This window comes from Paroedura picta, chromosome 13 (assembly GCF_049243985.1).
Source record: "Paroedura picta isolate Pp20150507F chromosome 13, Ppicta_v3.0, whole genome shotgun sequence".
Classification (NCBI taxonomy): domain Eukaryota; kingdom Metazoa; phylum Chordata; class Lepidosauria; order Squamata; family Gekkonidae; genus Paroedura; species Paroedura picta.
This window is the reverse complement of record NC_135381.1, coordinates 46,455,193-46,577,088: the sequence shown is the minus strand read 5'-3', so window position 1 is coordinate 46,577,088 and position 121,896 is coordinate 46,455,193. Positions and strand designations below refer to the sequence as shown.

Here is a 121,896-nt window from a genome sequence, read left to right as displayed (position 1 = left end):
GGAATGTGTCTGCTGTCAGCAGCAATGAAGAAAGGGGAGTCAAGGCCAGGGAGGACGGGGGGGGGGTTGTGTTGCAATCTGACAGGACGGCAGTGGAGGGCTTGGGGGGATGTCCCAACAAATGGCGGCCTTCCAGCAGACCCGCTTTTCGACACTGAGTGGAATGCAGAAGGCCGGATTTTCGTGATGTGGCAACATATGGGCAGAGAAGCCGAAGGAAATCTTTTCCTGCAGACTCCACGGTGACAGTACGGAGTGCAGGAGGAAAGGGAACCTGAAGAGGAAGGGGTGGGGAGGGGGGCAAGGGGAGGGGATCTCCGGGGGGGGGGCGATGCCCCACTGCGTCCACCCTCCAAAGCAGCCAGTTTTCTCAAGGGGACCGTCTCTGGCTCTGGGTCGACATCTCCCGCCGGCGACCCTGGGGGGGGAGGGGGGGCTGGAAAATCCCCAGGCGTCGCCCAGAGGCGCCCCCCTCCCCTCCCCGCGGGCTGCGGGCGTCCTTGGCGCTGGAGCCGCGCTCCTCTTCCCGTCGCCCCGCGCCCCGCCAGCCCTCCCGGCACCCTCGCGGGTTGCAGGCGAGGAGCCGCCTCTTGAGGAGGGATGCCACCCTCCAGGCGGGGACTGGGGATCCCCCGGAATCGCAGCTCATCTCCAGAGGTCTCTTCCCCTGGAGGGACTCTAAGGCACTGTGCCCCACCGAGGCCCTGCCCACCCAGGCTCCGTCCCCAAATCGCCAGGAGTTTCCCGCCTGGAGTTGGCAACCCTACCCCTACACACACGGGGTGCCAGTCTCCAGGTGGGACCTGTCAACCCGTTTTTGGAGTAAGGTATCTAAACGGGCAAGAGCCTCTTGTGGCGCAGAGTGGTAAGGCAGCCGTCTGACAGCTTTGCCCATGAGGCTGGGAGTTCGATCCCAGCAGCCGGCTCAAGGTTGACTCAGCCTTCCATCCTTCCGAGGTCGGTAAAATGAGTACCCAGCTTGCTGGGGGGTAAACGGTAATGACTGGGGAAGGGAATGGCAAACCACCCCGTATTGAGTCTGCCATGAAAACGCCAGAGGGCATCACCCCAAGGGTCAGACATGACTCCGTGCTTGCACAGGGGATACCTTTACCTTTTACCTTTACCTATCTAAACGGGCGGTGGGGGGGGGGCACAAGACAGCCTCTTGCTGTGGTCGGTCACCCCCGGGACGCCTTTTCTTCCCCCGTTTCCCGAACTGCACAGTCTGTTGCCTTTAAAATACAAACTGCCCGCGAACCAGGGCTCCTGCCCAGGCAGGACACAAGGCACAGGTCCCACTTAAAGAGAAACCCCTGCAGTTCCTGTGCTCAAGTAACAAAACAAAACGAAAATCCAATCTCAGCTCAAATCAAGGGCTTCATTTTCCTCGTGCCTGATAGGGAACATTTCAGTCCCAGTCCGAAAAATCCCCACAGAGCTTAAACTACATTCTCCGTAAATAACAAGCCAGCCGCTGCGGTTCTGTTTTCCAGAGTGTCCAAGTGACTACTTAAATGTCTGACTCAAAAGCCAAGTCCTGAAGAAAAGCCATTTTTTAAAAAGTTCACAATTTAAAAATAAGTAGCTAGTTCAACATTAGCTTGTGAGTGTGTGTTTTTTAAAATTATTCCTAGGCGTCAGCCTAGCCACTGTGTCTTTGCCACAGATTTGCAAACTACAAAATCCTCCGGACAACTCAGGGTTCTTGTGGGCGTCTCTGGCTGGCCCCTGACTCCAGGATGCTGCGCCCCCCACCGCCACCCCCACCCCCACCCCCACCCCCACCCTTCGGCCTCCCTGAGCCGGAGGCCATCAATTTCTCCCGGGGTCTCTGCAGCCAAGGACCCTGCCTGTCTTGGTCGCCAGGGATTCTGGCTCTGGCAGAGCAGCAGACACAGAGGCGATTCCACAAGGAGAGCCGCCTGCCCTCATTCTCCCCCCCCCCCCGCCGCCAGGGAGCCAGTGAAGCCTTGTGGGGAGAGCACATGGGAATGGCAAGGCCTGGGCTCTCATCCCCCATTCCTCTCCCCGTCTCTATATCCAACGGGGGGGGGGGGGTTGGGATGCCAGTGTCAGGCTTGTTCTGAGGCCTTGGGCCGGGCCTCACTCTGAGCTGGGACAGGTGGGCTTATCAGAACAATGAGTTTGAAAGTCAAACCTGCACCACTTGTGACCTGCCAGACCAAATGCAGTTCATCTGGGGTTTGATTCATCCCTTCATTTTGTTACCTGTCTGGGTGGGGGCCCACCAGGTCCCAAGGAAGCCACTGTGCCAAGCAGAGGGGGGCTGCAGTGGTCCAACAGGTCCCCGGCTGTGTGGAACTGAATGCGTTTCTAAATGGCTCTTCTGTTTTGTAGCCCAGTCCAGCTGGACTCAGAAAAGACACCTTACTGGAAAGGCAGCCTGGTTAAACTGTCTGCCCCTGGAAGTTCATGGATCCTACTGGATTCTGGAAGGCCTGGGGGCAGGGGGTAGGATTCCAAGTGCAGGCTCCCCTGAGGCTGTAGCGAGCGTGGGGACTGTGAAGCTCCCTGAAACCATCAAGGTTGACCACTCCCGCCCTTAGGACAGAAACCAGCCCCCTGGCCTGCCATGGAGCTGGGTGACCTGAAGACAACTGGAAGGACGCTGGTGGAGAAAGTGTCCTGGATCAGACTGTGCAGCAGAGTCCACTGGAAAGCCTTGGAAGATGTGATTTTTGTTTGTTTCTGCTTCAGCTGATTTTCAACCCTCCCAGTTGTTCAAGTCAGCTCAGCATGGCCTAATAATGTATCTAGTCTATTTATGGGCCACTTTGATCCAGTTTCTGTGAGGAATAGCAAGATCCTGAGATTTATGAAGGCTACTACTAGTGCCCTGGATCGTTGCCCATCTAGGCTGCAAGCATCAGGTAAGGCAGCCATCAACAAACCCTTGGTGCCTCTTGCCAATCCGTCAGCCACTCACCCTTAGCACTCTTTTTGCCCCCTCTGCCCACCTTGACTGCTACTGGTGGTTCAGCCTCATGTGGGCAGGAAAGAAGAGCAGGGGCTGAGCTCAGAGCCCCTCCCATCCCATATGTCATACCATGGACGAGAATGCTGGAAGGGAAGGGAGCATGTGAAGGGTGGGCGCTACTCAAACAGGAGCTATTGCATGCTCAATCAGTGACTATCCCTAAGAAGCCTATTTGGATGAACAGAGAACTTCAAGAGGAACTAAGAAAGAAAAGAAAATGTTCAGGAAATGGAGGGAAGGACAGAGCTCTAAAGAAGAGTCCCTACAGGTAACTAGGCGCTGTAGATCAATCATCAGAAAGGCCAAAGCTGAGAGTGAGCTAAGATTGGCCAGGGAAGCCCATCGTAACAAGAAAAGATTTTTCAGTTATGTGAGGAGCAAACGTAAAGTAAAGGAGGCAATAGGCCCACGGTTGGGTGCGGATGGACAAACTCTAACGGAAGATGCAGAGAAAGCAGAAAGGCTTAGTGCCTATTTTACATCTGTTTTTTCCCACAGGTCAAAGTGTTTAGGCACATCTAGAGATGGCCATAGCCAAAGGACAGTGTCTGGGTGGCAGGTTAACATGGATAGAGAGGTTGTCGAGAGGCATTTAGCTGCACTGGATGAGTTCAAATCCCCTGGTCCGGATGAAATGCACCCGAGAGTACTCAAAGAATTTTCCAGAGAACTTGCACAGCCCTTGTCCATCATCTTCGGAACCTCTTTAAGGACTGGAGATGTCCCGGAGGACTGGAAGAGAGCGAATGTTATTCCGATCTTCAAAAAAGGGAGGAAGGATGACCCGGGAAACTACAGACCAGTGAGTCTGACCTCTGTTGTGGGGAAGATAATGGAGCAGATATTAAAGGGAGCGATCTGCAAACATCTGGTGGACAATTTGGTGATCCAAGGAAGTCAGCATGGATTTGTCTCCAACAGGTCCTGCCAGACCAACCTGGTTTCCTTTTTTGACCAAGTACCAGGTTTGCTGGATCGGGGAAATTCGGTTGATGTCATTTACTTGGATTTTAGTAAAGCTTTTGACAAGGTTCCCCATGATGTTCTGATGGATAAATTGAAGGACTGCAATCTGGATTTTCAGATAGTCAGGTGGATAGGGAATTGGTTAGAGAACCGCACTCAAAGAGTTGTTGTCAATGGTGTTTCATCAGACTGGAGAGAGGTGAGTAGCGGGGTACCTCAGGGCTCGGTGCTTGGCCCGGTACTTTTTAACATATTTATTAATGATCTAGATGAGGGGGTGGAGGGACTACTCATCAAGTTTGCAGATGACACCAAATTGGGAGGACTGGCAAATACTCCGGAAGATAGAGACAGAGCTCAACGAGATCTGAACACAATGGAAAAATGGGCAAATGAGAACAAGATGCAATTTAATAAAGATAAGTGTAAAGTTCTGCATCTGGGTCAGAAAAATGAAATGCATGCCTACTGGATGGGGGATACGCTTCTAGGTAACACTGTGTGTGAACCCCTTGGGGTACTTGTGGATTGTAAACTAAACATGAGCAGGCAGTGTGATGCAGCGGTAAAAAAGGCAAATGCCATTTTGGGCTGTATCAACAGAGGCATCACATCAAAATCACAAGATGTCCTAGTCCAATTGTATACGGCACTGGTCAGACCACACTTGGAGTACTGTGTGCAGTTCTGGAGGCCTCACTTCAAGAAGGACGTAGATAAAATTGAAAGGGTACAGAGGAGAGCGACGAAGATGATCTGGGGCCAAGGGACCAAGCCCTATGAAGATAGGTTGAGGGACTTGGGAATGTTCAGCCTGGAGAAAAGGAGGTTGAGAGGGGACATGATAGCCCTCTTTAAGTATTTGAAAGGTTGTCACTTGGAGGAGGGCAGGATGCTGTTTCTGTTGGCTGCAGAGGAGAGGACACACAGTAATGGGTTTAAACTTCAAGTACAACGATTTAGGCTAGATATCAGGAAAAAGTTTTTCACAGTCAGAGTAGTTCAGCAGTGGAATAGGCTGCCTAAGGAGGTGGTGAGCTCCCCCTCACTGGAAGTCTTCAAGCAAAGGTTGGATACACACTTTTCTTGGATGCTTTAGGATGCTTAGGGCTGATCCTGCGTTGAGCAGGGGGTTGGACTAGATGGCCTGTATGGCCCCTTCCAACTCTATGATTCTATGATTCTATGATCTCCTCAGAGCTGGTTGGGGATCCCTGGCTTAATGGGTCACGTAAATGCTTATGCTTTGCTTCGGTTCTGTGTTTAGACTTCTGGTGGGTTCTACAACCTTAATCCAATTGTAGTGACTGGCTCTGAGGACTCCACCATGAGTCCCTATGAGAAAGCCGGACTGTAAATAATGCAAATTAATAACTATAAATGTCCAGGTTGCATTGCCAGAGGTGTAGCTCGGTTGGTCTCGTGACCCTAGAAAGACCACCAGAAGGTAGCTTCTGTTGATGAAAGGAGCAGGTGCCTCTTGTCACCTCAGAGTCCACCAATAAGGCCCCTCCGTTGTGCCGGAGCTGGCTGGAGTGAAGGAGAAAAATTCTGCATCTGCTCAGAGGCCCTTGCAAGCTCTCCACACAGCCATCCTGGCCAGCATGCGTGGCAGGAGGCCTGAGCACTAGCACAGAAGAGGTTCCAGCGGTCCATCTGCATTCTTCTCTAGAGCCAAGCCTAGGAAACCGGGTGAAGCAGTGCTTTGGGCCCTCTCAGGCTGGGAGGCAGCAGTTCCCCCCCTCCCCCCGCGCAGCCTTGCCCTTGACCTGTTCTGGTAGGCTGGGCTGGCATGAGGCCTCCCTCCCCTCCTCCCCCTCCTCCCCACCAGCTGCCTCTCACACAGTGGTATTTATACCTGACGGCAGCAGCAGACGAGGCAGGAGAAAGGAGCTTTGCCCAGCATGCTGGCTCAGTGCTTCTCTGGGATTGCCCGTCCACTGCTGAATGGACCTGCTGTGCCCAGAGCATGGGCTCTCGGCACCTTCCAGAAAGCAGCGTGCAGCCCTGCTCTGGTCAGCCCTGCTCTGGTCAGCCCTGCTCTGGTCAGCCCTGCTCTGGTCAGTGCACATCCTTGGAGAGGCTTCAGTTCCACCCACGGGCTTCAGGATGCCCCCAAGGACACAGGGTGAGCGCAGCACTTGACTTTCCTTTTCCTGTAGCAGAGGGGTGGCTGCTTGTTGCTCCAGAGGGATGCCTTTGGCGACGGGCCACTGCTAGGGGTGCCAGACTCCAGGTGGGGCCTGGGGATACCCTGGATTTACAACTCATCTCCTGACTGCAAAGTTCAGTTCCCCTGGAGGGATGACTGCTTTGAAGGGGGGTCTCTGTGACATTGACTCCACTGAGGCCCCTCTTCTCCCCAAGCTTCTCCCCAAATCTCCAGGAGTTTCCCGAACTAGATTTGGCAACCTGACACACACACACACACACACACACACACACAGTGAAATGCATCCAAAGAACCTGCCGCTGCATTTCCGTAGCCAAAAGAGGCAAGTAGAGGGTGTGGCATCGCGGACCCAGGGATAGGTCGGGTTGTAAATTCCAGGGGCCAGTTGGGCCCCCGCCCCACCCCAGCTGCCAGGCCCCCCCCGTTTTTCCCTGGGGGGGGACAACGGCCCTCTTGGGTGGACAGGTAGCCTCTATTCATACACAAAGGGAACTTTTTGTCAGGCTGCCTTCACAGGGAAGTTCACAATCTCTTTCCTCTTCTCTTGCAGAGACCTCTCTCTTGAACCAAGATTCGGACTATGATGAATGAAAATATATGTATTTAAAACCACATTATTAATTGCTGAAGGCACATGGTTTAAAATCATATTGAAATCCCTTAGTATTTATTACTAAGTGCAGGTCTGGCTTGGATTCAGCCTCCTTGCACCCACCCCCACCCCCAGGAGCTGATTCTAAATCCCCAGTGCAGCCTGTGACCCACGGAGCCAAATGCCTGGGCCCAGCCCCCATCTCCCCCCTGCCCCAGTTGGTCCTCATTCCTGAACCCGTAAGGTGAGCTAAGGCTGCGAGATGCAGCTGCTGACCTGCTCCTGCTTGGGGGGTCAGGAGCCCCTTCAGCCTTGCTACGCAAGCCCAGACCTTCTAAGAGGCAGAGGACTAAACCATGGCCCTTGTGCCGTATGCCAAAAGGGGTCAGGGGTAGGAAGATCTGGGGATGGAACCTGGGAGGCAGCGGGTTGGAGTGGACCTCAGCAAGATATAATGCTACAGATCCTCCCTGCAGTGCGATTGTTTCCTGCAGGGGAAATGGTCAGCTGTAATCATAGGCATCATTGAGGCCCCATCTGGAAGATGGGTGGCCATATTTGCAATAGAAGCAGAGCAGTTCTCCCTAAGTCTGTTCCTGATACTCCATAACTTCTGCCTCCCCCCCCCTTGGAACAGCAAGTCCCAAGGCTGCCCTTGGGGGAGGGAACACAACATCAGGACACACCAAGGTTGCAGGATCACAAACAAACCTTGCTGGGCCACTTTCTGAACGGCTCCTCCCCACCAGCCTCTGCCAGCCACAAGTGTCCGAGCTTCCCAGGAACCAAGGAGATGGGGCCGTCTTCGCTGCTCTTGGAACTGCCCATGAAGAGAATGTCAGGAGATCTGAGCGTTCAAAAATGGATTCCACAGGAAAAGCCAGGGGGAAATGTGCTAGGTTCCTAAGCAGCAGGACAGTCCAGAGATAGAAGTGGCAAAATGGATACCTCGGGGTTACTCACTCCACCTGGGGGAAATTTCCAGAGATTTGGTGGTGGCACCTGGGGCCCATGAAGGGAAGGGGCTTCAGTAGGGTATGATGATGAAGAGCCCCCCCTCCCAAGTAGCCTTCTTCTCCAAGGAAATGGATTTTGGTCATCTGGAGTCAGTTCTCGTTCTGTTCAGATGGCTAGGCACCACTTGGAGGTTGGCAAACTTATAGAGGGCATGGCATGGCATGGCATGGCTGGAGATTTCTGTCCCCTAGCTGGTCTGGGCCTTCCTCTTAGTGGGCTCTGAATGGGTCAGGAGCCAAGCCTGAAGAAGGCTGCATCCAGAACAGCAGGACTCACGTTGTGCTCTTGACCATTCTGGAGTGTTAATTGAATCCCTCGCACTGCATGTTTTGGCCACCATAGTTAACAATACGTTTAACTCTAGCATGTTCTTGGCAGAGGTCTTATAGAATTTTTTCATTGGAGCAAACAAGGTGCCTCAAATGTTCTTCTTTCGTCTTGTGATTTCCACTCCCTGCCCTCCCCCCCCCCCAGTTCTGCAGACAGAATAAGAATTAATTTTATAAATCGCGACGGAGAGAAATTCTCAGCCACAGCCAAAGAAGGGGAAAGCCTGCTGGAAGTGGTGGTGAATCAAAACCTCAGCTTCGATGGCTTCGGTGAGTGGCGGAGGCTCCCTTTGCCACTCCCTCCGCTGGCGTTACTGGTGGCCTCACCGGAAAGGGCTGCAGCAAGCAGGGGCTGTGGCTGGGACAGGGGCTGCTGGGTGGGCAGGGGCGGGAAGCACCCTTCTCCGCTCTTTGCCTCCTCTTCTCCCCTCTCGACCTTTCCTCGACTCTCCTCCTGCTTCTCACCTCTTCTCCCCTCCTCTCCTCTCCTCTCCTTCGCCTCTCCCCTGCTCCCGTCTGTCCCTCCCTTCTCTCTTCCGCGGCTCCTTCGTCACCGACTCGTCCTCCTCCCCGAAGGGGCCTGTGAAGGGGCGTTGGCTTGCTCCACTTGCCACCTCATCTTTGATGGCAGCACTTTCCCGCAACTGGACCCTGTCACAGCGGAGGAACTGGATATGCTGGACCTGGCCTATGGCCTGACAGACACGTAAGTCTCAGCGGACCCATCCCAGCCCCCTTCTATGGCACAGAAACTGTGCCAAGGTCAGCAACAGAGTGTTTTCACTTGGAAACACAAGATTCTAGTTCATATGGCTTCAAATGCAGCTTTGAAATTGAGGGAGCAATGCCTGGTGAAATACCAGAAACCTTAGAAGCAGTCGGACTCTCCAGGCCAGAGTAGAACTTGCAAAGGAACGGAGAATCCATTTCCTAACTCCCTTAACAGAAAACTGTTGCAGGTTGTTTTCTGATGGTTGCATTATGTTATTCTGGGTTTTTTTTTCCAAACCCTTTATAAGCTGCACTACATCACTGGCTATAGCTGATGAATGGTGAAAGATTGGTCATAATTCTCTCTCTCCTCCAGTCTCCCTCTCACTCCCTCCCTCCCTCCCTCCCTCCCTGCTGTGAGGAAAAGGAAGGCAACTGTAAGCTGCTCTGGGCCTCCTTCAGGTAGAGAAAAGCAGCACCTAAGAACCAACCCCTCCTCCTCCTCCTCCTCCTCCTCCTCCTCCTCCCCCTTCCTGCTTTTTAGTTTATTAGATCTAAGCAGATTTCTAAAATACAGGAAAAAACTAGACCCCATTTGAACAGCTGCATAAATCTATCACAGATATATAAATTATGCAGTTAAAAGGGTGACATGTCTGCTGTGATCTCATTTAAAAAGTTCTGTCTCCATGCAATCTATATTTTGGTGCAAAGGATTGAAAGAATTCTGGGCTCAGAAAAACAATTACATCCACGGGGCATGCGATGCAGGGTGTCTCTAACCGTATTTGCCGGCGTCTAAGACGACTGGGCGTATAAGACGACCCCCCAACATTTCCACTCAAATTATAGAGTTTGTTACATTACACTACAGTACTATGGGCCACTATGGGCAGCCATGTCTATCCCAACTGAAGTGCACCCGGCGTATAGGACGACCCCCCCCCCCACTTGAAGGCATGTTTTTTCGGGGGGGGGGAAGTAGTCTTAGACGCCAGCAAACACTGTACCTGCCCTGCAGTCCCACCCTCTGTCGGAGTGCCTCAAGATGGCTGGCGTGTTGGTGTGAAGTAGCAGGGCACAGCTGGAGCTCAGTGGCACCCTTAAGACCAGCAGAGGCGTGGGAGCTTTTGGGTACAGGCACATTTCCCCAGGCAATTATGCTATGAGAATGTGGTATCTTGAGATGCCTCCCTGGCACAACTCTATCATTCTCAGGGCAGTCAGCTCAAAGCTGGCACTGTGTTTGTGGTCAAGCGTGTGAAAAATTGTCTCTTGGTGACCGTCTAACTTTCTGGAATAGAATTTGGCCCTTCTTGACTGCTGCTGATATTGTCTTTCTGCAGCGTTGAGGCTCCATCTAGTGGTCCAATTGTGCATTACTGTGGTACCACCTTGCTTTGCTAAGCAGAAGCCCGGAAACAGTACAGTGGAAACTCAGACTTTGAGATCTGCTTTTCAGGTCTCGTCTTGGCTGCCAGGTGCACGTGAAGAAGTGGATGGATGGTCTAACAGTCCAGGTCCCCATGGAAGTATCGGACATCCGGAAAGAACTGGAAGTGGAGAAGCAGAGCAAGCAATAACTCCACTAAAGCTCCACTAAATGTCTTTCCTTGGGGATACCCACCACCATGTCTATATCTTTTTTATTCGTGACTTATTGAGATTCAGTTTATATTCCAAGTGCTTGCACATAGAGCTTTCCCCCTGCATGAATTGGGAATGTCCACATGGCACGGTGATCATTCTGAGTAAGGTGTGTGGTATACCCAGCTGGGGTTTTCTGCTTTAAGAAGTGCTTCGTTATTATTTCCACTTCTTAAAAATTCCTGCTCAAAGAGCAATCCTTGGGGTGAGTGCAGAGGGAGCTCCCTTCACCGCACTCTGGGCAAGGAGGACGGAAGCTTGCCACTGAACCTGCGTCAGAGACATTCCCAGATTCCTGCAGCTCCCTGCCTGCCACTTCCCTCTGGTCACCAGGAGGAGGAATGGGGCGAGCGCCGTGTGGTCATGTCGCTGCTCCCAGTGAAGCCCCAGAAGTGATGCTGTGACTCCTGTAGAGACACCTGGTATTTGTGCTGCTATATGGTTAAACTCTACTTTCAAGCGGTGTGGTAGGGAGCGTCCCCATTCTTCCCCCAACTCTTTTCAGCCCTGCAGTGTTTTGCCATATATGCATTGTTAATTATTCACTTGGGTAGGTGTGAGAGAGATGGGGTTTTGTACCCCACTTTTTGCTATCTATATGAGTCTCGAAGCGGCCTTTCTCTCTCCACAACAGACCCCCTGGGAGGCAGGTGGGCTTGAAAGAGCTCTGAGAGAACTGAGACCAGCCCAAGGTCGCCCAGCTGGCTGCATGGGGGAATCAAATCCGGAATCAAATCCGGCTCCCCAGGTTAGAAGCCCCCATCTTTAATCACGACACCAAGCTGGTGACAAGCTGGGAAGTTACTGGCCTAAGTGGCAAGTGAGAAAACAAGCCGGTGTGTTACTTACCTGATATCATTAAGATTATTAGAAACTGTTATACTGTTTTACATGTATAAATAAAGTCTATTAGTGTTTAATGGAAGCCACTGTGTAATGTAGAGTTAGGGTCCCCTTTTTCCACACGCTTACCATTCCCCCTTCCCACCATGTGTTCTTTGGGTCCAACTAAGACTTCTAAGGAGGCAGCAGAAACAAGGAAAGTCAGGAGGCCCAGGTTTCACCAGCTTGGGTTAGTGGTTAAGAACAGCAGCCTCTAAACTGGAGAAGCAGGTTTGATTCCCCTCTTCTACCCATGCAGCCAGTGGGGTGACCTGCGATCTGAAGAGAAACCAGAGTGACCTGGAGTGAGTCACAGTTCTCTTAGAGCCATTCTCACAGAGCAGTTCTCTTAGAGCTCCATCAGCCATTGTCTCAGAGTCTGGAAACTGGGTTTGGAAGTTTGACATCTCCCTTTCCTCCTTCAGAAACACCTGAGAGGAGACAGTTAAAAGTAAGCCTACTCCGCTTCCTTTCCCGCTGGAGACCCTTTCTCTTTCCTGTGCCTCCCAGTAAAAGGACACTCCCCTGCATGAACCTGGGATGATACTGGGGGCTGGCATGGGGAAAGGCTGCTCTGAGCAGGTGGCTTCCTGCAGAATTCTGAGAACAAACACAAGAGGGGGCTCTGTGGACAGGGAACAAAATCCCTGAACAGACGGAAGGAAGCATGGCTGGGCTCCCTCCCACCCCACCCACATTTACTGGTTTATTTCTTTACTGGCAGTTGGGCATTGCAGTCTCATTCTGTTGAGGGGCTGTGGCTGGAAAGTGCAGGGACATATTCCTTGCTGCTGCCTCTCTACATGCCCCCATTCCATCTGGGACGTGCTACTGGTAGGGCTCTTGTGGAAGTCCTGAGAAAAACCCTCCCCCTGGAAATGGCTGCTCTCTGCTTTGCACCATTGTGTTCCCACAGACTCTTGTACACCCGTCCCCTTTAGCCCCTCTCCTTTAGGAACTCCTCTGCCCCCCAAGACAGGAGGTGGAGGAGATGCCTTCTAACTGGAACGTTGTAAATATCCTTTATGGTTCAAACCAGGATTCCATCAGTACCTGAAAAAAACATAGTAGACATTTGACAAAGAAAAGTGCGATTTTAATGAATTATTTACAACCATGACAGAAACAGTTCTTTAATTTATGTGCAAGACAGAAATGACAGTGGTGAGTTTATGGTACAAGTATATTCTGTTTGCTGCCAACTCAGTTGGGACTCAAAGCAGAGAACAAAGCAGAGAACTCAAAACAGGTGGGCAGGGAAGAGTGAGATCTACAGAAATGAAATTCTGCCCCACAGAGAGAAGGCAGCCTGATTCCCATCCCTTCCCTGATTCTGCTCTGCCACTTGTTTTTGCGCAAGAACGCTGTGGGACCAGCCGGGGAAAGAGCAGGGCTGCCTAAACTAGTTAAATAAAGCGAATTACCTTTGCTCTGGCCTTCTCCAGCGTGGCCTGGATCTACTTGGAAAGCTCTTCCATAACTTAGATCTCATCCCACCCTACCTCACGTATCTTACCCCTTCCTTTCCAGCCCTCAGAGAGGACCTCCCCATTCAGCCAGCCCTCCAAAGCCTGCAAACTCCTGCACCCCCTTTTAATAAATGTGCACAGGATGAGGCCCTTGCGAACTGACACAGCTGAAGCAGAGCAGCCCCTGATGAAGTTCCCGCCAGGGCATCTCAGCAGCAGCTAGTGAACATCAGGCGGAGGGACCCCAGAGAAACACGCCAGGGCCCTTCCTGAGTGGAGCTTGCCTTTTATTCATGCTCCACCCCTGTGCTTCTCTTCCGGGGGGTGCCCATGCCTGGCTGTGTTATCCCACAACCATCAATACTTCTCATGCCGGGTGCTAAAAGGCACAGTGGACAAAAGGATCCCGGAGACGGTTCCATAGCCCGTTCTGGAAGAGGTAGATGTGTCAAGTCAGCAGCTTCCCTCTCTCCTCTACAAGAGATTACCCATGAAGCGGACTGAATCAGGCCCTCTGTCCATCAGAGTCAGTCCTGTCTACACTCCTGGGATTGAACCAGGGGCCTTGTGCGTGCCAAGCAGGGGCTCTTCCACTAAGTCACAGCCAGGTACCAATCAGCAGGCAGAATGTTCATCATGTCTGTGCAGGAGGAGATGAAACACCAGCTGGCCCCATATACTTGCAGAGAGACCTAGTTTTTCAGCACATTTTTTCACACTGAAAAAGCCCTCCACAGCTTATAGGCGGGCATATACGGTAATTGAAATAAAAACCTGCTCCAGCCAGCCAATTGTTGCTCTGGCAGCTTGTAGGACATCAATGGTTTGACTGAGGGACTCTGATCTTTTTTCCCTTTCGCCTTCACTTTACTTCTTCCAAACTATTCTTTTGGTTTCTGTGGGTGAAAAGCAGGGTACAACAACCAGCAGCTATTCATCCTCTGGACTTTTCTGTCTTTGTTGGGGGGGGGGGGGAGGCTGGATGGGAGAGCCTGGGATGATGGAGCATTTCCCACCCTCGGCTCATATGCGAGGCAATAAGTTTTATTCGGCGCCTCGGCTTATATGCAGGTTGGCTTATATGTGAGTATATGCTTTGATGTTGAAGGAGTAAAGAGTTATCGAAATGAAGACCGTGGCCAATAAGCTAGTCCTTGTTCAAGCGCCTTCCGATTGGCCCCTCACCAGGACAGACCGGAATTCCATCAAAAATTCCATCCAGTCAGCCCAGCCAGGGGCAATCTGGAGACATCGCTGCCAATCTGCCCCTGACCACCGCAGGGAGAGGAAGTCAGCAGGGCTGCCAAGGGGGGTGAGAACAGAGGCTGCACCAGCCCTTTTCGCCCCAAGGCTGTCCTCACTGTCAAGTCCAACTGCAAATGGCCTCAGGACCCTGACAGAGCTGGCCGGAGGCTGCAGAGTGCGCTCCCTCCCCCTCCCTTCAGGCCTGCTGCGAAGGAGCCTCTGACAGGCCCTGACTGAGGGGAGGGAGGCCTTTTCCTTCAAAGAGCAACGCAGGGGAGCCTGAGGGCATTCCTTTTGAGGGTGGGGAACTTTCCCCTTCTGCCAAACAGCTGGCTGACATGGAGGCCACAGAAAAGCCCCTTCTCACTTAAAATACTGCTCTGGCCGGGGGTTAGACACAGCCAAGCCATGTGTCTTTCTTCTTTGCAACTCTCTGCAGATTTGAGGCCACTGCACAGGGTTATTCTGCAGACAAAAGTGGTTCTTTTGTCTCTTGTTTCATTTGCACAACAACCATGTGCAGTAGGCCTCAAGTCTTTCAATTCAACAACAACCTGTGTGGGAGGCCTTAAATGTTTCTTCTCTACCACAACCCTGTCCAAAGTAGCCCTTTCTGCCTGGGGAACTGATCTTTATACTCTGCAGGTGAGCTGTAATTCCAGGAGCTCTCCAGGCCCCACCTGGAGGTTGGCTACCCCTGGGTTGGAAATATTCCTGGAGGTTTGGAGGTGGGACTTCAAAATCGTACAATGCCTCAGAGTCCAGCCTTCAAAGGAGCCATTTTTGCCTGCAGTTGGGAGGGAGTGGTGCAGGTGTGTCCCTCCTGGGCTATGGGCTATGGCCAGCCCTTATCAGCAACTGTTTGTATTCTGGGGCGCAGACAGGCAGACCAGCATCAGTCCTGTGAGTCTGGAAAGTGCAGGAAGATCTAAATAAATATTTACAGCCTGAAACTGTAATAGTGAACAAGTTAATGGCTGGAGACACATGGGAACTGCAATAACTTTTTTCAAACTTGGCAAATAAAAAAAACAGTATAAAAAACCTTACTAAGGTCAAGACTGCTGTGCACAGAGGGTCTTCCATGTGAGGCTCTCTACCCCACCACCTCTCTGCCAGCTTCCATGTGAGGCTCGCTACCCCATCTCCCTCATGGGGAGTCTGCTATGGGGAGAGAAGGGGAAGACGATTGGAAAATGCTTTGAGACACCTGAGGCCTGCTGGGTCACTGCGGCCCATTCCCAGTTCTCTCAGATCTCTCACAACCCCACATACCTCACAGGTTGACTATTGTGGAGAGACGAATGGAAAAGGTGTTTGTAAGCCGCTTTGAGACTCCTTTGGGTAGTAAGCAATAGGGTACAAAAATCCATTCTTCTTCTAAGGAGCAATCATGAAAGAAGCATGTGGGCACATAACATTTTATCAACAGTTAAAAAATGGAGAAGAAGGAACAGGGTGGACACCTGTGTACTGTGACTACCCCGTGTGTATTAGGGCAGAGGGGCATTTCGGTGTCTGTGGCCTAATTCACACAAGAAGGGAAATGACGCCGAACTGGGGGGAATTGGTTGCCATGTAATCTTCCCCTAAGAAGGGTCTCCAGTCTGATTTTCCCTTCACATATCTGAGGACATGGCTCTGGAAAGCTCATCTGTAACCACTATGCCACAATTCCCAAAGGTCAGTCCTCTCCCACACTCAATGAACATTCCACACCACAGGTTCTTGACACCCATCTCTCCACACCCATGCCCTCATTTGCCACCACAACCTCCCACACAACACACACATTCAAGCCCATGCCCTTACAGGCTGGACAACTCCTCCCCTTCCTCTTCCCACTGCCAAGCTCTAGTGCTTGTTGTATTCTTGGAGACAACAGGCTTTGTCCCTAGTTCTCATATAAATCAATGAGAAGTGGAGCATTGGCTAAGGCAAGCTGAACAATGGCATGTAAGCTGTGCAAAATGGCATGCAGCATTTCCGTGAAAGCAACAGCTAAAGAGAGCCTTGACAGGATCAGCTCTTCCCTGTGCACAAAACAGCCTCACCAGACATGCCCATATTAGCTGACCAATGCCGCTCTTGTTATATCACATCCTCAGTCCTTCGCCTTCCTGCTTGGACACTCTTTGGATATCAGGGGACAACCAAGCTTCCCGAGTTCTCCAAAAAGTGAACTGGAGAGTCACTTGAGCTCTTAGAAAGGGCTTCCGCTCGCTCTGTAAAAAGTAATCTCCTTCTCAAAAGCCACAACTGGAGTAAGTCTGTCCTATGGAGAAAGTAAAGAGCATTTGGGGGGCCAGCTATTAAGAGCATTTGGGGAACAGTCTGGTAAAAATAAATGAAAGCTGAGCACTCCAAATTGCAGCTGCAAACTGGAAAGGCCGCAATCCTAAATACATTAACCTGGAAGGAAGCAACATTGGGCTCGTGGGCACACAAACACCTCTAGGATTAGTTATAATATTTTTAGGGAGGGAAGATAGCATTGAATAGGTCTTAGAAGGAAAGCAGGTTTGGTACTTGGAGACCACCAAGGAAGACTCTGCAGAGAAAAGCAATGGAAACCCCCTGTCACTTCCCCCTTGCCCCTTCTCTGGGTCCTTGTCAGTCAGTCTGCAACTGTTATCCTGTCTTCTCACTATAATATGCTCCAAGTGGGTTACTGTCAAGAAACTACTGATTCAGGCTTTGGGGCCAGATCAAGTTACTGAAGGATGCTCCCTGGGAAATTAATGTCATAAGGATTTGGAGTTTCAGATGAGGGGTGGGATGAAATGAAGCCAGGCATGGTGGAATGATGGCATGGGCAGGGCGTGCGAGCTTCACGGACAGAGGTTCAGAGGGAGTTTCACACTCAAATTCCCTTTCATGAAAGGAATTTAATGAAGGAACCCTGGAGGGGTTGCAGAAGCTGCTTGACGGCAAGTCCCAGCCGTACTCGGTCAGGTGTCTTAGTAACACCCTGCGCCTTAATACCACGAGAAACCATTCAAAGGCCCACAACGGAAAGCAAAGTTATTTTTTTCACTGACCATTGTGCAGAGAATTTTTAAAGAGCACATAAACACCTTTTGGGTAACATTTTTCACGGAGCTGAAAACCTTTAGGGTTCCTTGGAAACTTGCGAGGCCGGTTGGCCTTGGGCCTGGTCCAGCACAAGAGCAGCCAGGCAAAACAGGAGCTGTGCAGCACTTTGGAAGGCTTAAAGATTTAAGGGTCCTTTGGGCGCAAGACAAGGAAACGGCTTTTCCTGTTTGTTGAGTAGAAAATATAGTTAAGAACCAGCCTGCGATATTATTGACATATTTACTTAGGTGCTGATCGAGGCAGTCCTTGAGGATTCCTCCCACTGAGCTACGGCTCGTACACGGCTCTCTCACTCCCCGTCCCCTCATTAAAACCCCCACAACACAGCAAAAACGTGACTCTGGACGTGATGCTTCTAGACAAACGTCTCTTCTGCCAGCATGAAGTTGTTCTGCTCCTTGGCTGTTGGCCCAGCACAGGGCTGCTTTCTCAGCCACTCTGCCCTGCTCCGGAGAAGCTCCCTCTCCACAGCGTCTGCATCCACGGAGCAGGAGCCGGGGCTGAAGTACTCCCGGACCGTGCTGCGAATGGAGGCTGGGAGGAGGATGCGGAAGGAGTGGCTGAAGGTGTCGTTGCCGCAATCCTTGCCTTGGCCTTTGGTGCCTGCTGCCTGCTGAGCGGGCTCTTCCCGAAGAGGGTCACTCTCAGGGATCATCCCTTGGCTCACTGACTCATGGTGGCACCTCCTGGTGAAGGACGGCAGGACCAAGGGGGTGTTTTGCCCATAGAACACGGTTTGGGGAATATGGACTCTGACTGTGGGTACATCCTTGGGAACATCTAGGTTGCTGCTGCCATCCGAGCTGGCAATTGCAGCCGGCTCCTCGCCTTCCTGTCCCAGCGGAGATGCCCGTGGGCTTCCTTCTCTTGGGGCCACGTACACGGTCATCTTGGTGCGTTTCAGCCTCTCTGGGCCGTGAGGGGCAGCCTCTGGGCCCCTGATCTCTAGATGCTCCACGGCCTTCTCTCTCCGCACTGGCTGACGCATCCGAGGGGCACTCTCCAGATTGCAGGTAGGAGGCCCGGGGCTCGAAGGGGTCACAAGAGCTTCTGGGAGAGCCTCTGCCTGCTTCGCCTCTTTCTCGCCTTCCTCCCAACTTCTTTCTCCAAGGAGGCCTTCCAAAAGCTTGATGGGCACAAAGCCCTTGGCCTGCCCTCGGCTGCCGCTGCTCACCAGTTCTCCGTCAGCTTCATCACACAATTCCAAGTTGCAAGGATTCTGGGGCAGAGGGGAGGTCAAAGGCTTGTGCCACTCTTTTGAGGACCTCTTTGCCACCTTTGGGGACAAGGCGTGGAGTCTGGCAGAAGTGCCAAACATAAATGGCAGGGGGGAGAGGTCCATGGGGCTGAAGGCAGATGATTCAGAGCAGTACGAGAAGGCGCTGTCCAGAGAGCTGAGGGAGGAAGCCGAGGGGGACGTGGCGGGGGAGGACAGGCTGGAGAAACTTGACCTGTTGGACAGACTTGACTTCTGCAGGCTGAGGGTTTTTGCCAAGCTGCCGCTTGCAGCAGGGAGTCTCTGCCAGAATCTCTGCCTCGCTCTGCTCAGCCCAGGGCTCCGGCCTCCGTTAAGGAGCCTCTGACTCTCCAGCTGCAGCTGCTGAAGCCTTCGGACGCAGTCCCCCTGGCCGCGCATGAGGGCGGCATCGCAGCTGGACTGCCGGGCCACTGGCTCGTGGGCCTGGGCGGGGAGCTGAGAGCTCAGGCAGACGCTGGGCTCCGAGGAGCACCGATTCCTTGCAGGGTCAAGCGAGCAGGTGGAGCCCGTGGAGCAGGAGGAGGCCTCTTCCTCCAGGAGGCCGTCGCTGTCAGCACTGGCGTTCTTTTGGGCTTTGCTTTGGTAGCAAGCGGTGATCTCACTGAACAAGTCCCAGTCCTCTTTCTCCTCCCTGAGCTGGGACCCGCCAGCTGGGCCGAACACCCCATCCTCTGGTTCCAGCACAGGACGCTGCTCTGAGGGTTCCCGGCAGGAAGCAGCAAATTCCATCTCGTCCGAGGAATCGTTGTGTTGAGCCGCTGCACAAAGAGACACGTTCATACTGATTTTGTCTTATCCCTTGATTGTTAGTCTACCACTACAATGCCAATAGATCTTGGGTGGGCTTAATGGACAACATCTGTGCTCACTGACAGCCCCTCCCCCAGCTGATGTGACCAGTGGGATTGGCTGATGGAAATAGGGCCACTTTGACAGTTTTAAGGAGCTTCAATGAATACCAGTTGCGAAATCCACTCCGTGGTGGCTTGGCCTCTCTTTGCGGGCATGCGTGCGTGCACAAAATCTTATGCTGCAAATGAGATCCTGCTCAGGGGCTGCTCCTGATCCCCTTGTCTTCACAAGTGAGGTGGGTGGTCACCAGAAGCAGCCTCCTTTTCACAGGGGCACTTCCCCTGGGGAAGCCCTCTGGAGTTCAACTGGTACCCAGTTTGCATCTGCAGGCAAAGACTTGGCCTTCTGAGTTGATTGCAGTGAGTGGGTTTTGTGTACTTCTGCCTTGCAGTTTTTAGGAAATGGTGACATTTTTAGGGAATTTCATACTACTAGCAAGTTGTATTATTTTGATGAGCACTGTTTTAACGGTAAGCTCCCTCAGAAATCAGTAAACCAAGGGCCAAAATACACAACATGCCGTCTACATTCTCTAGACAGGGCTCTCTCTCCTGGAAGCCTCACAGCAGCTGTGGGAAGCGTCCCTTTTAAAGCCCCATGGGCTCAATTCAGCATGGGACTATGGGCTGATGGGGCAGAGGGTCCTGCCTCCCTTTGTGCTGGCCCTGGTGAAGCACAGCTTCGAAATGGGTAAACAACTCCTTCCCAGTGTGGTTTCAGCTCAGGAAAATGACGGGGGGGGGGGGATGGAAGGAGGAAAACCTACTTTTGCCACAACATCGTTCTGAGCGGAATTGAACTTGTGCTGTAGGGAAAGCGTCTTGGGAGTATTGTGTCGCTTGGCCCTTAGAGCAGGCCTCCTCAACCAGGGTTTTGTGAAACCCTGAGATTTCTGGACGGCCTGAGAAGGGTTTCCCAAATGGGTGGGAGTTAATTAATTTTTAATATATTTTTAAAATGTATTAAACACTGATTGGGTGATTTGACCATATATGGTCCTGTCAACCTGCTCTCCCCTCCCCAAAGTGGCCAATGGCAGGCCTGGAGGGGGTGGGAAGGGGAGGGGCCCCAGGTGGGCGTGTCCACAGCTCTGCTCCCCAGCCACATTCTGCACAGTCATGCCACTTCTGGGGTTTCTCAAGGCCTGAAGAAGGTTTCAGGGATTTCTCAATCCAGGGTGTAAGTTCATAATAGAAGGCCCACAGGCCCACCCACTCACAGGTCTCTTTCCCACCTACTGTTCACTTTCCTTCATGGTGGGGTACTGGGTGGACGTTTACCATTGTTGTTTACAGTCAGCCTTTCTCATTGGGACTTCAGGTGGATTACAAGTGCGGGGAGGGTAGTGCATACAGACCACAGCCACTGCCTTACCCAGTAAGTCATCCACGCTTCCTGACTTCTCTTTCTCCCATCTCTGAAAGAGTGAAGAAGCATCTCCTCCAAAAATCTCAGCAGAATTTTCGATCAGAAACTGCACCAGCATGGCCACCTACCCAAAGAAATAGTTGCCATGTTGAGAACAAAGAAAGCTCGGATGGACAGGGGCCAACCATGTAGCTCTCACAAGCAGGCCCTCCTGGCCAGCCTTCCTCCATGAGACCGCGAGGAGTCAAAGTGCAAACCCAGAAGACCTGTCTTCAAAGCCACCCCCGCTACTTGGGTGTGGGCAGGTGTCTCTTTAAACATGCTTTGCCCCCTTAAACAGACATTGATGCTGCCAGAAGAGGCCCAGTCTGCCTAGAGATGCTTCCTCTCCTGAGCATGCCGGTCATCGGTTTCTGTAAGGTTAATGGTGAATTTATTTTTTTGTCATGCACAGGGTCAGCCCTGGCGAGCACTCAGAAGGATGACCTCCAAGGAACACCAGAGTCGTGACACTGGGGCAGAAAATGACAAAAAACCCTCCTGCCTGGCTGCCTTAGGATCTCCTGGCGACATCACACACCTGCCACGCAGTAAATAATTAGTATTATATTAATACTAATAAGTTCATCCCCAAGCGGGTCAAGCAGACGCCTCCCTGGGTAGCCTGGCCCTGGGCAGGATCTTACCAAGAGCTTTTCCCGGCATGGTCTGCTGTGGAGCTTTAGAAGAAGAAGAAGAAGAGTTGGTTCTTATATGCCGCTTTTCCCTACCCGAAGGGGGCTCAAAGCGGCTTACAGTCGCCTTCCCTTTCCTCTCCCCACAACAGACACCCTGTGGGGTGGGTGAGGCTGAGAGAGCCCTGATATCACTGCCTGGTCAGAACAGCTTTATCAGTGCCGTGGCGAGCCCAAGGTCACCCAGCTGGCTGCATGTGGGGGAGCACGGAATCGAACCCGACATGCCAGATTAGAAGTCCGCACTCCTAACCACTACACCAAACTTAGCTGAAAGCGACTGAGTTCCTCACTCCCAGGTAGAGAGTGATCGACCTTTGCTGAACGGAGGGGAAAGGGAGGGGGTTATGTATTGATTATCCGCCATCTTGATATTGTGTATTGTGTTTTAATGATGTTTTATTGTTTTTTTATGAGATTTATTGTACTTATGGATTGTGTAAACCGCTATGAGATATTTGAGAGTGGCGGTATATAAATATAAATAAATAAAATAAGCGGAGTGATACCTTCATTGTAGACTTGCTCTCTTCCTCGGGCCCAGTGGGGCTGGGGAGCCAGAGCATATTGGGGGCGATGCAGAGGGCCAGGTTGAAAGCGTTCATCTGATTCTCCACAGAATTCTGCTCAATGTGATGGAGGACTCCGAAAAGGTGCCGGAGCAGAATGAGGTTGGCTTCTGGCAGCCGATTCACTAAACTGGATCGAGAAAAGAAGAAAAGAAAGAAGAAGGGGAACCCCCGGCATGTGACGGAAGAGTTTCATAAAAACACTCGGCCCAAAAATGCCCCCCGCCCGACACATGACATTGTGTTCTCAGAGAAATTCCCCCCTGCATCTATTGAGCGGCCACATTTCTGGAGACAGGAGGGGAAGGGATCTGGAGAAGGGGACCAGGCACTGCAGCAATGGTCCTGCCAGCTGTTCCATGAAGCCCAAATGAGTGCTGGGGGTGCCTGGTTGCCCCAGACCTGTCCCTATCAGGGATGCCGCTGCCCTGACCCTCCCCCTGAAAGCAGCAGCTCTGGGGAATCCCCAATCCCGTCAACAACAGAAGACACCCAGGACAGGTGGACCTCAGGGGCAGGTTAGGGCATTCCCTCCAGCCCAGCGGCGTCCGAGGGCGGCCTGCACGTGACCCTCCCCTGCCAGACAGAGGGACGGGGATGCTCACAAACCTCCTGACTGCTTCCATCTTATGCACCCGGGTTTCTCTATCCATGGCTTCCATCCATAGACTGTGCATTTCTGAGGATAGAACACTATCAGGTATATTTCGCAGAAAATCCTAAATCAAATATATATATGCAAAACAGTTCAGTCAGTGCTGAAATTTGTTTGATGATGGAGCATCAATTCTCTAAAACACACAGTTTAAAACGAGAGATTAAAAAAAAAACATGAAAGGTACTCTTCTGTATTTCTATTCAGAATCTATTCTATTCAAATTCCATTCCACCAACAGGCCGCTGGGGCCGGCAGCCAGCCCGAGAGTTCCTGAGCAGCCGGATTCACTTCCACCTTGGGGACACTGTCACGTGAGGTCTCTGGTCTTGGGACACAATTTCTTCCGCCCCTCCTCTCTCTCCTCAGGTGTGCAGAACTTATTATGTGCCAACCTACCATGCAGGGCAGCTGGCTGACTGGGAGGGGATAAACCTGCCTGCCTGAGGCTGCAGTGCAGAGAGGTAGAAATATAAATTCAAGTTTTGTTTTAAAATGTTCTTATACTATATGTTATGTCTTAATATATTTTAGCAATAGTGTATAGCTCCTGCACTAATACATTTTTAGCCTGTATTTGTTTATACTATTTTATAGTATGCTGCATCTAAATAAAATCAATACATCAATCAATGCAGAGGTGGGAGTCAACAATCTATGGCTGAAGCAATGAATCCTAGAATCACAGAATCATAGAGTTGGAGGGGGCCATACAGGCCATCTAGTCCCACCCCCTGCTCCACGCAGGATCAGGCCAAAGCATCCAAGAAACGTGTGTCTCCAGCCTTTGCTTGAAGACTGCCCACAGTGATGCATTCAAGTTGATGAGCCAAAGCAGCCCCCCAGGCAAGCAGGATGGCCATGTACAGTCTTCTCATTTTAGACCCCCCAGGGCAGGCCTTGCCCCTTCTCCAGCATCCCCGAGATCCATGCTTCTTCGGAGGCTGCCAGTATCAGCTCCCTCCACAGGCTCTCTAGAAAGCGGAGGCAAGCACCTACTGCCTCTAAGGTACACGCACGCACGTGAACATTTTTTCTTTTCGCTATCAAGTTGCAGCTAACTCTTGTCAGCATGATTATTAACCAGCCCCTCCTGACTTTCCATTTTGCCAGCCTGCAGTGCTTTTTGGAAGAGCTGAAATATGTCTGGCTGGCTTTTGGCACACTGCTGCCAGTGGAATATTTTCCGATGTTTGCTCCACATGCTGAACTGAGCTGAGACTGAGGGCATCCCTGCCCACCCATGCAAAATTTTACCAGCCTTAGAGAAAGAAACTTCAATTCCCTTTCCACTTCTCAGATGACACCTCCCCCCCCCCCCCGTTCATCTTATAGTTTCAGTTCAAAATAAACTTTATCACAATTTAGGAGTGTGTGGAATTGCCCCCACCTCCCTGCCTAGGACATTTTGCTAGTATTTTTGGTATTCTTCTTCGTACACTGGCATTTGCCTTGAAATGTTGCATTAATCAAAATTTGGTGGCAATTCTACACAAATCATCTTGCCGACAGAGTTGGAAGTCTTCCTGGCCTGTCTCAAACCCACAGATCTTTTGGTCAAGGGAGTTCCGCACATCACCCCCCCCCCCTTGACAAGGGGAGAATCAGCACCTGCCCACCGTGTGGCTTCTCTGCCATATATGTATATGGCACATTACCATAGTGATCAGAGAGCGCTAGGGCAGTGGTTGAGAGCAGAGGAGTAAACTACCCCCCCCCACCGGGCCTCAGTAAAAGGGGTGAGTGGTCCCCGGTGATAAAAAGGTTGGGGACCACTGCCTTAGAAGGCCAGATCCTGAAGATGAAATACTTTGGCCCCCTCATGAGAAGGAAGGACTCCCTGGAGAAGAGCCTAATGCTGGGAGCGATGGAGGGCAAAAGAAGAAGGCGACGACAGAGAATGAGGTGGCTGGATGGAGTCACTGAAGCAGTCGGTGCAAACTTAAATGGACTCCGGGGAATGGTAGAGGACAGGAAGGCCTGGAGGATCATTGTCCATGGGGTCGCGATGGGTCGGACACGACTTCGCAACTAACAACAACAACTTTTTCAGTTACAGAGGATAGGACATTCAGCGAGCAAGGTAGCAGGGATTAGGGTTATAAGACCAGAACGAAGTCTAAAGACAGAACTGGAACAAAGCCTAGGTGTTAACGTGCCACAGGATACATAACAGGAGCCTAGTTTCTGCAAGCTAAATGCAGTAGTATAGTTTATCCTAGTCTTTGTGAATCATTAGTACAGTGTGACTCTGTTGGCTGCATAGAAAAGCCAACTTAAATAATTCAGTTCTGCATAGCCCATGGGAAGCCTCAGACAGGCCGTTGTATAAGGTGGGGACCATCATCTTCAGGATCTGGCCTTTTAAGGAGCAGGCAGGGCTGATCTCCTCTAGAGATCTGAACACAATGGAAAAATGGGCAAATGAGAACAAGATGCAATTTAATAAAGATAAGTGTAAAGTTCTGCATCTGGGTCAGAAAAATGAAAAGCATGCCTACTGGATGGGGGATACACTTCTAGGTAACACTGTGTGTGAACGAGACCTTGGGCTACTTGTGGATTGTAAACTAAACATGAGCAGGCAGTGTGATGCAGCGGTAAAAAAGGCAAATGCCATTTTGGGCTGTATCAACAGAGGCATCACATCAAAATCACAAGATGTCATAGTCCCATTGTATACGGCACTGGTCAGACCATACCTGGAGTACTGTGTGCAGTTCTGGAGGCCTCACTTCAAGAAGGACGTAGATAAAATTGAAAGGGTACAGAGGAGAGTGACGAAGATGATCTGGGGCCAAGGGACCGAGCCCTATGAAGATAGGTTGAGGGACTTGGGAATGTTCAGCCTGGAGAAAAGGAGGTTGAGAGGGGACATGATAGCCCTCTTTAAGTATTTGAAAGGTTGTCACTTAGAGGAGGGCAGGATGCTGTTTCTGCTGGCTGCAAAGGAGAGGACACGCAGTAATGGGTTTAAACTTCAAGTACAACGATATAGGCTAGATATCAGGAAAAAGTTTTTCACAGTCAGAGTAGTTCAGCAGTGGAATAGGCTGCCTAAGGAGGTGGTGAGCTCCCCCTCACTGGCAATCTTCAAGAAAAGGTTGGATACACACTTTTCTTGGATGCTTTAGGATGCTTAGGGCTGATCCTGCGTTGAGCAGGGGGTTGGACTAGATGGCCTGTATGGCCCCTTCCAACTCTATGATTCTATGATTCTATGATTCTATGCCCCCTTCAAGGATCGCTGCCTTGTTGTGGCAAGGGGGCTTGCGTAGTTCAGTGAAGCTATGAGCTATACCGTGCAGGGCCACCCCATGGCCCTGCAGGGCCATGACGGACAGGTCATAGCTGAGAGCTCTGACAAAAGGTGATCCACTGGAGAAGGAAATGGCAATCCACTCCATTATCTTTGCCATGAAAACTCTATGGACAGTTACAATAGGCATAACGATATGATGCCGGAAGATGAGCCCCTCAGGTCGGAAGGTGTCCAATATGCTACTGGGGATGAGCAGACGGCTAGTATGAGTAGCGCCAGAATGAATGAAGCGACTGGGCCAAAGCCAAAAGGACGCTCAGTTGTGGAAGTAACTGGTGGCGAAAAGACAGTCCGATGCTGTAAAGATTTTTATTCCATAGGAACCTGGAACGTCAGATCCATGAATCAAGGCAAGCTGGACGTGGTCAAACAAGAAATGACAAGACTGAACATTGACATTTTAGGAATCAGTGAACTAAAATGGACAGGAATGGGTGAATTTAATTCAGATGACCATCAGGTATACTACTGTGGACAAGAATCTCGCAGAAGAAATGGAGTAGCCTTCATAATCAATAAGAGAGTAGGAAAAGCAGTCTTGGGATACAATCCCCAAAATGACAGAATGATCTCAGTTCGAATCCAAGGCAAACCATTCAACATCACAGTGATCCAGGTCTATGCCCCAGCCACTGCTGCTGAAGAGGATGAAGTTGATCAGTTCTATGAAGCCCTACAACACCTTCTAGAAGCAACGCCAAAAAATGATGTGCTTATCATCATGGGGGATTGGAATGCTAAAGTAGGAAGCCAAAAGATAACCGGGATAACAGGCAAGTTTGGCCATGGAGTACAAAATGAAGCAGGGCACAGGCTGGTAGAATTTTGTCAAGAGAATACAATGGTCATAGCAAACACTCTTTTCCAACAACCCAAGAGACGACTCTACACATGGACATCACCAGACGGTCAACACAGAAATCAGATTGACTATGTGCTCTGCAGCCAAAGATGGAAAAGTTCTATCCAGTCAATAAAAACAAGACCAGGAGCTGATTGTGGTTCAGATCATGAGCTTCTTGTTGCAAAATTTAGGCTTAAATTGAAGAAAGTAGGGAAAAGCACTAGGCCACTCAGGTATGAACTAAATCATATCCCCGATGAATACACAGTAGAGGTGACAAATAGATTTAAGGAATTAGATCTGATAGACAGAGTGCCTGAAGAACTATGGACGGAGGTTCGCAACATTGTACAAGAGGTAGCAACTAAAACCATCCCAAAGAAAAAGAAATGCAAGAAATCAAAATGGCTGTCTGAGGAAGCTTTACAAATAGCTAAGGAGAGAAGGGAAGTGAAAGGCAAGGGAGAAAGAGAAAGATACACCCAATTGAATGCAGAATTCCAGAGAAAAGCTAGAAGAGATAAGAATGCCTTCTTAAATGAACAGTGCAAACAAATAGAAGAAAACAATAGAATGGGGAGGACCAGAGATCTTTTCAAAAAAATTGGAGATATGAAGAGAACGTTTCATGCAAAGTTGGGTATGATAAGGGACCAAAATGGTAGGGACCTCACAGAAGCAGAAGAGATTAAACAAAGGTGGCAAAATTATACAGAACAACTATACAAGAACGAGCTTAACATCCCTGATGACCACAGTGGGGTAGTTACTGACCTGGAGCCAGACATCCTGGAATGTGAAGTCAAATGGGCCTTAGGAAGTCTGAGCAACAATAAAGCTAGTGGTGGTGACAGCATTCCAGTTGAACTATTCAAAATCTTAAAGGACGATGCAGTAAAAGTGCTACACTCAATATGCCAGCAAATTTGGAAAACTCAACAATGGCCACAGGATTGGAAAAGGTCAGTTTACATTCCAATCCCAAAGAAGGGCAATGCCAAAGAATGTTCAAACTACCGCACCATTGCACTCATTTCTCATGCTAGCAAAGTTATGCTCAAAATCCTACAAGCTAGGCTCCAGCAATATGTGGACCGAGAACTTCCAGAAGTACAGGCAGGATTTCAAAGAGGCAGAGGAACTAGAGATCAAATTGCCAACATACACTGGATCATGGAGAAAGCTAGGGAGTACCAGAAGAACGTCTACTTCTGCTTCATTGACTATGCTAAACTTTGATTGTGTTGAGCACAACAAATTGTGGCAAGTTCTTAAAGAGATGGGAATACCAGAGCATCTTATTTGTCTCTTGAGAAATTTATATGCAGGTCAAGAAGCAACAGTGAGAACTGAACATGGAATCACTGACTGGTTCAAAATTGAGAAAGGAGTTCGGCAAGGCTGTATACTGTCGCCTTGCCTATTTAACTTGTATGCAGAGCACATCATGAGAAATGCGGAATTAGAGGAGTCACAAATTGGGATCAAGATTGCAGGGAGAAATATCAACAACCTCAGATATGTAGATGATACCACTCTAATGGCAGAAAGTGAAGAGTGAACTAAAGTGAACTAAAGAGCCTGTTGATGCGGGTGAAGGAGGAGAGTGCAAAAGTTGGCTTGAAACTCAACATCAAGAAAACAAAGATCATGGCATCCGGCCCTCTCAATTCCTGGCAAATAGATGGGGAAGAAATGGAGATAGTGACAGATTTTATTTTCCTGGGCTCCAAGATCACTGCAGATGGGGACTGCAGCAAAGAAATTAAAAGACGCTTGCTCCTGGGGAGGAAAGCTATGGCAAATCTAGACAGCATCCTAAAAAGCAGAGACATCACCCTGCCAACAAAAGTGCGTTTAGTCAAGGCTATGGTCTTCCCAGTTGCAATGTTTGGCTGCGAAAGTTGGACCATAAGGAAGGCCGAGCGTCAAAGAATTGAGGCTTTTGAACTCTGGTGCTGGAGAAGACTCTTGCGAGTCCCTTGGACTGCAAGGCGAACAAACCGGTCAGTCCTAGAGGAGATCAACCCTGACTGCTCTTTAGAAGGCCAGATCCTGAAGATGAAACTCAAATACTTTGGCCACCTCATGAGAAGGAAGGACTCCCTGGAGAAGAGCCTAATGCTGGGAGCGATCGAGGGCAAAAGAAGAAGGGGACGACAGAGAATGAGGTGGCTGGATGGAGTCACTGAAGCAGTAGGTGCAAACTTAAATGGACTCCGGGGAATGGTAGAGGACAGGAAGGCCTGGAGGATCATTGTTCATGGGGTCGCGATGGGTCGGACACGACTTCGCACATAACAACAACAATGATTCTATGATTCTAGGACTGACCAGCTTGTTCGCCTTGCAGTCCAAGGGACTCGCAAGAGTCTTCTCCAGCACCGAAGTTCAAAAGCCTCAAATCTTTGACCCTCGGCCTTCCTTATGGTCCAACTTTCACAGCCATACATTGCAACTGGGAAAACCATAGCCTTGACTAAACACACTTTTGTTGGCAGGGTGATGTCTCTGCTTTTTAGGATGCTGTCTACATTTGCCATAGCTTTCCTCCCCAGCAGCAAGCCCCTTTTAATTTCTTTGCTGCAGTCCCCATCTGCAGTGATCTTGGAGCCCAGGAAAATAAAATCTGCCACTACCTCCATTTCTTCCCCATCTATTTGCCAGGAATTGAGAGGGCCGGATGCCATGATCTTTGTTTTCTTGATGTTGAGTTTCAACCAACTTTTGCACTCTCCTCCTTCACCCGCATCAACAGGCTCTTTAGTTCCTCTTCGCTTTCTGCCATTAGAGTGGTATCATCTGCATATCTGAGGTTGTTGATATTTCTCCCTGCAATCTTGATCCCAATATGTGACTCATCTAACCCCGCCTTTCTCATGATGTGCTCTGCATACAAGTTAAATAGGCAAGGCGACAGTATACAGCCTTGCCGAACTCCTTTCTCAATTTTCAACCAACTGAAAAAGCCAGACTGTAAATCACGCAAATAAATGACTACATAACCATGTGCATTTTGAGCTTTGTTGTAGCATCTCTGCAAAGAGAAAAGCACACTAGCAGGCAGCAAACAGCTCTGTAGGAGAGCAATAACTGGAGCAGTTCCTGGCCTTCCTTGGAGAAAAAATGAATGTATGTATTCTCAGAGCAGGTAAGAGGGACAGCCTTCAAAGTGTCAAAACAGACAGATTAAATTAAGGTGTTATTGAATGCAAATGTGGCTTGATCTACCTTCTTGCACACACAGGAAAACATTAACCCTCTGGGAACATTAAAGGCCCTCTCCCGGCCACCACAGAGTGTCCTTTGGTGATGTAATGTAGGATCCAACTCACAGTGATGACTGCGGCTGCGACAAAGACCGACTCATGGTCCACTTGCACTTTGTCTCCAGAGTTGAGTTTCTCCTTCAGCTCTTTGCATATCTTGGCGTTGGCTGAGCGCCTGAAGATGCCCCTTGTGGAGGGACCTTCGTGGTAGAGGAGCTGCAGAATATCCTAGGGAAGAGAAGGCCACCTGATGAATATTAACCAAAGATGGTTCTTGGCCTTGATGTCCATTTCCAACATTTCACTTTAGTTCTCACAACTGACGTACTTTATCACACCTCCGAGACAAGACCTTCAAGGAAACACAGATGGTGTAAAACGACAAGTCTTCGGCCTCCTAATGTATGTGGTCCTTTTATTAATGTAAGCCACAGGATAACGTCATTCCTACCATTTGGCAAGGAGATTCATGTTCTTTGTGATGAGAATACAACTCTGGAATTCCCCCCCCCACACACACACACACACGCACACACACACACACCCGGCAATGCAGTGGTCCTGAAGGAGAGGAAGTGGATGTACAACCTGTGCACTGTGCACATGCTGGGACCTTCTACTCACAAAGTTCCCAGTCTCATCCTTGCCCTTCACTTTCACAATCAATGCTGTGGGGGAGATTTTGGCCAGGGGAAACACGTCATTTGCATCCTCCAGGCAGCTTTACAATCCACTTCCTTTACTTCTAGCTTTGCACTGGAGCAGAGGAGAATGCAAGAATCCGCACTGCAGATGTGCTCACAGGCCCACTGGGTGTGAATGCCACTCTGCCTGCCTCATCACTGGCCCACTACGGTAGCCACCTCCCACCCCGTGGACCTGGTCCTAGTGCTCACCTGGGATCACAGCTCAGTTCCATGTTTTCTTATAACGTTATTTAGGCATACCCCTTTGTGCATGGGCAGCATCATATCGGCTGTCTGACCTTGGGTGCTAGCAATGGCTATCAACAGCAGAGAGAGAGGAGAGGTGAGCAACTGGCAAAGGGAAAGCAGCAACTTGGCCAGAAAGGAATCCCAAGACAGAGAGGCTCAAAGACATCACGGAAATATCGCATGGCTCCAAAGCCATGTTAAGATCTACGTGTCAAGAATCCCACATTACCATGATCGGCTTGGGAAGGCTTCCATCCGGACACACAGATGTTAGGGACAGACCAAAGAGCTTTCGTGGGGTGGTTGGGGACTGTGATGCTGGGCTGCCCGTTGGGGTGCTGGTACTTCGACGGAGAGCCCAATCAATCAAAGATTTCTTCCTCTTAGTGAGTTTCTGGAAAGTTTCTGAAAGAAAAAAGGGCCTTTAGGTTTCCAGATGCTCTTCCTGGAAGAAATCTCCATTAGATGTAATATCAGATGTCACTTGATGACCAGTAGGACCCTGGGAGAGGCTTCCGTGTTTAGGAGACAGGAACCTTTGAGTCTCCTCCCTCCCTTCAAATAAGCCTTTCCTCACTTGATCCGTCCCCTCATGCTGCCAACTGCAAATGAGAAGAACTTCTGCAAATGAACCAGTCTTAATATTTTATCCCGATGCCTGTCTTTCCATTTCCCTCGTACTTAAATCAATCAAGCCTAGAATGGCATCTTACATTGTCAAGTTGTTTTTCCAGATTTTGGCTGATGCTTCTGGACACTGAGATGATGCTTTCCCATCAGAGATGATCAGGAAAATAAAGGTTAAACAATTCTCCTCTTGCTTAGGGCTTTCCAGAGCATCATTTTGGCCTTAGAAAGAGCAGTCAGGAGTGCTCCTCCTCAATCGAGGTTTACTGAACGATTCTGCTTCCAGGTTCTATTAGGCTCAGCTGAGAGTCCAGTGACATAAACTTAAGCTGCAATCCTGAACATATTTATTTTGGATCCCAGAGGACTCACTCCTGAGCAAATATGCTTGAGACAGGGCATGAATCTTCCTACTCACATCAAACTCCACAAGACCCAAGGGGAGCAAAGTTGAGTTTATTAAAATAAAGGGTAAAACAATACAACACTGAAGCCAATAACCCAGCCAATTTTCAGCATGTGATGCTTCATGGCTTTCCTCCAAATCAAGGGGGCTGGACAATGCTCATTGTGGAAGAAGAAAGTGCTTGATCATACCCCCAATACATGTATGTAAATGTGTATGTGTGTACACACACATATTCACACACAGAAACCCAAAATTAGAGGCTAAACAATTATGGGGGAAAGAATTCTCAATTAAATTTTGTCACACAAATCTGCATTAAATTCCTGTCCGCCTTTTCCCACCAAGCTATTTCATGGGTGCTGTTGGTGCATATATATATTGTGTGCATATACTTAATTTGACAAGATGCTATTGCCTTAAAAGTCACCAACATAATAGAAACAAATTAAGTTTTTCCTAAGTAGCAAACTAAAATCCTGCAGTCACAATCTGTTCAAAAGCCAGGCGGCTGAATATGAATTTGGAAATTCTGCAGTGTGTATGCTTTAGCAAAGAATGTTTAAAAACGGTTCTCTATGGCAACCACTCCTGACCTGGCTGGTTCAGGCAAGCCCAATCTTGCCACATGTTGGAAGCGAAGCAAGGTCAGCCCCAGTTCTTCCTGGCACGGGAGGCCAGCATCATCACACAGACACCGGCCAGGGCAGACCACCTGGGGACTTGCCTTGCCTTCAGACTCCTGCCTACAGGTTGACTTAAGATGGCAGGAACTTGATGGTGCTTTCTACCGCCCCCCCCCCCCAGCAGCAATGGCATACTAAACAACAGGTAGTACATCACAATTCCAACATGACTTTGTACCTCTTTGCAGCTGCACTGGCACATGAGGCTTGGGTTTTAGTATGAACTGACATTGCCTGTCCCTGGGCAGCTGATCCAGGAGGAAAGTTTCGTTTTCATCCGCTAGATGCATGTTGGTTCCCTGGAGGTGGTCCAGAGAGTCTCGGAGACAGCCAAGAATAATGCTGAAGGGATGCTCGTGGCCTGTTTCCACAACACACAAGAGGGACATTCAACAAGGAACCTAGGTTCAGAAAGTCCAACTTTCAAGACAGACCTTGAACTTGCAAAAGGTTATTGGAATTATGACCAGCCTTTTATACATATCTGTTCTTAGATAGAGATGGGAAGCGGTGGGGCCAGGCAGCCCCAGTCTCCTCAGCCATTGATCATTCAACTGTTGCATCCCAGAATACATTTCTTACCAGTCAGAGCCAATCTACCCATTGACAGCTTGCATCCCAATCCAAGGCCAGGTCTCTATTTCAAACCATTCTGGTTTCCCCATGCACTGCTCATTCTGCACAGTTGCTCAAAAGGCCAGGCAATCAATTGTTCCTAGAGAAAACTTACCTTCACTGCATTTCAAATGACATTTTCCAGAGCGCAGCCAGAAAAACACTCTTTCATGCCAGCAAGGCAGTGATCAACGGTGGATTTTGTAAGAACAGTACCCTGAAATATGCTGCACAGGGCATATGGTAATTCATATTGTATTTTGACAGAATTTTTCCTGGCCTTTCATCGATGCTGTTCTTGTTTACTGTACAGTGCTAAAGACCACTGGGGAACCATGGGGAACCTTGAAGGGTAGAATCATAGAATCCTAGAATCATAGAGTTGGAAGGGACCTCATGGGCCATCTAGTCCAACCCCCTGCACTATGCCAGATAAGTATTTAATGAGACTAAAAGCTACTGCAAGCTACCAGGACAGCTTTTCTTGGAGATGACAGGCAACCTGCTTCATAACACGCCTGCTCCTGTGCTCTAGGACAGTGGTCCCCAACCATTCCGAGGCTGGGGACCGGCAGGGCATCGGGCCGCGCCCACGGGCCGTGCCCGCACATCGGGCCGCGCCCGCGCCACGCCCGCGCGGGCCATGCCCGCACATCGGGCCGCGCCCGCGCATCGGGCCGTGCCCGCACGATGCGCGGCCCGGCCCTGATTCCCTCTCCCCGCCCTCCCGCAGTAAGAAGCTTCCCGGGCCACAAGCTTGCGGCCTGGGAAGTTTTTTACTGCAGGGGGGGGCGGGGAGAGGGAGCCGCGGCCTGGCACCATGGCCTTCGCGGCCCGGCGCCGGGCCGCAGCCCGCAGGTTGGGGACCACTGCTCTAGGACCATCCTTTTATTATTCCTCAAGGAGGAATCTGCACCAAACCATCCAACACAACTTTTCATTTCCAGGTGATCCAAGGTTCAGGAATCAACATTCCCAAACACTAGGATAAGAATGGAAAAAGCAGAAGAGGTCCCTTCCCACTCCAGGATTCCATGAGAGACTGGGTCATGGAATCACAGAATAACAGAGTTGGAGGGACCTCCTGGGTCATCTAGTCCAACCCCCTGCACTATGCAGGACACTCACATCCCTCTCGCTCATCGACTGTACCCTGCGACCCCCTTGAGCCTTCACAGAATCAGACTCTCCGTCAGATGTCTATCCAGCCTCTATTTAAAAATTTCCAAAGATGGAGAACCCACCACCTCCCGAGGAAGCCTGTTCACTGAGAAACCACTCTAACTGTCAGGAACTTCTTGCAGATGTTTAGATGGAATTTCTTTTGAATTAATTTCATCCTATTCATTCTGGTCTGTCCCTCTGGGGCAAGAGAGAACAACTCTACTCCATCCTCTATATGACACCCTTTTAAATACTTGAAGATGGTTATCAGATCCCCTCTCAGTCGTCTCCTCTCCAGGCTAAACAGACCAAGCTCCCCCAACCTTTCCTCATAAGTTTTGGTCTCCAAACCCCTCACCATCTTTGTTGCTCTCCTCTGGACATGTTCCAGTTTGTCTGCATCCCTCTTCAACTGGGGTGCCCCAAACTGAACACAGGACTCCAAGTGAGGCCGAACCAGAGCAGAGTAAAGCGGTACCATCACCTCCCATGATCTGGACACTGATGGGTGCTGAATGAGTTAACATAACACAGAGATACTCAATACCAGTCTTAGATACCTGAGTGAAACCCCAGAGTCTGCAGGGATTAAGATCTGGAGATAGCTCTGGTCAGGGTGTACTCTTCCGGGCAACCAGAGAGGTCAAAGGCTGTGATCAGTGTGTGTAATGAAGACTAGCTAGGAAAAGAATGCATAAGCAAAATGTACTGAATAAAGCCTGGGGTCTGGAGAAGCCCCGGGAAGAGAAAGAAGGAAGAGAAGAAGATTCCTTTTCCTCCAGATACCGGTGTCATGTGTGTCCTTTCATCCCTACAGACACGATACTCCGTTTGATACAGCCCAAAATCCCATTTGCCTCTTTAGCCAATGAGTCACATTGCTGACTCATGTTCAATGTATGGTCTACTAAGACTCCTAGATCCTTTTCACACATGCTACTGCCAAGACAAGCCTCCCCCATCCGATATTGGTGTATTTGGTTTTTCCTACCTAAATGCAGAACTTTACATTTGTCCCTATTGAACTTCATTTTATTCAGAGGTTGTTTATCTTATAGCGGAGCATCTTGGAAGAGTCCCGAGAGAGAAGTGACTATCCCTCAGCTAAGGAATGGGAGGCAGAAATAGCTGCTAAGTAAACTTTTGATAGGAGAAACAGCCAAGCCTTTAAAATAATTAGGTATTCCAATACGAATAGCATGGAACAAGTAATAGGAGCAGTACCTATTGGGAGGGGCCATGAGGAGAAACTTCTCCTTTTGAGATTGTAGGAGACAACCTCGAGGAGTTCAAAATGAGGGCAGCTTCTGGCTCAGAGAATATTCTCTCTTCTGGCGTCAGTCACCCGGCAGCACCAGAGTCTCAGCACCAGACATGATGGTGGAGCACATACTCACTCCGTGAAATTGCCCTTTGACCTCCAAGGTAGGACCTGAAACCCAACCTGATCAGGAAAAGATAACCAGGATACAGTGTGTGCTCTCTCTGATCATTTGGCTGCGCCCTCTCTACTAAGGGGAAAGAAGCATAGAGCAGAGTATACGTCCAAATTATTTGAAAAGGTTCTTCCAGAGAAAGTGGACCTAAGTTAAATCTCGAACAGAAAAGGGAAGATTTTTCCTGTCCTCTTTGTTGGCCCACCCTTGGCTTCATCTGCGTTCCTTCAGCTGTGAGGGAAGCTGGAGCCGGATGAGTAAAAAGAAATCCCTCCTGTTGGACTCCATACATATGCTACGCCCTAAGAGAAGTATAAGGGACGGAGGAAGGTTTCTCCCAAACGGATTTAGCCATATCCAAGGTATCCCTGAAGGGGGTAAAGCGATAATCAAAGTGGTATCAGGGAAGACGGCCTGGGATCTTATCCTGTGGCTGTGTCAGTGGAAGTAACATGAATGTCCAAGGACTGGACCATTCTCACCAATCTGTAAACAGAAATAAAACAGTAAGGGGTAGGAGGGAGGAGAAAGGGGCGGAGCCTGTCCATGATAAAAACTCAGAGCGGCCAATCAGGAGCCGCGAAGCCCCTGGGCCTGCCAGAAGGCAGCGGGAAGCTCCTCGGCCGCCCGGAGGCTTCTGCCGGGCCCTGGGACAGCCTTGCCGTGTCTTAGACGCAGTGGGGCTGCCCCTGGGCCTGCCAGAATCCCACTGGAAACTGCCCGGCCGGCCGCTGGCTTCTGGGACAGCCTCCAGAGCCGGCCACCACCACACCCTTCTGCCAGGCCGATGGACAGCATTGCAGCATCCTGGACATGCCGAGGCTGCTCCTGGGCCCGCCAGAAGGCTGCGGGAACCTGCGCTGCTGCAAGGAGGCTTCTGCCGGGCCCTGGAACAGCCTCACCGATTATCGACGCGGCAGGGCTGTCCCTGGGCACACCAGAAGCCTGCTGGAGACTGAGCGCCCGGCCGGAGGCTTCTGGAGTGCCCAGGGACAGCCCCACCGCGTTGTGGATGTGCCAGGGCAGTCCCTGGGCCCGCCAGAAGCCCGGAGGAGCCTGCGCGGCCACCCAACAGCCCGGCCTTCTGCCCGGCCCAGGGACAGCCTTGCCGCATCGTGCCCCCCCAGAAGGCCCCTGGAAGCTGCGGACCCGACTGGCCCCAGACCTCCGCAGACCATCAGGTAAGCTGCCAGGGGGGACCTCCTCTGTCCCTTCCCCTTGCCCCTTCTCCCCTTTCAAGGCCCATTTTTATAAATGGGCTTTGAAACTAGTTGTCCCAATAAAGTTGGAGATCATCATGAGGTGAAAACTGGAACAAGGTCTGTGACAGAGTCATTGATCTGGAGACTAGCTATGGACTGGCACACCTCCTCTTCTTTGGATCCAAAGATGATGATTTTACTACTACTACTACTACTACTACTACTAAATTTATATACTGCCCTTCCATACTGACTCAAGAAAGTATACATCAATAGAAATAACAGTCATATAAATTAATCAATATAAAAAACCATTAAAATTACATCTCACAATTAGAATGCCATTCACCATTGTTGGAAGGTGCTTAAAGTCCTTTTGTAATGCACTAAGAGTCCAGATATAAAGGAATCTGCACCCAGGTCATCCACCTCAGAGTTTGAAGCTAACCATGGTTACTGTTAAATTCAGCTCAAGTAACTCCCACCAAAGTTCGTGCTGAAGAGGGAAGGTGAGCGGTGAGGTGGGAGGCAAGGCCTCACGTGAGCCTAAGAGGCATCCAACCCTAACGTTAATCCAGCCTCTCAGCCATTAGTAGGAAAACGTTATTGCTCGAGACGGTTCTGTGAGGAATGGGAGGCTGGGAAATAAAAACCAGATTTTACAAACTCTCCATCATCCACACTTCCCTGAGCTTCATCATCAAAAATTCAGTCCTGGCCTGATTCCCGTTTGATTCGAAAGCCACTCCCAAAATAGGATACTGTTAGCGTGTCAAATGTAATAATAGAAGTGGCTATGAAATATCATGAGAAAGGTCGAAAAGACAGGCTCTTTTCCAAATAAATGCCCCACCTAATTTAAATCCAGCATTTGAACATACATCATCTTCCTTCTAAAGCCAGTGATGCAAAATAGGAAAACATTTTCGCTCAAGCCAGTTTGAAGATTCAATAATATACTAGGGTTGGGGCCTTGAATGTTAACTATAAACTTTTATTTCCAGTTCTGGTGTTTCTATAACTCAACCTTATGATTCCAGATCTCAAATCCTATTTACTATGTTTCATGCAAGCAACATTCCCATGTTCTTATATGCCCTACAGATATTTTTTCTTCAGCGGGTAAATGTAACCAGTACATTAATGGACCTCATTTAGAATAATACCCTGAGGGGTTACTCTTTTACAGTGTGATCTCAACAATCTTAGAAAGGAATAACTCAGCATAGGATTGCGTGGTTACTGTTCTAACAAAATAAAACAAGCACCTTAAGAATGAAAAAAAATGCCAACTTGAGTTTTTGTGAGCTCCCCCTTTTCAGACACTAACATCTGAAGAAGATTTTTGCGAGTCCCTTGGACTGCAAGGCGAACAAACCGGTCAGTCCTAGAGGAGATCAGCCCTGACTGTTCCTTAGAATAGCGATCCCCAACCTGTGGGCTGCGGACCACATGTGGTCCTTCAACTAATTGGAGGTGGGCCCTGAAGGACGCCTTCTCTCCCCCCCCCCCCAGCCCTTTACTTCATCCCCCCCCGGTCCTTTACAACACACTTCATTGTTGTGGCATGTCTGTATCTTATTTTGAAGGGATGTTTAAACATTACCATAGCGATCAGAGAGCGTTAGGGCAGTGGTTGAGAGCAGAGGAGTAAACTACCCCCCCCCCACCGGGCCTCAGTAAAAGGCGTTGAGTGGTCCCCGGTGAGTGGTCCCCGGCGTTGAGTGGTCCCCGGTGATAAAAAGGTTGGGGACCACTGCCTTAGAAGGCTAGATCCTGAAGATGAAATACTTTGGCCACCTCATGAGAAGGAAGGACTCCCTGGAGAAGAGCCTAATGCTGGGAGTGATTGAGGGCAAAAGAAGAAGGGGACGACAGAGAATGAGGTGGCTGGATGGAGCCACTGAAGCAGCAGGTGCAAACTTAAATGGACTCCAGGGAATGGTAGAGGACAGGAAGGCCTGGAGGGTCATTGTCCATTGGGTTTGCGATGGGTCGGACACGACTTCGCACCTAACAACAACAACAACATCTGAAGAAGCTGACTCACAAAAACTCACACTGGAATAAATGTGGTTAGTATTTAAGGTGCCACTGGACTTCTGTTTATCTGAGCATCTAGAATACACTGTTGATGCATTTTGATGCATGTGTGAGAGACTGTGGACTTTGTGTGCATGAAGCCAGGGGTGTGGCTCCTCAGGGTCTCCAGTTAGACCGTTTATGCACTGGAGGTTTCATGCCGGGCTGCAGGCTGGAGTTTTAGTCGTGGCAGGTTGCTCTATGCCTTCCTGCACCCACACGGGGCAGCATTTGGCCTGGTGCACCTCATCCAGCCTCGATTTGTGCTCCTGCATGGGAGCTGGGGCAGTAAAGTTCCCAGTGCATAATCGGTCTTAGTGAACTTTTTGGTATGCAGGTGAGAAAAAGCTAAAATTGTGCAGAATCCAGAGGAGGCTATTAAGAACGTCCTAAGGAAGCCAAAAATAAAAAGCTACTCATTTGCCCTGGGAGTTCTCTGCTGCCATGGTTCTAACAAGAGGCTTTGCAAGTAGATTCTGTTTCTTCAGGGATGTCTCTGTGGCCAGTGAAAGCTGCTTATTTAAACAGGCAGAGACAGCAGCTTGCAGACTGAAAATATCAAATATTTTTTGGCAAGAAATCTGGCTAATCTCTGACTTGGCCTGAGCTCAGATGCGCTTGGACTTTGCTATTCACAGCTTTCACCAAGTTATCGGGAAAGAAAGACCCCTCTGTTTGGATTTCTTATACCATTATCCCCATCTAAAATGCTCTCCAGGGAGCTGCTATCTGCCCTGCTGGGATAAACTAGCAGATACCCATATTTGTATGGACAATATCCCAAAATATTCAATGGTGGCTCTCCAAGGCAATTTGAGATCAGCAAAATTGCTGGGGGGGATAGGAATGAAACCCCCTTCCCCAACTTCATACCACAGCATCCACCCACAGTGAAACATACATCTGATAGCTGAATTCATTGTGTCCTGCCAAATTTTGCCCTTAGTGGTTGCTCTTTCAGAGCCATGAAACTATCTTCAGGCATTTCCAGAAAAAAATTCCACTGAACAGGTTAATTCTCCCCTGGCCAAAGCCATGTACTTCAGAAGAAGGATCACATGACTTTTAGCTTCTTCTGGTTCATTCTGTTGCCATGCATCATGGACTTCATAGTCTTCAGGCTACATGCACAGTACTTGTGTTTGGAGCCTACAAATGTATTGCTTTGTGGATTTTGTAGTCTCAAGGCTTTATAAAGAATAAAGGGCTTCTTAAAAGAATGCAGGATGGTTTTTGCTGAAAGCAGAGGAGTCCACTGTCTCTCCCCTTAGCAGATTGACTCATTTCTCAGCAAATTCCATCTGTGCAGAATTCAACAATAAATCTTCCGAGTCTGCCCAACGTTCCTTTAAGGCCTTGTTTTTGGAATCACAGCAGAGATGCATACAAATAGTGGCAAGAATCCAACTTATGTACATTTCTAATTCAGTTCCACTCTAACCCCTTCTAAGTCTTCATCGGAAACTTTCTAAAGCATTATACTGAAAGCAGATATTGCATTTCAACTACTCTTCTCTGATGCATTAACAGTGACAGTTTTACCTCTTATCTGACAAATGTTGCCGGTAAACCTCTATGGGTTTTTATTTGAAGGCCCATTGGAGTCTGGGATGTTGTAATAGTTCTCACCCCTCTCTCAAGACCAACTTCCTGAATGATCAAAGAAATAATGCCTTTGTTCCCCGGAAGTGAATGGCTTAGTCAATCCAGTGGGTTTCCCTACTATTGCCTGAGCCCTTACCAATAAGCGGGTACGCAGGATCATCCCTTCCTGGTATTGCCCAGAGGTGATAGTCACTTGGCCGGCCCTGTGGGTTAAGAAATGAAAAATGGGCTCGTCACTGTGCAACGGGGTCATGCTCTGAAGAAAAGGAAAGCAGCCCACCCGCACAGAGTGCCCAAAACAATGGGAGGAGCCTCAGCTGAGCAGGCCGGCATTCAGGAAGTGCACAGCTGCAAACCTCATGGCAACCAGATGACAGTCCCGTGAGCCTCCAGAGGAAGGGAAACAGTTTGGCATAGGAAAAAGATAGAGGGCAAAGCTTTTCTGAAGCCATGAATGAGGCTCAAAGAGAATCCTAGCCAAATAACATTTCAGGAGCATATATTATATAATAGAAGCATAAGAGCACAGTGCAGTCACTTCCAGAACACACAGAGAGTGTGCAGTGTGAGATGTGCTCATGTGCCGTTTGAAACGAACAATTCCGAACACTCTCCTTTCTCTTGTGGTTTCTTAATTTAAAGATTTAAGCCCTTGTGAAGGAATGCAGCGCTCTGAAAACAGATATCTGAAATAGAAATGTAAGAGACTTTTTAGGGCAGATGCCTGAGGCGGGAGGAGCCTTCAGGTTCTTATTTTGGGGAGATAAGAAGCACTCTTCTCTTGCTCAGAGGGAGCCATCCATATTGTGGGCAGGCGAGTTGTGATGAATGACTGTAAGCATCTCGGGGGGAGTGAGAAGGGTGCGGAGTTCTGCCTGCTACATCTTCAGCCTCCAGTGGCATAACTTACTCTTGAGGAAATTGTCTGCTATGAGCAGCAGAAGCAGCCCAAAAGTGTTACCGACCTCACCTTGGTCTCCTGCCCCGTGCCCTCACTTCTTGGTCCTGGCATTAAGCAAGCAGGAAGAAGGAAGGAGCAAAGAGGAAAAGATAATGAACAGCTGGCACAGGAATGAGTTCATTCAGCAGGGACAGGACGAGAGTCCTCTTGCTATTCCCACAGTGATCCCTGGAAGGCAACTGAGTAAAGATTTGAGGGAGCATTTCCCCTTACATCTCCACTGCGGAAAGGGACCGAATCCGAAAAAGGTGTGGCAGGGGGTGTATTTCTAAGGCCGTACTACCTCAACCTGCCCCCTGGAACTGCAGGCCTACCTGGTATATCTCGCTTACACTTACCAGAAGCCCCAGGCTTTGGGTCGTCTTCTTGATGATGTGGCCTGCTGTCTCCGTGCTGGATATGCTTATCGTGGTGCTCTAGACATGGAGGAAAAGGCACATTTCAGAGCAACTGCAGGGCAGGCAGAGCAATCTCATATTGGCACGGAACACTCCCTGGGGCCACACCAATGTTGCAAAGGTGGATGTGACCGCATGTTTAAGAAATACATTTAAAATTGTTCAGTGAATTATGCAAACATCATGAATTCCCTGTCACCACACTCCGCCCTTCCTTTTGGATGGTTCACCACAGAAGTCCCCAATGTGCTCCTGATGGGTGCAGTGACACACCCCAACACCAATGGGGTTTGCAGTTTTTTTCCTCTATCTGTATTCATTGGTTTGGCCCCAATAGGCCACCCAAAATGCTAGGATTCTTCAAAAAACCCAGATCCTAATTCCTCGATACAATGGGCTTTGCCCCTAGTTTTACTATAACAACTTGTCTGCTTTGAGTTCCAAAGGGTGTGATCACCTCGTAAACATCTGCTATGTTACCACACCTCTCGCACGCAATCCCCCACTGCTAAAGATACTAAAGACACTGCTAGAGATGTCTTGGGACACATGTGTGTGTGTTTCTGGTAACAGGCCGGGACCAGGAACAACTGGGACCCCTCCTCCAGCCAACGCTATGCCATCTTATGAACTCCCTCCCTGTGATAATTGACTTCAGATAGGGAAGGAATGGGGATTATGCCACTTCTTGTGTTTTATGCTATTTAGGGCTTTCTGACTGGTTTTTATTGGGGGGTTTATTCTGTTTTATGTGACCCGCCATGAGTCCATGGAGAGTGGAGGGATATAAACGGAAGGAAGGAAGGAAGGAAGGAAGGAAGGAAGGAAGGAAGGAAGGAAGGAAGGAAGGAAGGAAGGAAGGAAGGAAGGAAGGAAGGAAGGACAACTAATGTCCAGGAGAGACCTGGCCAACACAAGCTCCAGATTTGCCCCACAAAACAATTTGATTTCATCTATGACAACCCTTTTGGTTTTCGCCAAGGTGCAGAACAAAGTGTGCTGGCCGTATCCATGACAACTGGAAGGGTTTATACTAAAACCTATTTGTGAGAAAGAAAGAGATATTTCTCTTGGAGACTTATAGGTGGAGTCTCATAACTATGAAACCGTTACTGTGAAGCAGGGCTGACTTTATTCTGGAGTTGTCCATGAATGGCTCGGTCTGTGCAGCAAAACACACCCCTGCCCTTCACACCCCTCTTGGGAGCAATGAGCACCTCTGTGGCCATCTCAGTTTGGCTCACAATTCAAAACAGCGGCTGTTCCGGGGTGTGTCCTGGATCCTTTGACTACCTTCTATTCATTTGGAGGATTTCTTGAATTCCATGTTACTCACAGAGGAGCTGCTGTCTCCATCCATCAGCAGGATCTGCATGAATAAACTTTTCGGACCTTCATTTCGCTTCATTTCATTACTGTGCCTGTAATTCAGAAGGATATCATAAGGGAAAAAATCCCGTTCTGCAACACATCAGTTTCCATGAAAAAAGAATAAATAATAGATCATGTTGCAATTAATAGAACAAGCCAGTTTGGTGTAGTGGTTAGGAGTGCGGACTTCTAATCTGGCATGCCAGGTTCGATTCTGCACTCCCCCACATGCAGCCAGCTGGGTGACCTTGGGCTCGCCACGGCACTGATAAAACTGTTCTGACCGGGCAGTGATATCAGGGCTCTCTCAGCCTCACCCACCCCACAGGGTGTCTGTTGTGGGGAGAGGAAAGGGAAGGCGAATGTAAGCCGCTTTGAGACTCCTTCGGGTAGAGAAAAGCGGCATCTAAGAACCAACTCTTCTTCTTCAGTAATATCAGGGCTCTCTCAGCCTCCCCTCACAGGGTGTCTGTTGTGGGGAGAGGAAGGGAAGGCGACTGTAAGCCGCTTTGAGACTCCTTTGGGTAGAAAAAAGCGGCATATAAGAATCAACTCTTCTTCTTCTTCTCAACTATGATTATAGAAAAGAGAGGAGACCAGAAAATATTGCATTATTTCAGTAGAGAAAAGAAAAACCTTTTGGAATTCAGTTGGTTTTTGCACAAAGAATTGACATTTTTTTTAAAGTTCTGGAGCAGAGAAATCTGCAGACAGGAGCATCTGAGGGCTTAACAGAACCACCCAACGCCTTCCAAGGAGGAGGTTCCCTCTAGCCCACTGAGGGGGACCACAGGTGTGGAAGACATTCTAGTTCAGGGGTAGTCAAACTGCACCCCTCCAGATGTCCATGGACTACAATTTCCATGAGCCCCTGTCAGCATTCACTGGCAGGGGCTCATGGGAATTGTAGTCCATGGACATCTGGAGGGGCGCAGTTTGACTACCCCTGTTCTAGACACTGCGTGGCACCTGTTGGTGCCGGCTGAGACAGAGGGAAGAAGATGGTATCTCTTACCACAGCAGTGATGACAGCCATCTTTCTTTCGTTTCAGGCGAGCTGGGGGACGAGAAGCAGACGCTGAGGTCAGATAGAGGGGCTTTGGCGGATCACACAGTTCTGGATCACACAGTTGAAACTATGTCACAATCCCCGACAAGGCCAGAAACAAAGTAGTCCTTTCCTGGTTTTATTCCATTTTAATTCTATTTTAATAAAAAGAAACATTATCCTTAAACTCTAGCTTTGCTGAGCTAAATTTCGGGCAGGAGTGGAGGAGATTCCGATACTGGGAAACTCTGTGATTCAATGAGTCTTCGCCTTTTCCTGCAATGATTTTTAATCAATACTTTCTCTCCTCCTCGCCTCACATTTCCTAGAAGCCATTTCCCTGGCAGCATCTTAAATGACGTGAGGGAAACGGCACCGAGACCGGCTTGCATAAACATGTTGGCTGTAAAAGTGAAGGTCAAGGACTTCATTCGTTCCGGCAAGAATCCTGCACGAACAGCCCAGTCAAATGGAAGGCAGATCCGCAAAAGAGACCGAACAGCCACACAGAATCTTGTTTCCGATGCTGTTACTAGGCATGGATTGTTTTCACAATGATAGACGCTTTTCTTAAATGCAGCTTCAGTTCCAAAGGGCTGCACTCGGGTAAGGTTAGGATGGTTCATGGTGGAATCGGGACCATGCACTATTCAGAGATTTGGGTGGACACCAACCTTTCAAATACTTAAAGAGGGCTATCATGTCCCCTCTCAACCTCCTTTTCTCCAGGCTGAACATTCCCAAGCCCCTCAACCTATCTTCATAGGGCTTGGTCCCTTGGCCCCAGATCATCCTTGTTGCTCTCCTCTGTACCCTTTCAATTTTATCTACGTCCTTCTTGAAGTGAGGCCTCCAGAACTGCACACAGTACTCCAGGTGTGGTCTGACCAGTGCCGTATACAATGGGACTAGGACATCTTGTGATTTTGATGTGATGCCCTTGTTGATACAGCCCAAAATGGCATTTGCCTTTTTTACCGCTGCATCACACTGCCTGCTCATGTTTAGTTTACAATCCACAAATACCCCAAGGTCTCGTTCACACACAGTGTTACCTAGAAGTGTATCCCCCATCCAGTAGGCATGCTTTTCTTTTTTCTGACCCAGATGCAGAACTTTACACTTATTTTTATTAAATTGCATCTTGTTCTCATTTGCCCATTTTTCCATCCCATCAGATCTTGGAAGCCAAGCAGGGCTGATCCAGGCTAATTTTTGGATGGGTGACCTCCAAGGATTTAGGTGGAGTTCCTCCAGGGAACCCGCAGGTTCAAAGGGGTTGGGGACTCCTCTTGTTCGGGAAAAGCTTCTCATCCTCCAAAACAGGGATCATCAATCCCCGGTCTGCGGCCCGGTGCTGGGCTGCAAAGGCCACGGTACCGGGCCGCCGGCAGCCACTCCTGCCTCCCTCCGCCTGCAGCGAGAAGGAAGGGAAGATGCAGATGCAGCCGCCGGCATGCCGGTGATGCAAACGCGCATGTGCGTTAACGCCCTCTGGTGGCGAAAATGGGCACACGCAGTTGCCGTGCATGTGCATTACCGCCACCTGGTGGCGAAAACGTGCATGCACAGCAACTGCGCATGCGCGTTTTCACAGCACCCGGGCCGTCGGCTCTCCCCTCACCTCGGAGGCGGTCCCTGACCTGAGAAAGGTTGGGGACCGCTACTCCAAAAGTTTAAGGTGGCCATTATGCCTTCTAAAGGTGAAATGAAGGCCATCCCTGTCTGCATTCTGCCACATGAGGCTCTCTTCCTTGGGCACACGGGGGGGGGGGGGAGGCATCCTATGGTGGAGTGAGGGAGGACTGATGACAATTTAGCATTACCTGAAAGTCACAATGAAGTTGCTGGTGGGCCAGCCGAGCACAAAGGAGCTCTCGGGGCTTATCTTTCTCTCCGACACTTCGCCGAGGCAGGAGCCCACCCACACCTCGCTCAGCCGCACCTGCTTCTTCATCTTCAAGCTGGAGGAAGACCTGCAGGTCGAGAAGCAGCAATTTATGCTCACAGTGGAGAGGTGCAGCATGAGTCATGTGTGCTTTGTGTGTTTCTCTGTGATGATCCCGGACACAGATCTCCTTCACATCAGCTGAATTATGAGCACCAATGAGGAAGTTGGGTTATTCACATTCATGTTTCATGCCATGGATGCGTACATGGAAGGAGTTCTCTCTATTCTGTCCTTACTGGTGCCCCAAGGATTCCCGGAGCTGTATTATTTCCCCAGACAAGACAATAATGGACCATTTACAATACTGCACCAATACGGAAGGCAGCCAAAATTTAAGGCTGGGTTGCACCAGTCAAGGATGGTGGTCTTCAATTTTGCATAAATGGACATTCACCTGCTATAACCAGCATCAGCAGGTTAGATGTGAACAAGTTCTAAAAGAACGAGCAGAGTCCTCCAAAGGAAGTCGGAAGGGAGGGTAAAAAAGGCAAAATCCCTTCACGAGGCTCAGAAGTTACTGAAAACAGCAGCAACTTAGGCTCACATGGAGGATGACAACTTGATTCATGTGCAGAGCCAAAGAACCCGTGAAGGATGAGAACGACCCAGCTATGGAGGAGCAAGGCCTACGGAGGAAGAATCCGTCTGGCTTTCCTTAAAAAGGCCCCGCTGGCCTATGGCCCGGGGAATGAGGTCCACGCTCACACTTACTTTGACTTGGCCACAATGAGTCTGTCGCTGAAGAGGAACAAGTGGCGCTCCTGAGTCTGCAGGCCCACAGTCAGCTGCACGCGCTCGTCCAGGAGGAACGTGGAGTCTGGGCTCCCAAAGGCCCCCGCAGGCAGGCCATGGTCAGGAGGGGACAAGGGGAGGATAATTTCCCTGGTGGAAAAGAAACGAGTGGAGTCAATCCCAGGACACTCCTTTGCTTCTCCAAGGAATTCCTGCAGCTAACTATAACTTCTCACCCAAAGAAAAGTATAAAAGGCCCAAACGCAAATACAGAAACAGGCCTTAGATTTGCTGCCCAGCCAGGCTGGTTGTGGAGTTTCCGGGGATCCTAGCTTTTCTGAATGCCAGAGAACTGAACTTCAAAATGCAGACATTTTTGACTCCTGCAATACACCTGGCCATCATCGCTAGTGGAGACTCACTTTGTCTGCTTTGCATTCATTTGGGCTGCCTCTTTAGCTTGACTGAGGAAACATACAGACTAATCCAACAGCGGGAGGCAGGTGGGCTGAAACCTCAGACTGGACACAGGCCGTTCCGTGGTTTGCCTGAGCCCCTGCGCTCTCTCTCTCTCTCTCTCTCTCTCTCTCTCTCTCTCTCTCTCTCTCTGCCCTTCCACCCTCCAAGAAAGGTCTCCTACTCCCTTAAACAAAAATGCTCACCCTCTCTTGCTGCCCCTTTCATCTGGAACTCCCTCCCAGAATACCCTTGGGATACTCCAGTTCAGCCAAGGGCTGGCCACCAATGCCAGACAGGAGGAGACCACGCAAGCAGTGCCATGTCACTTCCAGCAAAGACCCAAAAGTGAAACCATGGGGTAAAAAATAAAATCTCCCCTGCCCATATTCGGCTGCTAGATGAGGTGCTTCCTGCCCAGCTGTTCATTGCGCAGCAGAGGAAAAAATGGAGGAGGGTGGTTTACATGGCAGGAGCACAGCATCACTTCTGGTCTGAACCTGGAAGAGACATCATGGTGTCAGCATGATGCTCTAGGATACCCACAGAATTCAGAGGAGAGCCTAAGAGCCCGATGCCAACCCAGTGACATCCCTTCCAGACTTAGGCCAGAAAAGATGTCTTGCCAACCTGCAATCCCCCCTCCACCTCCTCCCTTTCCCACAAGGGGCGCCCTCCCCTCTCCCATCAACCCAGGGGAGAATTCTGAAATAGCTGGGCCCTCTTCCCCCCAAAGTCCAGTTTATTGGGCTACTGGGCTGGGAAATGGGGTCTTTCTCAACTGTTTATTTCACCCTCCTCATTCTTCCTGGGGCTCCAGCTTGCATGCATAAATTAATAATGTGCAATATCATGAGTGCAATTCTAGGTGGGATGCCATAGTGGTGTTCTTTTTCTTTTATGGTCACAGCAGAAAAGATGCCCTGAGGTCCAGCCATGACCCGGTGCAAACGTCAAGGGCCAGGCCTTCTCCACGTGTCTCTCGGGGGCCAGTAGGGGGCCTTCCCTGCATCCAAATAAAGCCAAGCCTGTCAGCACTGGGCAGAGAGAAGGGCCTCGTGGGGTTTGCAGCCTGCCCATTTCAAAACTCTGGAACCTGCACAAGCTCCTTGCCCAGGCAGGACAGTTACACAGGGCATTACATGAAAAACTGTGCTCTCTTAAAAGGTTGTTTGGCTCTAATTGTAAATCATTTAAAGTTTTTATCTCGGGATTAAGGAAATATTTATTTCAATTAAATAAACTGTCAGGCGATATTATATATGAGGATGATTTTGGAACCCAACAGAAACAGAGAACAGTCTTCCCTTTTCTGTCATCGCGTTCCAGGGCAGAGAGAAAAATCTGAGCTTTTATTAAAAACAAGAAGTAACCACATTGGCCCTGGGCTTCCCAAGAACTTTAAAAGAAACAATCAACCTGCAGCATGAGAGTAGAGAAATGCAATGACAGACCAGCTCTGAAAGTCTGTTGCCTTGGAAGAGCTTTGGAGACGTACAGGTGCCTACTCTGGGTTGGGAAATTGTGGGTGAAGGAGGGCAGCATTTGGGTAAGGGAACAACCTCAGCATGCTACAGGGCCATGGAGCAAGGGTGGCCAAACTGTGACTCTCCAGAGCTGGCAGGGACTCATGGGAATTGTAGTCCATGGACCTCTGGAGAGCCATAGTTTGATCACCCCTACCATAGTCTACCCCCAAAGCAGCCATTTTCTCCCAACCCTCCCCAGACTCCACCCTTCCCAAGCTCTGCCCTCTGACCTCCAAGAATTTCCCAGGACACAGCAACATGAAGATATCCCATAAATGTGTAGCACAATATCTTGCTAGAATAACAGAATTATCAGTCCTTTGGGTTCAATTGCCTTTCACAAAAATATAAGGGAATAAAAATGGTAAGATTAGTGATTAATTGCAGATGCTTTCCCAGTTGTGAAAAGAAGTAATTAAAAGATACCTGTTGCTAGGCAAGGGACTCATGGTAATTGTAGCTGTTTGTAGCTGTCCATGGACAGCTGGAGAACCACAGTTTGGCCACCCCAGCAGAGGAGGAGAAAAAAGTGCCACTGAGCACTCATGGCGGCCCCCAGTCCTGGGGTGTTCCGGGCAAGAGAGGAGGCAGAGGGGGTTGCCATGGCCTGCCTCTGTATGGAGAACTCAGACTTCCTTGGCGGTCTCCCCTCCAAGTACGAATCAGGGCCAAACCTATTTATCTCCCAGGCTTGGACAAGTTGTCCATTAGGTAGCATAATAGATAAATATAATATACATTAAACAGAAGCGTTAAAAGAGGAGCAATCGCAAACTTATAAAATGATTGTTTTGAAGGTCCTGAAGGCCATATTCCAATTTTGGGACTAATTCTAGGCAATAAAATATGTCTCCTCCTGGTTTATGCAGCCTACTTGTTAAGATCTGTTTCTCCAAGCCCCCATTGTCAGAGAGGCTGGTGACAACCAGAGTGGGGTATTTTTTGTGGTGGTTCCTCAACTCTGCTAGACCCTCTTCCTTGAATTTGTTCTGGCACTCACTTTACTTTCCTTTAAGCCCCTGGCTAAAAATAAACCACACTTCTTTTTACCTAAGCTTTCAACTAGGGTTTTTTAAATGGTCTGCTTCTGTTTTATAGACTTTTAAAACTTGTATGCTGCTTATGTCCCATTCATGGATGTTAATAGCTTGTTTAGTGCAGATTTTCATTGTTACGTTGCCTGGAGCAGGACTCTGAAGAGACAGGATGGAAGCATTCTAAATAAGCAGAGAGGCGACACCAACACTCCACGCGGAGCATATTTATCTGCTTACCTGGATTTGGTCTTGCCGAGAGCTCTGCTGATGGCCGAGGTGGATCGCCGCCTTTGCACGATGGGCTTCATCATCTGTGAGAGGAGAGGATAAGATGGTTATGTGCCCTGCTTTCTCACCCCCGTCTTCACCTTGACACACCCACTTTCTGCATGCATGGAGGGTCTGCATTTTCGGGTGGGCATTCAAAAGTGTGCTCTCACTCCAGAATGCTGAAGCAGCAGAGGCTCAAAAAAGAAGACTGAAGCAACAATGCAAAGAGACCACGATAAGCAAAGAGACAGAAGAGGATTGAAGGAGACAGGTCAGGGTGCAAAATGACCCTGCAGGTGAGAGGTGGGAAGCACGTAGCCTCCCTGGGATGGGTTGGCAGAGAAACGGAGTGGGCAGGCTGCTGTGTCCTGGAGCAGGGGACCGGCTTTACCTGAGGGAAGGGGCGGTCAGGAGACTCGGAGAGGCAGGGGCTTCGGGTCCAGCAAGCAGAACAGCTCAGGGAGCAGCAATCTCTACACTTTGCTGCACCTTAGATGTGTGTCTTGAAGCTCTGAGCCAGGCAAGGTCAGGTGGGCATCCGTACAAACCAGGAAGCAGCCCCAGCTGAGAGAACTGCTCCCATCAAGCTAGTGGGAAACTTCCTTGGGAAGGGGGCTCTTGGCCGAGGGCCAACAACACGGAAGGGTTTGCTGTGAAGTACCTTCAGACAAGTAGAAGACCTTACAGCAAAGGTTTAAAAACAGAACCAAGGCAGAAGAGTCGAATCTGGTGCTCCAAGTAAGGATATTGCCCACTGGAAGGCAATAATATCCTTACAAAATAGCTCTGGGCATGCAAAATTGGGCGAAAGGGAAAGCATCGAAGTGGTTTTCTGTTCTGATGGGAAATCCTCCCATGCTGCACCCCTCCCCCCTCTTCAACAGCCAATGACCTAATTGCCCCTCCATCTGCTAACAAAGGAAACCCTGACAGGAAGCATGGGGCTTCCTGTCCTTAGCCCATCTGTGTTTCCCCCCAAATCAAAATATTGGGTAAATTCTGTATACAAACAAAGCATTAAGGCCCTGATCCTGCACAGCGACTCGGAACCCCACACAGGAATGCCTGCTCATGTCAAAAGATGCGATGGCTTCTTTACCAGGGACGGATCGAGGAACGAGATTCCCAGCTGTACCCATATCAGCCGGCCAAGGGGGAGCTGTTTCTGCAGGCAGGTTTCCCTGGCATCCCATAAATGTACAGACACTGCTGCCCATAAAAACACAAATGCAATATAATCTTGCTTATAGCAGACTGGGAAGAAATAAACATTCCACAGAGACTGACTACTGGGGAACGGATCCCTGTAAGACGGAGATCTCCAGGCCTCCCACAGAGGCTGATCTGTTCCCTAAATGCCAAAGGGGATTCCTTTGGGTAATGAAAAGCAGGGTATAAAAAAACCAAATCTTTGAGATACAGCTTGGTGTAGTGGTTAAGGGGGAGCTCTAATCTGGAGAACTGCGTTAGATTCCCCACTTTTCCTCCACATACAGCCAGAGGGGTGACCTTGCGTCAGTCACAGTTCTCTCAGAGCTCTCTCAACCTCACCTACTTCACAGGGTATCTGTTGTGGTGAGGGGAAGGGAAGTGTTTGTAAGACCCTTCTGGATTTCTTTGGGTACTGGCAAGTGGTGTATTAAACAAGCTCTTCTTCTGCCTGTGTACGGACAGCGAAGGATGAATGGCTCATTGTCCTCAACCATCAATGCCGACAATTTCCCATCACTTTTGCATCATCCATTACTGTTTCACTTTGTGACACAACCCGGCAGCTCTTTCCAGTGCTATCGGCATGAAGGAACCTCTGTTTATTTGGGCACATATGTTTGCTAACAGGAAACAAAATGTTTCCCTTCTGGGGAAGGGCCTATGGCCAGGTTTGCTTTTCAAAGCTGCATTTCTCAAGGTTGCACTTTTGAGTCCATTTGTAAAGTGTGGTAGTGCAGGTTTTCTCGACCACGGCTTGGACCAGGCACTGAGCAGGGCACAGACTAGGAAAACACCATCCCTGTCCATGGAGGGGAGATAAGCGTTGCTTTAAATGCTGGGCACTGCACTTCCAATCCGCTTCCAATGCACTTTAGGGGTCATTTCCAAGTGGATTTGCTATTTCACACGGTAAAACCCAGTTGCAAAGTGGACTGCCAGTGCGTTGTTCAGAATGTGAAAGCACCAGGATCCAACCTGCTTGTCTTATTAGCCCCTCCAATATGGCACTTCTTAGACCGCTCTCTCTTTCTCCAACCACACCTGTGTTTAGCTGATATGAAGAAGCACCGAATGAATTAGCAAAAGAAAATAAGTCCAGTCTGAGAATAACAACTAGGAAGCTAAAGCTTTGCCAAAGATAAATCACTCCAGGCATATCGGAACTCTTTTTTTGTATGGAGAAGATTAGAAACAGCACCTGACCAAGGTGCTTTCATTGATTAACCTCTTCCTATCCTGCCCGTCAGCGGGAGGAGGCCCATGCGGGGTGACACAGGTGGCATCAGAGTGTGGTCAGGGCTGCACCCTCGGGTCCCATCCAGTTACTGAACCAGGCTCCTCAGCTTCTGGGCCACTTAACAAATGTGTGATACGTGTCCCATTTTCTAGGGTGCAGGCTGTGCTATCAAGTCACTGTGCCTTGGCTTTCGTGCAGATGGGATCTTGAAATGCCAAAAATCAGGCACAGAAAGGCCAAAAAATTATTTCCTGGCCCCCACAGCTCTCACGGGCAAAGCCTACACACAGGGCATCTGCACAGGCCTTCAAGAAGCCCCATAGCTAAGAGGAGACTGGAAGGTGGGTCCCTCTTGCCCACATCCTGGCACTGCCTGGGAACTGGTTAAAGTGAGCATCCAGAGGGCCCAGCTGACCTCCGAGGAGTAACTGCAGCTTTCAGCCTGGCTTGCGAGGTCTTGGAAGACACTTCCCGGCATGTGGGTTTAATAAAAGCCTAGCATTTCTTGGTTCTCTTCCTACTAGAAGAGCTGGGTGGGGTGCCTGCTGCGAAACGCCATAGGCTGTATTTCTGACCACCCCTTGTTTATGAGGGGAGTCGACCTTGCTAAGGGAATTCTCCAAGGAGGCAAAAAAGAATCTGCTATCTTCTTGGAAGCATTGTTGAGCATTTTAAAACTGCTTTTGCTTTGCACCATGGCTCCCAAAGAAGCATTATGCCCCAGGTGGAACCAAGAGGGTTGCCAACCAGCCAGGGGAGAGATAGAAAATGTTCTGTCCCTTTAGGAAAGACGTAATTGTGTGTGGAAATGGGCAACTGAAGATTGCCACAGTAGGAAGTCAAATAATTCTCATGAAGGCTCTATGCAGGGATGGCCAAACTGTGGCTCTCCAGATGTCCATGGACTACAGTTCCCATTAGCCCCTGCCAGCTGTGGCCCAAGATAGTATAGGTACACTACAACAACCAGCACCAACATTCTGCAAAAACCAAATCAGGACGATAGGAGCAGGGGTGCTGGCAGAATTGTTATCTTCATGTTCCGAACATTAACTCTAGTGCTAAGATGTAAACCAGGGGTCCTCAGCCGTTTTGATGTGGACACCTCTTCTGGCGTGCCCCCTGGGACAGAAATGGGTACAGACGCAATGTCTGTTGTCCTGCCTCAGGGAGCCCACCAGAAGATGTGGGGAGCCCACCAGAAGAGGAGGCTGAGGCTGCAGCCAAGGTGCTGGCCGCATAGCTGGAAGAGGTGGGGCCCCTAACGTTGGCTGGGGCCGATGCGCAAGCCGCATGAATGTTGCGGGGCAAGGTGCTGCCCCTGCAGCTGGCCAAGGTTGCTATGCCACCACAGCACCCACTACCATGACTGGGCCCACCCTCCGCAGAGTAGGGCAAGCTGGGAAAGTGGGTAGATGCCGTAGCTGCTGGTGGAGGGCCACAGGGGGAGTGTGTGTGTTTGAGAGGGAGGGACCAGAGGTAGATGGGAGAGGTAAGGGGGAGAAAGTGTGCGGGAGGGATTGCGGGGGGAGGGACCAGGAAGGCTACTGCTGCTTACTTTCACTGAAGATCCTTGTGATGGGGGTCGCAGCAGAATCAGAAGCCCCATAGGATAAAAGCCCCAGCTGGTGTCTCCCACTTTCTAAAGACACCACATTGGGAACCCCCGCTGTGAAAGGTTCTCCGTGGGCTGCAGGGGAAGAGAGCTGGGCTCCCCGGCTGGCCGGCCTTGCCTATTCGGGTAATATCTGCAGAGCATCCGTTCTGGTTCATTACTGGCCCTTGCAGGACCAACCTAGTAAATACCATAAATCATCCACGTAATAAATGGAATCTGAATTGTTGCCTGGCCCAGGGCTTAGAAACAGCCCCTGTCCACCTGGAAAGGATTTGTATTTGTCTCTTTAAAATGTCCTGCTCCTGGCAGGAGACCAGGTCAGTCAAACCCAAGAGCCCTGCCAGTTCCGCTTGTGGCCCAGCCGCGTGACTCCCCCCTCGTGGAGGCCTGTCCTGGAGGAGGCCCTCACATTATCCAGGCCCACAGATTCCCGGAGCTCGTCCCTGGGACGCCATCAGCCTCCTTCATGCTCCCTTCTGTTGTCAAGGTGACCAATCCACGTTTACTGAAACATACTTTGAAAGTGCTTGAAAATGTGCAACTCTCTACGCCGCGACTGCGCATTACTCCTCTGCCTTTGTATTTCTTGGCACGGGGAACTTGAGAGCCTAAGACCCTCATTCCAGACCCATGTATGGCCCTTTGCGATCCAGGTGTCCGGCTGAAAGGGCCAGGATTCCTTCTTAGCACTGCTCTTGGCACGAGTGCAGCATCATCAACCAGAACATCAACTTCAGACAGAGCACCAGAGAGCCCCAGTCTCCTTGAGACGTCACAGGGGGAGGACAAGGCGTGCAGCAGTCCGGGCCTTCCGGTTAGCACATTCCTGGTTAGTTTGTAAGCTTTTCAAGAACACCGCTCTGCTCTGCACACACAAAGCCTCTGCTCCAGTGTCTGGCATCAACACTGCAAAGCAGGAGACCTGGGAGACCCAAAAGCACCATGATGCATTAAAAGGTAAAGGTAAAGGTATCCCCTGTGCAAGCACCGAGTCATGTCTGACCCTTGGGGTGACGCCCTCTAGCGTTTTCATGGCAGACTCAATACGGGGTGGTTTGCCAGTGCCTTCCCCAGTCATTACCGTTTACCCCCCAGCAAGCTGGGTACTCATTTTACCGACCTCGGAAGGATGGAAGGCTGAGTCAACCTTGAGCCGGCTGCTGGGATTGAACTCCCAACCTTATGGGCAAAGCTTTCAGACGGCTGCCTTACCACTCTGCGCCACAAGAGGCTCCTTCCATGATGCATTGCAATACGTCAATGTTATCCGAAATATTCATCATCTCAATTCTCCCACAGTGCCTGTGTGCAATCAAGTCAGCATCTTCTTTGTAGATCGACAGATACATCCTCATGCCACTGCAACCCTTCAGAAACAAGAGGATCAGATATTGTTAAAAGCTGCCCAGCCATCTCCCGGTGGGGGGGGGGGGTGTCACACACACAGAGACCTTACGCAGTTTATTAAACCACCTGCAGCCCTGGCCAGGCAGCCAGGCAAGGGACGTTCAGAGGTGGTTTGCCATTGCCTGTCTCCATGCCATGACCCTTAGTGCACCTTGGAGGTCTCCCATCCCAATACTAGCCCTGATCTGAGTAGGTTGAACAAAGCCCCATCTTGTCAGATATCAGAAGCCAAACATGGTCGGCCCTGCTTATAATTTGGATGGGAGACCTCCAAGGAACACTAACACCTTTCCCCATGATGAATATTTAGCCTCACGGCCTCCGAATGTTGGCAGCTTAGAGCGCCCCCTCCAAATGACGTCACCAGCTGTCCAGTAGGCAGATCACGATTTCACCATTTTTAAATTGCAATGCGATAAATCCAGGAAAGTGGACTTAGCAGCCTGAAACGCATGATCCACCGGTGAGCAACCAGTCATCAACCAAGAAATAGACCGTATGGCGGGGGAACGAGCGGGGTTGTCCCGCCCTCGCTGCTTGCTCCCTGCTCCATTTCCTGCCCGGCGAGGGAGGCAGATTCCCACCCCTGCCGCAATTCAACCACCATTAAGGTTCTCTCTAGTGGCCCTAAGTAACCTCCGCCACCCAAGCCCCCGCCTCGCTGCCCACGTGCCTCCTTCCCTTCCTCCTCTCGTGTGTCCCAACCCCGTCCCTTCCGCTCCTCCTCTCCCCACACCCGCATCTCTACTGAGTCTTCTTCTGAGTTGACCATGCTTGTTATATGTCTGGAGCCAGTGTCTTCTACAGCCCAGGTTTGCTTACGAATGCCTCATTGTGCAGAAATGTGTCTGGCCCAGGTCAGCTTTTAATAACTGATTTTGCATGTGAGGCTAATATTGAGGCCTTTATATTTTACCTTTTTTGGTAACAAATGCATGCATTTTCATATATTTTAACATTTTTGATTTATCTGTGCATTGCATTTATAATAACAGGCTGCATGTTTATACCTTTCTGGGCTTATGATTCATTTTGTTTTCCCCATGGATCCCACCCAAATCTATAAAGTCTCCATGTGCACAGAGCAAGCATCCCTGTGGCCATTTATCCAGGGGGGTGGGGGGGGGGTGGAGAGAAGCCAGTGGCCCCAACCCCATCTCCTCTATGCACACAGAGAAAATAGCTTCTCATTTACTGAAAAGCGCGACTATCAGGGTTTGGCTGGAAATTTCAGAGTTCTCGTCTCCTTCCTCCTCAGACCAGAAGAAAGAGGCGAAATCTGAGGATGTGGGACCAAGGGGACCCCCTGTTTCCAGCTCGCTTTGGGGCATTCTGCCACTCCTTTCACCCTCACCAGGCCTCGGTGAGCCCACGGGGCATGCACTGCCTGGGCCCCTGCAGCTGGGGGTGGGGGGTTACACCTTGGCATGCCCTGTTGCAACAGGGCTCACCTCTCCCCACCCCCAAGCAGGCTGGGCATTTTTAGTCACAGCAATGACAAAGGCATTGCTCGCATTTGCTTTTGACCTTCAGCCTCTGCTTAGGAATGAGCTTTTGGACACACACAACGAACTCTGGGGACATCAATAAAACAGGGTTGGAGGCGTAAGCCCTTGCTTAAAGGGACTGACAAGCTAAGCAGAGGGGCTCTAAATATTTATCTGAGCTACTTCAACACAGCTCCTCTTCCCTTGGAATTTTTACTAATTGTTTCCCCCCCTCCAGGCATTTCTAGACTCTGCAGACACAAGAGGTGCTCAATCATATCTGAAGGAACAAGTTTCCTCTTCCTTCCAAGAAACGGAACACGATCCCATTATTCCAAGATGTTCCCCAAAAGAGTCTGGGGAGAAGCAGGGCTCATCCACTCGCTCTTTCCCGCTCTCCCTTTCTCTGCCTGTTGTTCCGGGAGATGCGGCGAAGGGTCGAGCTCCCTCTCCTCCTGGTTTGATGTGGCCCTCAAGAGCTGTTTATGCTGGCAAGGTGGCCTGAGGATTTCTGGATTAAAAACAAACAAACACAAAAAAACATCCCAGTAGCCAAAAACATGCCCTCAAAAGGACAAAGGGCTAAGATTAAAAAGGACAGGAAACAGGCTGTGTTTGGTCAGCATAAGCGAGGTGAGGATTCCCAGGGGCCGGCCACTGCTCAGCAGACCTGAGCTATGAGAGATCAGCAGGAAAGCCAGAATCACCTGCAGAGGCGTCCTGGAGCACCCCCATTGAAGCCCATTAGCAGGATCCTCTCCTTCTCAGATGAGGAGCCTGCCGTGGGGAGAAACTGTGGAGGACAGCTGACACACAGGGAGCGGCACGTGGGAGATGTGCCTTCCTGGGAGGAACTGTGATTTCTCACGTTTACTAGGCACTGGTTACTAGGCACTGTAGATCAATTATCAGAAAGACCAAAGCTAAGAGTGAGCTAAGATTGGCCAGGGAAGCCCACTGTAACAAGAAAAGATTTTTCAGATATGTGAGGAGCAAACGTAAAGTACAGGAGGCAATAGGCCCACTGTTGGGTGCAGATGGACAAACTCTAACGGAGGACGCAGAGAAAGCAGAAAGGCTCAGCGCCTATTTTACATCTGTTTTTTCCCCACAGGTCAAAGGGTTTCGGCACATCTAGAGATGGCAATAGCCAAGGGATAGTGTCTGGGTGGCAGGTTGACATCGACAGTGAGGTTGTCAAGAGGCATTTAGCTGCACTGGATGAGTTCAAATCCCCTGGTCCGGATAAAATGCACCCGAGAGTGCTCAAAGAACTTTCCGGAGAACTGGCAGAACCCTTGTCCATCATCTTCGGGACCTCTTCAAGGACTGGAGATGTCCCGGAGGACTGGAAGAGAGCAAACGTTATTCCGATCTTCAAAAAAGGGAGGAAGGATGACCCGGGAAACTACAAACCAGTGAGTCTGACCTCTGTTGTGGGGAAGATAATGGAGCAGATATTAAAGGGAGCGATCTGCAAACATCTGGAGGACAATTTGGTGATCTAAGGAAGTCAGCATGGATTTGTCTCCAACAGGTCCTGCCAGACCAACCTGGTTTCCTTTTTTGACCAAGTAACAGGTTTGCTGGATCATGGAAATTCAGTTGATGTTATTTACTTGGACTTTAGTAAAGTTTTTGGAAAGGTTGCCCATGATGTTCTGATGGATAAATTGAAGGACTGCAATCTGGATTTTCAGATAGTCAGGTGGATAGGGAATTGGTTAGAGAACCGCACTCAAATAGTGTTTGTCAATGGTGTTTCATCAGACTGGAGGGAGGTGAGTAGCGGGGTACCTCAGGGTTCGGTGCTCGGCCCGGTACTTTTTAACATATTTATTAATGATCTAGATGAGGGGGTGGAGGGACTACTCATCAAGTTTGCAGATGACACCAAATTGGGAGGACTGGCAAATACTCCGGAAGATAGAGACAGAGTTCAACGAGATCTGAACACAATGGAAAAATGGGCAAATGAGAACAAGATGCAATTTAATAAAGATAAGTGTAAAGTTCTGCATCTGGGTCAGAAAAATGAAAAGCATGCCTACTGGATGGGGGATACGCTTCTAGGCAATACTGTGTGTGAACAAGACCTTGGGGTACTTGTGGATTGTAAACTAAACATGAGCAGGCAGTGTGATGCAGCGGTAAAAAAGGCAAATGCCATTTTGGGCTGTATCAACGGGCATCACATCAAAATCACAAGATGTCATAGTCCCATTGTATACGGCACTGGTCAGACCACACCTGGAGTACTGTGTGCAGTTCTGGAGGCCTCATTTCAAGAAGGACGTAGATAAAATTGAAAGGGTACAGAGGAGAGCGATGAAGATGATCTGGGGCCAAGGGACCAAGCCCTATGAAGATAGGTTGAGGGACTTGGGAATGTTCAGCCTGGAGAAAAGGAGGTTGAGAGGGGACATGATAGCCCTCTTTAAGTATTTGAAATGTTGTCACTTGGAGGAGGGCAGGATGCTGTTTCTGCTGGCTGCAGAGGAGAGGACACGTAGTAATGGGTTTTAACTTCAAGTACAACGATATAGGCTAGATATCAGGAAAAAACTTTTCACAGTCAGAGTAGTTCAGCAGTGGAATAGGCTGCCTAAGGAGGTGGTGAGTTCCCCCTCCCTGGCATTCTTCAAGCAAAGGTTGGATACACACTTTTCTTGGATGCTTTAGGATGCTTAGGGCTAATCCTGCGTTGAGCAGGGGGTTGGACTAGATGGCCTGTATGGCCCCTTCCAACTCTATGATTCTGTGATTCTATGATTCTCTATTATTCTATGTTTATGATCATAGAATCATAGAGCACGATGCAGCAGCCGAGCCAGACAAACACAACCAAGCACTCAGGAACACTGTCAAAGTGCCATGCAAGGAAGTAATTTCTAAAAAAGCACCGGACCTTCCATGTGCTACGTTTTCAGGTTGATATGTGTGGGTGAAGGAACAGGCTGGCTAGCCCTGTTCCCTCGGGTCCCAGGAGACGGAGTCCCCACGACTGCCCCAGCCTTACAGCAACAGCTCCTGACATTTACTCTCAGGAAGAGCTGGCAACAGGTTTGGAGGGCACCTTCCCCCCCTCTGCCCACCCCCACTTGTGAGTGCTTCTCTAGTCTGCTCACAAGCCCTCATACTGCCCATGTGGACAGACAGCTGCCTCTGCCCTTCCCTGTGGCATGGAAAGGTGTGTGCAGCAGGGCAACAGGAGGTACAGTGCTAATGTGGAAGTGGGCAGGGGAAACCCTGGGCCCCACATGCAGGTGCCGGACCTTCTCTCGGGCTCTTTGACATCACACTAAGCAGAGTAACCGCTGCCACCAGCTATTCTGAGGGGCTTTCCTGCTGGACGAATCTGCACTTTGCCTCTCTGCTGCCATTTAAAGATGCCCCCTGGTTGCCAGTGACTCCCACGTCACTTCTCATCCCTGCCTTTGCAACAGCAGGGGACAGGACCCGAGGAATGGCGACAGCAACTGAACTCCCTTCCCATGGCTGCTCTTTACGCAGCAATTATAATACTATAACAACAACTTGATTTTTATATCCCGCCCTTCCCAGAGGACACAGGGCAGGTGGCAACAGAAAATATACAAGTAATTAATTTACATGAATAAAAGAGTTGCTATAACAGAGAGGAAATGAAAGAACAGCAGAGAACGTCTTCTGCTGTGATGACTTTATGTATGATGGTAACTGGAGTCTGTTGAACCGGTGTGGAATGACTTCAGGAATCCATTGATCACATTCTGAAACCTGTTTCTGGTAGAGGCAGACACCCATCAGTGAAAAGCCTGCCAGGCACTCCACCCGGTCACTTGCCAGTAGATAGCGCTCCATAGGCTGGGGGATCCACTTTTGGGGATTCACCAACGAGCACTTTAAAATGGAGGATGTAGCCGGCCGGTTACTGCCTACGTGCTGCATGTTTGCAATGTCATATGGAAGGGCCGGAATATAATGACAATGAAAGGTAAGCATTTCCCTATTTTTAACGGGTGCGGAAATCCCCCATGAGTGATCAAATACAGACATCTGGCAGAGAACATTCACGAAATGTCTGAGCACCTAGGAAAGATCTGGCACCACAGCATGCTGAGGAGAACTGGTAGAGACAACTCAGTGTAGTTCCTTTGCAAACACACACTGTTTTCTTACAACCAGTCTGACACAACGGTACAAGAACACATTTCCAAAGGCAGTTTAAATGGGTAATTAATACAGACAAGGAGTAAATCCAGGTCATACTTTTTAAACGGTAAATGTAAAAGAGGGAGAGTGAAAGATTGGGAAAACCAATGAATTGCATTCTTGTGCATAAAAATTCATCCTCAAGCCAAAGCAAAGTGTGAAACAAGGTATTTTTTAAAGAAAGAAAGAAAGAAAGCAAAAATTTCACTGGATTGAGATTTTGGCAAAATGACCGTTTTTGTACAGCAGCCAGATTTGAGGGCTGAAAGAATGCAGTGCATTCCCGGGGCCCTCACAGCAGCCTCCTTACTACTGGCTAGCACAACGCTTCCAGTCAGAACACAAGTTTTAAAAAGAGGGACAAAACTGAGGCAGGCCGACAGAATTATTGCTCGGGACGGGCAGGCTCACTCACACCGTGAGTAAAACGGCCAGTGGTCCCTGGCCGCAAGGAACTACGTTTGGCCTCATCTAGGGCCAGGACATTTTGGGACCCCTATGTGGTGGAAGGAGATCCAGGCCCTGCTGGAGCTGACGCAGTTCCGCAGAGCCTGCAAGATGGAGCTCTTCCGCCAAGCAATTTGGATGGGGCAGGTGACATCTCCAACAAAACACTTCCCACAGATACAACTTAGGCTGGAAAAAAATCTACTGATAGTGACCAATTTTGGGGAAGTAGGGCAATAACTGATGTCACTACTGGCTGGAGATGCTGCTAAATTTTTAAAACCATTTAAAATGTTATGATGTTACTACTATTTTAACTCTTTGATACTTATATGATGTACACTGCCTTGGGCAGGTCTCCGGGAGGGCAGTATATAAATTTAATAGGTAATAACAGTAATTTTGTTGATCACTGACCAAACAAATCTTTGTTGGACTCAGATTTTGTTCCGTCAGAATGGCAGTCCTTGTGGAGATCGAGGAAGAGGCGCCATCCCATGCCCAACAAGCAGCGAAAGGAGTTCTGTGCCCAGGAGGTCCCGCCAGGGGCGCCCTCTCTTGTGCCAACTACTCTGCGATTAAGAGCTGCAGCAGGAACAAGTTCCGAGCCCTGGCACAATGGAACAAGTTCCGAGCCCTGGCACAATGGCTATTAATAGTACCCTTTCAATGAAGTTCCTTCTCTCACAAAGTTCAGCTGTGCCCTTCAATACGAGCCTTCAGGGAACCAGCAAAGCCCTTTTGATGCCAGGCGGCTGGAGGCAACTAAAAATAACTGCATCCCAGTCTAATTGAGCTTTTTAGTTTATGACTTATATTATGATAATTCTGCAAGTCTTTATTATTGATTTAAACATGAAACTTACATTGATGTAAAATTGTTTGGTTTCTTGGTTTCATTTGCTTTGCAGCCTTAGGATGTTTAAAGCCATAGGTGGAGTATAAATTTCAAAAATGAATGAATAAATAAATAAGTTTTGCAAGGCAAAGCCATGAAAACAATTCCAAAGTTCCCACGGATATCCTATGTAAGACCGTTTCTTAACTGAACAGACCAGCATGAGAAGCAAATGGTCTCCAGCACTGGAGACCGCTCTCCCTCCCCCACCCCCCACCCCCCTAGACTGCGGGTCTCTTCTTCCGGCATCTCAGTTCCTGCGTCCCTCCCTGTTTATAGTGCAATATCAACAGCTCTGCCAGCAGGCAGCGGAAAACACTGAGAAAATGTTTAACTGACGTCATATTCAGCTGCAGGCTCAAATTTCCCCCGCCCCCCTGGCATTTCTGGGGCCAGTGCCCAATATTGACATAAGCACAAGATCAGCCCAAATTGGGACTATAACTCAAAGGTGTCTGTTTCCAAAATATACATGCTACACTTTGTGACCCACCACACCATGGATCGTGACCAGTCATATCTGGAATGACCTCCCCCCCACCCCTGCCTCCCCCCCACCCTCTACAATCCCCCGGCCAGACAAGCTTAGCTAGAAAGGACCGCCAACATGTTGAGGTTCTTGCACTGTTCTCCATTTCTCTTTGGCGCCAGCCCTTAAAAATCTCACGGCCGCATCTCCACATTTCATTGCAGAGATGACTGCGCATCTCTAGTGCTGTGTTCTGAACACAAGGGGGCCAATGATGCTTTGGATTATGGGTTTGATTCCTGTCCAAGATACTTGCGCCATTAATGGCTAAAAATGCGGCAATAAATCTATGGCATACCGAGAGTCTTAATTACAGCTCCCTACAAATTGTTCCCAGATTCCATGGGAATTCTTCTCAAAACTAAAAAGGAGTGCTTGCCCTCGAAAGCTCCCGCCTTGAATAAATCTTTGTTGGTCTGACTGGACTCTGATTTTGTTTTGTTGTGCTGCTTCGGTCCAACACAGGGGCGACCCACATGGATCTATATAAATGCAGTCTGTTTTGTTTGCCCGTACGGCTGGGCGGATGCCACAGCACAGAATGAAACCTACCAAATGCTTTCAGAAAGTGGGCGGGGCTGGACGGGCACTTCTGATTGGCCTCTTCTGACCGGGCTTTGATCAGGCCCCTGGAGATGCGATTGGCTGGGCACATTACATCTGCATTGTTTCAGTGGCAGCTATCTCCAGAGTGTTAGCCACGCCTCTTCTTTCCTCATCCATCTGTTCTAATTACCCTTGTCCTTAGACTTCCTCCATGTGCCCTGCCCCCTGCAGCCCTCCTTCTGTGGCCGTACCATCTCCCTGGGCCAAAATCCCAAGGGCACCGACCGGCTCAAACAGTTTGGATGGAAGCAGATTCGGTGGTATTTTTTACCAACAAGACAGTTTTAGAGAGGAGCAAACCAACTATGTCATTAGAAGGGAAGATGTTATGGCTGAAGCTCACTTACTTTGGACACATCATGCGATCAAACTCGCTAGAAAAATTATTAATTAGTAATTAGAACAAATTAATTAATGCTCGGCATGGTCAGCGGCAAAAGGAAATGTGGTCGCCAAAGGATCTGATCAAAGCCTATACAGGGATGACCATGAACCAACTAAAAGCAGCAATCAGAGGCAGAAAAGTATTTCCTATAGAATCGCCGAGGGTTGTACACAACTGAACGGATAACATCATCATGGTGAGGTTTGTGCTGTTTATGATATACAGCTTTCTCTGTATGATGTGTGGCTTTATATATATAGGTTGGCCAGCCCTGAATCGGAGTAACCCTGATGCCGGACTCCACTTTAAGCCCACCACAGGATGGCTTACAGCAGAGGTAGTCAAACTGCGGCCTTCCAGATGTCCATGAAGGGCGAATGCTGGCAGGGGATCATGGGAATTGTAGTCCATGGACATCTGGATGGCCGCAGTTTGACTACCCCTGGCTTACAGGCTCTCCACAGCACACCGCTCCTTATAGATGGGCAGCAGCAGAGGCGACCTTCCCTGCTCTTCCAGCCACAGCTGGTATTCCTCTCCCCACCTCGGTGACACTGGCCTGTGGGGGGTGAGGAACAGAAGACCTTGTCCTCTCGCGAGGCACAGCGGCCAACCTTTGCCTGGCAGGCTTTTCATCAGGACATCTCAAGACGCAGCCTGGAGCAAATGGCTCGCACCCTCCGCTGGCGAACAAGAAACCTCATTTAGCAGCTTCTTTGGCCGTTTCTAACAACGACGCCCAGTTTGTGTATAAACAGACCACCCCTGGCAGCTGATGGGGAAGCTTCCCCAAAGGAGGCCCCGGCGGAAAAGGTCCGCTCTTGTGAGCACTCCGCTCCGAAGGAAAGGAGACGGATTTAAAATATGCTGCGCTCAGGGTCTGACGGCTGTCCAACCTCACTCGGCTCAGCTTCCCTTGGTGAGTGGCGGATCTGTGTCTTGCCCCTTTGCTGCCAGTCTCCAGGCAGGCCCTGGAGACCTCCCAGAATTACAGCTGATCTCCAGATGACAGATCTCCTGGAAAAAATGCCTGCTGGGGGGGGGACTATGGCATTATACCCCACTACGGTCCCTTCTTCTCAAATCCAACCCTCCCCGTGCTGTCTCCCTCCCCCATCTCAAGGAATGGCTCACTTGGAGTTGGCAACCCAAAACCAAACAAGATGAAAAACACTGTGAAAACACGCATATGCCACCCAACCGCTTGTCCCAAGGGAAAGAGGGATGAGGAGACACGCAGATCGCTCCTGGCCAGGCCACTTTCAGACAGAACCGCTGTCCCTCTCTGTACTGTTTTCCTGTGAAAGGAAAAACTCCCCCCGGCCACAAAAGTGGTGGACCTTTCAGTCAAGCTACATTTAAAACTGAATGCTACTCAATATACCTGATCTTAAGGGTGACAGCGGCAGGTGACAGTGGAGGAGCGAGAGGGTTGTGGGTGTCCTGCACAGTGCAGGGGGTTGGACTAGATGACCCAGGAGTCCCCTCCAACTCTAGGATTCTAGGATTCCCTTCGCTGTTAGACTCTCCTCATATTCCTCCCATCCTAGAAGCAGCCATTCCGCCATCTACCTGCCCAAGTCCTCAGCCGCATCAAACCTTGGCTGAATTCAGTCTGGCTTCGTCAAGGGTACAATCACAGCCCTGGTCCCCAAAGCTCTGCCTCAAATAAGCTCTACGTTTTCTGTACGCATGCTCTCATTTGGCACATCAATCCTCTGGAGCTCCACGTGCACTCCACTGCACGCACGCCGTCCCTTTGAGCACCCGGGGCTCCCAGCCACTTCCACCGATCTCCAGCCCCCACTGGTGGGAAGCCCGTTTCACCAAGCAGGGGTTCCAGCAACCCTTCCCATTGGCGTAATCCTAAAACACTTTCTTCTCATCGATACTAGGAAGACTGTGGGTTTTATCTTGATGATTTCGTGAGAGCCAGAGTGGACTAGGATCTAGAAGACCCAGGTTCAAATCTCGCTGGGTGACCTCAGGCCAGTCACTCATGCTCAGCCTGACCAACCCCACAGGGTTGTTGTAAGAGTAAAATGATGTCAGTTGCTTTGGATAACTTCCCTGGGAAGGAAGCGTGGATATAAATGAATAAAATAATAAATATCTGTTAAATAAGTTGTTGGTTTATTTGCTGTAAACTGCTTTGAGTATTATCATTAACTAGAAATTAAGCCCGCTGTAGGGCAAATAAAGTGGGTGCTAGCTGGCGTGTCCTGGCGGCTCTCTGCAAGCGGCTGGTAGCAGCGGCCGCGGGTCGAGCGGGAAGCGCGTCTTGGGGAGGAGGCCTGCGGGGAGGGGTCGGCAGGCGGGGCGGCCTTGCGGTGGAGGCTGGTAGCTGGCCTCATCAGCAACATGGCAGCCCTGCTCCGACCATGGACTGCCTGTCCGCAGGTAAGGGCGATGGTTCGCCGCCAGGAAAGGAGCAGGACGGCTGCCTTTCCTGCTCCTTTCCTGGCAGCGAACCATCTGGGTGGCCAGTCCAGGGCGGGCCAAGCGGCTCCTGATTGGGCTTCTCCGAGTTTTTATCCCGGACAGGGCCCGCCCTAACTCCTCCCCAGGAGCACTTACTCTTTTATTTAATCCACTCCGCAGGAGCAGTTAAAGATATTTATTAAAATTTCTCTACCACCCTCCCAAGATGACTCAATAGGATGGTGCACAAAGTGGGTTAAACTTAACAGTAAATTAAACACAGTATAAAACATTAACACTGTAAGACAAAATAAAAACAACAAATTAGCAGCCTTAAACGTTTGCAGCCTCCAGATATCCACTGCCCAGAAGTCTCGGGGCTATGGGTCACTCAGTGGGGTGTTACGTGGGGAATATTGGCCCCAACCAAAGGCTTGGCGGAAGAGCTCCGTCTTGCAGGCCCTGCAGAGCTCTACTGGCTCCAACAGGCCCTCGATCTCCTCCCCCACCAAGGAGGGGCCAGGACTGAAAACATCCTGGCCCTGGTTGAGGCCAGACGTACTTCCCTGGAGCCAGGGACCACCAAGCAGTTGAAATGTGCAGAGTGGAGTACTCTCCAGGGGACACAGGCAGAGAGATGGTCTCTCAGGTAAGCCAGGCCCAGAGCTTGAATTTGATGAAGATGGAAATACAATCTTGGCTCCCTCACAGGTTGGCACAGAACAGAGTCAACTCCACGGATTCAGAGTGGCCCTGCAGCACGGCGGACTGGAGTCATGAGTTCCCCTCCTCCCTTCAGAACAAGGTCCCTCCCCAACAAGGTGCAGACTCTGTGGAGGGGGAGGTTGGGGGATGGGAGGGGAGGGAACTCTCTGGGGATGGGAGGACAAACAGGCTGGCCATTTCCTCCAGGCGAACTGATTTCTGTAGGTCAGCCGTAATTCCAGGAAGTCTTCTGGCAACCCTATCCATCTGCGAGGCCGGCCCTGAAGCATCCTGTTCCTGTTCTTAAAGCCCTTTCCCCGGTCACCGGTCAATCGCAAGATCCGTTAAATGCATCTGCAGGATGCAGCACTTGGTCCTATCTTAGCAATTCCCTTTCTGTTCATTACGTTTTTGCGTACTCCATGGACAGCTCCCAGGAGTGGCCATTGTCTCCTACTGCTCCCGACTGACAGCATCACGTCCAAGGCCCACGGATGGAGTTGCATGAAGAGACACAGGACGGCAGGCGGTTGTTCCCGGTGCAGCAGCAGGTGGTGGTGGTGCATCCTCTGGGGGTGACACAGGAGAGGACAGGACTGCTGGAGAACCAGGGAGAGGGGGAGAGGACAAGAAGGACAGGCCTCCTGTACCTCTCCAGCCAGGTACAGAGCTCTAGATTGCACCAATTTAGGCCCAGTACTCCCCTGTGCCACAGACTTGCCAGAGAAGAAGACGGCAAAGACAAAGAAGAGTTCTTATGTGCCGCTTTTCTCTATTCGAAGGAGGCTCAAAGTGGCTTCTAGTCACCTTCCCTTTCCTCTCCCCACAACAGACACCCTGTGAGGGAGGGGAGGATGAGAGACCCCTGAGATTACTGAAGAAGAAGAAGAAGAGTTGGTTCCTATAGGCTGCTTTTCTCTACCCAAAGAAGGCTCAAAGCGGCTTCCAGTCATCTTCCCTTTCCTCTCCCCACAGGTTCAATCCCAGGCAGCCTCTCCAGTTGAAAGGACCAGGCAGGAGGGGATGGGAAAGACCTTGGCCTGAGACCCTGGAGAGCTGCAGCCAGTCTGAGCAGACAAAACTGACCCTGATGGAACAAGGGCCTGATTCTAAAAAGGCAGCTTCATATGGGATCTTGTAACGGACATGGTAGAAGTAGCTGCCAACACCAAGAGGGGAAAGAAAGCCCCAGGAAAAGTGGAGGCTGTCACATGACCTGAAGCACCTGACTTCCTTTTGTGCCTCTAACAAACACCTGATCAGCAGAAGACAAGCAAACCTGTGGATAGTCCTGCAGGGTTCAGGACCCTGAGCTGCTGCTAAGGAGTCCTTGGAAAGCCCTGAAAAGGACATAGATCTGCAGTGGGCTTTTCAGAAACACCAGCTGAGCAGCACAGCAGGCAGAAATTCTCCAGGAACAGCTTTAGGACTATTATTCACTTGTTAAGAGCGGGGGGCGGGGGGCAGGGAGGAAGGCACCCTAATTAAAGATACATCATACATGCCATGAAATAAATTTGGGTCGAGGCAACTTTAAGGCCAACAAAGTTTAATTCTGGGTATACAAGCTTTCAAATGCATGGCATGGCTGCCCAGTAAATGAATGCACCTTAGTTTTGGCTACAATGAGAAAAAGGATGTAGGAAAATGAAGACAGTGGAATCAAAAAGGCATACTTAGGACTGTGCTTTTCGCTTAGAAAAGGAGGACAAAATTCACAAAATTAAAACTGCAATCCTGTGCATGTCAACAGAGGTTTCCCATTCCCGACTCAACCCATGTGCTGATGCAGGAATTGTTCAGGTTTCAGTACTTTCCCCAGCGCTAATGTGCCTGGGCATGCAGACCCCGACCGACAGGGGCCCTCCTTCCACTCCTGGAGTCATTGCTAAGATGGCATCTCCTCCCACTCATCTTCCATTCCACTGGGCTACAGACCACACCACTCCCGTTTTGGCCCCTCCGCACCGGCTCCCAGTTGGTTTCTGGACTCAGTTCAAGGTGTCACCTGAAAGCCTTATAGGGTTTGCAGCCAACAGCACAGAATGACGGCCTACGCCCCCAGGAGCCCCCAGGCCACGAGGGCCCCCTCTGGAAGCTCCAGAGAACCAGCTTTGATTCCCCTCTTCTCTGCCCCCAGCTGGGTGCCCTTGGGTCAGTCACAGTTCTCTCTGTGTCTCACCTCCCTCACAAGGTGGCTGTTGTGGAGAGAGGAAGGGGAAAGTGTTTGTAGCACCTTTGAGACTCCTTCGGGTAGAGAAAAGGCATCACTATCGCTATTAAATATATAAGACTGGGCCACTTTCCACCCTCTTTCAGAAGATGCCCACCCAGCCCGGCTGACAGCACAGTGACTGCTGCCCCACACAAAGAGCCCTGAAATGTCATAGAAACGGAGCTGCTTTTTGTGCCAGAGCAGATCTCAATTGCCTTGCCTTCCTCTCCCCGCAGGAGACCCCCTGTGAGGCAGGTGGGGCTGAGAGAGCTCTGAGAGAAGTGCGCCTGGCCCAAGGTCCCCCAGCGGGCTGCATGAAGGAAGAGCGGGGACTCAAAGCCGATTATCCAGGTTCTGTAGCCAAGACGGCGCGCTGGCAAGCGGGGGGCAAGCAGGGAAGGAACCTGGTGGGTTTCCTACGCATTTAGCGCCCACGGGGGTTTGGCCGAGCCCCGCCAGGCGGCCACGGGATCATGTCCAAGAAAACGGCGCTGCCTGTCCCACCCGTCGGCCCCCCTTCCTCCCGGGGCGGCCCAGCATCGCGGCCCTTCGCCCCCCCTCCCTCCCTCCCTCCCTCCCCCCCCCCCAGAGACGCCAGCCGCGGGGGCTGCAGAGAGAGGCGGCGCTCCTTCCATCGCGCCTCCCCACCAACACCCCTGCGAGGCAGTCCGCCACGGCTCTCTGCGGATCGCCGGCGGGCAGCGGCGAGTGCGACGGGAGTGCGACGAGAGGCGGAGGGGAGGGGAGGGGGGAGGCGCCCTCACCTGGCTCGGCTGCCGCGGGTGTCCGGGGCGCGGGGGCAGGTGGGCTTTCTGCTGGGGCGTCATGCCGGGCCGCTCAAGGGCCTCGCCCCGCCAGGCACGGCCGCCTCTGCGGGCCCCGGGGGCTGGCGCCGGCAGGCATCGCGGGCGCGGCGGCGGAGGGACGGTCCGGGATGCGGCCAGGCAGGCAGGCAGGCAAAGCGCTCTCCGCGCCGCCCACGGAGGGACCGGGACGGGGAAGGGGCGTCGCCCGGCCGACGGGGCCCTCCCCCTCCCTCCCTCCCTCCCTCCCTCCCCGGGCAGCCGCCCTTCCCCGGGGGTCCCGCTCGTCCGTCCGTCCGGTCGCCGCCGCGTTAGGGCGAAGTTCACACGTGCGCTGAGCGAGTCCGTGTCCCACAGGACCTTCGGCCCTTGGTGGGCTGAACACGTTCTCCCCGCACTCCGAGGGTTACCAACCTCCCGCCCCGTCCTGGACAGCCCGGGCACTCCCCTCCCCGCCAGACCTCGGAAGCTGTAGCCTGGCCCGAGCGATCTGGAAGGGCGGGAAGGGCCCGGAGCGAACCCCCTTTCTTGCAGGAATTGCTCTGACCGTTTCAGGCAAGCTGCCCCCTCTCAGCCTCAGGCAGGCACCATGGGAGTTATTCAGACCCTCCTGCATGGCTGTGGGCGGCTCGCAGCCAGGTGACGCATGAGAAACACTTTGCACACCATAAAGCAGCCCTTTCCATCCTTTTGACTGCAGAGGAATCCCTGTAATAAATTCTCATGGCCCAGCCGGGTTCGGAGCTGAAGTCGTCCAGGTCTTAGGGTGCTGCCTGCCCACCTCCCCAGGGAAGCCCCCCAGCCTCCTCAGCCTAACACAATCCCAAATATGCAGACAGGACGTTACCCCACCATCTCAGAGTCTGCAAGCCTCTGATCCTACCTTCCTGATAGGCAAGCCCAGGGTCGGCTTATCCAAGTAGCTCGCGCTATGGGCCCTGCACCTGCAGGGGCCCCACACAGTGTCTTCCCCCATAGATCCCCCCATAGCCTCTGTCCTCCCCCCTTTCCCCTCTTCAAGAGCACTCGGAGGGACATCTTTTTCCACTGTGGGGGCCCCCTCCAGCCTCGGCCTGGCTGCTGCCATGATTATACTCTGCTGGGGCCCCGTGAAGCCTTCAACTGGCTCTGATGCTACACGCCCCACAGATCCTTAAGCCTCTCCAGTGCAAGCCACGTGCCCCCAAACCTTGGATGCTTGAGATTTAGATACAGCCCCTATTAAACTCAGCAGGACTGTCAAAATCTCAGGTGGCTCAAGAGGTTCACACAGACACACAGCCCGCCTGCTCCCTCTTTGCCTGTGCCTTCTCCCCTCCACGACTGGGTCACTGGAGAAGCAACCTGGTCTTCATTAGAAGAACTAGACTTCTCCAACAACTTCAGTCAAGCATTTCCCCCTCTGTACTCTTTCCAGATAAACTCAAGATGTGGAAGCAGAAAGAGGGGGAGAAAAAGAAGAGATCATGCAGCCAAGATGAAGGGCATATTTGGGGGGGGGGGGGAGTAGAGCAAGCTAAGGACCTTATTGTTTTCTTTTCACTTAAAGCGTAGAGGAGCCCCCTTTCTCCCTTACAGAGCTCAAGTCACATTGATGAAGCACAGAATAAAATACATCCATCAGAATTTAAAACCACTACCTCAGTCTTCTATTAAACTTAGCCAGGGGAAGTCCTAAATACAATCTTCTTCCATTGCCTCACAAAGCTTGACAGGGGGGGCATCTGCCTGGGAAGGGCGTCCATAATCGAGGGTCTGCCACTGAAAAGGTCCTTCCTCATATTTCTTTGTCCTGGTGTGAATGTCATTTTGGAACAGAGGGTTCAGAGGGGTCTCCTCACCTATCACTTGCTTCTCTCCAATTGCTCAAGATCCCTGACCCCAAAGAGGTTAAGCTGGCCTCAGCTACTAGGGCCAAGGCCTTTTCGGATCTGACCTCAGCCCAGCGCAAAGCTCTGCCTGGTGAGATCAGGGGCCTGCAGACCTGGGACCGTTTCACCAGGCCTGTAAAGCACAGCTGTTCTGCCAGGCCTAGAGCTGGGGCCTGAAATAGTACCGAAATTCTGGCTTCCCTGACCCAATAAATGTACCCTTTTGTTTGCCACCAAACAGGCTTCTGTGCCCCCTCTCACCAGAGAGAAGGCACAACGCTTTAGAATGGATTTGTTTCCGAAACTTTGCCCTTCTCAGGCTCCACCTCAGAAATCTACAGGTATTTCCCCACCTATGTACCCCAGCTGAGCATCTTGGCACATGGTTGCACTGTTCCTGATAGTGTTGTTCTCACAGAGCTGTATTCTCAGGGCTCTCTCAGCCTCCCCTCCCTCACAGGGTGTCTGTTGTGGGGAGAGGAACGGGAAGGCCATTGGGAGGCCCTTTGAGACTCCTTCGGGTAGAGAAAAGTGGCTTATAAGAACCAACTCTTCTTCAGGAATCTCAGGGCTCTCTCAGCCTCGCCCATCTCACAGGGTGTCTGTTGTGGGGAGAGGAAGGCAAGGTGACTATAAACTGTTGAGACTCCTTTGGGTATAGAAAAGCTGCATATAAAGACCAACTCTTCTTCTCTGCAGCTGATTATGCACTCTTGTTTATTCCATTGTGGATCCTGCAGAATTCAGATCGATTTGAACTTGGGTCTTCCTCTATCCCCCCCCCCCAATTGGAACAGAAAGTGTTCTGCACTTGACTGATGAAGCTCAGAGTGGGGAGGGGAGCCCAGCCCAGCAGGAGCCACTCTCTTTTCTTGAAGGGGGGGGGGATTGGAGACAGCATCCTTTATTTATTTGTTTGTTTGTTTATATTTCTACTAGCAGTAAAGCCCACTTTTTAAAAAATACAGCGGTCCCTAGGGGACCGGGGGACGGTTTGCCTCCCCCCCCCATGTTGCAAAATGCTCCCCAGGCCTCCAGAGCTGTGGATCGCCTTCCCTGGGGCCTGGGGAGCGTTTTGGCTCCCTAGGCGACTTGGAAAAACGCTCCCCAGGCCCCGGGGAGGGCGCTGGCAAGGGTCTGGGGAGCCGTTGTCAGGGCGGGTGCCAGGGAGCCTACCTTTGCTCTCGGCGGCCAGCAAAGTAATGGCCGCCGTGGAGCGAAGGAAAGCTCTGGTGAGGGGTGGGGCGGGTTGGGAGGTGCTTTGCGCTTCCCAATTGGTTGTTGGCTGGGCAATCAGCCAATCAGCAGCCACGCTGCGCGCGCTCCTGATTGGCAGTTTGGGGGTGGACTGACAAGCGGAGGGGCCAATCCAGAGGCGCTTTGCGCCTCCCGATTGGGCCCTCCGCTTGTCAGTCCAGGGGAAGGGGCCTATCGGCACCCTTCCTCATCCCGGACAGGGCCCGCCTTCAGGGCCCTTACGACTTTATTTATTCCGCTCTGCGAGGAGCGGTTAAAGATATGACCCATTTCTTTGCAGCTCTGGGCAGTTTACACTGAACATTATATAATTTACATGGAATCTTTAACTGCTCCTGCGGAGCGGATTAAATAATCCGTTAAGGGCACCGAAGGAGGACCCTGTCCGTGATGAGGAAGGGTGCCGATAGGCCCCTTCCTCCGGACTGAGCGTGGCTCGCGATTGGTCCCTTGCCGCCGGACTGACGAAGCCCCCATTGACTCCGCGCGCTGCTGCCTTGCCGCCACCATTCACTCCCTCACCCGACACCGGCCCGGTCGCCGCCTGACGCTGCGCCTCCGTTGCCAAGGCCTCTGACCAGCCGCCTGCACCCGGGAGCGCCCGCTGCCCCACCGCCCACACCTACAGCGCCCGCGACCCAGCTCCCACCTGCCGCGCCGCCTGAACGCTCCGGTTGTTGCCGCATGCCCACGCGCCCAGGACTGGCCGTCGATGACCCGTCCTGGAGCACCGATGACGACCACGCCGCCCGAACCTCGTCCGCCTGCTCCAAATGACCTGCGACAAGCCCCCAGGCTGCCTCCTGCCCGCAGAGGCCGCAGCCTCTATCCCGCCCGGCTGCTCCGTGCTCCAGCCTGACCTGCCATGAATAGGTAGGATGCGCCCCGGGCCGCCCACCGCCCAGCCTCCGCTCCGTCCCCGCTGCACCAGACCACTCCAACGCCCCACTAGCGCCCGCTGTCTTCAGATCTCAGCGGGCTCTATTTCTAGTAATATAAATAACAACTGTAACATTGGGAGAATCATGGGCGGGCGTCTTCGGGGACCAGCAGGTGTTCTGAGTCGGTTGGCTCCTCAGGGAGCTCGTTCCACAAGGTGGAGGCCAGGACCGAGAAGGCTCTGGCCCTTGTTGAGGACCGACGCACTTCTCTGGGGCCAGGGACCCACAGCCAGTTGGAGGTGGCAGAGCGTAAGACTCTTTTGGGGGTATAGGTCAGTGAGGTGAGCTAGGAGCTCATGGTCTACTGTGTCAGATGCTGCCGATAGGTCTAATAGTATGAGCTGCGCTGAACCGCCCTGGTCTAGCTGGCGTCGGAGGTCATCCATCAGGGCGACTAGCGCTGTCTCCACCCCACGTCCAGGCTGGAAGCCCGACTGAAATGGGTCAAGGGCTGAAGTTTCCTGCAGGAATGCTGATATTTGGTCCACAGCAGGCCTTTCAACTAACTTCCCCAGAAACACTAAGTGCGAAACGGGGCGATAGTTGTCAGGGTCTTGCACAGCCAGGGATGGTTTCTTGAATAATGGGCGAACCACTGCCTCTTTTAATCCCTCCGAGAATTCTCCTGTTGAGAAGGAGAGGTTAATTATTTCCCGGAGGGGGGCTCCTCTTCTTCTGTCTGTTGTTTTTAGGAGCCACGATGGACATGGGTCTAGTGGGCAAGTGGTTGGCCTCGTTGCTGCTAGCATCCTGTCGGATGGACAAACTCTAACGGAGGATGCAGAGAAAGCAGAAAGGCTTAGTGCCTATTTTACATCTGTTTTTTCCCACAGGTCAAAGGGTTTAGGCACATCTAGAGATGGCAGTAGCCAAAGGATAGTGTCAGGGTAGCAGGTTGACATGGACAGAGAGGTTGTCAAGAGGCATTTAGCTGCACTGGATGAGTTCAAATCCCCTGATCCGGATGAAATGAATCCGAGGATGCTCAAATAACTTTCCAGAGAACTTGCACAGCCCTTGTCCATCATCTTCGGGACCTCTTTAAGGACTGGAGATGTCCCGGAGGACTGGAAGAGAGCAAACGTTATTCCGATCTTCAAAAAAGGGAGGAGGGATGACCCGGGAAACTACAGACCAGTGAGTCTGACCTCTGTTGTGGGGAAGATAATGGAGCAGATATTAAAGGGAGCGATCTGCAAACATCTGGAGGACAATTTGGTGATCCAAGGAAGTCAGCATGGATTTGTCTCCAAGAGGTCCTGCCAGACCAACCTGGTTTCCTTTTTGACCAAGTACCAGGTTTGCTGGATCGGGGAAATTCAGTTGATGTCATTTACTTGGATTTTAGTAAAGCTTTTGACAAGGTTCCCCATGATGTTTGCTGGATCAGTGAGTAGCGGGGTACCTCAGGACTCGGTGCTCGGCCCGGTACTTTTTAACATATTTATTAATGATCTAGATGACGGCGTGGAGGGACTACTCATCAAGTTTGCAGATGACACCAAATTGGAAGGACTGGCAAATACTCCCGAAGATAGAGACAGAGTTCAACAAGATCTGAACACAATGGAAAAATGGGCAAATGAGAACAAGATGCAATTTAATAAAGATAAGTGTAAAGTTCTGCATCTGGGTCACAAAAATGAAAAGCATGCCTACTGGATGGGGGATACGCTTCTAGGTAGCACTGTGTGTGAACGAGACCTTGGGGTACTTGTGGATTGTAAACTAAACATGAGCAGGCAGTGTGATGCAGCGGTAAAAAAGGCAAATGCCATTTTGGGCTGTATCAACAGAGGCATCACATCAAAATCACAAGATGTCATAGTCCCATTGTATACGGCACGTCAGACCACACTTGGAATACAGTGTGCAGTTCTGGAGGCCTCACTTCAAGAAGGACATAGATAAAATTTAAAGGGTACAGAGGAGAGCGACGAAGATGATCTGGGGCCAAGGGACAAAACGCTATGAAGATAGGTTGAGGGACTTGGGAATGTTCAGCCTGGAGAAAAGGAGGTTGAGAGGGGACATGATAGCCCTCTTTAAGTATTTGAAAGGTTTTCACTTGGAGGAGGGCAGGATGCTGTTTCTGTTGGCTGCAGAGGAGAGGACATGCAATAATGGGTTTAAACTTCAAGTACAACGATATAGGCTAGATATCAGGAAAAACATTTTCACAGTCAGAATAGTTCAGCAGTGGAATAGGCTGCCTAAGAAGGTGGTGAGCTCCCCCTCACTGGCATTCTTCAAGCAAAGGTTGGATACACACTTTTCTTGGATGCTTTAGGATGCTTAGGGCTAATCCTGCGTTGAGCAGGGGGTTGGACTAGATGGCCTGTATGGCCCCTTCCAACTCTATGATTTTATGATTCTATGATTCGATGTTCTGATGGATATGTTGAAGGACTGCAATCTGGATTTTCAGATAGTTAAGTGGATAGGGAATTGGTTAGAGAACCGCACTCAAAGAGTTGTTGTCAATGGTGTTTCATCAGACTGGAGAGAGGTGAGTAGCGGGGTACCTCAGGGCTCGGTGCTCGGCCCGGTACTTTTTAACATATTTATTAATGATCTAGATGACGGCGTGGAGGGACTACTCATCAAGTTTGCAGATGACACCAAATTGGGAGGACTGGCAAATACTCCCGAAGATAGAGACAGAGTTCAACGAGATCTGAACACAATGGAAAAATGGGCAAATGAGAACAAGATGCAATTTAATAAAGATAAGTGTAAAGTTCTGCATCTGTGTCAGAAAAATGAAAAGCGTGCCTACTGGATGGGGGATACGCTTCTAGGTAACACTGTGTGTGAACGAGACCTTGGGGTACTTGTGGATTGTAAACTAAACATGAGCAGGCAGTGTGATGCAGCGGTAAAAAAGGCAAATGCCATTTTGGGCTGTATCAACAGGGGCATCACATCAAAATCACAAGATGTCATAGTCCCATTGTATACGGCACTGGTCAGACCACACCTGGAGTACTGTGTGCAGTTCTGGAGGCCTCACTTCAAGAAGGGCGTAGATAAAATTGAAGATGATCTGGGGCCAAGGGACCAAGCCCTATGAAGATAGGTTGAGGGACTTGGGAATGTTCAGCCTGGAGAAAAGGAGGTTGAGAGGGGACATGATAGCCCTCTTTAAGTATTTGAAAGGTTGTCACTTGGAGGAGGGCAGGATGCTGTTTCTGCTGGCTGCAGAGGAGAGGACACGCAGTAATGGGTTTAAACTTCATGTACAATGATATAGGCTAGATATCAGGAAAAACATTTTCACAGTCAGAGTAGTTCAGCAGTGGAATAGGCTGCCTAAGGAGGTGGTGAGCTCCCCCTCACTGGCAGTCTTCAAGCAAAGGTTGGATACACACTTTTCTCAGATGCCTTAGGATGCTTAGGGCTAGTCCTGCGTTGAGCAGGGGGTTGGACAAAATGGCCTGTGTGGCCCCTTCCTTGATTCTATGATCAGGACTGCCACTCCTCCTCCCTGCCCCACAGTCCGCGACTGATGGAGGACAGAGAACCCGGCAGGGGCAGCTCTTTGAGAGCGACTGCTTCGCCCTTTCTGGACCAAGTTTCCTTCACGCATGCCAGCTCTGCCCCCTGCTCTGCAAAGTACGCTTGCAGAGTAGAGGCTTTGTTATTAATCGACCTGGCATTGCACAGCATCAGTGTCGGAGGTGGGTTGTTCACTCTTTTCTGCCAGCATCTAATAAAACCAGCAGTCCTGACCCATCTAGATCCTGCTGTCTATGGAGATGGTCCATGTAGGTGACCAGAGCCATTTCCACCCCACGGCCAATCTGGGAGCTGGACTGGAATGGGTCAGGGGCTGATGTTTCATCCGCAGCCATTCCACAGTGGCAGATTGTTCCATGCTGGTAATGTAGAATTTGTTGCCTGAGGATGCCATGATGAGCCCAGGAAGAAACGGCTTGAAAGGGGATTAGATTAGTTCGATAGAGGATCAGTCTCTCAATGGTTGCTAGCCAAAGGGGCTGAGGGGACCCCCCCCCCAGGCAATAACCATTAAATACCATTAAATATCAGAGCCAGGAGGCCAATCAAGGAAAGGTCTCAGCCTCTCTGCCCTCTTGTTGGCCCTCCAGAAGAATTGGCTGGCTGCTGTGTGGGACAGGAGGCTGGACTGCATTACTGATCCTCACCCAACTACAGGGATGCCCAGAGAAAATGGCTGCTTTGGTGGGGGGGGGGACTCTTGAGGTCCCCGCCTATTCTCAAACCCCCAGGAGTTTCCCAACACATCTTTTTTGTAATTCATTCTGTAGCTGTTCACTTTACCCAGCTGGTGCTCTTACGGGTAAGAAATGAGGGACGATGCAGAGCTCCTGTTTTATTTCTCTGTGGTGATGTGCTGATGAGGTTAGGCTTGCTCTCCCCGCCTCCCAGCAGAGCTGGCTCTCTCAGGAGTAAAGGGCACCCCTTTCTCATAAAGGGCGTTTCTTTCACACAGGAGGCATTCCTTTGAGGAAAGGATGTCCACAAGGGCAGGCTGGGAAACGCTCGTAAACATGGCATGGCCTTCTCTCACACCCTCCAGAGGCCTCTCCAAGATCTGGGGAAGGGCTGGTGTGGGTTACTTCTGTGAAGACAACGTCATTTGAGAAGAGGGCTCTCCAAAGCTTTTGTAAATGCCCAGGATATTTATTTCGTAATATGAGCATCTCCTGGGCAATAGCTGTCCTTTGTCTCATCAGGAGAACTCCTTCGTGTATCTTGATGAATGCAGGATGTTTTCAAAGGACTGGCCATTTATAGGGGAACTATGTGCTCTCCGAAGGCCTTCCCGTTCTGCATTGTCCCCTCAGCCGTTCCCTCGCTCCGCTTCAGAGATGTGATTTAAGACTAAGGATACCCAGTGTTACTCTGATGACGGCGCTCTCTGTGCACTGAGGACCACCAATGTGATTTGTCTGCATGGGGAGCACCAAAAATATGATAGGGAATGGCTCCCTTCTTGGATCCACCGGCTGCTCCCCTGTCCTCAGTGAGAACAGCACCCTAGATCACAGCCAGAAATAGGGATCCAACTCTCTGGGTCTGCCTCTGTCTGCCTGTGTATTTCTTTGTCTGTCTGTCTGTCTGTCTCTGTCTCATACACATACACAAGTTCCGGTATGGGAAAGTGGGTGGGGGCAGGTGCTCCCCCAGATGTGCTCCCAGCCCCAATGGGCTCTGTTTTATCTCTGAATAGCCATTTCCCACAGCTCCTATGTGGATATGGGCAGCCCCACTGAGGGTCACAGCAGCATAAGGCTGGGTAGCCAGAGGCCGGGAAAAGAAGGGGCTTGATTTGCACAGCACGGGGAAACATGACAGAGACCCATGGGTGCTTCCACCCAGGGGCCATGCAGCACAGAGGTTATGCTCATTCCATAGTGGGAGTCGGCAGGATGTACCTCTTTTTGGCTCATGAGTCTCATAGCCTGGGTTTAGTCGTTTTAGCTTCTAGGGAGAATTTGCTCTTGATTTGGTCCTGATTGGTCATTTGGACAGCACTTAAGGGAATCCAGTTCTCTGCCTCCCCCTCTAGGCCCTTCTCCTCCCTCCCACCTTCTTCTGCGGCACGGCTTCTGGCTGCCTTCCGAACGAGTGGCTAAGAGCACCCAGGCAGAGGCAGGGGAGCAAAGTCTGGTCCAGGCAGCTCATTGGGGGGCGGGAGCGACTCCTGGGCATGACACCTCTGCCGGGAGGGGGGGGTTGGAGACCCGTTGGGGCTGATTCTCAGCTCAGATTCAGCACGAGTCCTCAAGATGGGTGTGGATGACAGGGAAGTGCATCCCCCTCTCAAAGGGCAGTCCGAGGCTCCAGCCCAGAGAGCTTGTTTTACCTTCCTCTCTCATGGAATGGAACAAGCTGAAAATAGTACAGCTGTCGACCACCGACAGCGCTACATTGGATCTCTCCTGGGATACTCCCGGATTAGATAAATTCACATGGAAAGAGTTTAGCTTTTCCCAAACGGAGAGACGTGAGTTTTTGGCAGTGGTGGACAGGGGCAAGGCTTCCTGGTAGGTCACTTTCTGGCTGAAGAGGGTTTCTTCCTGTTTCAGGGGCTGTGCATCAAGGCATTTACTAGCAGAACTCAAAAGGTCTGAGGAGAAGCAAAGAAACTATTAATACTTTATTCTCATCGACTTCATTGTGCTTCCCCTGATTGGAACCGACTGGAACTGACTAGACCTTGGAGAGCAACAAGGACCTGCGTTGACTCTGCATGTTAAACATTAAACATGAAATATAAACTCGGGACATCACCCCCCCCCCCCCGGGAGTTAGGAAGTGTACACTGCACTCCTCCATTATCTCTGATATTAGTATGGGGAGGGATGGGGTATTTTCTCTTTGCCGCCATGTTGGTACTAATGTTTTAATGGGGGTTTTGATGGGTTTTGATGAGGTTGAGATTACTGTCACCCGCCTCGAGCCTTCCAGGAGAGGTGGGAAATAAATCGAAATATAACGATAACGACAACAACGATAACGATAACAATAACGATAACAATAACAATATTCATGCAGGAAAACTTGTGAAAAGTCTCGTCCTTCATTCTGGTAAGTCTTGCAGAAAGGAAGCATGTCTCTGTTTCGAGTTCTTCATCAGACAAGGTCTAAAAAAATACCGTGTGATCATTACAAGCAGTTATGTAGAAACAAATACAAATACACATTTGCGGGTTCCATCTGTCCCCCTCTTCACACCTCCCTCTATGAGATTTTTATTGGAGAAATGGACGTTTCGAATTGTATCTCTCTTTTTTGTATTGTGATTACTGGATCTATGTGGTTTTGTGTCTGGGGTTTTAATGGGGGGGTTATTGAGGATTTTAGTCAGATTATTGTAACCTGCCATGAGACACTTGGGAGTGGCAGGTAATACATTGAAATAATAATAATAATAATAATAATAATAATAATAATAATAATAATAATAATAATAATAATAATAATAATAGTGGAGTTCCCCGGGGGTGATACTCTCTTCTGCAGGGCCTGCAAGATGGAGCTCTTCCGCCAGGCGCACGGTTGAGACTGGGGCAGAGTCCTGAGGGGATTACCAACTGGTTGCCAAGCTCTATCACACAGCTCCTGCTCTCACCAGATTAAGATACTCTGTAAGGAGCCAAGAGCAAGAGCTAAAGGACTCTTGACTGTTGGCTTTTCACCTGTGGATCAAGCCGAAGGTTTCAGTGAAGTGTAGGCCTGTTTGTGGAGCAGTTCATTTAATCAAAGTGGCATGAAGACTGAAGAAGGTTGCGTAGTGACATGTACTATCTGCAGAAAGTTTGTCTTTTTACCTCAAGGGGACAATTTTTACAAATGCAGCAAGTGCAAATTAGTGGCTCTGCCGGGGATTACAGAAACGATTGATTACACTGTAGGAGGAGGGAAATCTATCAAAACAAAATCAGGAGCACCTAATACAGGAGGGTAATAATTGGAAGAATGTTACACATAGGAGTAGATGAATAAGGAGAAGGCGTGACCCACTGATGCTCAGCAATTGGTTCCAAGATTTGCCTGAAGAAGTTGATTCAGGAATCCAGGTTGATTCAGGAACCCAGAACAAGCCCCAAATGTAGACCAGGAAAAAAGTCTCAGGCCCCCACAGTTGAGAGTTCTAGGTCTTCTCCCCTGCTGACCCCACAAAGCTCAGGAAACACTTCACAGTCCCCCATAAGAGAGAATTTTAGTTCTGCTCCCAAGAGTACGAAGAAACGAGTACTAGTAATTGGGGAGTCCTTGCTAAGAGGTGTAGAGGTGTAGGCCAGACTTGTTGTCACAAAAGGTCTGCTGCCTACCTGGTGCACACATCAAGGATGTGACAGAACAGCTAGACAGGCTCATCAAGCCCACAGATCATGACCCCTTCCTTCTCATCCATGTAGGAACAAATAATAGTGCCCAGCAGAACATGGAACATATTAAAAAAGACTTTGTGGATCTTGGAGGAAAAGGTAAAGGACCTGGGAGCACAGGTTGTGTTTTCATCAGTCCTTCCTGTAAGTGGCCGAGGCATAGAAGAGAGAGAGAAATTATGCAAGCAAATGAATGGCTACGTCCATAGTGTTGACGGGAACAATTTGGATTTCTGGATCATGGTCAACGATGCCAATATGAGGGGCTATTATCAGGAGACGGTGTGCACCTCACAAGGGATGGGGAAAGTGTTTTTGGGAGAATGCTTGCACACCTGGTGAAGAGGGCTTTAAACTAGATGCAAAGGGGGAGCGAGACGTAAATTCAGAACTTCGTGTGATGGCAAGATCTGAACATGAGAAGATCTCAAATCTAAAGAAGAAGAAGAAGAAGAAGAAGAAGGGTTGGTTCTTATATGCCGCTTTTCCCTACCCGAAGGAGGCTCAAAGCGGCTTACAGTCGCCTTCCCATTCCTCTCCCCACAACAGACACCCTGTGAGCTGGGTGAGGCTGAGAGAGCCCTGATATCACTGCTCGATCAGAACAGCTTTATCAGTGCCGTGGCGAGCCCAAGGTCACCCAGCTGGCTGCATGTGGGGGAGCGGGGAATCGAACCCGGCATGCCAGATTAGAAGTCCGCACTCCTAACCACTACACCAAACTGGCTCTCAAAGGGAATGTTACATAAGCAGGGAACTACTAGCTTACAAGGAAGTTCAAAAACCCAAACCATGAGGTACACAAAGGATGGACTACGATGTCTCTACACCAATGCACAGAGTATGGGAAACAAGCAGGAGGAACTAATAGTCCTAAAAGAGGAAGGGGACTGTGACCTAATAGGAATCACAGAAACTTGATGGGATAATACAATTGGAATACTAAAATTGAGGGGTACAATCTATTCCGAAGGGACAGACAAGAAAAGACGGGGGGAGTTGTAGCAATATATGTTAGGAATCTTTATACTTGTGAAGAAATACAGGTACTCGAGCATGAAAGTTCAGTTGAGTGTAATTGGGTAAATATAAAAGGAGTAGGAAATGAGAGTGGTATTATTGTGGGGGTCTGCTATAGACCTCCAAGCCAGTCAGAGGACTTGAATGAGACACTGCAAGACCAAATTACACAATTTTCAAAAAAGGGGGAAACAGTGGTCATGAGTTACTTCAATTACTCAGATATCTGTTGAAGACCAACTCTGCTAAAAATGTAAATTCTGTTAAATTCTTAACTTGTCTTGCTGATAACTTCATTTCCCAGAGAGGGGAACCAGGGGCTCTGCTATTTTAGACACGATTCTCATCAACAGGGAAGAACTGGTAGATGAGGTGGAAGTAGTGGGCACACTTGGTAGCAGTGACCATGTGCTTTTGGAATTTTCAGTCACGGGAAAGAGAAAACCTTTACGTAGTCGCACATATAGACTGGACTTCAGGAAAGCTGATTTTCACAGACTTAAAGGTATGTTGCGTAGAGTCCCATGGTCAGAAAGACTTAAAGAGACGGGAGTCCAAGAGGGCTGGGAGTTTCTTAAAAGTGAAATACTGAAGATTTTACATGTTAAACTGTTTGAAATTTTCTTTTTATGCTTTGTAATTTTATGCCAATGATTCTGATTCTGATTCTGAAGGCTCAATCACAAACAATTCCCTTGAGAAGAAAAGATGGAAGGAGCTTATGGCTTCATAAGCAGTTGACAAAAGAGTTGAGGAATAAAAAAGAGTCATTTAGGAAATGGAAGGAAGGCCTTATTAACAAGGATGAGTATAAACAAATAACCAATAATTGTAGGGGGAGTGTTAGAAAAGCTAAAGTTTAATATGAGCTTAGGCTAGCAAGAAATGCTAAACATAACAAAAAAGGCTTCTTTAGTTATATTTCAAGCAAGAAAAAGAACAGGGACACCGTAGGACCGCTGCGAGGACAAGAAAGTGAAATTATAACAGATGATGAAGAGAGGGCTGAACTGCTTAACTCCTATTTCTCCTCGGTCTTCTCTTGTGAGGGAAATAGTGACCAATGTGGCAAAAACGTAACACAGCACGGGGGACGGGAATGGTGACCTAAGATCACTGTTGGATCACTAGGATCACAGTCCACAAACAGCTACTTTTTAAAATGAAACAAAGTCTTCTGGGCCAGATGAACTGCATCCAAGGGTACTAAAAGAACTTGCAGATGTCATCTCTGAACCTCTGTCCATTCTTTTTGACACTTCTTTGAGAATAGGGGAGGTGCCAGACGATGGGAGGTGGGCAAATGTTGTCCCCATCTTCAAAAAAGGGAAAAAGGAGGATCCGGGTAATTATCAACCCATCAGCTTGACATCTGTAGCTGGCAAAATTTTGGAACAAATCATCAAACAGTCAGTCCTTGAGCAGCTGGAACTGAGAGCTGTGAGTTCTAAGACTCAGCATGGGTTTCGCAAGAACAAGTCATGTCAGACCAACCTTATCTCTTTTTTCAAGAAAGTGACTACCTTGCTGGATCAGGGGAATGCCGTGGACATAGTTTATCTGGATTTCAGTAAAGCTTTTGATAAAGTTCCACATGATATTCGTGTTGACAAGTTGGTAAAATGTGGTATGGATCCTAATTCTGTCAGGTGGATCAATAACTGATTGACAGATCGTATCCAGAGAGTACTTGTTAATGGTTCAGCATCTTCTTGGAAAAGAGTGACAAGTGGAGTACCCCAAGGATCTGTCCTGGGGCCTGTGTTGTTCAACATATTTATAAATGCTTTGGATGAGGGATTAGAGGGGATACTTATTACATTTGCAGATGATACTAAACTGGGAGGAGTAGCAAACACAACTGAAGACAGCAACAGAATACAGGATGATCTTGATAGGCTCGAGAAATGGGCTAAACTGAATAAAATGAAGTTCAATAGGGACAGATGAAAAGTTCTGCATTTAGGTAGGAAAAACCAAATACACCAATATAAAATGGGGGAGACTTGTCTTGGCAGTAGCATGTGCAAAAAGGATGTAGGAGTCTTAATAGACCATACATTGAACATGAGTCAGCAGTGTGACTCAGTGGCTAAAGAGGCAAATGGGATTTTGGGCTGTATCAAACAGAGTATCATGTCCAGATCACGGGAGGTGATGGTACCGCTTTACTCTGCTCTGGTTCGGCCTCACTTGGAGTTCTGTGTTCAGTTTTGGTCACCCCAATTGAAGAGGGATGTTGACAAACTGGAACGTGTCCAGAGGAGGGCAACAAAGATGGTGAGGGGTTTGGAGACCAAGACGTATGAGGAAAGGTTGGGGGAACTTGCCCTGTTTAGCCTGGAGAGGAGACGACTGAGGGAGTATCTGATAACCATCTTCAAATATTTAAAAGGGTGCCATATAGAGGATGGAGTAGAATTGTTCTCTCTTGCCCCAGAGGGACAGACTAGAACAAATGGGATGAATTTAATTCAAAAGAAATTCCATCTAAACAACCGGAAGAAGTTCCTGACAGTTAGAGTGGTTTCTCAGTGAACAGGCTTCCTCAGGGGGTGGTGGGTTCTCCATCTTTGGAAATTTTTAAACAGAGACTAGATAGCCATCTGACGGAGAGGCTGATTCTGTGAAGGCTCAAGGGGGTGGCAGGGGATGAGCAATTGGGATGTGAGTGTCCTGCATAGTGTAGGGGGTTAGACTAGATGACCCATGAGGTCCCTTCCAACTCTATTATTCTATGAAGATCAGTGCCCCATCCTGAACAAGGTGGTATTAGAACAGATTTATGTCACCATTATGTTGTACTGTGCGATCGGAATTTGAGATGGGGAACATTGGGGTTTATATTGTTTTTAGAATTTTATGATGTAAACCACCGTGAGGCTATGGCGAGCAGTGGTATAGAAATCTAATAATAAATAAATAAATAAATAATAATAGGAAGGAAGGAAGGAAGTACGGTAGGTAGGTAGGTAGCTAGGTAGGTAGCTAGGCAGGCAGGCAGGCAGACAGACAGACAGATCGATAGATCGATCGATAGATAGATAGATAGAATTTTAGAGACTAAAAAAAATTGTGGAATAGGAGGAGTTTTTGCGAGTCACCAGGTGACTCAGGAAGCTCCGATTTTGCCACAAAGGCTGTTAATCTCGAGGGTCCAACTGGGCTCTTCCTCTTTTCTGCTGCTCCAGACAGACTCACATTTTCCCATTTTGACTTAAAGATTTGGCAGCCGATGACTCCTCTTTCTTTATTCCAACGCATCATGTTTCCATTCCAGTTCTTAGAGAGTTTATTTATAATCCAATTTCATATGAAAATAATTTGCTGTTGTCATCATCTCCTTCTTTTTCACTTCTAGTTTCTTCCTGTGTTCTTCCAGCTAGTTCTCCAGTTTCTGCACCCCGTCCTCATTACTCTGAGTAATTCTGTCTTTAGCCAACAAGGCTTTCAATGAGTCAAACAATGAAGAGTATTCGGGCATTTCTTCTGTTTTGCGGAGTTTATTTTTAACAAATGGGTTCTTTGTACCCATTTGATTGAAAAAATGTGGTATTTTATTTAAACCAGGGGTCCCTAACCTGAGGCCCCTGGCCTACATGCAGCCCCCGACCTCTTTCTGTGCAGCCCTCCCACCTGCTTGTCTGCTGCTACCCCCCTCAGGGCATTTCCCCTCCGGCCCATCCTGTTCTTCCTGCCCCAAGAGGCACCACCTACTGCTGCTCATCCTGTCCCTTTCTTGCAAAAAAGACCACAGCAGCATGGTTTGTTTGGGTCTCCCTGGTTCCTTCTGTCAGCCCCCTCTGGTTTTTATCCTCCTTAATTGCATTCTGGCCATTTTAAGTGCTTTGCTGGCCAACTAAGCTCAGGCACCCATAAAACTCAGATTTTTAACTCTTCTTCTCCATGAATTACCAGGTCTGCTTTTGAAAAAAAAAGGCAAAAAAAGGATACAAATTGTTTTGCATACTGAACATTTCTAGAGGCTTCACCCATCAAACGGCTTCCAAGGCAACTGGTGGGGTTGCTCTGCTGACCAGATTGGCTGAGGCAAACATTTTGCATGGAACCCTGAACCACCTTGCAAGGTAGGCAGGACCAGAGGAAATTCTCCATTGTAGATGGGGTAAAAAGATGACTCAGTGGGTTATGAAACTGTGAAGGTAGTGAAGAATGCAGTCAGGAAGACCTTTTCTCCCTCCTGTTATACTGAATCTTGAGATCAGGCAATGATGCTGAAGGCCAGTAGATTCAAGAGACTCTGCTGTGGTGGCTTTAAAACGATCTGGGATCAATTCTTGGGAGGAGGGATCCATCAGTGGCCATGACAGCCCTTCCTGGAAACAAATGCTGGAGGTGGATCTTTCATTTGAACCAGTGTGACTGCTCTTGTGTTATTGTTTTAAACCCTGACTCTTAAGACACCTTACCAAAGAGACGCATTCTCAGAAGGAAGTGGAAGAAGATTTATTGGTCTGGAGATTTCTCTGGCCAGTCTGACCTCTACATGCTTTCTCCCCCAACCCAGGAGCTGGAGAAGACATGACGTTAATTTGTTTGAAGGGAAATTCAGCCCTGGCTGAACTTTGGCCAACCTCCTCAAACTGCTGCAAAATAATTCTTCCGCCAGACAACAGCCAATTAAAATAGCAAAACTAATACCTCAAGCGCCGAGATTCCTGGCGGAGATCAGAACATCAGGGCCCTGTGAGTGAGAGACCCTAATATCTCACTGGCTTCTCTTTTCCCCTCTCTCCTCCAGTGTGATAACGTAATTAAGAACTGTTGTTGTTGTTGTTGTCAGCCATTCAGTAGTGTCCAACTCTTGGCGATCCCATGGCTCAGCCACCGTCATGATCCCCGATCCCTCACCACTTCCCTCATCCATGCAATGCTTTGGCCAGTGTCCATTTTGATCGTGTCTAACTATCGCATTCTTTGTCAACCTGGTTTCCTTTTTCCACTGACCAGTCCTAGCATAATTGTTCTCTCCAGTGAGTTGATTCACATGATGTAGCCAAAGTAAGTGAGCTGGAGTTTCGTAATTTTGCCTACCAGTGATAGATCGGGCTTTATGCACTGTATGATTTCCTTGTTTGTGACTTCTCCTGTCCTTTGAACCTGCAAAAGCCTTCTCCAGCACCAGAATTCAAACTAATCGATTCTTCTCTTGTCTGATTTTTTCATCGTCCAACTTTCACCTGCAATTACAGTTCCCCTGCCGAGTATAAAGATCAGCTCGCCAGGCAGAAAGGGCTGCTTTAGAATTTGGACAGGGCATTCAGAACCCCTTTACTTGTGAGAAAGCATTTCTTGTGTGTCCCTTTTTGCAATCTTCTTCTAGCTGCTTGCATTTCTGATTCCAGTAAGCTTCACTGTCTATTCTTGCTTTGAAAATCTGTGTTTAATTTTCTTGTTTCCTCCCTTTTGGCTGCAGCTTTTGCTGCTTTTCTAATTCAGCTATTCTTATAGTTTCATCTGAGAGCCATTTTGAGCTTTTCTTCTGGCTTCTTGTGCAGTATGTCTTTAATTCCGTTTTCAACAACAATTGATAGAATTTTCTGCCACAGTTTATCAGGCATCTTGTCTCTTGCGTCCAATAGTTGAAATTGATTTTTCACCTCCACTGCATATGTGAGTGGGATTTTATTTACATTGAACTTCCTTAACCCTGATGTTCTCTTGATGTTGTGGAGTTTTGTTTTGATTTTAGCCAGTAGCAGTTCATGATCTGAATTGCAATCAGTACCAGGATATGTTTTGACAGCAAGGATTGAACTGGACCATTGTCAACTGCATAGTCAATTTGTTTTCTGTGTAGGCCATTTGGGAATGTCCAAGTGTATAGGTGATGTATATGCCAGACTAGGGTTACAGAAATCTGAACAGGCACAGAATAATAGAAATGATGCAGAGTGCAGATAGAATGCAGAGGTGGGTGGGGCTGGGAGAGCCCTGAGAGAACTGCTCTGAAAAGCAGCTCTGGAGAACAATGATTAGGCCAAGGTCACCAGGCTGGCTACATGTGGAGGAGTGGGGAATCAAACCCAGTCGTCCAGATTAGAGACTGCATCAAACTGGCTCTCAGCCTGCTAGTAATGCTCTAATATTTTAACAGTGCCTAGTCTGGGGGGAGATCTTTGTCCTGGAGCATGCATGGGAGGCCAGCATGGTGTCAGAACCATCGGTTAGGGGCGCCAGGACCCACCTGGTCACTGTCGGGGGATGGGCAAATAGGGTTGCCAGATCCAGGTTGAGGGCATAGCCTGGGGGAAGGGAGCTGGGGGGTGACAGTGGTGTATAGTGCTACAGAGTCCACCCTCCCAATCAGCCATCTTCTCCAGGGGAACTGATCTCTTCAGTCTGGAGATGAGCAGTAATTCCTGGGGCTCCCCAGGCCCCACCTGGAGGCTGGCATCCCTGCCATCAGTCTCTGTGCACACCATTTTTTCCAGTGCTCACCCCCATGGCTGGCAGAAGCCACGTGTGAGATGAGGCAAATGTATGTGATGATTGCAGAACAGAATCTTTGGGCCCTGCAGTTGCCCTGTTCCAGGTGCCTCCCAGCCAGGGTGGAGACGGCAGTCCTCCGCTGACGTTAATCAGAATCCGCTGCTGGCTGCACGTGGGTCAGCCGGGAAGACCCACCCTACAGGAGGCTGAAGGATAAGGCCGGTTCTAATCATTAATTTCCTTTGGTAACAGATGGAGGGATGTGGGGTGCATCCACGTGTTTATCTGGAGAGAGACATTCTGGCACTTCCTGGGTTTGTGGCAGCAGCCCGAAAAAGCGGATAAAGCAGGACTGCATTCTCCACACGCAAATACACCTTTGCTCAACCAAACCGGAACCATCTGGAAAGGAACGGCATTCTTTCTGCACTCTTTCAAAGTGGGCTGTGAGCAGGACTCCTAACCAGGATCTAGATTTTGCAGAGACTGGTGTTCTTCTTCCCGGCTGTCTAATCCTCTTTGAAGGCCATCTATGCCTGTGGCCATCTCTGCCTCCACTGGCAGCAAATTATACATTTTAATACTTGCCGTATGAAGAAGTATTTCCTTTTGTCTATTCTGAACCTCGTGCCCGTCAGCTTCATGACATGGCCCTTGCATTTGGGAGAGGGAGAAATAGTTGAATAAAGTCCACTCTCTTTACCCCTCACATAATATAGTTGTAAATATCTCTGCTATGTCTCCTCCTTGTTGTCTCTTTTCTAAACTGGAAAGCCCTTTCTTATAGGGATGCTGCTCCAACCCCCTAATCGTCCGGCTTGCCCTCTTCTGTGCTCTGTCCAGCTCTGCAATGTCCTTTCCACAGACCATTTCTACACTAGCAATATTGTTCGGATTTGCACTTTTGAAGAACAGACTTTCCCGTCTATTTCCACATTAAAATCCACCTTTCCAGGTGCAGCTCCAAATTGCCCTCTGACTTACTGCCTGTTTGCAAATCCCTGGTTACAGCAATTTCATCTGTCAAGGTGGCATCTTTTTGTGGGGCTGCCCAGTGGGGAAATGCAGCCATTCGGTGTGTCCCCCACACCCGCCATTTTGAGTCATTTGAGCCCTTTCTTCATTGCCATCCTCCCTCCCCATCCCTTCCTCCGTTCTAAAAATCTGCCTTTATTTTTTTTTAATGGTGTGTAACGGTTTGCTTTTTCTACGTATTAAAAAAGCAGCCTTGCATAGCAGCACTGTAACACAATAACCTAGGTTTTTAAAAAAAGTTACATTCAACACACGGGGGGGATGGAAGGGGGAGGCAATCAAGGGTGCAGAATGGCGGGATTAAGGGGTGCAAATAAAAGAAAGGTGTGATCAGGCACCATTTTGCAGGGGGAATTTGAAAAGGGGAAGGGAGCAAAGCATGATGGGAGCTGCTTCTGTTGGGCTCAGATGCGGAAAGCCTGGGAAACGAGGAGAGGAAAACATAAATGCAGAAATTCTAGAGTCAACTCGCAGCATCCAAAGGAAATACAAAGTGAGGCTAAAACAAGGTATGTCTACTAATGTAGAAACGGTCACAGTATGCAAAATGAGGTTGCACCCTAGATGTCTATTACAGTATCAGCCATTTTATTTTCTGTCCTTCTAGTCAGTTTGGAATTTGGAATTTGCCTTTCCCCCCACTGCTACCATTCACGGAGAGGCTCAGGTTTGGAAATCCACCTTGCACAATCAAGTGGTACAGATTTTGGTCGGAATTTGGCTTTCCAGGTAAACAACCGCAGTCATTGTGAGTTGAAGAAAATCACTCTGGAAATGACCTTTTCTCCAGCTTTGGTTCAAATCTAGCTCTGGAAAGAGGCCTCGAGATACACCCTGCAGCAGTCTTGGATGTGGGTCACTGCTCCACCGTTCGAGTGCACAAAGCCGTTAGAAGTCAGAGAGTCACTTCTGTGCCGTGAGCAAGGAACAGGAAGTATGACTTTGCTCACACTTGGAAAAACGGCCCCTGCAGGGCAGGCAGGAGCCTCACTCCGGAACCGAACAGGCCAAGGAGTGTGCACAGAAGGAGTCCGGAATTCCTCTTCCACGGCTGTCTCAAGGACAAGGATGGAGACACCAAGGGGTCTTGAGGAAATGCCATTCCTGGGCAGTCATGCTGTACGGAGACCCCACCCCTGCAAGCCGGGCTGGATTTCCTGACCCTCATGAGTTGAATTTCCTGCTCTTCATGCCCATGCCTCTCCTCTCCCCTTGGGATGTGGCTATCACCATTTCTGTTAGGGGAGCAAGAGGTACTAAGAAAACCCACGCTTGTCCAGATTTGGTAGATGCGGCACTAGCGGCTGGGGTGGTCTCCCAGGCGCCCCCGCCTCCTCTCTCGATGTGTCCTCTTTTTCAGCCAAGGAGCCCTGCACAATCTCCAGCCCCAGTGAGAACTGGAGGGCTACGCTTTGCCTCCAAAGCAAGAGGGAATCATGTCTCACTCCAGAACTCCTTTCATTCAGTTCCAGTGTCCACTAGGTTGCCAACCCCGAGTGGGAGAATTCCTGGAGATTTGCAAGTCAAGCCTTGGAAGCTGAGCCTTGGGCAATGGGCAAATCTCCTGGAATTTCCCTCCCTGGAGTTGGCAACCCATGCTTTGCGTCAACCAAACCAACAGTTTCCTGGTGTGAAGAAAGCACATTTTGACACTCATTTTGACTGTGTTTGTTTGTTTGTTTGTTTAATATCTCACCACTCCGAGACAAGCTGGCTCATGGAGGGCAACACAATAAAATCCCCACTATAAAACACGCAAAAACAGAATAAAAGTTATCCCGCCCCAGCAGGGAAAAGAATTCTCCACCGCTCAATAGGCTCCCAATGGCCTCATGCCTGGGGGGGGGGGGGCTATTGGGAAAAGGGGGAGTTTTGGGGGGGGCAATCTTAACTGCCCTGGCCTCACCCAAAGACCTGGCGGAAGAGCTCCGCCTTGAGGGCCTGCAGAGGGCCCTCAGCTCTCCTGGGAGCTCGTTCCACCAGATGGGGGCCAAGGAACCAAGCACAAACACGACCCCATCAGTTGAAGGACAACCCAATGAAGGGGGGGTTGCCCCCTGCGGGCTCAGGGACTAATCCTGCACGATGCATTTGCACTTCTGACAAAACAAACCCTCCTAATCAACAGCCAGTCGGTGTGCTGAGTTCATAATGACCGAGTCCATGTTTATTCCCAAGACAGCCTGTGCTCCACGTGGCCCCACGGGAGTTTCTCCTGTGCCCTCCAGGGACTGGTAAGCCGTGGGTCGGGGCTTAGATGGGGGCTCCTGGGAAGGGTTTCCCTCCATCAGGGACAGCCCACTTTCCCTCAGTGGGGGAGGAGGCGGGGTGCAGAGTCCTGCTGACAACCTCCACATTTCCCCCACACGCCCCCCCCGCCCCGACTTCCTTCCTCGCTGCCCTTTATCTCCAGTGGGGGGAGAGGCGACTCCGGTCCGTTCCTTGGAGATGGGCTCTCGCATCCAGCCCAGCTGTGTTGATACCCATCCTGGCCTCTGGTCCTGTGGGGTCAGCACCCAAACTCAGGTTCGGAATCCCGCTTTGTGACTCACCCGATTCAGAATGTCATTGAGGTCAATAGGAAATAGCCATTTCCCATTTAAAAACCAGGCAGATCCCTGCTCTAAAAGTTCACTTCCTGACACTTTCCCAGTGTCTCTGCCAACTCCAAGGAGCTCAGTCGATGTTGTGTCTGGGCTTCTGCCAAGGACCGAGCTGGAGGTCTGAGGCAGGATCATAGTTTGCAACGGAATGCATAGCTGGATCCAGGCTGCCAGATCCAGTCAGCTTAAACTGAGATTCACTGGTGGGAAGATCCAGTGTTTGCTCATGTATATAAGTTGGGGGGTTTCTGGAGGTTCTCAGTTCAGTTCGACACTTCTCGTCCCATGCTGGGTCACTCCCAGTGTCCGTGTTTACCTCGGATTTAACAGTGGATGTCCCAAAGACACCGCAGGCATCTCTGCCCAGGTCGTGGCACCTGGGCATTCAGAGCCCTGAATTGAAGATCCAGCCTACCAATCCTTATGCCAATATGGCCTGTTAAGTGGTCACAGCTAAAGGAAGAATGACTACTAAGAGCCAAAAGGCTCATAGAATAGAATCATAGAACAACAGAGTTGGAAGGGACCTCCTGGGTCATCTAGTCCAACCCCCTGAACTGTGCAGGACACTCACAACCCTATCACTCACCCAGTGTCACCTGCCACCCCTTGAACCTTCACAGAATCATGGGACAGGAAGTGCTGAGTGTCATGGATGAGCTGGGGAACCCTCCCAAAGGAAGATTATAAATTTAGCAGACTCAAAGAAGAAGGAAAGGTGAGGGAGCTTGGTCTGTTTGGCCTGGAGAGAAGAAGACTAAGAGGTGATATGATAGCCATCAAGTACTATTAAAACAGACAATCAAGATCTGGGGAGGAAGCTCAAGCAAATGGGGGCACAAGTGGTATTCTCTTCAATCTGGCCTGTCAAGGGAAGAGGAATGCGTCAAAAGAGGAAGATAATGGAGGTGAATCAGTGGCTGCGTAGTTGGTGCCGGCAGGAGAGATTTGGTTTCTGGGACCATGGGATAGGCTTTCTTGAGGAAGGCCTACTAGCACCTGATGGACTGCACTTATCGAAGCTGGGGAAGAATGTGTTTGGCAGGAACCTGGGGAGATTCATCAGGAGAGCTTTAAACTGAAGCCAGGTGGGGATCCTAGGGGGAAGTGACCATGTCCTCATAGAATTCCTTTTGAGATGGGGGGGGGGCAAGGAAGCTTGTAGCCAGACGCAGATGTTGGATTTTCGTAGGGCAAACTTTAATAAACTCAGAGACATGATGAGTGTCATAGCATGGACGAGAATTCTGGTAGGGAAGGGAGCATGTGAAGGGTGGGTGCTACTGAAACAAAGAGCTATTGCATGCTCAATCAATGACTATCCCAGAAAGACGAAAACACTGCAGGAGCTCTAAGAAGCTTATTTGGATGAACAGAGAATTTCAAGAGGAACTAAGAAAGAAAAGGAAAATGTTCAGGAAATGGAGGGAAGGACAGAGCTCTAAAGAAGAGTACCTACAGGTTACTAGGCACTGTAGATCAATCATCAGAAAGGCCAAAGCTGAGAGTGAGCTAAGATTGGCCAGGGAAGCCCATTGTAACAAGAAAAGATTTTTCAGTTATGTTAGGAGCAAACGTAAAGTAAAGGAGGCAATAGGCCCACGGGTGCGGATGGACAAACTCTAACGGAGGACGCAGAGAAAGCAGAAAGGCTCAGCACCTATTTTACATCTGTTTTTTCCCACAGGTCAAAGGGTTTAGGCACATCTAGAGATGGCAGTAGCCAAGAGATAGTGTCTGGGTGGCAGGTTAACATGGACAGAGACGTTGTCGAGAGGCATTTAGCTGCACTGGATGAGTTCAAATCCCCTGGGCCGGATGAAATGCACACAAGAGTGCTCAAAGAACTTTCCAGAGAACTTGCAGAACCCTTGTCCATCATCTTTCGGACCTCTTTAAGGACTGGAGATGTCCTGGAGGACTGGAAGAGAGCAAACATCATTCCAATCTTCAAAAAAGGGAGGAAGGATGACCCGGGAAACTACAGACCAGTGAGTCTGACCTCTGCTGTGGGGAAGATAATGGAGCAGATATTAAAGGGAGCGATCTGCAAACATCTGGAGGACAATTTGGTGATCCAAGGAAGTCAGCATGGATTTGTCTCCAACAGGTCCTGTCAGACCAACCTGGTTTCCTTTTTTGGCCAAGTAACAGGTTTGCTGGATCGGGGAAATTCAGTTGATGTCATTTACTTGGATTTTAGTAAAGCTTTTGACAAGGTTCCCCATGATGTTCTGATGGATAAGTTGAAGGACTGCAATCTGGATTTTCAGATAGTTAAGTGGATAGGGAATTAGTTAGAGAACCGCACTCAAAGAGTTGTTGCCAATGGTGTTTCATCAGACTGGAGAGAGGTGAGTAGCGGGGTACCTCAGGGCTCGGTGCTCAAATCTTTTCTTGTTACAATGGGCTTCCCTGGCCAATCTTAGCTCACTCTCAGCTTTGGCCTTTCTGATGATTGATCTACAGTACCTAGTAACCTGTAGGTACTCTTCTTTAGAGCTCTGTCCTTCCCTCCATTTCCTGAACATTTTCCTTTTCTTTCTTAGTTCCTCTTGAAGTTCTCTGTTCATCCAAATAGGCTTCTTAGAGCTCCTGCAGTGTTTTCGTCTTTCTGGGATAGTCATTGATTGAGCATGCAATAGCTCTTGTTTGAGTAGCGCCCACCCTTCACATGCTCCCTTCCCTTCCAGCATTCTCGTCCATGGTATGACACTCATCATGTCTCTGAGTTTATTAAAGTTTGCCCTATGAAAATCCAACACCCGCGTCTGGCTACAAGCTTCCTTGGCTCCCCATCTCAAAAGGAATTCTATGAGGACATGGTCACTTCCTCCTAGGGTCCCCACCTCCTTCACCTCATCCACCAACTCCTGCCTGTTGGTCAGTATTAAGTCCAGTATGGCTGAACCTCTTGTGGGTTCATCTACCATTTGATAAATGAAATTGTCAGCCAGGCAGGTCAGAAAGTTGCATGACTGAGGACGCTTCGCAGACTTTGTTTCCCAGCACACATCTGGGAAATTGAAGTCACCCATGATGACAAGGTCCTGCCGTTTGGATATTTTCTCAAGCTGCTCACAAAGTGCAGCATCCACATCCTCTTGTTGGTCAGGCGGTCGGTAGCAGACACCAACCACCACACTGTTTGTTTTCCCCTCGCTTATTTTCACCCAGATGCTTTCCACTGTAGATATGCTCTCCTTCACTAGAATTTCCTGACAGGTAAGCCCTTTCCTCACATACAGTGCCACTCCTCCACCTCTTCGATCTATTCTGTTTTTTCTGAACAGTTCATATCCATCCACCAGTACATTCCAGTCATGAGAATCATTCCACCAAGTTTCTGTGATGCCTACTAGATCATACCTTTCCATCAGCATTAGAAGTTCCAGCTCTTCCTTTTTATTGCCCATGCTTCGGGCGTTAGTATAAAGACATCTGAATCCTTTTACTTTTGGTTCCCTATGAGGTGGCCTTGCTGGTTGGGCTGCCTCCGATTGTTTTCCCTCCATACACTCCCTTTGTTGATCGTCTCCTTCCCCTAGTGGCTTTAGTTTAAAGCTCTCCTGATGAATCTCCCCAGGTTCCTGCCAAACACGTTCTTCCCCAGTTTCGATAAGTGCAGTCCATCAGGTGCTAGTAGGCCTTCCTCAAGAAAGCCTATCCCATGGTCCCAGAAACCAAATCTCTCCTGCCGGCACCAACTACGCAGCCACTGATAAACCTCTATTATCTTCCTCTCCCGACGCATTCCTCTTCCCTTGACAGGCAAGATTGAAGAGAATACCACTTGTGCCCCCATTTGCTTGAGCTTCCTCCCCAGATCTTGATAGTCTTTTTTAATAGGAGCGATGGTATTCAGGGACATGTCATTCGTTCCCACATGGACCATCACAAATGGGTAGCGATCCGTAGATTTGAGGAGTTTGGGCAGCCTTTCTGAAACATCTTTAATTTTCGCCCCTGGCAAGCAACACACCTCTCGGGTTAGGGGGTCGGGCCCAGCCACATGGCGATCCATTCCTCTTAGCAGGGAGTCTCCAATTACCAGTACTCTCCTTTTTTTTTCTTCTCAACTCCATTTCCTTCTGTCCCCGTGGCCTCTTCCCTTTGTCTTAGAGTTTGTTTTGGGACCTCTTCCCTTGTTGACCCTTGCACCTCCTCTGCAAGGGCCTGGAATCTATTCTGGAGCTCCAAAGGCTCCGAGAACTGTCTCGCTCTTCGCCATTCAGTCTTTTTCCGAACTGCCTGCAGAGGCTCCCTATTGTGGTCATTCTCCTTATCCTCTTCAGGACTGGTTGTATTCTCTTTATTCCAAGTTGCAGGGCTCTGGTCTATGAACTCCTCCCCTTTCTTACTTTGGGTCAGAGTAATAATTCTGTTTTCTAATCTCCTAATCTTTTCCTCCAAAAGTCTTACCAGCTTACACTTGGGGCAGCTGTAGTCCATCTTGTCTTTTGGGAGGAAGGCAATCATGTCACACTCACTGCAGATGATTGGATGAGTGTCCTGGAGGTCCATTGTAATGTCTAGGCAGTGCAAGTACTAGGGAAATATAATCTACTGATTCTAATTGCTCGGCCAAGAACCCCAGGCTAAGAGCCACAGGCCAAGAGCCCTTTGTCTCTCGCCCCTCGGCTCGCGCCTCTGGCGAGGAGCAGCCCTTTTTAATCCTCCCAACAATTACCCAGCAATCACCTCACCCAGGCAGCACAATAGCCTCACCTGGTCAGCAGCAACTCTCCCCAGTAGCTCTCTCCACGTGCTCTCAGTTGTCTGAGCTCTGCCTCTGGCGAGGAGCAGCCCTTTTTAATCCTCCCAACAATTACCCAGCAATCACCTCACCCAGTCAGCACAATAGCCTCACCTGGTCAGCAGCAACTCTCCCCAGTAGCTCTCTCCAGGTGCTCTCAGTTGTCTGACCTCTGCCTCTGGCGAGGAGCAGCCCTTTTTAATCCTCCCAACAATTACCCAGCAATCACCTCACCCAGGCAGCACAATAGCCTCACCTGGTCAGCAGCAACTCTCCCCAGTAGCTCTCTCCACGTGCTCTCAGTTGTCTGAGCTCTGCCTCTGGTGAGGAGCAGCCCTTTTTAATCCTCCCAACAATTACCCAGCAATCACCTCGCCCAGGCAGCACAATAGCCTCACCTGGTCAGCAGCAACTCTCCCCAGTAGCTCTCTCCACGTGCTCTCAGTTGTCTGAGCTCTGCCTCTGGTGAGGAGCAGCCCTTTTTAATCCTCCCAACAATTACCCAGCAATCACCTCGCCCAGGCAGCACAATAGCCTCACCTGGTCAGCAGCAACTCTCCCCAGTAGCTCTCTCCACGTGCTCTCAGTTGTCTGAGCTCTGCCTCTGGTGAGGAGCAGCCCTTTTTAATCCTCCCAACAATTACCCAGCAATCACCTCACCCAGTCAGCACAATAGCCTCACCTGGTCAGCAGCAACTCTCCCCAGTAGCTCTCTCCAGGTGCTCTCAGTTGTCTGACCTCTGCCTCTGGCGAGGAGCAGCCCTTTTTAATCCTCCCAACAATTACCCAGCAATCACCTCACCCAGGCAGCACAATAGCCTCACCTGGTCAGCAGCAACTCTCCCCAGTAGCTCTCTCCAGGTGCTCTCAGTTGTCTGAGCTCTGCCTCTGGTGAGGAGTAGCCCTTTTTAATCCTCCCAACAATTACCCAGCAATCACCTCACCCAGGCAGAACAATAGCCTCACCTGGTCAGCAGTAACTCTCCCCAGTAGCTCTCTCCACGTGCTCTCAGTTGTCTGAGCTCTGCCTCTGGCGAGGAGCAGCCCTTTTTAAGCCTCCCAACAATTACCCAGCAATCACCTCACCCAGGCAGCACAATAGCCTCACCTGGTCAGCAGCAACTCTCCCCAGTAGCTCTCTCCAGGTGCTCTCAGTTGTCTGAGCTCTGCCTCTGGTGAGGAGTAGCCCTTTTTAATCCTCCCAACAATTACCCAGCAATCACCTCACCCAGGCAGAACAATAGCCTCACCTGGTCAGCAGTAACTCTCCCCAGTAGCTCTCTCCACGTGCTCTCAGTTGTCTGAGCTCTGCCTCTGGCGAGGAGCAGCCCTTTTTAAGCCTCCCAACAATTACCCAGCAATCACCTCACCCAGGCAGAACAATAGCCTCACCTGGTCAGCAGTAACTCTCCCCAGTAGCTCTCTCCACGTGCTCTCAGTTGTCAGAGCTCTCATCTTAGAACTGGTTCATGTGCGATTCCCTCCCAGTCCCCACTGGGTCCTGGTGGGCAGGAACACATAGGCACGGGGTTCTAATTACACACAAAAAGAAAACTGATGTGATTCTGATCGCATTGATGCCATTGGGTGCTAGGATTTCATCAAGAACCTCGTGAAGAAAGAATGCCTCAGCCCAAGTTGTCGGCATAGGAATCCTGTGTGGGGGCCCGAAACAGCAGATGGCCCCCAAAGGCCTGACCACTCCCCTCAAGCACCTGCCAAGGCCCCTCTGAGGGGAAAGATGGCTTTCTCACCTGGGGTGCTTTGGATCCCTCCCAGGGCTCCTGTGGGGACACGTCTTCCTCCCGGCACCCAGTACATATGGGCCGCATTGCAGGACTCCTGCACTTTGGCCACAAATCCTCTGATAGATAAGAGCTGCTGTAAAAATCTCCACGAAGTCTTGGGGGAATGGAAGGAAACCCATTTATCTTTCTTTGAGGGCAGGGAGAACAAGTCCTTTGATTCTTTTCCAGTGGGGCAGCCAGAACTTCTCAGGAGAATTTATTATCCCTGGAGCCGGAGAGGAACAACAGAAGGAAGAACCCCTTTTGAACAGGGGGTGAGGCACGTGTGGGAGCTGGGCTGGGAGAGCTGGAGAAACACAGGCAGCCATTCCAAGGGCTCCAGGCCGCTTCGCCTATGGAAGGGACAGGCTCCCTCTTTCCGCTATAAGGGAGCTTTGCCATGGAGCTACCAGCAATTCCAGGAGAAGACCACGATCTAAACACCGCCCGCGGCGCCGCGGGCTCTGCAGACTAAATAAAGTGGTAAGGGGTTCTGGGGCGGGATGTGTCCGGGATGAGGAAGGGTCCGGATTGGACCTTTCCTCCGGACAGACAATCGGAGGGACCAATTGGCACAAACTTCAAACACTGAACAGCAAAAACAAGTGAATTCATGACCTTTTATACTTTTCAGGCAGCCCACTGCTGCCCCTGATTGGCTCTAAGCAGAGCAATCTGATTGGCCCTAAGCAGAGCAATCTGATTGGCTCTAAGCAAGGCAATCTGGTTGGACCTTAACAGGTTCCTTTGATTGGTTAGTTCCTTGGCTAGCAGGAGCCCTCATTTGCATCAGTGGCCAAATGCCCACAGATATAACAAAAAGATGGCTGGTAATTGGTGAGCAATGGCCATTGGGGCAGGAGATTTACCACTCCAAACTGGCCTTTGGACACATGCTTATGCTGGCAGAGTTAAAATATGGAACAGAGTGTCAGGCTGCTTAAATGAATAAAACAGAAAGGAGAGAGAGAGAGACTATCAACTGTTCTCACTGTTGTCTGCACTCATTCAACTGCTGTTCTGGAGGCAAGCAGGGAGGAAGATTGTAACTGAGTGGTCTGAAGGGGTTGTGTCCGTGGTTGGCTCTTGTGGCCCTTTCTTGCATGTCCAGGGAAATGCCAATCACCACTTTTGGGGTCAGGAAGCAAATTTCTCCAGGCCAGACTGACCAGGGATTCTGTTTTTGGGGGGCTGAGGGGGGCATAATCTGGACATGGAGTCACTATGTGTGGTCAGGTGGTTGTGAATTTCCTGCATTCTGCAGGGGGTTGGACTAGATGATCCTAGAGGTCCCTCCCAACTCTTTGGTTCTACGTTTGTTCAAAGGAAGCCTCATCTTGAGCCAATGAGGGCACAGGAGGAAATAATTTGAAAAATATCAGTTAGTTTCTAATCTAACTATGCTAAATGCATCTCTCCTCTGCGCCCCCCTGCATTCTGCTATATTCTGTTCAATTTTGCATGCGGAAGGTCTTGCATATTCCAACTGCACAAGGGGTTATGGAGGAATCTCAAAAGTACCTTTGAGTGGAGTCTGTAAAAATACTGTAAATCTTTTCCCTTGAGCAAATTGAGATGCCCAAAGAATCCCCGTTCCACCAGGAAATGCTACTGTGCCTAAGGAAGAACGAATAAATCTTCCCTGTTTTACAAGACTGTGCTAGGGAAGTTCACTAGACAGACATAAAAAGAGCCTTAATTGTAAGAGCTGCATCAAAATGTTTATGAACCTGTAACTCCTCAACATAAATTCTCCCGCAGGAACATTTGAGAGTCCTGTCTAATAAAAATGTGTTCAGCCAAACAAACAGGTGAAGTGGTTGCTGGGAATATTAAACAAATCCCAGGCATGCGTGGACGAGGGGATGAAATATATCCTCAGTGTTTACAAAATCATTTGCACCTTAATATGAAGAATGCACGTGGAGAATATCTGGTCTGGGGACCTTTGCTTTCTCACAGGACTCTGCAACTGCTTTTCTGGGCTTCCAGTGGGGAAAATAGGATCCAGGAAGCCTGAAGACACAACGGCCAGTATGAGAAATCTGTTCTTAGCCAGAAGTTGGCTCATCATCTTGCTGATGTGGGAATACTGGGGGGGGGGGGGCAATCCTTTAATGGCCGGTCTCCTTCCTCCAAGGTTATGGACAGAGAATTGCAATTGGGGAGAATCAATCACATCAGTATGAACTTCCTTCTCGGAGTGCTGCAGGGAGTGCTGCTCGGAGTGCCTTCTCGGGAGTGCTGCTCTCTCCCCAACATTATTATTATCTTCATGTGCCCTCTTGGTTTTTGACTGTGAGGTCCCCAATTTGCTGATGCCACCTATTCTATGTCTTGATGAACAGCCACCCGGGCTCCCCCCCCCAGAGTCACTTGCCAGTTGCGTGGAAGCAGAGATGGGATAGAATCATAGAATAGAATCATAGAGTTGGAAGGGGCCATACAGGCCATCTAGTCCAACCCCCTGCTCAATGCAGGATCAGCCCTAAGCATCCTAAAGCATCCAAGAAAAGTGTGCATCCAGCCTTTGCTTGAAGACTGCCAGTGAGGGGGAGCTCACCACCTCCTTAGGCAGCCTATTCCACTGCTGAACTACTCTGACTGTGAAAAACTTTTTCCTGATATCTAGCCTATATCGTTGTACTTGAAGTTTAAACCCATTACTGCATGTCCTCTCCTCTGCAGCCAACAGAAACAGCATCCTGCCCTCCTCCAAGTGACAACCTTTCAAATACTTAAAGAGGGCTATCATGTCCCCTCTCAACCTCCTTTTCTCCAGGCTGAACATTCCCAAGTCCCTCAACCTATCTTCATAGGGCTTGGTCCCTTGGCTCCAGATCATCTTCATCGCTCTCCTCTGTATCCTTTCAATTTTATCTACGTCCTTCTTGAAGTGAGGCCTCCAGAACTGCACACAGTACTCCAGGTGTTGTCTGACCAGTGCCATATACAATGGGACTATGACATCTTGTGATTTTGATGTGATGCCTCTGTTGATACAGCCCAAAATGGCATTCGCCTTTTTTACCACTGCATCACACTGCCTGCTCATGTTTAGTTTACAATCCACAAGTACTCCAAGGTCTCGTTCACACACAGTGTTACCTAGAAGCGTATCCCCCATCCAGTAGGCATGCTTTCCATTTTTCTGACCCAGATGCAGAACTTTACACTTATCTTTATTAAATTGCATCATGTTCTCGTTTGCCCATTTTTCCATTGTGTTCAGATCTCGTTGAACTCTGTCTCTATCTTCCGGAGTATTTGCCAGTCCTCCCAATTTGGTGTCATCTGCAAACTTGATGGATTAAGCGGACTTGATGGATTAAGCTAGTCAGGGCCAAATCTGTTGAGCTTCTGAGATCTGATGGGACTGGAATGGCCTGAGCCATCCCGGTTCAACCCTACAGGTTGCCTACAGATACTGTTTGCCAATGGGAAAAGTGCCCTCTGAGCTCCGATGGGGCTTCTGAGATTTGGGTGGAATGATTGTATTTCCTGGTTCAGAACCAGCAGGAAACAATTCTTTCAGTCCAGAGATGAAATCCCTTCCAAGATTGTTTTTTTTAATATAAATTTTTATTTTTCCAAAAAAAGATAGAAATAAAGTAGATACATATAATAAACATTGGTGAGGCAATTGTTTAGAATCTAATCATATTAAAACCCGCTCCTTTCCCCATCTATTTTACTTTTTTAAATAGTTCAAGTAAGGGCCCTATTGTTCCTGGAAGGCTTCTTCTGGTTTTCCATTAACCATTAATGTCAGGGGCTTTCCGCACTGGGATCCTTGTAGCAAATTGTTTGCTGAACGAAAAATCGCCATTTAAAATAGTGGAATTCGTCATTATGCATACCTGATTTTGTAGTGGAATCCAGTTGCGTTTCCATCGTTTCCCACAAGCTTCTGGTCTCAGCAAAAATCGCTAGAAAGGAAACGCTATTGCCGAGCTCGTCCCGCCCCTGGCCGTCAAGCAGCCAATGGGCAGCCCTTAGCATGCTCCCAAACAGCCCCTTTCCCTTTAAGAAAGTTAAAAAAAAAAAAAAACACACACACGTTGCAACGAATATGCGTTGATTCGTTGCAACGGAGAGACCCATCCAGCTGGCAGGTGTGTTTGAGCTGTCGTTTCATCGTTGCCACGCTCCCCCCCGAGTGAAAAAAAAAATCCCCCCCCCCTCACGGGCCCGATTTTCGGCCGAAAACAGTGTAAAAAATAAAGGGAAAATACATCAGCAAACGGGCTTCTCTGTTGTTTGTGCTTAGTGACTGTAAAGAGCTTTGGGGAGGGACTGCAGCCGGGGAAGCCTCGCTGGGTAAACGAAGGCTTGCAGGTGATTTGATCTCTGCTTGCTTGGAGAAAAAAAAAATGGCGATCGCTTCGCCGGAAGATCAGAGGAGAGAGCCAGGGGGAGGGACTTTGTAGAAACCACAACAATGGTAACGCACAGAACTTTCCCGCTAGTGTTGCAGATTGGTTGCAGGAGTGTAGCGCTTTCCGGAGGGTGAATCCACTTTTGGGGATTTCCCTGAAAGTGCTACAAGGAAGCGCTTTTTGCGGATCGGTTTCAGGTGTGTGGCAGATTGTCAACGACGTTGTGCATAATGGCAAAACTGTAGTGATTTCAATTGGCAACCATTGTGCGATTTTGAAGGAGTGCGGAAAGCCCCTCAATTTAGCCATCTTGGCGAGATCCGCCAATTTGCTCAGCCAGTCTTCTATTGACGGTAGCTCCTGCGTTTTCCATTTTCTAGCAAGCACTAGTCTTGCTGCCGTCGTCGCATAGAAGAATAGACTTCTCCTTCCAAGATTGTTCATCTTGCCCAGTGACTCAGTCTTTCCAAGCCCCACCCAAGCCCTTCCTTCTGCCTGCCAACAGGCAACACTATGCAGGCACAACAGAACTGGCACCAAAAGGGAACCCAGAGGGCAGATGGCTCATGTGGAGAAGCGGTCTCGGGCATTTATCAGCAATTGCTCAGCTTGCCTGCAGAGTCCTTCCTCTTTCCTCTTCCTTCCTTGTTGGTCTTGGCCCTGACGCTCTTCACTCTGACAGCTCAGCATCCTTGGCTTTTCTCAGCTGGGGAATGAGGGAAGGGAGCCCCTCCTTCAAGCCTCCATTGGGCACTGCCCCCAGACCCCCCTATTCCCCTTGCAGCCATCGCAAATGCCTCCAACAGCCAAGGAAGCCCAAAGGGGCTGTGCTAAGGATGCCAGCCTCCAGGTGGGACCTGGGGATTCCAAGGAATCACTGCTGCTCTCCAGACTGCAGAGATCAGATCCCCTGGAAAAGATGGCTGCGTCGGAGGAGGGACTCTATGGCCTTGGACCCCACTGAGGTCCTCCCCAGCCTCCATCCCCAAATCTCCAGGTTGGGAATCCCTGCCTTACGTACTTCTCAAAATTATAACTTGCTGGGGGTCCTCAAGAATGAATGCTAGAAGCGTTAAGGGAAAGGGGAGGAAACATAAATTTCGGATAGTCATGGGAAGCAGTTTCTCCGTTATATAATCTCCATTATGGTGAATGTCACATGAGAGACTGCTTGCCTGTAAATTCTAAACTGTATTTTGAGGCTCGAAATCAGCTCACGTCCTTGTATGCAACAGAACCTTCAGCAAGGTGCAGTTTCTTTCCCCTTCTTTGGACTTGTCCCATGGGGGAAAGGTCTAACCAAATGAATCCATAGCAACAAGCACAGAGGGAGCCAAAACATCTGGCAGCCAAATGGTGTGTCCTGGACAACAATCCAGTTCTCCGCCAACAAATGGTGTATTTTTTGCTTCTTGTCAAAGAACGAGAGCAAATCTGGACTGGGGCCTGGCACAAAGCCCAATGGGGGGCAGGAGACAGCCTCATTGTTATGAACGACACAACGAGTCCTCCCCTCCCTGCTGATTCCTGGATTCTTCCAAGTGAGCATCACACACAACTTTTGTATCAGATGGGAAAGAGAAGCTGCAATTCTGGTTTGGCCAAAATAGAGAGGAGTTGTCTTCTTTGGCATAGATAGAAGACGGCTTGTCCTCCTGGAGCCATTCTAAACTATCGCATAGGACCAAGGGAGCGATCTGGGGCTGGGGCTGGGGAAGGCCACCTTTAAAAAAAAAACATTTCTCTTTACATGTTGTACCAGTCCCCAAAACATTCCTGCAAATGTTTAGATGGTAGAATGTAGGACAAGCACATGGATTCATGTGGATACCTGCATCAATCCGAAGCTAGAGAAGAGAGTCCAGGGGCAACTTTAAGACCAGCCAAGTTGCATTCTGGATATAAGCATGCCTGAACACAAAAACTTATACCCAGAATTAAACTTTGTTGGTAAAAGTGCCACTGGACTCAAACTTTGTTCTCTCCACATAAGTTACCAAAACAGAAGGAAAAAGTCCACTCCAGCTGAACATTTATTTATTACAGTAGGGGCAAAGCCCATTGCAGTCAGGAATACAATGGGCACTAGGTCAGGGGGTGGAAGAACTCTGTGGATGGCCTCCCCCTGCCCCCGGGACCTGTAAGGGCTGCAGGAAACTCACCGGCAGGGGCAGCTCTCACACAGCAGGGATCTGCAGCCTCCAAGCCTCGGAGGGAAGTGGAAGAAGGCGGGGGATGGAAGGTGATTGGCTCGTGGCTAGACAGACAGGCAAGCCAGTTGGAGGAGGAGGCACTCAGGGGCGAGACAGCCGTGAGACCAGCTCCTCCTCCGAGGCCTTACCAGAAATATTGTGGAACCGATTTATATGCCACCCTCCCCTGATGCTGAGGATGGTTCATATGAAACGTAAAGAAACCATACATCAAACTCAGTTTTTTATACAAACAGAAATAGAAGCGATGGTAATAATAATAATCTTTAAACCACTCTGCGGTATTAAATAAAAGGCTAAGGGCTAAGTGGGAGGAGAGTGGGCGGGCACTGTCCAGGATAAAAACTCGGAGGAGCAAATCAGGAGCCGCAAAGCGGCTTCTGATTCGCTCCTCCAAGTGGCACTCCAGGGCCAAGTGGCCAATGGGGAGGCGTGCTTTGCGTGCCTCCCCATTGGCTACTTGGCCCGTCTCCCGAACACTGCGCCACCAACTCTCCAGTCCTCCCGAGCAGCCATCCTCGCCGCTCGGCCCTCCAGAAGGTCAGTCGCCTGAGGACGGGGATGGCCGCCAGGGAGGAGGGTCGCCCCACGCTGCTGCAGCCAGAGAAACCTCCGTTCCCTGGTGGCAACGACAGCCCTTGCCACCCGCCCAGGGACCTGCCGCTTTCCCCACCCTGCGCCCAACACTCTCCCACGGCCGCTCTCCGTGCCCTTCCCACCCTGAACGCCACCTTGCCCGTCCCTTGCCGGACAACCAACCCTTCTCCCCGCCACGCCCAGCCACCACTGCCACTGCAAGCATCTCGTGGCGCCCACCCAGCCTTGCCTGCGCTCCCACTGCTGCCGCAGACAGCTAGGTCACCCCATGACCGTACTCACGGGCCTGCCGCCGCTGCCTCCCAGCCCACCCCGCGGCCGCCCTCGCTTCCGGCCACGGGCCTTGGGAGGCCGGAGACCCTCCACGCCCAACGCGCTGGCCCTGCTACCGCCCGCTGTATTTAGACTACAGCTGCCTTATTTTCTAGTAATAATAATAATAATAATAATAATAATAATAATAATAATAGAACAACAATTTAACAGAATAACAATTAAACAGGTCCATGCCACTAAAAATGAAACTTTGAATCCGCCCTAACCACTGACTGTATGAATTAGTCTTTTCCACAGTGAACCCAACCCCCTGAGTGAATTCATTCTCAGAACATCCACCACACCTGACCTGGGAATGTGCCAGGGAGACGCTAAGTTCATTCTTCAGGAGTGCAAAAGAGGAAGTTGCAGTTTCTTGTGCTTCTTCTCACACTTGTGAGTTATGGCCCAAAGGAGGGGAGGAATGTATTCTCCAAAGTGGAGGCGAACAGACTGTGTCCCTTGAAGCTGGATGAGAGGAAGCCATTCACACCTCCTCAGTGGATCCCCCCCCTCACCTGGAGATGCAAAGGAAAGTCCTTCAGGAGAATCCACGGAGATTCCTTTGCGAAAAGTCTTGAAAGACTATGGTCAGCACCAAGGGTTGTGTTAGACAACGGAGGAGGAGAGAGACCTCAGCACGTGATGTTGCTATGGAGTCCATATTCCACAGTCGTCGTTTTCTCTAAGGTGAACTGGACTCTGTAGCCTGGTGACCAGTGACAATCCCAAGAGATCCCCAGGCTCCACTTGGAGGTTGGCAGCTCTAGGAACCATCTGAGTAGCTCTTCTTCAAGGGAAGTCTTGAGAGCATCATTCAGCCACCAGAGGTCCAGTGGAAGAAAAATGATTAAAATTTACCTGCCTGAGATTTACCTGAGATAAAGGATATTTCAAAGCACCCAAAGTTGAAAGTTTGAGGCATCTGCCTTTGTTCTTAAAAAAGAAACAGCCTTGTCCCAAAAACATCTGTCTCTACAAGCCTTCTTGTGCCCTGAAGCTCCGTTTTGCAACAACACGAGGAGTCCCTTCCAACAGAATGCCTGACTTTCACAAAAGAAATGCTCATGCAATCCACATAATGTCAGAGCAAAAAACAGCTCCTTCATGCCCTGGAAAACCACAAGTGACTGAAGAAAGAAGTGAGATTCTTCGGCAGCCGTTCACTCATCCTTAGACTTGCTCTGATAAATAGACCTCCAACCAGGGCAGGTTTTGGGCTTTGCCTTTTTGCAGAGTTTAGCTGCTCAAGTGTTGTCGAGTTCCATCCTAGGTGCACTGGAGAGTGATTGCTCTGATTTGGGAAATTAATTTGTATGGGGGTGTGAAAAAAGTTTTATTAAGTGTGATGAGGAGTGTGGTGGTCTCTGAGACCCTGCCTACAGTAACAGAACTTCCCTTATTCCAGACTGCAGCTGCAAGACTGTGGACTAGACCTAGGCTGAAATCTAGTTTATAGATTTCATTGCATCTGGATGTGCCTCAAGGATTACGTTATGAGGGGGCACAGAAGCGCTTTAAATAAATAATTTGGTGACCAGAGGCGTGTTTTGCCTCCCACTTTAGCAGACTTAAATTTTGTTATCTGGCACAGCAAGGAGACTGCCAGCCGGGCAGAATGCTTCCTGTGGACGCTGATCAGGGAATGTGATTAAAGTTGTTCATTACAGAGAGGAAAAACTTACTGTGAGCAATAGAAAAATCTCAGCTACGGAGCAAAGGAAAAATAGAAACGCAATCAACCATTTAGCTCAACAGCATCTCGCTTGCTGAACTGGCTGCATTGCCAAGAGGCGGTAGAATTTGGAGGAGATAGGGATTGCAATCCGCACCACCCTCCCCCCCCCCCCCAAGCAGCCCTTTTCTCTCCAGGGGAACTGATCGCTATAGACTGGAGATGAGCTATAATTCCAGAGAATCCAAAGCGATGTAGCCAAAACACCAGAGTTTCTGTGTCCAGACAGGATCTGATACAAGTTTGTGCCAGCCCCATATCTGCCAGACCTCGAACTTCACACCCATAGAAGGGCCTTCGCCCAAGCGAGATGCTCAGCTCTACCTACAGCTGTGTTGGAGGGGCATTACAAAAAAAAAAAACCCTTGCTCAGCGACTCTGTCCTTGTGCCAGCGGATGGATAGAGTCAGACGAACATGTGCTCCTGTTCTGCCCCACTTAAGATACCACCAGATGTAACTTTATTCAGCCAGCTTTGAACACCTCCCCAAGATCCTCCCCAAAGGAGAAAGTCAAGGGGCTGCTTCAAGACGGAGACAGGCAATTAACTCTCTGCACAGCTAAATTCTGCACTGCCGCCATGAAATTGCATACTGTGTGTGTGAATCAGGAAATTCCTCTCTGATCCAGTTTCAAAAGTACAAAGAGCCAATTGTCACTGGCAGCTTAAACTAGGTTTTACATACTGAATGTTACATCTGTTACTGTTTTTCCTCTTTTAAAATTGTCTTAGTTTTTAATTGCTTGTATTTTAATTTTGGTCTGAATGACCGTAAATAAATATTGAATTGAATTGAATTCCAGAGAATCCCCTGGTCCCGCCTGGAGGCTGGCATCCCTAGAATTGCTGGATTACCTTTAATGCTACAGAGCTTGCTGTGTACAGGTTATGCATCCTATATCTTTCCTCTATGTCCTTTGGAGAATCCAAGGACAACTCCGCCTTTTATCCTCCCAAGTTTCTGAGGTCGAACTATGCTCTCAGCTACAGAGGAACGGCTCTGATTTCATCCCCCCCCCCCCCTGCCACAAAGAGGGTGTCGCCCAAGTCAGCTCTCAGCAGGGCTTCTTCCACAGCTGGGCGGGGCACAACCCAGATGTTCAGCTGCTTGGGAAGTCTTCTCCAGGTGCCTGTGTGGGCAGCGCCCTCTAGTGGCTGGAGATCCCGTTGCCAGACAACAAACGCAGAGTCCAATCAGGCAACTTAAAGACCAAGAAAGATTTATTCAAGGTGAGTGCATTTCGAGTGCATTTTCTCCAGGGGAACTGATGCCCACCTAATTCTTCCCAGTACCCACCCCCAAATCCCTGGCAGTTTCCCAGCCTGGATCTGCCACCCTTCGCCCCTATTCCCTGCTGGCTGTTAGGGGAACCTGAGCACCCCAAGTACTGCCCCCAAGTATCCTGGAATTTCCCAACCTGGAGTTGGCAAGGCTATTTTTGGGTCCGAGGGTGGCCCATTGGTGGGTGTCCTGTGTCCTTTCAGAGCATCATTTTGGGTGGTTGTTTTTTTCCGGATTCCCAGCTGGAGGTGCTCTCAAGAGAACATCCCACTGCCTCCTCCATGGAGCCCGTCCTCTGCCAGTTGCATGTTGCTGGTGGGAAAGACCTCTCTCGTCCATGCTCCTGCGGCCTCTGGCTGACAGTTCCCTGCTCAGCAGCTGGAGTCTTCTTGGCTCTGCAGACATTCCTCTGGCCACTGCTCATCCCGGCACATCAGCCCACCTCACATCTGTCCTGCCACATCACTGCTTTCAGTGTGAGGAGCACTTTCTTCGTGGCGTCAGCCACTGACTCAAATTTTCCCTTCTTGGGGAACAAGCATTTCCTGACATGGTCAGCATAGCAACAGGGGATCTTTACTGCCTGTTTCTGAGGAGCCCAGAACGTCATTCTGAGCTCTCCGCCCCTGAGTCAGGAGAAAAGCAAAGGGCAGCTTGCAGGGAAGGTGCAAAGAGGGGCAGTTGGGGGGCAGAAGCAAAGGAATGGAGAGTGGGGTGGGCACTCATTCACTTTGGTGCCAGGGCAATACAGCAGAAGGCATTCCTGGTGCTCACAGGATAGAAAAGTGCCCCTTGCGCTGTGGGCGCTCCTCCCCGCTGTGGGCTTCCTCTGGGTTGGGGGTGATCCAAGGCTAAGGGGTCATCAAGGGGACATGTGCAAAGTGATCCTCACAAGTGTTCAATCTCAGTCATGGACCGGGCAGAAGAGTTTGCACACGCTCACCCAGAACTGGAGCATTATCTGCAAAACTTGACTGGGAAAATAACATTGGGTTTTTCTGTTTCTTGCCATTGAAACTGGGGTCAAATGTATTTCCATGGGCCTCTCTAATACTGGCAGGCTTTCCCAGAGTCAGATAAAATAGCCTGCTGGGGCAGAGCCCCTGGATGCCCATCCTTGTTATAGACAGACAGACAAAACAGCTGAACAAGAGTCCAGTGGCACCTTTAAGAACAACACAGTTTTATTCAAGCTTTATTTAATCCTCTGTAATTTTTTTCTTATTTGAAATAATAGATTTGAATAGTGGATTGTAATGTAATGTCAGGAATAGTAGAATGTGATGTAATTTAGGATGGGAGTTTGAAATTTTATTCTGAGGTCTGAGGACAGTCCCTTGTGGAGATGCCTGCATGCTCGGGTGAAGACGAATGGAGCAGGTTCTCTTTTAATTGCTCTCAGGTTCCACAAGTGGGAATGCGTCTGCCTGCTATTTGTTAAGCTTGACACTTTTATTTCCTTCACTATGTTTTTCCACCCCGCTTGGAATCCAAGTGAGTGATGACCTTTAAATTTAGCTTGTTATTCCTGTCAGGCTCTTATATCTGGTAAACATCTTCATTGTGCTATGTACTAATCCATGACCCACCTTCTGCTTGTAACTCCCATTTCATTATCTGACAAAATGTGCCACGCACATGAAAACTCACACTTTGAATAAAGCTTTGTTGGTCTTAAAAGGTGCCCCTGAACTCAGATTTTGTTCTGTTACTCCAGACCAACAGGGCTGCCCACTTGAAAGAAGACAGGTTTCCGGTCTCGCAAAAATCGCTAGAAAGGAAGCGATTTTTTCTGTGCTTGTTCCCGCCCCTGGCCGTCAATCAAACGAACAGCCAATGGGCGGTTGTTATCATGCTCCGGGAAAGCCCCTTTCCCTTTAAGACAGGTTTTAAAAAAACGCACACGTTGCAACGAATATGCCTTGATTCTTCCTAACGTAGACACCCATCTAGCAGGCGTGTGAGCTGGCAAGTCATCGTTACCACGCTCCCCCGAGTGAAACCCCCCCCCCCCCGCACGGGCGCGATTTTTGGCCGAAAATAAAGGGAACTTGCAAGCGGGGCTGTGTTGTGCTTGGGGACTTAGGGGAGCTTTAAAGCACTTCTGTGGAGGGACTGTAGCCAGAGAAGCCTCGCTGGGTGAATGAAGCCTCGCTGGTTCATTGCTTTCCCCGCTCGCTCCGAGGGAAAAAAATGGCGATCGCTTCACCGGAAGTTCGGAGGAGAGAGCCAGGGGGAGGGACTTTGTTGGAATCGCAACAATGAGAACGCACAGGTCTTTTTCGCAAGTGTTGCAGGTTGTTAGCAGGAGTGTGGCGATTTTCTGAGGGTGAATCCACTTTTCCGGATTCACAGGAAATCACTACAACGAAGCGATTTTAGCGCTAGTGTTGCAGGACTGTTGCAGATTGTGTGCGACGTCATGCAGAATGGCAAATTAGTAGCGTTTACCATTTGTAAGCCTTCTGCTACTTTGAACTCATGCGGAATGGCCCTCAGTATTACTCATTCCTTTGTGTTTCTCTTGGGTAACAGCTCTGGGATCCTGAATTTTTAATGGAGCATCTTGCAATCTGAGAAGCTGTAAAAGGGGCTGAGGCCAGGGCTGCTCAGGGTGGGGGGACGAGTGCTGGCAGGGGCTTCCTCCCTCCTTCCCCCATTCCCACCCCCACTGGGCATACAGTCCCAGGCCCTTTGCCCTCCCTCCCTCCCAGCTCCAGCTTACCATGCTGGTACTGCTTCCAGATGGAAGACGTTGGAGGGGGATATGGCCAAGGGATGGATGGTTAATCACAGCCTACCTGCTTGGTAGCTAGAATCATAGAATCATAGAATCATAGAGTTGGAAGGGCCATACAGGCCATCTAGACCAGCCCCCTGCTCAACGCAGGATCAGCCCAAAGCATCCTAAAGGTGATGAGTCCCAACTCCTTCTAGCCTCCTCTTGCTGTTTTATTCAGATGTTCAGATTCAGATATGTAGTTTATTAGAAAAATTTGGAAATATCAGTTTATCAATATATGAATGTGCAACACAGTTCTCTAAAATCAGTCAGCACAGAAAGGAATAAGTACAGCTTAACTGTCTGATTCGGCCGGTCTGACATCAGATGGCACAGCCTTGATTCCATGCAAGTACACGCTTCAGCCAACGCATCTTTCTACATTGCTGCAGCAGTTCACAGTTAGCCTTTGGTCTCCATATTCTTAGGCCAATTATAGTTTTTGTCCTGCCTGAGTCAGATGATGACAAGTGAACCAATCAGAACTTGTCCTGGTTAGAGTTGTCTAGAAAATTGCCTCTAGTGCTCCCCCTCCCATCCTGCCGCTCCCCATTTACCACTCCATACTTTGGCCTTGAAGACTGGAAGAGGCGGGAGAGCTGCACAGGCCCAGTTAGCGACATTTGCACGATGGAGCCAGTTAGACATGATGCATAATAACTCTTGGGAGGAGGAATTAGGCTTGCTTTGTTGGACACCCCCCCCCCCCGAAAGCTGAGATTAATGGTCACACCACGATCAAGGCTAACATACCTAAGCAAAGCAACTATGATGCATTAAGCAAAGTAGATTACAATTTTCACAGTAGCATAAGACAAGAATCAGGTATACAAATAGGCAGAACTAGAAGACAGAGTCCTTAAGATTTTAATCTCCCCGCCCTTGGTGGGACAAACCATCAGCCACCCCCTTACGTGAGTCACTTCAGAGCTGAAATCTTGCAGGCTTAAAGCCCATCTCCAATTACAAGCAGTGTTCCCTTTGATTTGATGTATAAACGACAGGATTATGGTCTGTGTGTACAATAAACATTGCAGCATACAAATCTGGCTTCAACTTAGCCCAGACCATGGTAGAGAAGGCATACTCCTGGGGCAGAAGCTTTCTTCTCAGAAAGAAAACAGGGAGAAGTTCCCCATTCTCCTCCCCCCCCCCCCCCCCGGTCCGGAGCAGAATGGCCCCCAGGTCCTTCTCTGAAGCACTGGTCATATCCACAAAGCAGCTCTTATAATTTGGCAATATCAATATAGGAGCCTGCACCAGCTTCTGTTTTAGATCATCAAAGGTCTGCTGACACTCAGGAGTCCAGATCACCTTAACGGGATCCTTCTGCCAGATCACCTTAACGGGATCCTTCTGCCTGCAAGAGGAGCTGCCCTTATGCTGAATTTTTTTGTTACAAATGTTTGATAGAAATGTAGGAATGCCTGAACTTTCTTTTTGGTGACTTGTCTACGCCAATCTACAATATTTGCAATCTTGGCCTCATAAAAATGTAATAAATACATAAAAATAATGTTTGATGAGATTGAACCCAATCACATGCCCCAAATACACAACAGGATGACGCCAAAATTGATGCTTGGAGGTTAGCAGTGAGTCGGCTTGTTGAATTTCTTCTTTCACATTTCCAGACACTCTTTTCTGGTCGAGTTCTGATGGCAGTTTCAAAATTTAACCTGTGGTACATTCAGTCCATTTGCATTTGGACAGTCTTACTTGCTCCAGTTAGAACAAAGGGCATCTTGAGGAATTAATAATGCCCTAAATCGGGATGTGTGATTAAGCAGAACGCCGCTCCTGCGCGGTTGCACCCGCCGTCGCACTGCCGCCCGTGCTGCCCTCCCCCCCTGCGGTGCAGCGCTGGCTGCTGAAGCGGCCAAATCGCACATCCCTCATTCTAAGGCGACACAGAGGCAGTCGGAAGCCTCGGGGCTTGGAGGAGCCGGCCAGTAGCTGGGTGCCAAGTCAACAGTGCTGAGGTCTGCAGCGCCAGCCTGGTCCTCAGCCGGAGGCCCCACTTTAGGACTGGGGGAGGGTCCACAAGGGCCAGCCTGTTTGGTTGTAATTAATATTCTGTGGGGGAATCGTCAGACACCTTCTTCTTGGCACAATAATCATGGGAGCTCCCCAATAAGGGTGGGATTCTTTGATCACTCCACACGTTTGCTGAATCCCTCCCATGGCGGTGGCAGAGTTGGGAGTGGCTGGAATAGGTTGCACAGTTTCCCTACAGAGTACTTGATTCGGTGACCGGTGGAATGCTGCTGGATGTGCTGGATGACGTCTTCTGGCAGGTGTGGCCAGGTGAACACATGGTTCTGAAGTGGCCAAAATGTTATTCACTGTATTTTAATTACTTATTATTATTCTGATTTGTATACCAGCCTGAGCTGGCTTGCTGGGAGGGCGTATATAAATCCAATAAGTGAATAAATAATGTCCAGCTGTGGGTGTGTCTTGGTGTAACCAGGGAGCACATCTATGCAGCCATGGAACTACAACTTGCTACCCTGGAGGGTGAAACTGGATGCCTTCCCAGGGTTCCTCATGAGCTCTTAGATCTTGCTCTTCCTATTGTTCAGTCCGTGTCTGCCTCGACTGTGAAGGCAAAGTCATCTGAGGCCAAGACACAAGCAACTGAGCCATAAGGGAGGGTGGCATATAAAAGTAATAAAATAATTAAAAAATACCCATCCCAGAGGGTAACGCTGTTCAGTGCCCAATAATCGCTGCAGAGCCAGAGCTCCCCACATGTCCTCTGGGCAAACTGGACTGGGGCAGATGTGGGGGAGGTAGAAGGCTGGACGGAGCCCTGGCAGAGAGTGTGGTCAGGTGTCGGGGACCCGCTTGCTAACTGAAAAAACAGGGTGCCCCTTTTGAAGAAAACGTCACGCCAGGCCTGGTGAACGATACAACAGGAACAAGCTTTATTTCAGCAACGTGGAGTCCGCTGGTATGGAGTAAGAGCTTCCACTGAACTCCAGGTGGAAACTCCCTTTTATACAAAACCCACCTCCTTAGGCTGTATTGCCCCACCCAGTACTTGCGGAGGGAACATGCTGATACAATCATGACTCATGCACATATGCGAGGTTTTCCGGGGTTCCTGATGGCCCATTTTCCTGGAACAAAGGGCCATCTCCGGGCCCTTGTCAAAAGGTGGAGGGGGACATTGAGGTTCTTTAGCGGCCATTGCCACCTCAACGATCGGGTGGGGCGCCCAGCTGCCGGCTTGCCTATGATCACCATGCCCTACCTCCGTGATCGCGGGCGCCTCTGATGGCGGGGTTCGGTCCGGTTCCCAAGCCACCAAGGACCGAACCACGACATTCTGCCCCCCCAAAGGTCCATTCTCCAACCCCCCGGGACGGCCAGGATACCGCTTGTGGAAACGTTCAGTGAGTCGGGGCGCAAGGACGTCCGCTGCCCAGACCCATTCCCGGTCCCCCAAAGCGAAGTCCTTCCATTCCACGAGGTACTGCAACTTCCCCCTGTGGAGTCTAGAGTCCAGGATATCCGCCACCTCGTGGTGCTCCCCCCCCGGCAGGACCTCGGGCGCTGGCGGGGAAAACACGGGGTGCCAAACGTCACCGTCCGGAGTTTTTTTTAGAAGGCTCACGTGAAAGACGGGATGGATGTGCCGGAGGTTCTTGGGGAGCTTGAGCTTGACCGAAACTTCGTTGATCGGGGCCAAGACCTCGAAAGGCCCCAAAAACCGAGGGCCTAGCTTCTTGCTGGGCAAATTCAACCGTAGGTTCCGGGTGGAAAGGTAAACTCGATCCCCCGGTCGGATCTCCTCAGCTGGTCGTCTCTTCCGGTCGGCGTCCTCTTTCTGCGCTGCCTTGACTTTGTGGAGCTGCTCCTGCAGCGACTTCCAGCAGCTCCCGGCACGCTTCCCCCACTCGCGAAGGTCGGCCGATTCCCGGGCGGGGACCTCTCCAAGCTCCGGGAAGTGTCTCAGGTCTGTCCCGTAGACGACGGCAAAAGGCGACATCTCCGTGCTGCTGTGGTCTGCGTTGTTGTACGCGAACTCGGCCAGGGGGAGCAGGGGCACCCAGGTGTCTTGATGATAGGAACCGAAACACCGCAAGTACTGCTCCAGTACTTGATTAACCCGCTCGGTCTGCCCGTCCGTCTGGGGGTGGTAAGCGGAGCTCAGCCCTTGCTCGATGTCTAACAGGCGCAGGAAAGCTTGCCAAAACCGGGACACGAATTGTGAGCCCCGATCGGAAATCACCTTGTCCGGCAGCCCGTGCAGTCGGAACACGTGATCCAGGAACATCCGAGCCAACTGTGAAGCACTGGGGACACTGGCGCAAGGAATGAAATGGGCCTGTTTGGAAAATAGATCTACCACCACCCAGATCACCGTTTTCCCCTTGCTGGGAGGCAAGTCTGTTATAAAGTCCATGGAGATCACTGACCACGGCCGGGTCGGGACCTCGAGCGGGTGCAGCAGACCTTTCGGCTTGCCAACCCCCGGCTTGCAGGTCAGGCAGACAGGACAACCACTGACGTAAGCTTTTGTGTCCCGCCGCAGACTGGGCCACCAAAACCGCCGCCGGGCCAACTTCCAGGATTTTACGAAACCGAAGTGCCCGGCGGTCTTAGCATCGTGGCAGAGGCTGAGGGCTTCCCGTCGTAGCCCTTCCGGGACGTAGACAGCCTCCCCCCTCCGCCAGAGACCGGAGTCCAAAATCAAAGAGTCCCGGAGCTCAGCCAGCTCCTCGTCTGTCCCGTAGGCTGCCACTAGGCGGTCTCGGAGCGGGGCGGTCGCCGGGTCGGGCTCCCATTCCTCCCTGGCCCGACGCCTAGTGACGACCCCCCGTCCCAGCTGCTCCTCACCAAACACGGACCTGGTGCAGGGAGCGTACCCCTCCCCATAATGCGGCAGACGGGAGAGGGCGTCCGCGAGGAAATTCTCTTTGCCGGGGATGTGACCAAGCTTGAAATTGTACCGCGAAAAGAACTCCGCCCACCTCATCTGCTTGGCGTTCAGGGATCGCGGTTGCCGGAGCGCCTCCAGATTCTTGTGATCTGTCCAGACCTCGAACGGCTCCTCTGTTTCCTCCAGCCAATGCCGCCATTCGGTGAGGGCGAACTTAATCGCAAACGCCTCCTTCTCCCAGGTAGACCAGTTCCGCTCCGTTTCGGCGAATTTTCGTGAGAGGTAGGCCGCCGGCCTCAGCTGTCCCGCCTTGTCTCGCTGCAGGAGAACCGCCCCGGCTGCTGCGTCGCTGGCGTCGACTTGTACCACCATCGGCTGGGTTGGGTTGACGTGCAGTAGCGTGGGCTCAGACGCGAAAGCTTGCTTGAGGGCCAGGAACGCTGCCTCCGATTTCTCATTCCAGCCGAGCGCTGCGCTGGGCCGCGTGGCGCGAGGACCTCTCCCCTTGGTACCTAGCAAGTCCGTGAGGGGAGCCACTACGGAGGAGTATCTGGGGATGAAGCCTCTAAAAAAGTTAGCAAACCCCAGGAAGCTTTGTAGCTGTTTCCGGGTGCGGGGCCTTTCCCAGGCCAGCACCGCCTGCACCTTCTCGGGGTCCATAGCTATGCCCTGGGCTGAGATGCGGTAGCCCAAATAGTCCAGGGAGGGACGGTGGAATTCGCACTTAGCCAGCTTCACGTATAGGTGGTTTGCCAGCAGGCGCTTTAACACCTCCCTCACCAGGGTCACGTGCTCTTGGGGATCTTGGCTGTAGATCAGGACGTCATCCAAATAAACAACCACCCCCTGAAACAGAAGGTCCTGCAACACCTCATTAATTAGACTCATGAAAACCCCAGGTGCCCCGCTTAAACCGAACGGCATCACTTTAAATTCGAATTGTCCCAATTGACAGTTAAACGCTGTTTTCCACTCATCCCCCTCCCGGATGCGTACCCGGTAGTACGCCTCCCTTAGGTCCAGCTTAGTGAACAGAGTCCCTTTGCCCAGCCGGGCCAGCAAATCCGGGATCAGCGGGAGGGGGTAAGCGTTCCCCGCTGCGATGGCGTTGAGGCCCCGGTAGTCCTGGCACAGCCGTCGGGACCCATCCTTTTTCCGGACGAACAAGACTGGAGCTCCCATGGGACTGGAAGCGGGCCGGATGAAACCTCGGGCCAGATTTTTACCCAAAAACTCCCGGAGGTCCTTGAGCTCACCCTCACTCATCTTGTAGATGCGCCCTTTGGGTAGTACCGCCCCCTCTGGGATGTTGATAGCGCAGTCCGTGCGGCGGTGTGGGGGTAGCTCGTCCGCTTCCCGCTCGCTGAAAACGGCTGCGAGGTCTCGGTACTCTGGCGGGACCTCGGGCTCTGGTATCTCCTGCTGCGCCGCCGCCGCTCCCCTGGGACGCGCCGCCGTCCTCTTGTGGCTGGAATTCTCGTGGGGGACCCGATGCCGTGCACCCACCGTCAAGTCGAACTTCAGGGTCCCCGCCCGCCAGTCCACCACGGGGTTGTGTTCCTTCAGCCAATCCAGGCCCAACACCGCCCGATATCCCGCTACGGGGACCTGGATCAGCCACCGCAGCTCTTGGTGGTCCCCTATGTGGATGGCGATAGGACCCACCTCCTCCCCGAAAGGTCCCCCCTGAATCGGGCTGCCGTCCATCTGGACGAAAACCAGGGGAACCTTCCGAATGCGCTTCGGTAGCCCCAAAGCCCGGGCTATCTGGGGGTGGACCATGCTGTGGTCGCATCCAGAGTCCAAAAGAGCCTCCCCCACCCAACTTAGTCCGTTCTCCGGGTTCCGGAGCTCTAAAATTACCACGTTCGGAGGTCGCGCCTCATGCTGTAGGGGTTTTCCCGTCGCCTGGGCGCTTCCCGGTTCGTTGCGGAGGTCCTCCGCCCGGCGTGCCTGCTGGGGGCGTGTCGCACCTCCCCCCTGGGAGAGCCCGCGGTCCTCCCCCCCTTGCCGTTGGCACGCTGCTGCGAAATGTCCTGACCCCCCGCATTTCAGGCACAGACCTTCCCGGCGTCTCCTTTCCCGCTCGGGGTTCGGGGGTCGTTTGGGGCGAGAGTTGTCGGGGCCCGGTCTCGGCGCCTCGGCTGACCCGCCTTTGGCCTCCCGGGGGGGTGCGGCGGCCCAACCCAGGCTGGCTTCCAGCTTGGCGACCACAAAACACCACCCCTCCAGTGTGGACAGATCTTCTTCCGTCCCCTTGATCACGGCCCATTCCCTGAGCTTCGGGTTAAGGCCCTCCCGGAAGTACTCGATTTGGGTCTCCTCGTTCCAGGAGAACACCTTGCCTGCTTCCCTCCGGAAAATGTCTATATAGTCCATAACCCCCCTAGTACCCTGTCGAAGTCCCTTGATCCGACTCTTTGCCTTGTCCTCAGCCTGGGGGTCCTGGAATCGTCGGCGGAGCGCGACCACGAAGTCCTGCAGGTCCCGAGTTGCCGGGTCGCCGCGCTCGGCCAACCCTAGGTACCACTGACCCGCCTTGCCCTGGAGACATGAGGCCACCCCCCAGACCAAGTCCTCGGAGTCCTCATACCGGTCTCCATACCTCCGGGCATGCGTCAGCGCGTGGAGGAGGAACTGCGGGAGGTCGTCCGGCGTCCCGTCGAAACGCGCCTTAAGCTCTGGGGGGGAACGTTTTGGAGAGTAGTCCGACCCCCTCCGGATCCGGGATTCTCGGCGTCCGCCGTCTCGTCCTGCTCCGCTCCACCGGCTACCAACTTGCCCAACGACGCCGTGCCGCTCCCTGCCTTGCACGTCGCTCCTGCGTTGGTCCGGCTCTCGCCGCCCCGTCGGCTCACCCGCTCCCCCGAGATCCTCTGCTGTCTCGCCTCTCCGCTGGCCGTCTCGCCTACTCGGGACTGAAAACTGCTCCGGGTCGGGGTCCGGGGCCCGCTCACCAGTGCCGGGCTCGTCCTCGTCGCTGGAGACGTCCTCACTCGACGCGATCCCCTCCGCCGTTGTATTACCAGTCCCTCCGGGCCCGGCCCGAGCTTGCTCACGGGCTTCAGCTGCCTGCAAGCGCCTGGCCAAGTCCGCCATGGCCCGCCGCAGGTCCTCTAGGGATTCCTCAGGTCCTACCGGGCGAAGCGCCTGCCTCAGCTGGGTGTCCCAGGTTGGGGCCAACCCCCCAGACCTCGGCGCGCTCCCCGCCGTGCTTGGGAACCCCATGGCCCGGCGCCTTCCCTTGGCCGCCGCTGCCGAGGGTCTCGGGGTCCCGGACAGCTGCTCCTGGCCCCCCGATTTTCGGAGGAAATCTCCCGGGGACATTAAACTCATGTTCCCGGGGTTCGTGGGGGTCGAGACCGCCCCGTTGCTTGAAAACGCCATCTCTGGATCCGTCCCGATAAGCGCTCGGATGCGATGC

General features: G+C 50.2%; 2 protein-coding genes across 3 annotated transcripts; one reads left to right on the top strand and one right to left on the bottom strand.

Annotated features, from left to right (window-relative positions):
• Positions 1 to 5,822: 5,822 nt before the first annotated feature.
• Positions 5,823 to 10,415, top strand: LOC143822334 (adrenodoxin-like). Its single transcript, XM_077307338.1, has 4 exons — positions 5,823 to 6,095; positions 8,224 to 8,348; positions 8,655 to 8,784; positions 10,252 to 10,415. Exons 1-4 carry the CDS (start codon positions 5,872 to 5,874, stop codon positions 10,370 to 10,372), a joined length of 600 nt encoding a protein of 199 aa, XP_077163453.1. The 5' UTR covers positions 5,823 to 5,871; the 3' UTR covers positions 10,373 to 10,415.
• A 3,328-nt stretch (positions 10,416 to 13,743) lies between these two features.
• On the bottom strand, positions 13,744 to 70,877 carry LOC143822333 (uncharacterized). 2 transcript variants are annotated; one of them, XM_077307336.1, is made up of 16 exons: positions 70,636 to 70,877; positions 68,064 to 68,225; positions 50,478 to 50,551; positions 47,198 to 47,368; positions 46,362 to 46,511; positions 44,503 to 44,544; positions 43,453 to 43,537; positions 42,057 to 42,134; positions 40,894 to 40,960; positions 32,832 to 33,014; positions 31,164 to 31,339; positions 30,066 to 30,227; positions 22,519 to 22,628; positions 21,850 to 22,039; positions 20,613 to 20,730; positions 13,744 to 19,144 (listed from the first exon to the last, which is right to left on the bottom strand). In XM_077307336.1, the coding sequence occupies exons 1-16, from the start codon at positions 70,696 to 70,698 to the stop codon at positions 17,484 to 17,486; spliced, it is 3,492 nt and encodes a 1,163-aa protein (XP_077163451.1). In that variant the 5' UTR covers positions 70,699 to 70,877; the 3' UTR covers positions 13,744 to 17,483. The 2 variants fall into 2 exon arrangements, with proteins under 2 accessions (XP_077163451.1, XP_077163452.1); XM_077307337.1 differs by lacking the exon at positions 68,064 to 68,225.
• Between the last annotated feature and the right edge of the window lie 51,019 nt (positions 70,878 to 121,896).

Coding starts and splice junctions, on each gene's coding strand:
- LOC143822333 (XM_077307336.1), bottom strand. CDS start 70,698: ATGACGCCCCAGCAGAAAGCCCACCTGCCCCCGCGCCCCGGACACCCG. Junction 50,552..68,063: donor TCCATGGAGTACGCAAAAAC/GTAATGAACAGA, acceptor CTCCTCTCACAG/ATGATGAAGCCCATCGTGCA. Junction 22,040..22,518: donor AAGATGGAAGCAGTCAGGAG/GTTTGTGAGCAT, acceptor TTCTCGATCCAG/TTTAGTGAATCGGCTGCCAG.
- LOC143822334 (XM_077307338.1), top strand. CDS start 5,872: ATGCTGGCTCAGTGCTTCTCTGGGATTGCCCGTCCACTGCTGAATGGA. Junction 8,349..8,654: donor CCTCAGCTTCGATGGCTTCG/GTGAGTGGCGGA, acceptor TCCTCCCCGAAG/GGGCCTGTGAAGGGGCGTTG. Junction 8,785..10,251: donor GCCTATGGCCTGACAGACAC/GTAAGTCTCAGC, acceptor TCTGCTTTTCAG/GTCTCGTCTTGGCTGCCAGG.